The 144,179-nt window shown below is 38.2% G+C and overlaps 7 protein-coding genes across 11 annotated transcripts in view; 3 read left to right on the plus strand and 4 right to left on the minus strand.

Moving 5' to 3' along the window:
* Window positions 1-947: 947 nt before the first annotated feature.
* On the plus strand, window positions 948-20,445 carry LOC125239503. The gene is made up of 8 exons (XM_048147117.1): window positions 948-2,271; window positions 6,900-6,929; window positions 7,639-7,715; window positions 13,949-14,039; window positions 15,059-15,165; window positions 15,758-15,903; window positions 17,946-18,061; window positions 18,793-20,445. The coding sequence occupies exons 1-8, from the start codon at window positions 948-950 to the stop codon at window positions 19,794-19,796; spliced, it is 2,895 nt and encodes a 964-aa protein (XP_048003074.1). The 3' UTR covers window positions 19,797-20,445.
* A 56-nt stretch (window positions 20,446-20,501) lies between these two features.
* LOC125239049 (WD repeat domain-containing protein 83) lies at window positions 20,502-21,476 on the minus strand. The gene has a single exon (XM_048146503.1). The coding sequence runs from the start codon at window positions 21,430-21,432 to the stop codon at window positions 20,533-20,535; it is 900 nt and encodes a 299-aa protein (XP_048002460.1). The 5' UTR covers window positions 21,433-21,476; the 3' UTR covers window positions 20,502-20,532.
* A 2,244-nt stretch (window positions 21,477-23,720) lies between these two features.
* LOC125239047 (cyclin G) lies at window positions 23,721-87,163 on the minus strand. Of its 3 annotated transcripts, XM_048146502.1 has the most exons (11): window positions 86,921-87,163; window positions 86,677-86,766; window positions 41,583-41,687; window positions 39,344-39,520; window positions 36,136-36,251; window positions 32,066-32,193; window positions 30,639-30,802; window positions 29,195-29,392; window positions 27,941-28,066; window positions 27,547-27,635; window positions 23,721-26,401 (listed from the first exon to the last, which is right to left on the minus strand). In XM_048146502.1, exons 4-11 carry the CDS (start codon window positions 39,482-39,484, stop codon window positions 26,320-26,322), a joined length of 1,044 nt encoding a protein of 347 aa, XP_048002459.1. In that variant the 5' UTR covers window positions 39,485-39,520; window positions 41,583-41,687; window positions 86,677-86,766; window positions 86,921-87,163; the 3' UTR covers window positions 23,721-26,319. The 3 variants fall into 3 exon arrangements, with proteins under 3 accessions (XP_048002459.1, XP_048002457.1, XP_048002458.1); XM_048146500.1 differs by having other exon boundaries at window positions 86,677-87,163; XM_048146501.1 differs by lacking the exons at window positions 86,677-86,766; window positions 86,921-87,163 and adding an exon at window positions 86,426-86,550.
* Window positions 87,164-93,454: 6,291 nt separating this feature from the next.
* LOC125239330 lies at window positions 93,455-122,055 on the minus strand. Its single transcript, XM_048146877.1, has 13 exons — window positions 121,761-122,055; window positions 120,390-120,491; window positions 119,464-119,588; window positions 118,270-118,406; window positions 117,061-117,188; window positions 116,396-116,502; window positions 113,479-113,592; window positions 107,200-107,339; window positions 104,948-105,053; window positions 103,051-103,106; window positions 101,117-101,354; window positions 94,861-94,978; window positions 93,455-94,634 (listed from the first exon to the last, which is right to left on the minus strand). Exons 1-13 carry the CDS (start codon window positions 121,911-121,913, stop codon window positions 93,618-93,620), a joined length of 2,541 nt encoding a protein of 846 aa, XP_048002834.1. The 5' UTR covers window positions 121,914-122,055; the 3' UTR covers window positions 93,455-93,617.
* Window positions 108,342-110,665, plus strand: LOC125239331. The gene is made up of 2 exons (XM_048146878.1): window positions 108,342-109,263; window positions 109,487-110,665. Exon 1 carries the CDS (start codon window positions 108,369-108,371, stop codon window positions 109,239-109,241), a length of 873 nt encoding a protein of 290 aa, XP_048002835.1. The 5' UTR covers window positions 108,342-108,368; the 3' UTR covers window positions 109,242-109,263; window positions 109,487-110,665.
* A 342-nt stretch (window positions 122,056-122,397) lies between the features above and the next one.
* LOC125239300 lies at window positions 122,398-132,602 on the plus strand. Of its 3 annotated transcripts, none has more exons than XM_048146842.1 (8): window positions 122,398-122,524; window positions 122,706-122,930; window positions 124,419-124,561; window positions 125,977-126,136; window positions 129,173-129,338; window positions 131,008-131,109; window positions 132,198-132,402; window positions 132,433-132,602. In XM_048146842.1, exons 1-7 carry the CDS (start codon window positions 122,503-122,505, stop codon window positions 132,358-132,360), a joined length of 981 nt encoding a protein of 326 aa, XP_048002799.1. In that variant the 5' UTR covers window positions 122,398-122,502; the 3' UTR covers window positions 132,361-132,402; window positions 132,433-132,602. The 3 variants fall into 3 exon arrangements, with proteins under 3 accessions (XP_048002799.1, XP_048002800.1, XP_048002798.1); XM_048146843.1 differs by having other exon boundaries at window positions 132,198-132,360; window positions 132,407-132,602; XM_048146841.1 differs by having other exon boundaries at window positions 132,198-132,602.
* Window positions 132,603-135,191: 2,589 nt separating this feature from the next.
* LOC125239429 (zinc finger protein 34-like) overlaps window positions 135,192-144,179 on the minus strand; it is a 23,809-nt gene continuing 14,821 nt past the window's right edge. The window contains exons 7-11 of the mRNA XM_048147001.1: window positions 142,301-142,408; window positions 140,599-140,799; window positions 138,163-138,274; window positions 136,216-136,320; window positions 135,192-135,304 (exon numbers count right to left, since the gene is read on the minus strand). Coding sequence (XP_048002958.1) covers window positions 135,206-135,304; window positions 136,216-136,320; window positions 138,163-138,274; window positions 140,599-140,799; window positions 142,301-142,408 — 625 coding nt within the window. The 3' untranslated portion in view covers window positions 135,192-135,205. The remainder of the gene's footprint in view (window positions 135,305-136,215; window positions 136,321-138,162; window positions 138,275-140,598; window positions 140,800-142,300; window positions 142,409-144,179) is intronic.

Genomic DNA, 144,179 nt, shown 5'->3' on the forward strand with positions numbered 1-144,179 from the left:
CCGCAGGCGACGCGCAGGCGCAGCACCCGGCGGCTGTGGGAAGTGGACGAGGGTTGCTGCACCGGGGACGGGGGCAGCGTAAGAAGCTAGTCCGGGAAGTAAGACTGAGGATTGCAAGCTGGAATGTAGGTACGATGACTGGGAGAGGAAGAGAGTTAGCGGATGTTCTGGAAAGAAGACGAATAAATGTAGCATGTCTGCAGGAGACGAAGTGGAAGGGACAGAAAGCTAGAGAAATTGGGGCGGGTTACAAGTTTTATTATTGTGGAAGTGACGGGAAAAGAAATGGGGTGGGTGTAGTTCTGGATAGAGAACTTAAAAACAAGGTGATGGATGTAAACAGAGTGAATGATAGAATGATTGCCGTGAAATTGTTGCTTGAAAACGTGATTGTAAATGTAATAAGTGTGTATGCACCGCAGACTGGATGTAATAATAATTTGAAAGAGAAGTTCTGGAGTGATTTAGATATGTTAATTATGGGAATACCAGAATGTGAGGAGATATACATGGGTGGGGATTTTAATGGACACGTGGGAAGGATGAATGACGGATATGAAAGAGTGCATGGGGGGCGTGGTTATGGAGACAGGAATCAGGATGGTGAAGCTCTACTGGAAGCAGCCTTAGCCTTTGACTTGGCTATAGTTAACACATACTATCAAAAGAAAGAACAACATCTTATCACATACCGTAGTGGCCAACACTCTACCCAAATTGATTACTTTCTTTTGAGAAGGAGTAAAATACTTTCGGCTAAGGACTGCAAAGTTGTACCGAGTGAGAGCTTAGTTTCCCAGCATAGGTTACTGATCCTGGAGTTAAAGCTTAAAGTAACGCGTAGGCAAAATAACCTAAAGCCCCCACCTAAAACGAAGTGGTACAAATTGAATGACAGGAAGTTGGCTGAAGAATTTAAGAATAGAATGGTCGATAAGATGATAAAAATGAATGATATGGCGGAGATGAATGAATGCTGGAATGAAATGGCTGTAAGTTTAAGAAGTGTGGCGAAGGACGTACTTGGTGAAACGAGGGGGAAAGGAAAGATTGATAGAGATACATGGTGGTGGAATGATGATGTGCAAATGACTCTGAAAGAAAAGAAGAATGCTTTTAAAGAATGGAAAAGTGTGGAAGTGGGTAATGATAGAGAAAAGGAAAACAAGAGGTCAGCTTATTTAATAAGTAAAAAGAAGGCCAAGAAAGCAGTCGCAATAGCAAGGGCCAAGGTCCAAGATAAGCTTTACAACCATTTGGAAAGCCCACAAGGCCAAAAAGACCTTTATAGAATAGCAAGAGAGCGGGAGCGGAATGCAAGAGATATCAATCACATGAAATGTATGAAAGATGAAGCAGGAAAGATTTTGACAGATGACAAGAGCATAAGAGAACGCTGGAAGAACTATTTCAATAAACTTATGAATGAAGAGAATGACTGGACAGGCGTGCTAGAAAACGCTAGAAGTAACATCGGTATGGTGAAAGAGATTACTGTAGAAGAAGTAAGGATGGCAGTGCAAGGTATGAAGAATGGAAAAGCGGTTGGGCCAGACGATATACCTGTGGAAGTAAGGATGATTCTGAAAGCGGATGGTTGGAAGTGGCTGACTTTATTCTTCAATAAGTTGTTGCAAGAAGAGGCGATCCCTGATGAATGGTGTAACAGTGCTTTGGTGCCCATTTTTAAGAATAAGGGTGATGTACAGGATTGCAACAACTACCGGGGAATAAAGCTCATGTCACATAGTATGAAGATATGGGAAAGAGTGGTAGCGAGACGAATAAGAGAAGAGAGTGAAATAACACAGAACCAATTTGGGTTTATGCCGGGCCGGGGAACCACGGACGCCATATTTGCACTTCGCCAACTATGCGAAAAATACAGAAAAGCAAAAAAGAACTTGCACATGGTGTTCGTGGATCTGGAAAAGGCATACGATAGAGTTCCTCGTAAGGTTCTGTGGTGGTGTATGAGAGAGAAGGGAGTGCCAGAGAAGTATGTGCGGCTTGTTCAGGCGATGTATGATAGAGCTAGTACTCACGTCAGGTCTGAAGCTGGAGTCACCGACAAGTTCAATGTGGCGGTAGGTCTACACCAGGGGTCGGCTTTAAGTCCTTATTTGTTCCTCCTGGTTATGGATGCTCTGACATCGGACATACAGGAGGAAGCACCCTGGTGTATGCTGTTCGCCGATGACATTGTTCTTGTTGGGGAAAATGCACTTGAGGTCCAGAGCAGACTGGGAAAATGGCAAGAAAGACTGGAAAGTGTGGGACTGAAAATCAGTAGAACCAAAACTGAACATATGTTCTGCGATTTCGGTGGTCTATCCAGTTTTTCCCCTATTGCCTTAGATGGTGTATACCTACCAGTCTGCTCCGACTTCCGGTACCTTGGGTCATTATTCCAAAATGACGGAAGCATCGACCGTGACGTGAAAAATAGAATAAATGCGGGATGGATGAAATGGCGACAGGTCTCAGGGACAACATGCGATCGACGGATGCCCCTTAAGTCGAAATCAAACTTAGTTCCGACCCTAAATCAGTCTCAAATGTATTTAACAACTTGTTTGCTAATGCTGGGCGTACGCCGGCGTCGTCGGCAGAAAACGCGCGCGATGAACCGCGCGGCCGACCTGTATTGCAACCAACAGAAAACTTTATGTTTCTACATCCCGCGGAGGAAAGCGAAATATATGGCCTAATACGAAGCTTAAAAGGAAAAACAAGCTTCGGTATCGACGAGTTACCTTCTATCCTAATAAAAGCCTGTGCAGTAGAACTAACTCCTCCCCTAACCTATATTATAAACCAATCATTTCACGAGGGAATATTTCCGGATGCACTAAAACAGGCTGTAATAAAACCTATTCACAAAAAGAACAAAAAAACTGACCCTAACAACTACCGCCCGATAGCCCTTTTGCCAGTAATTTCAAAAATTTTTGAAAAAGCGATGTGTAAGCGACTATATTCCTTTTGTGAAAAATACAACCTGTTTACTGATTCACAACATGGGTTCCGCAAGAAACGGTCGACTACCTTAGCAGTCTACAAAATATACGTCAATGAAATTTTAGAAATTTTAGATAGAAAAGAATACGCACTTGGTATATTATTTGACATGACAAAAGCATATGAAAAAGTAAAATTTAACATACTTCTTGATAAATTATACGGTATCGGAGTGCGTGGTATAACACATAAATGGTTCCAATCTTATTTAAACAACAGAAAGCAATGCGTCGATATTGAGTATACGGACGAACACTCGAAAGAGATTAGCATAGTTAGATCTGACATCCAACCAGTGTTAGACTCAATCCCTCAAGGAAGTGTTCTAGGGTGCGTCTTTTTCATTATATATATAAATGATCTCCCAAAATCCTTTTCTGAAAACTGTGTCATGTTTGCCGACGATTTTTCGCTACTACTATCATGTAGAAATAATATACACCTCAATGACAAAATACATCATGTTGTAACAAACATTGTAAAATGGATGAATGATCACAACCTAGAAATAAATTTTACCAAAACAAAAATGATGCAATTTAGGCCCCACCAAAAAACCGAATTAGACTTCCATTTTTCCTTCGACGGCATTGAATTGGAATGCGTCCCCACTTTCTCACTCCTCGGCATCACTATTGACACCCATGTAAATGGGAAAGATCATGTACAAAAAATAAAAACCAAATATAGCCAATTTAATTATGCTCTAGGACAACTAAAAAGAACCACCGACCTACAGACTGCCTTATCGGCGTATTATGCGTTTGCTCATGCATGGCTTAGCTATGGCGTGATCCTATGGGGCAACAGTACTGACGCACCAGATCTATTCATCTTACAGAAAAAGTCCATCCGTATACTCTCAAACACGAAACACCCAGAAAGCTGCAAAGTATATTTTCAAAACCTTGGCATCCTGACCTTATCTTGCATCTATATATTAGAGTCGTGTAAATTTGTTAAAAATCACCCAGATAAGTTCATTAAAATCGGAGATGTACCACGTCGTTTTGAGTCCCGTTCTAAATGTAATTTAGTGCAAGTGTCGTCTAAACTAGCGATACATAAAAATGGACCATATCCTTCTTCGATAAGGATCTATAACAAATTACCGAACTGCATAAAATCTGAGCCTAACTACAATAAATTTATACGACTGTTAAAACATTTCCTTGTCGAAAAAGCCTTCTACACCGTCACGGAATATCTACAATATGATGACATCCAGGATATTTAAATCAACACTTATAACATAATACCGTCACCTCTCTAAATAATTATATATTATATTATAAACAACGAATGTAATGATGAACGAACTAAATGTAATTAAATTATTTATTATGGCTAAATTGAATTGTATTCTTTACTAACTTAAAATTAACTTTAACTGAAATGACATTCGTTGTGTAGAAATATTAACTTTAAATCTAGTTTTAGATCTTAGCTTTAGATATATTGCAATACCCTCACAGGGTGTGTTGAAACTATTCCCATGTATACTTATTAAGACCTTTGTAACACACATTGCAAAATAAATGAAATGAAATGAAATGAAAGTGGCCCTTAAAGGAAGTGGCCTATCAGGGAAGTGGCCGTTCATAAAACTTGGCCTAAAAATTAAAGTGGCCCTAAGTGACCGGATCCCAGATCGCTATATAGCTATATTTATTCGCCATTATTTAGTTAATTCGCCAAGAGATGGTGCTATACACAATAATACTTAAAAAGTACATACCTACCTATAGTCCGTTCTCTATTGGGAAAAGGTATGAATTTTTGAGTACAGCATTGGCGTTTGGTATGGGTATTATACACGTCCTCCTGAGTCAAATAAGACCGGTAGCCACTTTGAACTCCGTGTCCGGAAGGGGGGAGGGGGTCAAAGTATGGAGCTCCCGGTGCTCAGAAAAAAAAATTCTGGCCGATTAGTTTGAACTTTTAAGTTAATTTTGGTGTCATTTTTATGTAACTAGATAATGCTCAATTTATTCCCAATACTAGTTTTTTAGGGTTCCATAGCAAAATATAGCGCAATATTTAATATAATGAATTTTTCGTAGCCACGAAATGTAAACAAATCCTCATATTTCCATATTCTTGTACTAAACTTGTTTTAAAAAAAATACTGTTTAAAAGAGCATTTAATGAGTAATCTAAAAACATTAACATTAAATATAAAATTTATTATATTTGATGTTAAAAAAATATTGAAAGTACTGCAACGATCGCCAGCGCAGCACAGGGGACGGCATAAATTTTTTTAATAATCATTATACTGCGCCCCGAGTGTTGTCCACGATGAATAAAAAGCGATGTGTTAAGGAAGGAAGGTGGGGAAAATCAGGAGCCGACATAGTGTAGTGTGGTCACCCTACTTGATACATTTGTATGAGAAAAGTTATGTCTGAATATCTTTAAAACCAGACAACGAATATAAAATATTAGATGGTGGATATTTAGTAAAAATTTTTACTAAATGTTGAAGTACTTTCGAGTGTCTTAGGTGCTACAAATCGTAAGATATTTACATTTTTAACTTTCTCAAAACGTGTGGACTGAGTGAGCACTTACAAAAATTTATTATAAAAAAACCTGACACGTTAGTGGTTCGTTTTGTATTTTACAAATTCCCATTTCACTTTTACTAAACTATACACATATAATAGCGGTCTAAATCTTATGTTTTTCATCAAAATTCGGCTTTTCAAAAGTGTGAGGATTGAGTGAGCATAAGAAACTATTTGTAAAAAATTAAATACGTCACTAGGTGATCTAATATTTATAGAGGTAGGTTGGCCTATTTTTTACTAAATGTTAGTATATAAATATTATATGTTAAATTAATATATTCACTGTTTTCGTTGGTAGTTTGTGAGAACTGAGTGAGCACATGTTAATGGCTGTATCTTTTGATTTATCTTTTTACAAATTCAGAGATTCGTTTTACAATTGTTTTAGAACTTTTACTAAATGATCAGCATATTTTTTTTTATTTTCGGAAGGTGCTCACTCAATCCACACACACACAATAGAAACCGCCTGTAACACTGCCAAGGTATGTTGTTTGAGAGCAGCATCTGTAGGAGAAAATTTTTCAATTTGTTTGTCCTTTTTTTGTAAACAAAAAGTGTCGGCACTCATTTACCGCCTCGTAGGGGCATGATCTGAAAAACAATTATACTCACTGAAATCATGTACTAAGTAGTTTGAATATGCCTACATTTCCCTGTGTATAAAATATATTTTTGTAAAATAACACGTTTTAGTTATGAGATATCTGACATGACATGTAAACTTTATTGAATGTTTATAATTAAAATATCTGAATCTGACTAATAAAAACATGTATGTTTTGGATGAGTCTATCTCTTAAATATCGTTACCTTACCTGTCATACATTGCAATCACATTTTTTTTAATTTCAGAGCCTGCATCTTCCCCTCTAACCAGTGCTTCAAACCTCTGTGTGATATTTGGATATGGATTCGCCTTCCATGCCTCGATTGCGGTTTTTTTGCCTCGTCCGTTAAAAGATGAGGTTGTGTCACATCCGGTAACATTTTAGGTTGATTGTATGAAACTTTCCTTTTTTGTTACCGAAAATGTATAGATATCTGGTAACAAAAAAGGAAGGTTTCATACAAACTACACAGGACATTTTGAGAAACCTAGTGGATCTTGCTCAGCTTCATGGACTCTATCAGCCTACCAATTTTTATCCAAATCGGAGACGTGATCCAAATGTACAAACATAACGGGAATTGCTCAGAAATGGAACAATTGTTTTTATCATAGCAATACTTACTATTTCATATAAATTAAAACGGTTTATATAGACGGTGGCGCCCCTATTATTTCCTACTCTTTTTTTCCAGGTTATAGTCCGGTACGCCCGTCTGTTACAGGTAGCAAGCAATTTTGGATGTTGAACTTCGACATGTTTCTGAACGCATCCGAATTAAAACTTTAAAAGAAAAAAAATACACTTTGGCGCGGGAAAAAAACTATTCACAGTAATTTTACCAGTCAGTTATTATTAATTACATATTTTTTGGGGTTTTACTTTCGCACACAATAATTATAGTTTAAAATGAGTCGTGCAAAGCGTAATAGAAATTTGATTTCTTATTTCGAACCAGAGGAGCCTAGTTTTGACGACTATATTTGTAAGTACCAATAACTACTTTGTAAGTACTTTCGGTGTATTTTAATTGGAATCTGAAATCAACATAGGATGTCCATTTATTGGTAAATTTAAATAGTTTTGAGTTTATTAGTAAATAGAGTTTACCAAGCTTAAGTTGGCAGCGATTTTCACTTTATTTTCGCTTTAGTTGTAGCAAGGTTGTAGGCAATAAAATATTGTAGGCCTTTGTAAGACAAGATTATGGCGAAAGCGAAACAACATTACCTAAGAATCCTAAGATCTTTATGTACCCATATTTATACAATAACATATTTTTGTTTTTGATATATTTTGATTTGCAGTTTGCACCGACGCGTAATTTAATGTGCCCGTAATTATTAAATAACATTATAAACCTTTTACTGTTTCGAGTGCTATCGGGCCATCATGAAATGTAAATGTATTATACCTCTAACGAGTATTTTTAGTTTGCTCAAGCTGCGGAGACTACGTGTATGAGTACTGCTCAGTCCACGGGCGGCTGCTGGTCATTCCCGACGATGAGGTAGGTATTACAGGAATAGAGACAAACCATTTTTGTCGGCCGTAGCGTGAGAAATTAGGGTAAGTTGGAGAGACTTTCAAGCGTCTGGTAAAAGTTACGGCCGGCAGAAATGGTCAGGAATTGATGATTATCAAATCCTTACAGTCTTTTCTATTACGTATACACCCTGTTTTTATTGAAGTCCGTTAACTTTAAGGGAAGATCCATTACATCAAATACAATTAATTTCTCTAAGAAACTAGCGTCTTAACTCTTGCGGTTATCGAGTTATTAAAAAAAATAAAGATAATTGCTGAACACGTGTGTCACAGTCTTCACCAATTCCTAATGTTATTTGTTTTGACATGTGCCGTCAATCACTTGACACTAACTTGAATGTTATTCTTAAATTCTTATCACACTAATAAATTAATTTATTAATTATGTATGAAAATGAAGATTTTTTTTTGCCAATTTAACTAAATGTGATATACAGGGCGGTTTCTGATAAGGAACCTAACGACGTGTCGAATTTAACGGAAAACAAAAAAACACGGTGTATAAAAAACAACCTTGAGAATTTAAGGAAAGTTAGTGTTTAAAAAAAACCTTATAGCAAAAAATGGCCGACGGGCCGAACTAATCTAATATGCAGACATTAAACGTCGTTACGAACTCTACATTATCCCAAAGTTTCACCTTTGAGAAAATGAGGAAGGTCTGGCGGTTCAGGGTACGTAGCAGAATGGCACAAACGCTCACGAAACGAAACGGTCGTAGATATCTATCTCTATCGCTCTTGTGTCGCGAGTGTCGCGACTAGCTTTCGCGGCGTTTCGTTTTCGTTTCGCGTCGCAGACCTGCCATTCGGGTACGGCACCTGGGCTCTTAGTCCACTGGCAAAAATTCGCCTCCTATATATTTAGCTAATATGAACGATGTTTCGATCCGACGCGTCGCCAATTAGCCCAAGAGCTATCCGGTCTCGCTACTACTGGGAAAATAACTTAATTCTATAACAGTACTTTTTATGTCACCAAAAATTAAGTTTGGTAATTTGGTATAGTTTTTTTAGTTAAGCCACCAAAATTTGTGACAAAAAACGTATAATATAATAAAAAAAAGATTATTTTAATTCACTAAAAATCAGGCGAAAATGGTATCAGGACTTTTGTTTTAAATTCGACTACTTTAATTTATGACCTTTATAACACATTAAGAAACCACCTATTTTTGTGAATGATACTTCGTAGTAACAAGAAGCGGAGTAATTAAATTAGTTATGACACAAGCAATAATAGGACAAGTGAAATTATGGTTGTTTTGTACATACATTATGTGTTGAAACACTATTTCTACTGAAACCACCCTAAAAACAAAACGGAAGTTCAATATTTTACTAGCTCGGAAGAACATTCACGGCAAAAATTATATCAGCAAAAAAATTGGAACAGACTTTTCGTTAAGATCATAATAAAGAAGTATAAAAAATAAGCCACCTTTAAATACACGCCAAGAAGCGCTAAAACCTGTACTGAAAGAAGTATTTTCATATTTTTCATTAACCTACAAACTCTACTATTGACGATGTCATTTTCTGCATTATTTCAAAAGTTAGTTATTCATTCGTATTTTCATTACATCGCGGTATAATAATATATTTCGCCACCATTACTATCGCTTAAATAGCTCAGTTATAGTAGCGTAAGACGATGGGCGCGCTCCTGACCTGACGTCGTGGGTTCGGTCCTCGGCAGTGGAAATCTTTTTTTCTTGTTTTTATTTTTTATTCTTTTATACCCTTTTCAACCCTCTCTTTTTAAATATAGATTTTTTTAGTATTAGATTTACAGCCCATTTCGTTGAAATTTTGTTAGACACATGTAAATGCAATAAGTTTAAAAATTGTCTTTCAGTATTAGTATTGATTGAAGGTAACCTAAGGTTCAACATCGTTCCTACTAACCGCAGTACTCTGTCTTAGCTAACCATCGCTAGACGATATGCCCTTGTAATAAGGATTACAAATGTACAGTGACAGTTGTCCGGTATGACTCATAGATTTTTATATATTATTCAGCTATATTGAGTTGTTAGGCCAAAAAGTGTGTCCACATGAGAGGGTAAAGTTGGGGCTGGTCTCCCTCTCGCACTTATTGCCACTGTCAAAATTATTTAAATGACGTCATCACTGTCATTATTTGGGGATACCAGTCAATATTCAAAGTTACTACCAAGTGTCGTCCTGTATGGAAGTGAGTGCTTGGCCACCAAGACGAATGATGAGAGAAGACTGCATGTGAATGAAATGAGAATGTTGCGATGGATGTGTGGTGTGACAAGACTGGATAGGATTCGGAATGAGTATATAAGAGGAAGCCTGAAAGTAGCGCCAGTGACAGAGAAATTGAGAGCAAGTAGATTAGCATGGTATGGGCATGTAATGCGGAGGGATGAAAGCAATGTTATAAAACGAGTGGTAAATATGAAAGTGGATGGATACAATGGTAGTGGAAGACCTAAGAAAAGATGGATGGAATGTGTGAACAACGATATGAGAGTGAAAGGTATTAGTATGGAAATGACGGCTGATAGAGAGAAATGGAGGAAGATGATCTGCTGCGCCGACCCCAAATAATGGGAAAAGGGCAAGGAAATGATGATTCAAAGTTACTACCAAATCTACTAATACCGAATTAAAGGTTTTTTTTAATTGCGCAAATCTTTGGTTTTATGGCTTCATAATAATGACTTACCAATTCGTTACAAGGTATTAATATCCTTGCCTCGATATAATACAAAAATCATTTATGAAGTTTATAAACTTAGTTATCATACAGGTAAAAATACTACTACTATAGTAATCTCTTTAACACTGGTCACACGTGCGAGAGGGACACCAGCCTCAACTTTGACCCTCTCATGTGGACACACTTTTACTAGTCTAATAAGAACGCCTTTCTGCACTGGTGATAAAGTTCAATTTAGTATGGCAAAAAAAGTGTGAGCTCAGTCCCTATTGAAGAAAGTCCATGGTATGACTCAATGAAAAATTGGCTAAATAGTAATCGGAAAACAAGCAAAAAGGGTAGAATATATTCCTATAAGTTATTTCTTGTGATTACATTACAAAATGAATGTATTATACATTATAATACTCGTTGTAATTGTATAGATTTAAATAAATAATTTTATTAGTTCAAATTAATGACCGTCAAGGAACAAAAACTATTGAGTCGCTATTAGACCGTTTTCACATTATCCGATCCGATAACGGATGTCGGAAGGATATCAATAGAAGAATCCAAGATTCCGCCTGTAATGTATGGGATATCGGTCCGACATCCGATATCGGATCGGATAATGTGAAAACGCACTTAGGTCTACATTTTACACTTTTTAAAACCAAGATTAATTAGAGTCAGTTGTATGGTCGGTATGTAGTGTAAATAAAAAGTCGAAAAGTCTATTTGCTAAAATACTATTTGTAAAAATACTATATTGTAAAAGTACTAAAATAAAAAAAAATACTATTTGTTATGTATTTTATATTTCAATAGGCAGGCTTTTGTACCCATATTACAGTACTTTCAATATGTGCTATCCTATAATTAAATTCGAACACTCGCGTAGACACTTCTAATATTATTTGAATGGCATTACCAACATTAAATCTCCTTTTGAAAATAATTTTTAAAGAATATCCCACTATCAGATCAGAGCCGTTGGTATTTAATTTAAAACAAATGCCTATAATAAATAAATCCGATCCGATTAACCTTTGGGTTGTCTGCTGTCGAATTTAATTATTTTCATAGAAAATATTTTAATTTGTATCCTTCCAGCTCGAGATTCTTGGAAGCTCTGTAAATTTTTCTTTGTGACAACAAGATATGACATTTATTTCAGGAAATTTACACATACATACATTACTTACATTTATTGTAATAAACGGAGTACAAGTGACCAAGATAAAGATGATACAGTAGGGTATTCTTAAAGTTTATGTAATGAAGAAGTAAAATTGCGGCCTTTTTTAGATATTTCTATTTATGGAATAAATTGGAAATATCTAATATTTACCTACATACTTATTATATATTGGTAGCGGCTCCATTCGTTCAATATTCGTTCGCAATTCATTTTGACATATAAGTCATTTGAGCATATTATGACAAAAGGTATTTTGATAAAGAGTTTTTAGTGTGTCGCAGTTCCATTTGCAATTTTGATACCTAGGTCTTTCTACACTAAGTTGGTTATGGCATGAACGATTTTTTGCCTAAGCAGATAAGAAGTTAACGTTATTAGCATCAACAAGAATGTTATAAATGCAATTTAGACCCAGATTTTTAAAAAAAAAATGTTATGAATTGTGCGTCTTTGTATTTAAAAAATGTCATTGCAGTAGCTTGTACTCATCAACTTATAATATAAATAAAAAAATTAAAAAATGAATTAAAAAAGCTGTAATATATACGTTAGCGACACTGAGATTTGAACCCGTGACCTGTGGCTTGTAAGTCTAACGATAATCGCCGGGGCTATACCTGGCCGTGACATATGGGTCGAAATTAGACTTTGCATAGCTTTCGCGTGTTTGTAACAAGCGTTGCTTCAACGATTCTGAAGAATGGAAGAATACATTTCACAAGATGACGGAGATCTGTCAAATGGTAGAAGAGAAAAACGTGAGATAGATGTATGTACTGACAAGTATATACTCTTTTCGACGACTGTCAAATCGCATGCCTAAAATAAATATGTAATTTTTTTAATTACTTTGGACTTTATTATCGGTGGGAAACGTCTGTTTTTAATCTACCTAAAATATTACTTATGTAGAAATACGCATGTAATGAGGAGGAACACTCAAAAGATATGACAGATGGCGCCACCCTATTAGTCCGTGAGACGTGAGAGTGAGAATCTGATAATTATGTTTTTTCTCTCTCTCTCTCACATATGAATGACAGTAACATGCCTAGACTCTTGCATAGGCGCCGCCTGGCGGGGTAAAATGTCAGTGTGCCTCCTCATTTACGTTAATGTGTAATAGAAGAACAGAATAAGAAGCATGCGACACGGCTCATCACCTACTCTCGGCCCAGCTCCACTGGCGTGGTAGTTTGCCATATGGATTCCTAAATGTAAGACACTAAGGTCCAAACCAAACCACGCAAAAAATGTAAATATATTATTATATTAAATTAAAGTATTAAATAAATGTCAAACTTATTGGGTGGATTATCATGCTGTTAATATTGTTAAATAGGGACAATAAAAGTCAACCTCGTACTATTATCTGTTTCGAATTTGCCCGGTCAAATATTTAGATTTTTTTATTTCCATATAAATATGTTGGTGGTTTTTATATGTTAAATATCTAAAAAATTATGTGCTATTCATTTCTGCTTAAAAATATCTGTTATTATATCAGCTCTAGAGCACGTTAGACAAAATTCAAAAATTCTATATCAATAAAAATAGTCTTATTTCCCGTCATATGTTTAGGTGGCTTCGGGTTGTAAACCTTAAAACTGATTTTTTTCTACATGTTTCCACCATTAAATTACTGTGAGGTATTTTGCTGAAAGAAAACGCTTATTTTCTGGGCGTAGTTTTTTTAATATCTTCCATTCCAAACTATTGGTGGATTCGTAAATATAGGTTTTTTAAATTGCGATTAAGCGCTGTATATGAAATAAAACTACTGTTATAGAATTATTTTCAAAAATTTCGTACCGGTCTTAGGCTAAATGGACGGGGCGTGCGGCGTGCATGTCAAACAATTGAAGCTCATGCAAGTGTCCTGAGCCGACGCTTCATACGAGTCCCGAGCCTGTCCCGCTGCAGGCTTCGCTCGCGTTAGAAAGAGACAAAAAGTAGCCTATGTCACTCTCCATCCCTTCAACTATCTCCACTTATTTAAAGTCACATACAGGTCGAACGCGATTATTTAATTAACATTATTTTACCTTTTTTCCCAACGTTTCGGCCAGGTTGCACTGGCCGTGGTCGCGGAAGACTGGCCACGTGGCCGAAACGTTGGGGAAAAAAGGTAAAATAATGTTAATTAATCGCGTTCGACCTGTATGTGCCTTTAAATATGTGTACAAAGCGCGAGAACTTAAAGTTTTATATCTCCACTTAAAAAATCACTACAATTCGTCGCTCCGTTTTGCCGTGAAAGACGGACTAACAAACAGACACACACTTTCCCATTTATAATATTAAGTATGGATGATATGTAGGTGCCGACCGGGCCGGGGTCGGGTCTGGTCCCGCGCGCCGCGCTCACTATACCGAGCGCCTTCCTGCATCTCGCGCCTTCTACAATACCAGGTACCTATAACATTTTTAGGGTTCCGTCTCAAAAAGGGACAAAAGGAACCCTTAAGCTAGGAACATATTACGCGGACGTCCGCCGTCGCACTTAACCGTGCAAACTATCGGTCGTCGGTCGTGGACGTGGCCTTGAGCGCACGGACGTCCGATCGAAATCTGGCTCGCTGGATGTTTTGGTCAGCCAAAGCCACGTCCCGAAGACCGTGCACACTGATTGGTCGCGGTCGCGCGACCGCGGACGTCCGCTTAGTATGTCCCTAGCTTTATGGTGCGACTTGGTCCGTCCGTCTGTCTGTCACATTACTAAATATCTCGATAAAGGAATACTTAGTTATGAGTTACGAACATCGTTCAACCTCTTCAAATTGAAAGTATTAAATATTTTTTGTAATTTATTTTTAAATATTATTGGAAATTATTGCACTGATTGACTGAGTCCCACGGTGAGCTTCAAGATGGCTTGTGTTTTTAACTCTTTTTACATATATTTTTGTTCGTGTTTAGTCCTTTAATACCAGCGGGTAAAAGCGCATTTTATCCACTAGTGGATAAAGTAATTTGACCTTGAATATAGTAATTTTTTCTGCTTTAAAATTGATAAAAGTTAAGTGAATCTAGTGATGACGATGATTTACCACCTGTGAAACTACCGGAAGCAGTGATAAACGCGTTTTTTGCGTTGTACTTTCCTCGCTATAGTGAGGGGAAAAGTTTTGTGTTACACTCGGGTGCAAATGTATTTTACTTCTCGTGTGTTAAAAAACTCGCAAGTTCACGATTCTATTCTCGAACCACTCGCTTCGCTCGTGGTTCAACTATAGAATCCTTTCACTTACTAGTTTTTCAATTCCACACTCGGCGTTAAAATACAACTTTTCATCCTTGTATAACAAATAACTATTTCAATTCGAGTATTTAAATCGCTACAGCAAGCCGTCGCAATCTAACTATACTATCTAACTGTCTAATTCGCAATATTTCACTTACGCCCCATGTTGAAAAATGTGCATCTGCAGGTGCAGGTATAGGAGTGTTCAGCACGCTGGCGCTGCCCGCAGGGCTTCGCTTCGGGCCTTACTGCGGACTGCGAACCCACGCCGTGAACTCGGCCTACTGCTGGCAGGTAGTGTCAATTACAGACGGATATCCGGTCACTATCCGGCTTTTCTGGCCACATTTTAAAGTTGGCGTCCAGGGTGGCAAGTTTCTAATGGGTCGGCAACGCGCATGTGACACCCGCTGTGTTGCAGGCGTCAGGTTACGGTGACCGCTTTCCATCAGGCGGACCGTATACCTGTTTGCCACCGACGTGGTATAAAAAAAACTAGGCTCGCCGAGTCGGATCTCATTAATTCGCCTTCTAGATTTATTATGAAATTGCGTCAATTTGTCGCTCCCTTTCGACGTGAAAGACGGACAAACAAACAGACACACACACTTTCCCATTATAATGGATAAAATGGAGAATTGTACATACCGGTCACTGTTTTTGTTTCATAAAATCTTTGAAAACCTATAAACTATAAAAATTCTTAAAAGAGTAACATATTATTGCAAGTAAATTATAGCTATACTCCGTCAAACAAGTCTGTCAGTAAATAAGAACAAAGAAAACTATATGCATCTTTTTCTTTAGGGTGCTAGTGAAAAGGATACCTATAGTTTTCTTTGTTCTTATTTACTGAGTTTAACCTCGCATTTACAATCTCTCATAGATTTTCGACCGCTATCGCAAGCCCTCGCACGTCCTAGACGCTCGTGACGAGAACAAGTCAAACTGGATGCGTTACGTCAACTGCTCACGACACTACAGCGAGCAGAACCTCGTCGCCTTCCAGTACCGGGGCCAGCTGTACTACAGGCGAGTACTATAAGGGTCCCCCCACATCTAGCGTCTCGCGAGCGTCGCGTCGGGCCAACCTTCAAATCAAGAGTGAACAGGCATCTTCTGGGCGAGCTCACTCCATCGTAGGCCACGTCTTTGCTTTTGGCTAGTCTGTGGCCAAGAGTAAGCCCATTTATAATAATAATAAAAAAACTGTATGGAAAAAGACGCCGCGTCGACGCGATGTCGACGCGGCGTCAGGCTTTGCCCATACAGTTGGCCCGACGCGACGCTCGCGAGACGCTAGATGTGGGGAGACCTTAAGGCCACAGTATAATAAAGTATACTATCGTACAGTAGGGTAAACTCACACTATCCGATCCGGTATCGGATGTCGGACCGATATCCCATACATTACAGGCGCCATCTTGGATTTTTTCTATTGAAATCCTTCCGACATCCGATCGGATAATGTGAAAACGGCTTAATTCGGTGAAACAACTAAAAATCGTCTTTCGGAATAGTGCTTTTAAGTGCTATCTATCACTGAATTAGGCGTGTCACCGAATGAGGCGAGTTTACCCTATGGCCACTCCCGCTCCCCGCTGAAGGTGCCGCCGACCCGCTCTCGGTTACCTCACAGTTACCGCCTGTCAAAAACCCGAACAGTCAACCTGTCATATTTCACTCATACAAGCATGGTACGCGTTCACCTACACGAGCTTAGACTGTGTGCTATTAGGAACGCGCCTCTTTCATATATTTGGTCGCCAGTGTCCGAGATATGATAAGGCCCCTTATTTTTCGAGATGTGATAAGGTACACGCTTACATCGGGCGCGCGGAAGCTCTTACAAGATGAGTCAAACCCACAGATGTCATATATACCATAGATCAAGCAAACGTATCTACTTAGCGTGTCAAATGAACTCAGTGAAATCCACTGAGTTGTCCGTCTTTACTCGCAGCTTGCAGCTTTCGGGCGTCAATTTTTGTAAGTTGAAGTCAATCAAAACATAAAAAATGCCTCGTTACGTGATATTCAATTGCAACAACACAAAAATTATGAACAATCAAGAGCCTGAGACATATTTAAAATTACAGGCAAGAATCAACTTCAGTACAAAATTTGACACGCTCGGCCCCTATACAAATATATGAATTTGTTTCTTTTATCTAAATTAATTTCTGTGGTCAAACCAAATAATAACTTAACCACAAAATTAAAAATTTGAAAAAAATCCCGACATTGTTGACTGATTCCCATGAAACATGGCTAAGAACACTCCCGACTAATTAAGATTTCAAACAAATAAAACTAAATCTAAATCGGTTCATTCGTTCGGGGGCTACGATGCGACAGACAGACACACACAGACAGACAGACACGACAAATTTACAAATTTGCGTCGGGGGTTAAAAAAGCTCAGTTCAGTGACAGATTCGCTTGGTTTTTAACCCCCGACGCAAAAACGACGGGGTGTTATAAGTTTGGCGTGTCTGTCTGTCTGTATGTGTGTTTGTCTGTGACATCGTAGCTCCCGAACGGATGAACCGATTTAGATTTAGTTTTTTTTTGTCTGAAAGCTGAGTTAGTCGGGAGTGTTCTTAGGCATGTATAAATAACTTAAGTAGTGAAATGAATAAGTAAAGATAAATAAATACATTTTGTAAGTGAACATTAAAATTAAATTAAATTAAGTTTGAACCTTGTTTTGCCGTACCTCTCGCCTGAAACACAGGGTTTCCCTAGTTCGGGCAAATGTAAATCATCGAAAATTTTAAGTATTTGTTGGATGTAATGTAAATATGCAATACTTGTTTTCAATAAAAATTATGTTTTATGTTTATGTTTCATAAAAATCGGTCCACTATGTCGCGTTCGGGGGTTTTTGCAACATTTTAATTTTCTGGTTAGGTTTTTTGTTTGAAAGCTGAGTTAGTCGGGAGTGTTCTTAGCCATGGTTCATGAAAATCGGTCCATGTTGTCGGGGGTTTTTTCAAAATTTTAATTTTGTGGTTAGGTTATTATACCTTACATCACATTATATGACTATTGATAATAAAAAGTTGTTCCAGGACGATAAAAGACATCCCTCGCTCAACGGAGCTGCTGGTGTTCTACGGCAGCGAGTTTGCGAGCGAGCTCCATGTGGATCTTCGCCAGTACCACGCGCCCTTCACGCAGACACTAGGTAACAACCAGGGACACAAAATAATAAAGAGTTCTATATGTGTACACGTTTTCACCTTATTGCCACAGTATAATAAAGAGTACTATCGTACAGTATGGCCACTCCCGCTCCCTGCTGAAAGCGCTGCCCACCCCCTCTCGGTTACCTCACAGTTACCGCCTGTCAAAAACGCGAACAGTCAACCTGTCATATCTCACTCATACAAGCATGGTACGCGTTCACCTACACGAGTTTAGAATGTGTGCTAGGAACGCGCCTCTTTCATATATTTGATCGCCAGTGTCCGAGATGTGTTATTGCTACGAGTTAAGGTAAGCGCTGGTAGCCTAGCGGTAAGTGAGTGCGATTTTCGTTCCGGAGGTCGCGGGTTCGAACCCCGGCTCGCACCAATGAGTTTTTCGGAACTTATGTGCGAAATGTCATTTGATATTTGCCAGTCGCTTTTCGGTGAAGGAAAACATCGTGAGGAAACCGGACTAATTCCAATAAGGTCTAGTTACCCTTCGGGTTGGAAGGTCAGATTTAGGTTGGGAGGTCGACGGAACTTGAACGTAGCACCCATTTAACTTTTGTTTTTTTGTCGGTAACGATGATTTAGATTTCGATCAGATTTAGATTAGATTTAGACCAGATTTAGATTACATTTAGATCGAATTTAGATTTGATTTAGACTAGATGTAGATTAAATTAGATTTTATTGTCAATCAAAGTATATTATTGTCTTCCAACAGTAAAATGTGAAGTTGAAAACTGTGAAGATACTAAAACACGATATGAAGAGAAGTTTGTCACTAAGACTGAGGATAATAAAGAAAATGTAATGCACACTGGAAACCACCTGGAACTTGTGCAGACACATGATTTGAAAGAGTGTGAAAATGATGTTCAAAAGCTGGAACTGCTGGAGGAACAAATTTATCCTGAGAGTAACGAATCCTCGGAGAGTAAAATATTAAAAATATGTAATTTGATGCCTCGGGAGATTCAGGAGCATGTCAATATTAGTGTGAATATAAATGAGAATATTAGTCAAAATGGAAATGAGAATATTAGTCAAAATGAAAATGAAAATATTAGTCTAAATGAAAATGAGAATATTAGTTGGAATGAAAATGAGAAAATTAGTCGAAATGAAAATGAGAATATTAGTCGGAATGAAAATGAGAATATTAGTAGAAATGAAAATGAGAATATTAGTCGAAATGAAAATGAGAATATTAGTCAAAATGAAAATAGTGTAAATGAAATGGAAAATGATAACTATAGTAATAGTAGGCAAATATTTGATGAAACCTCCACTTTGAATAAAGCAACACCTAGTAATGTTAAAAAATTAGCAACAAATAAAGTTAAAACATATGCATGCCCAATCTGTGATGCCGCATTTTCTACAAAATGGGAATTCGTAAACCATGATATTAAAGTTCATAATTCAAAGAAAAATTACAAAGCTTGTAACATATGTGATTATAAGACTGAATGGAATAGTCATCTTAAGGCCCATATGGAAACCCACACCACAATTAAGTATAAATGTGACGTATGTGGCTATGAAACTCCGTACATCAGCTACTTAGAAAGACATTCAAGAACTCATAAATCTACTTGTAAGATCTGCAAAGAAATGTTAGATGGGCCCAAAAAGTTACGGGCACACATGAAAGTACATAAAAAGGAGAAAACGACTTGTGGGAACATTTTTAAAGATCCGTCTTGTGTAACAAATCACATGTGAGTACATAATCAAGATAGGCCGTACAAATGTGAGATTTGTAGATATGGTTTTGTAAGGAAAGATCATTTGACACGCCACATGAAAGTACATGCGAATAAAAAACCTGCTGATGTTCAAACACAAACTTCTTAAGGAACATACTAAGGCTGGTTTTAGTGTCCGGTGTCCGAACTAATATGTATTAACATCAGGGAGCGTTTTAGAGTAAAAGGGACAGGTCCGCCCGAACGACAACTCCGACGTCATACAAATTGGTCGCAAGGAAACTCTGCGCGGTCAGGCCACTTGACACTAAAGCCAGCCTAAATAGCCGAGGCCACACAGCGCGAGGTAATGGGCATAAGTCCAATATAGACATGCCCTGCCCGAGGCAGGTTGCTCGGCGGAAATTGCCTTGCGGTGTGCCTCGCTCTGTGTGGACACAACTAATGACATACTTTTTGAGCATGCTGACTAAAAGATTGAAATTAATTTAAAAATTATTTAGTATGACAAATTACTAATGAATTTAAAAATATTTACAAATGAGCCCAGATGAATTAGAATAGAGACGATTGAATTCTGTTTTATTTAAAGTTTATTTTGATTATGATGATTTATATTGTTGATTTTTTTATGTGATTATGAATTATTAATAATTGTTTGTTGGTACTTTTCGTCAATTTTATTATTTTAAAATGTAAGAGAAATTAATAAAAAATAATGATTAATTAAACATTTTTATTTATGAATTAATTTATGGCAGAAGGACATCACCCCACAAAATAATTTCATCCTCACATGCCGTTAACAAGTAATCTTCTGTGGGATGGTGACTCAAAGACACCACCGGCTTATTCTTACTATGGACTAGTTTACAAGTCACATTACTGCTAATTAAATCCCAGAAATATATTTCCCCTGTCGCTGAACCGGATATAATGTGTGTGTCTTTAGCATTGACTGCATTTTCCAGCAAAAAGTCTTTACTCTCATGACCAGTAAACGTATTTAGCAATTCCCCAGAATCTTTATCAAATAACTTAACAGTACTATCTGCACAACTTAGAATATAACACTGGCCGTCATGAGTCAAGCTCCCATATGTTATTATATGCCCAATATAGTCCGAAAACATCTTCCCCACTCTCATATCATACCTTCTTACGTGAGAATCTACGGCACAGGTAACAACTTCGTAATCTGTAACTTGTATTGAGGTTATAGTGTCTTTAGCGTCTTTTAGAACTTGCACAGGCTCTTGGCGGCGACTTAGAACGTCCCAGAAGGCGACCGTGTTGTCTACAGATCCGGACACGGCCATGGTTGATTCCTCGTTGTACTTGACGCGAGTGACTGAGCTGGCGTGCCCGCGGTACCGTCTCAACGGCTGCCCCGTCGTCACATCCCAGAGTATTACAGATTTATCAGCACTGCAGGATATAATCTGACTGCTGTCACAGCTCCCGGCGGCGTCCAGGACCTCATTCGCATGTCCTCCGTAAGTTTTAAGCAAGAGCTGTCGATGTGGATTCCATAGCTTGATCTTCTTGTCCGCGCCGCACGTGAGGCAGTAAGTGCCGTCGATGTTGAAGCGCACGGCTCGTATGACTTGTTGCTTGCATTTTATTGTAACTAATGGTTTTAATTCAGTCATGATTGCAGAATAAAATATTAAAAGCGAAACAGGCGAAAGGTAAACATCCTCACAGTCATTAACTGTCAGTGTCATTGTCATATTTGTAATCTTTTTTTTTTTTTTAATATTATGGCCTGGATGATATTTATTTATTTAATCTTTATTGCACAAAAGAAAATCTTGCAGTACAAAAGGCGGACTTAATGCTTTAAGGCATATTTGTCATCATTGTGTCGTAATTTCTTTTTTAGGCCTAGATTCTACTTTATTAGCCAGATTTATGGCGTCCACTAGGCTCGCGGAAGGGATACCCCCATTTGCCAGAATTTCATTTGCCATAATTTTATTTGCCATCCTATTCAACAATCATAATATTGTTTCTCATAACATCTTATGCCATAATCATTGTTTACTATATTAATCTAGTGCCAGAAACTTTGTTTCCCATAAAGTCAGTTTCCATAATGTCATTTGTCAGAATCATCGAAATCCGTAAGTACCACATTCCATACCATCATTTGTCATACAAATTAGCGTCCAGAAAAGTCAATTTCCATAATGTGCTTTGGCAGAATCGAAAACTACTATAATAGGTACTAGAAGGACTAGAGAATGAAACTGCTATCAGAAAGTAGGTTAGGTTAGAACTGTGACCCCCTGGAAAATGAAACTGCTATCAGAAAGTAGGTTAGGTTAGGTTAGAACTGTGAACCTCTGGAAAAGGAAACTGCTTGTAAAGTAGGTTAGGTTAGGTTAGAACTGTGACCCCCCGGAAAATGAAAATACTATCAGACAGTAGGTTAGGTTAGAACTGCGACCCCCTGGAAAATGAAACTGCTATCAGAAAGTAGGTTAGGTTAGGTTAGAACTGTGACCCCCTGGAGAATGAAACTGCTGGAAAAGTAGGTTAGGTTAGGTTAGAACTGTGACCCCTGGAAAATGAAACTGCTATCAGAAAGTAGGTTAGGTTAGGTAATAATATGGGCAACAATTAATATGGCAATAATTGCTTATGGCGTTTGAATATTCTATGAAACCATATTATTGCACTTAATAATATGGCTAACAAATAGTATGGCATTGTATGATTATGGAAGGTAATATTCGGATAAACAACGAGTATGTCATATGATTTTTATGGTAAACAAATCATTCGGGCAAATGAAATTCAGGCAAGTTAGATTCGGGCAAATGAATATTATGTTAAATGACTGTCGGGCAAACAATAGACAACCCTCGCGGAATCGACGCGTTTCATTTTCATAGAAAATGTAGAAGGCGCATTATTGAGATTCGATTCGACAAACCTAGTGGACACAAGCCTTAATATTTCTTTCGGGATTCATTTTAAAGCTGTAACAACAGACTATAGCATCGCACCAGTTCACGGTACAGACGGGTGCAGCTACAGAAACAAAACATACCACTTGGAGAGTGTGCCATGGTCTGCCACCTGATGGCCATAATCGGAACCACAAACTGTCTCCATCATCCTACCACTACCATCATGAGCCAAATTGCCAGTAACTCAATCGTAAATCGATAGATCCGGACAGAAAAGTGAAAATAAATAAAACACAAAAAGTAAAGAGTCAACTTTTATTCTCTCATTGATTCGAGATTTCAGATATTTTCCGTTTCATGATTGTACCACAAAACACAAGCATACTCAGATGTTCGCCCGACCTTGCAACCAACTCTATCTTCACCAATTCAAAAATGCAGAAAAAAATAATTATTTTTTACTACGAATATCCAGGATACCTAAGTCCACATAGATCTGACACAAAAACAGTTTTTTTTTTGTGTTTTATGATGTACAGATGTAGCGCGAAAAGCTTTTCCTTCGTATTTTTACGGAAACGTTCGTATTTGTCATGCTAGTTCAGACAGTATCAGTACGTCTTATACCGAGACTGACTGAAATAGCATGACACGTTCGTACGTTTCCTTAAAAATACGAAGAAAATTTATTTTACATCTTGTATGTACCTATGAGCGCATAGGTACCTTGTAGTAGGGATGTTACGAATATTTGCATTCGCATTCGCATATGCGAATGATTCGCATTCTTTTAAACATTTGCATTGACATTCGCATTCGCTTCAAACGATGCGAATGTTTTGCGAATGCGAATATGTGCAAGTGGCAGCTTGTTCCTCGCCCGCGCCGGCCGCTCCAATTGCTACTTGTCGACTGTCGACTCGCGCATGCGCAGATAGCTCAAATTCGTTACAGCGTGAAGTTCGTACTCGGCATTTTGACCAATAGTAAGCATTTTTACCGAGCGGGTTGTTAGTGATTGCTTGGTTTTTATTTTGGTTTTTTATGAAATTCAGCGATATTCGCATTCGCATTCGCACATTCGCATTCTGAATATTCGCATTCGCATTCGCGAATGTGACACATGCGACATTCGTGACATCCCTACCTTGTAGGCACAGTTTTGATTCATATGTTCAAATTATAGATGACGATAGTGTTAGTTTCAGTGGTCGAGTCTTCAATACTGTATCCAGTCACACAAAATGCCAATTTACACTTAAGCTAATCATATTCAGAAGATAGAACAAAATAACTTGTAAAAACATGTTTGAAAATTTGTAGTATTTGTAACACGTTTCGCTCTAAAGAGAAAGCAATATTTCATGTCTTTACAAATTATTGATAGAAAGACATTAGTATCATATTAACTCTTATTAATATTTATTTCTCGATTTTTGCACCAGTAAAAATGCTCAAAAAGTGAAACATTATTGATAAGACTTAATCACAGGTTTTACTAGCTACTAAGATTTTTGGACATTTTTTTTTTACATTTTTTAAGACACATTTTCACCTCACTACACACGATACATGACTCTGTTTAAGGCTACGTTATAAAATCTTAGAAAGATTTTTTAAGCGCGAGCGGCGTGCGTTTTTTGAAAAGCGACAAAATGCAAACCATAGACACGCCGCTCACGCTTTTACATTTGTTTTTTTTTTATTTATTTTCTTGATACTTCGCGACAGATTGAAAACTTTACCTGAGATCATTTTTTTTATTTTTTCAAAGATTTGTAATTTTTTTGTCATTTATTCGTTTATAGCTAGACATAATTATGAAATAATCGAAATATTTTATAAGATATATTATTAAGCTATAAAATAATGTAAATAAATGAAAATAATAATGCCAACGTTTTAGATTAAATGTTATGAAATTTTGAAACTCTTCATTTGAGAGTTAGTCAGTGGTATTTAAAGAGAAAATATATTAATTATCATATTATAGTAAATAATTTACTTTTCATACACTTCATTTCGGTGGATATCGTTACATCACACTCGCGCTGTCTCGCATGGGTATCCTTAACAACTACGCAATATGGAATTTTCTTTCAACATTTTCTTATAAAAATCATCACAGTAGAAAGCTATGGGCGACTCGGTCGCCGCTCACTCGAAATAAAAACTATTAATTACAATTAAATTTAATAAAGCTTAAGAGACTGATATTAGTTTACAATATGACTCGGCCATACGAGCGCGACCAAGGAAAAATAATAAAGAGAAGAAATGTTTAACTTAATCTAAGTATTTAATACGTTTAAGTATATATTTGCGCCTGTATGACTTCGTCTTTGGAATAAGCGGCGCCCGGGACACATGCAATAAACGAAATTCAATAATACTCCAAAAATGTCAAGACAAATTTCGACTTGAATTGCACTATTTAATCTTAAAACTGTAAATTTGTAGAAAAATTACCTATTTTCGTTTAAAAAACGTTAAAACACGCTTAAACTGGCACTAGACCATGTCTTAACCAATAAACTAAACTTACTGTCTCCTGCGATACCTCACTGTGTTTATACTTACAAAAATTAGTTTTTGCTTAAGTCGGAATTACTTCCTTCAATTTTTAGACTAACAAAAATATTCAGTGTACACAGTGACATATCGTAAAAGACTAAATACTCGGAACACGCCTCTCAGGATCACGGACTTTTGACTTTTCAAAATTGGGATCACATACTTTCATCAGCTGACGTACAAGCTGCCTTATATACCGGACACAACTATACTGAGGTACTACGGACTGCACTTCGCTCGTCAAAATAAATATCCTTAATACACATTTAGGAACTAACTCTAAAAACCGATTGATGGAAAGTGGAGACTTGGAAAAGTGCAGCCCCTAGTTAAGCCACATAGGCCGATAGTACACTCATCATAGGTCAGTATGCCTCCCTTTTTCTCCAACGTGAAGAAGAAGGACGGCATGTTGTCTATGTTAGTGTAATATAGGCCTTAGGCCAGTGCCAGACGTTAACTGCAAGGGGCCTCACATCCACATCAGATCATTAAAAAAATATGTAACAACGTTCCTTACAAATGCAAGTCTCGCAGCAAGTTCGGCCGTTCACTACCATATAAAACGAAGTTTCGTTCTCATTTTAAACACAAGTTTTGTATGAAACACTTACGCCGTATTGTTTTGTGTATGGGAACTTAACTACGTTTGTACAGTTTCACAAGAGCTGGCGAATAGAACGAATGCGTATGAAAATATGCACATGTGTGACACATTAACTAATAAAATGGTGGCTCTCGACAGTTATATCGATACAGGGTACATAGCTATCTATCTCTATCGATCTTCCTTATTGGAGCAACAGAGCCAGACTTCGTTTTTTTTTTTTTAACTTATGACTGTATTACATTTTTTTGTTTGTTTTTGTTTCGATCCTACCGTCAAGGATTGTCATTCGGCTAGGCTGGCTGGTGTCACACATATAATCAAAGGTTCGTTCATTCTATTCGTGGCAGCTGTAAGGACCTGGCTTGCTGCAGACGTATTGGGACAGTTGGTAGTGCTACATATGCAGTAGTCGAGGGGCCCCGGGGGGTGCTGGTGGCTCAGTGGTCGCAGTAGACGGGCAGCACGGGACTGCGCGGCCAGTCACAGGTCTCCTCGTTCTCGCTACTTTCACTGCCGGATCTGCGGATAATAGAAAACGTCCATGACTCAGGTACAAATCTGTGCTCGTCACACAAATAAATGTCCTTACCGGGATTCGAACCCAAGACCACGGCTTAGCAGGCAGGGTCACTACCCGCTAGGCCACACTGGGGCCCATTTCTCGAAGCTACAAGTTACAATCTTTTGGGCTGTAAAAACACTAAACTCGAAATACACTAGTAGTCAATATGCTACAATTTCAGAACATCCTTTGCTCATAACACGCTGGACCCTAATTACTATATTCCCAAAAGGAACCTGTCTTCGATATGCACCATTCTCATTAATCCTTATAGTATTTTGGAAATAGTACGCAATGACAACGGTGCATATCGAGGACAGGTTCCTTTTGGGAATATAGTAATTAGGGTCCAGTGTGTTATGTGTTATGCGCAAAGGATGTTTTAAAATTGTAGCATATTGACTACTAGTGTGGTAGTCAATGTCTAATAAGTAGGAGGTAGGGCATAGCGAATGATATTCCGCTTTGTGTGGTAGGGCACAGCACAGCGGATATCGTCTCGCTCGAATCTAGAGCAGAGCCCAACTGGGGAAGTACCTCCGCCTTACAGAAGACCGCAGCCAAATAGCACTAGACCCTACTCATAGTGTTGTGTTCCTGCCGGCGAGTAAGGTTGCCAGAGCTCAACGAGGGTGCGGTGTGCTGATGACGGGAGGACTTACGGAACTAACTTGTTCCGTCTATTGTCCTTTGAGTCGTCGGCAACCCGAACCCTCCTTGGAACTTGTACACTCCTTTTTGCTGTGTACTTAACACAGCAAAGGGGAGTGTACAAGTTTCTAATGGGGTGGCAACGCGCATGTGACACTGTTTGAGTTGCAGGCGTCCATAGGTTACGGTGACCGCTTTACATCAGGCGGACCGTATACTTGTTTGCCACCGACGTAGTATTAAAAAAAAAAAATAATATGAAAAGTTGGAAAGAAACTTCTGCCTGTAACTTGTATCTTCGAGAAATGGGCCCCGGGTCTTAACATGGCTAGCAGAGTTTACAATTTAGTCTCCATAACATTTATTGTGAATTACCAATTGGCCTCTTTAGCTGTTAAACCCTTGGGAATGTATATTCTTTTAGGTTATGAGTGAACGGTCGAGAACGTACCTGTTTCTGTTGGGCGTGGCCTCCACGGCATAGTGTTGTTCCTCGATGGTGGGCAGCAGTGAGCCAAGGCGGTCTGTCGGTCGCAGCACCTACAGAATAAAAAAAATTAAATTAACTTCAAGTGCAGAAAGAAACATGAAATTTTTTATAGCTTGTCTAGTTCTAATTTGCCACCTTTTTTTATTTATTTAAACTTTATTGCACAATTGTAAAAAAAAGTACAAATGGCGGACTTAATGCCTTATGGCATTCTCTACCAGTCAACCATAGGGCCAAACAGAAATTAGCAAAATAATATTAAAAAAAATAGCATTTTTTTAGTAGCAAAATTAGGTTGACCGTCTATATGAGTATGAGTATGTGTGTGTGTATGTGTGTGTGTGTGCGTGTGTACCTTGAGCGTGCGCTCGGACAGGCGCCACACGAGGCGCTGGCGCTGCGGCGCGGCGGCGCGCGCTTCGTAGCGCGCCAGGACGTGTTGAACGCGGCTCCGCGTGCTCACTAGCATCGCGTCCGACATCTGCAACCACAAACAAATCACGTTATTCATAGCCAAAGAAGATCTAGTATTAAAGAGAGTTACTGTCGAAGTAAAATGTGTAATCACAGTGCATAGACTGCCATCTCTCGACACAGGCTTAAAACTTTTAAACCTCAGGTTTGACAATTTGGCCCAAATTCTTAGCTCAATATGTATAAAAATGTCAAATATAATAAATGTCTAATATTAGCGCCATTTAGCCTAGCGTCCCCCGAAGGCGTAACGGCCCAGCCACGACATTGGTCTAAGCGCGACAGCCATACGTGCGAATGAAAAGTCCCATCGCTGTGTCTCGCTCCAATGTATGGCGGCCGCTCACCGCTGCCGCGCTTAGACCAATGTCGTGGCTGAGCCGTAACGCCATCTAGGCCACCGTACCATTTCCTATATGGTTCTGAGGTACGTTTTTTTCTTAGCCTGTAGCAGTCTATACGAAGTCATATATGTCTTTGATACAAATCAAATCACGCGGCATGTCCTATTTTCTTCCTTCCTAAATCTGTGATTCAATATACATATACATACAAGCGCTGGTAGCCTAACGGTATAGTACGTGCGACTTTCGTTCCGGAGGTCGCGGGTTCGAACCCCGGCTAGCACTAATGACTTTTTCGGAATTTATGTGCGAAGTGTCATTTGATATTTGCCAGACGCTTTTCGGTGTATGAAACACCGCGAGGAAACCGGATTAATTCCAGTAAGGTCTAGCTTACCCTTCGAGTTTGAAGGTCACATGGTAGTCGCTTTCGTAAAAACTAGTGCCTACGTCAAATTTTGGGTTTAGTTGTAAAAGCGGACCCCAGGCTCCCATGAGCCGTGGCAAATGCCGCGTGATGATGATAAATAAATAAATATTATAGGACATCTTTACACAGATCGACTGAGTCCCACGGTAAGCTCAAGAAGGCTTATGTTATGGGTACTCAGACAACGATATATATAATATATAAATACTTATATACATGACTCAGGAACAAATATCTGTGCTCATCACACAAATAAATGCCCTTACCGGGATTCGAACCCGACACCGCGGCGTAGCAGGCAGGGTCACCACCGACTAGGCAAACCGGTCGTCAAAATGATGAATATGGAGGTGATACATACATGGCAGTATTGCTGCAGCTGCGCGCCGACCTCGAACAGCTGGTAGGCTTGGTCGGGCAGCGGCGCGCTGCGGGCCAGCTCCACCAGGCGCGCCTCGAGGTGGTGGTACAGCACCACCAGCGCCAGCTCGCTCGTGCGCGCGTTGGCGCACGCCGCGTCGCACACCACGATCTCCAGCAGCTTCAGCAGCTCCGCTTCCTGGATATTACAAACAAATGTACGATTCAAATAGATATCGTACACGAAAGAAAAAACGGCAAGGCCCACTGGTGGCCGAGCCGGGAATCGAAACCGGGTCTGCAGCTTACGCGGCTGACGTCTTTACCACTAGACCACACGCCCCGTGGTACCCGACGAAATTTCTCTAGTGTATGTTATCTCTGAAGGCTAGGTGCCTTTGACCAACTCTAAGGGTACAATCAAATGTTCAACTTTTTTTTATTGGGAACACCTTACACAGATCAACTTAGCCCCAAACTAAGCAAAGCTTGTACTATGGGTGCTGACGATATACATACTTACCCTGGGCGCACACGGAGACGACAGTTGCACGGCGACATTTTTTGTCTCTGTCGTTACTACATGCGTCCAAGACAGAGACAAAAAATGTCGCCGTGCAACTGTCGCCTCCGTGTGCGCTCAGCCTTAAATAGATAAATACATACTTAATACATAGAAAACATTCATGACTCAGGAACAAATATCTGTGCTCATCACACAAATAAATGCCCTTACCGGGATTCAAACCCAGGACCGCGGCTCAGCAGGCAGGGTCACTACCGACTGAGCCAGACCGGCCGTCGAATTATTTTATTATTATATCGTCGATGAAACGTTAAAGATGACTGACTCACGAACGTATTATGCCAGTCAGTCTCAACTCTCAGTACAAGAACTAACATTACACTGCTAACATTCACCGAACTAGCACGACAATGCTAATTTTTCCGAGAAAATACAATGGAAAACTATTATGCACTGCATCTGTAGATTTTTATATTATTCTATTGACATTGTGAAAGACTCAATTGTGATTTGTCGACTTCACGCCTACTTCGGTTAGTTTGTAAAGCCTATGTATTTGTAGGTCAAACTTTTAGGCTAGGACTACAGAGTCTGTCTGTGACATAATTTTGATCTTAATTTGCAGTCCCATACATTTAAGCCGCCATCTTAGATTTTTTTCCTTTGAAATCTTTCCTACATTCGATATCGGATCTGGGGGCCGATTTTTGAGTCTCACGAGTTCGAACTCAGAAAATTGTCATTGAAAATATTTAGCAAGTCACCGTTTTCAACCGGTATTTTAGTGACAAAATCCCGTAAGCGAGATTCAAAAATCGCCCCCCCAGATAATGTGAAAACGCACTTAGAGCACAAAGACGGGAAACGTCATGTTCGTCATCAGCGCATAAAGACTCACACACACACGTTTTGTACTCACCTCGGGTGGTGTGGGACAGTGCGGCTGCAGCAGGTGCGCGAACAGCCGCAGCCAGTCGCGCGCGGTGACGGCGCGCGTGCCAGGCGCTAGTGCTAGCTTGTCGACCACCACGCGCGACATGCGAGCCACGTCGCCCGCCGTGCATGCTGACTGGGAGATTGATACTGCAAGACAAAAATTTATCATTTATTCATTTGCAAGAATGTAGTACACAAAACAAGTTCTTACAGTATACATTATGTCCCATACTACATTCTGCTTATTAAAGCATGCAAAGAAGGTGTGCTTAATCTAACTTAATAAATATACAAATATACAAGGTCCTAACAAGTAAAAAAATGTTACACTATTATTACACACGTCTAAATATTATCATAATTTCAGAATTTTAAGTATTGCAAAATCAAGAATTATTATTTACTACTAATTAGGTTCAAGGTCAAAGACTGCCTTTGATGCGGGTACAGTTCAATAACAATTTATCGTGAATACCTATAGACATAAGTTTCACGAAATGCTTTGTGCATATATTATCTATCACACTTCCATATAAGTGCGGTATTCGTACATTTGTGTTTCGTTAGCAGCGTAAGCAATGAGGCATAGGACCTTTAATAAATTTCGTCAGCAATAGCACTGCTAAAACAATCTTGATGACCAATGGAGACATTTTGCGAGGGGTCCACACTGGCCGCAACAGTTCTGTACGAGAGCACATATTTATTGACGTGAATCGTGAATGATTTACCTTTATTTTTAATCCTTATTCAAAAGGAAATGCAAAAACCACGAATTACGTGCCATGGAAAAGAATATGTGCAGAAATATTTTGAACAGCTGACCGGGCGCCATCTTGCCAAGCAAATTTGCTCGGGCGAGGCAAACGTCGGATTTCTCTTGAGTTCGAGTTTACAAAGAGCAGATTGTAGGGGGTAGGGCATAGCGAATGATATTCCGCTTTGTGTGGTAGGGCACAGCACAGCGGATATCATCTCGCTCGAATCTAGAGCAGAGCCCAACTGGGGTAGTACCTCCGCCTTACAGAAGACCGCAGCCAAATAGCACTAGACCCTACTTATAGTGTTGTGTTCCTGCCGGTGAGTAACGCTGCCAGGGCTCAACGAGGGTGCGGTGTGCTGATGACGGGAGGACTTACGGAACTGACTTATTTCGTCTATTGTCCTTTGAGTCGTCGGCAACCCGAACCCTCCTTGGAACTTGTACACTCCTTTTTATTATGTATTTAACAAAGCAAAAGGGAATGTACAAGTTTCTAATGGGGTGGCAACGCGCATGTGTCACTCCTTGAGTTGCAGGCGTCCATAGGTTACGGTGACCGCTTTCCATCAGGCGGGCCGTACGCTTGTTTGCCACCGACGTGGTATTAAAAAAAAAAAAAGGTATTTTTTTAAGACATTATGACTTACCCAGCTCCTCTACAGAGACCTTGCGGGCCTCTTTAGTGTGAGCCGCGTGTTGGTCGATGGCGATGTTCATGCAGGCGACTGTGATACACGGCACGTGGCAGGGACGCACCTTCATTTTGGTTAGGAACCTGTAACAAATTAATGTATTTTTCAGTACATTGACGACCGGTCTGGCTCAGTCGGCAGTGACCCTGCCTGCTGAGCCGCGGTCCTGGGTTTAAATCCCGGAAAGGGCATCTATTTGTGTGATGTGAGCACAGATATATGTTCCTGAGTCATGGATGTTTTCTATGTATATACGCATTTATCTATTTAAGTATGTATATCGTCGCTTAGCACCCATAGTACAAGCTTTGCTTAGTTTGGGGCTAAGTTGATCTTTGTACGGTGTCCCCAATATTTATTTCTTTAAAAAAAAAAAAAAACAGATAGTGTTTTTTTACGTACTAGTGCGAGAAGTGGTTCATTATATGCCAGGTCGAAACTTCGGAGTGCTATCTATACTGAAAAATGTCGCACGATACACGTGCGAAAAGGAAATTTGTAGCTCGTGTCGATTGAAAACACTCCTTTTGGTAGTGTTTTAATTTATCGCCACTCGTTTCGAACTTCCTTTTTAGGGTTCCGTAGTCAACTAGGAACCCTTATAGTTTCGCCATGTCTGTCTGTCCGTCCGTCCGTCCGTCCGTCCGTCCGCGGATAATCTCAGTAACCGTTAGCACTAGAAAGCTGAAATTAGGTACCAATATGTATATCAATCACGCCAACAAAGTGAAAAAATAAAAAGTGGAAAAAAATGTTATATTAGGGTACCCCCCCTACATGTAAAGTGGGGGCTGATATTTTTTTCATTCCAACCCCAACGTGTGGTACATTGTTGGATAGGTATTTTAAAATGAATAAGGGTTTACTAAGATCGTTTTTTGATAATATTTATATTTTCTGAAATAATCGCTCCTAAAGGAAAAAAAGTGCGTCCCCCCCCTCTAACTTTTGAACCATATGTTTCAAAAATATGAAAAAAATCACAAAAGTAGAACTTTATAAAGAATTGCTAGGAAAATTGTTTTGAACTTGATAGCTTCAGTAGTTTTTGAGAAAAATACGGAAAACTACGAAACCCTACATTGAGCGTGGCCCGACACGCTCTTGGCCGGTTTTTTTACGCACTTGTATCGTAATGTACTAATATTAGATGATATAACCAATGTGTAGTGTAGTGGGCCATTAAATGTACATAAAGAAGGATCCTTATGCTTCATGAGTAGACTGTTCGGAAAGTGAAGAGTCGTGAAATGTATGGGGTCCAATACATTCCACGACTTCAATTTACGAATAGACTCTACTAAGGACCTTTTTCATCAGAATGTAAGATGGGATTTAGTTGAAAGACAAATGCACTATAAAAATAAGGAATTAATGCCCTTTCTGTAATGTAAATACACACACATGCAGGCTATTTACTGTCCAGTCTGGTTATTGCTTCATGTTGAGCCTATTTGCCAATAGGCTAGTTTCCTATAAGGTCAGTGCGGGCAAGACCGGCATAGTTTATTTGAATTAAAGTTTGAGTGGATAAAACTCTATAATTAATGTAGTCTGGCGTAATGCGCATGGTCCTATGGGATAGCAAATATTATATTTTACAAAGCTTTTACAACATTTTGGTGAATTAAGGTACTTATAAGTGATAAAAATCACATTTTTTAAGGCTCGGCGGGTTGACCGTCCTCCCGCGATGAGTACGGAAAGACCGTCTAGTGTTTGTTGTCGCGTAATTTCATATGAGACTAGGTTCCAAACTCATGATCATTGTTATTTTACGTAATAACAGGGCAGAATGTGCTAGATAATTAATAAAATAACGTTGAAATTTTGAACATATAACCATTTTTCTATTTATAAGGCAAGACCGGCATATGTCCCGTAGATGGGGTTCATAACCTTTTATTTTCAGGTCCAGATATTGCACAACACTGTTCCAACGAACACCTGCGAATCCAATTTAGTCACGATAATTGACCCATAACACACTGACCCATGACCCGTTGACCCATGACAACTTTTATGTCAATGTGACAGTCAGCAATGTCAGATTTCCAATTGGTCATTAATTTTGAAGTCAGCACCATGACCCCCAAAAACCTATTTGACGACACCCATGGCGTCTTTTGTATCAATTGACAGTCAGCAATGTCAGATTCCAGATTGGTTATTAATTTTGGAATCAGCACCCCTGAAAACATATTTGACCACACCCATGACCACTTTTGTGTCAAAGTGACAGTCAGCAATGTCAATTAACGGTCGGGTAGCCGTAAAATAGTCGGTCAAAACCGTTTTAAAGGGTACCTTTTGTACCTACTCCTTTTGGGTGATGATGATCATAAAAATAATGAGCAACTTGAAACCCTACTCTCTTTGGAAATATTTGTCGTCGCATGTTGCACAATCTACATTATACTTAAACAAAAATAATAAAAAACGGATAGAACTTACGATAATTCTACCAACATAAATATGACGATGAATAATGCATTGTAGGCTTACTTCTGTTCACCTCTTATCATTCTTCACAACCATGTCACATATATTATTTTTTTACTTAATACTTTCGAATGATTTTAGTAACACCATACGAATCATTATGAAAACTGCATTTCGAAGTTAAAATCAAAAACGGTACAAATATCATAAGCCAAAAACGTACTTATATATTGATATTGTTTACACTAGACTTATTTCCAATGAAGCCTAAAAAAGGTTGGCAACTCCTTGTTTATCATATGCCGGTCTTGCCTTTCTCTTTTATGCCGGACTTTCTGAGTAGGCACAATTTCCAAGTTACATATTTTAGAACATAAAACTAGAAATTGAGCGCGTTTTCAGTAGATTAATAGTACTAGTCAGAAATAACGGTTATTAAATGACTACGTTACATACGCAATATACAAATATTCCGACTGCTTCTATTTTATTTTAATTTTTTGCGGAACCATGTTGAACTCGATGTTCGAGTTCGAAACACGAATCAAGTGTAATGTTAACTAGTGTTCGCCCTAGAGATATGTATTGAAGACCAATGGATTAAGGATGAAAAACTGCTATACCTCCGGAGGTGTGAGAGGCGTAGATATATAAACACAAAAGTTATAGTCAATAGACGGTCTTTCCGGGTAGACGGTCTTCCCCACACTGACCTTACTTAAAATATTTTATGCAGTGCAGGAAATAAAGCACCACGTAATTAGAAGAAAAATATGGACAGTAGTTATGTTTAAACATAATTTCTATTTAATAAGTCAAAGAGAAAGATATAAAGCAAATGAATTGACCGTGACGTCACTCCTCAGTATTTCATAGTAATTCCATATTAGCAAATCGTTTTGACAGTTCATAAAAAGAAGCTGATTTGACTAGGAGAAAACTGTGTATTACCATATTTTTCTTTAATAAATGGATAAAACAAGTAGCATAGAATGAATGAATCGTTGATGTTTTCTACGTATAAGTATAATTGTCGTCTAGTACCCATAGCCATAGCTTTGCTTATTTTGGGTATAGGTCGAGCAGTATAATATGTGATACAGTACCGGTCAAAAATTTAAGTTCACTCCTTGTTTTCAGTACAATTGACTGCTTTAGAGAGATAGTTTTTTGTAGTTCAGACGTCAAAATTTGTTTCGTAAACAATTTATATTTTTTTAACATCTGTTTCCCTCAAATCTTATAGGCTAAATAATTATTTGGCCTATATTATCTGGTTAAAACTGTGTTTCGTGTAAAGATGTGTTTCAATTAGTGGCAAAGGCAAGGCCATAAATATAACTAGCATTTTGCCGTCATGTTTATTAGATTTTAGTGAAAGAAAGGTACGTGAATTGTGTCTAACTAGTAAAACAAATCTCCACAAAACAATAAATATAAGTTGAAAACATATTTCGACTACCAAACCGAAGATAATTATCGTACAAAAGTACTCATTTGTACCGAAATCAAAGGGTGAACTCAAACTTTTGACCGGTACTGTATGTCCCTCGTTTGTTATTATTTATGATTTGTAGGCTTACCTGTCGAATAGGCTGACGGCGTCGATAAGGACTTCGGTAGGCAAGTCGTACCACACTTTGAGGCAGCGCATCACGTGGGCCGCACCGTCGCGGGCCCCAGTTGTTACTTCCCCGCTCTGTAAACAATTATTATGAAATCAGTAGAGAAAAAAATAGTTATTTGTTATACAAGGGGGCAAAGTTGTATTTTAACGCCGAGTGTGGAATCGAAAAACGAGCAAGTGAAAGGATTCTATAGTTGAACCACGAGCGAAGCGAGTGGTTCGAGAATAGAATCCTGAACTTGCGAGTTTTTTAACACACGAGAAGTAAAATACATTTGCACCCGAGTGTAACACAAAACTTTTCCCCTCACTATAGCGATCGAGGAAACTACAACGCAAAAAATGCGTTTATCACTGCTTCCAGTAGTTCCACAGGTGGTAAATCATCTTTATTACTAGATTCACCTACTTTTATCAATTTTAAAGCAGTTAATTTCACTTTATTCAAGGTCAAATTACTTTACCCACTAGTGGATAAAATGCGTTTTTACCCGCTAGTATTAAAGGACAAAACACGTGTTTCCGAGCTAGTGAGGGGAAAAGGTTTTTATTAGCTTGAACCCTGCCCGTAGTTACTTAGTTAGTGGCGGGTTGATTTCAAAATGGATACGTCATTGCGGAATCAGATAGACGGAACCACGTTTTTAGTAAAAAGTTCAGTGGAAAAGTGGTGTGTTGTTTTGTAGCAAAATAATGTTGTTTGCTTTCAAGATCCAAGAGATAAGTTACTACATTTCTACACCTGTGCGTTTTCACATTATCCGATCCGATATCGGACCGATATCCCACACATTACAGGCGCCATCATGATTTTTTTCTATTGAAATCCTTCAGACATCCGATATCGGATCGGATAATGTGAAAACGGCCAAACGGTCGCCAAAGTTACTCGGCAACTCTAAGCCTTTGAAGGCTTGAAGCACGTAACACGATAAAAAAATATGTATAAATCTTCATCGTTCAAGTTCAAGACTTCAAAGTGTTTATTCCATTCAGAAATAAACATTCGCCCTCATCCATCACGATAACAGCCAGGGTTGAACCTAGGACGTTACGTTCAGTTACACAATACAACGTCATTAATAAAAAAACAAGGTCAAGCACCGGCTAGACTACATAAAAAACATTTAAAAGTCTGTCCAGAAATATATAACTACGCGCCATCTTGCGGAATTTCACTAGAACTATTTTCTTCATACTATACTGAACTGTCACCGCATACGGGCCATTTTTTTTAAGTTGTCCACCCCACTTTTTTTTTGGATTTAGAAATCGCGAGCTCTTTCAATCCTAATAGGAGAAAAAAAAGTGTCTCAAGGTTTTTTTCGCATCCGTTACCATTATTTCATACATTTTGTATGGCGGTAACGGAATGGAAGGTTTGTAAATGTATGGAAATCTTGGGACATTTTTTTCGCCTATCAGGATCGAAAGACCTCGCGATTCCGAGTATGAATCGCGTAAAAAATACCTATGGTACAAAAAAAGTGGGGTGGACAACTTTGAAAAAAAAAAAAAATTCAGTATATCAGCGCCCTCTTGACAAGTCATATATTTCTGGTCACGCTTTAGGCTTCTTAGCATCGTGCAGAATATGCCTATAGAAACATTTTCGCGAACATTCCTTATCAAAGATTTTGAATATCGAAATTCAAACAGGTTTATACTCAAGCGTAAACAGTATCTAACTCGGTTTAAAAACGTCGCATGAGTCAACGTTGTTCATAGAGTTATAGCTTTTTGAAACGTAGCGTATATCGTCTTCAAAAGACCTCGATTTAATGCAAAATGGAGAATGTTTAAGGCCGAATCAGTCGCGTTTAACATTGCCCTTCATGGTACGGTTTAGTCGTTCGGTTTTAAATCATATATCATACGAAATAGAGAAGTGTTTTGAATGTACAAGATGAATGAAAATTGGTTTGATTGCTTCCTATGTGTTTGGGGTCGCGGAGGTATTAGAATGTGGGCAGTTTGACAACTTGCTTAACCGGGAAGTTTACAAAACTCTAGACAAACGAGGCACAACAAATTTTTTTGTTTTTCTTGTTTACCTAAGATTTGTATGAAAAATAAGACATGAAGTCAGCAGGTCAGCACCAAATTGGTAAATAATTAGCATATTTATTAAATAAAATAATGCAGTAAGATTGCTAAATGTGTTGGCATTGAGAGAACTGAACCTGTCCTTAAGATGTCAACACAGCTAATCAATGCTCTGCGTTTTTAACATCCGACGCAAAAGCGACGGGGTGTTATAAGTTTGACATGTCTATCTGTGGCATCGTAGCTCCCGAAATGATGAACCGATTCGGGAGTGTTCTCAGCCATGTTTCATGAAAATCGATCCACTATCACGGGTTTTTTTTCAAAATTTTACTTTTGTAGTTAGGTTATATGAGAGTAAATTTAATGAACAAAAGCTAAGTGGGATGTTGGGATGGCATAGATAGATCAATATAAAATTACACATTGTAGTTGTATCGTTTCGACATCTAAGGGATGAATAGGTCAAAAGACTCCATGGCCTAACTGTGACCCTTGTTACCCAAGGACGGGTCACAGTCAGGACGGCCGAGTTGCACGAACTCGGCCATACCAGGGGCGGCTCACTCTGCGATTCTATCGCCGCGCTACAAGTACATGCTGGCGGCCGCGAGTTCGCGGCCTAATCAGGGGTGGCGCGCGTTCTCACGGAACGCACGTTCGTACTTTATATTGTTACTTTACGTCGTGAGTTTTTTTTAAGGTACATATGCGATGTCCGCATGTGGAATGACTAATAATGCTTAGTTAAATAGACATCATGAATAAAATAGGACAATTTTACACATATCCACTATTGGGACATACCCACGGAAAAGTTCAATAAGGCTTGTGATGTTGGGACTCACAAAATATATAAATACTGTATATATACCTAGAGAGTACCCAACACTTGACTATAATAGTATAACATTTTATCTGATATTCGTTTTAATCAATAGGCAACCCTATCGTCCGACGCTGCGCACGTGCGGCTCCTTTCTTTGTTAGAATGTTGTAGGCATTTAAAAAGGCGGCATTTCGTGAACATCAAAGCAGTGGGCCTTCTGTACTTGTACTATTATATATTCTGTGGCCATACTGACATCGAGCGCGTCTTCAAGGTACAAAATGCTTACCTCTGATTCATTAGGCAGACACAGTCTCGGCTGGAACTTGTATTCCATCTGCAGGTACTCGTTGAGCGTAGCGTAGTGCTCCTCCATGGCCTCGGAGGTGGACGGGCTAGCATCCGGGTGCCTCGCGCCCGCTCTCTGCATCGTCGGGCTTTTTGCGAGCGGAGGGTGAATCGGCACCTACACATAAATAGTATTTAAAATCGCTGTCAATAGAACTTGTCAACAATGTAAACAAACCATTATATAAAATATCAATATTTTAGCACAATCTTATTATTTTAAAGGTTGAGGATCATAATGTGAGATGAATTGATTAAATAACACATGGATTTAGCCAGTAAGTCAGTATCTGATGAGATAGAATGGCTAATGGCTATTAAAGAAATTTTGACTACAAGGTTTGTTTACATTGTTCACAAATTCTATTGACGGCGACTTTATATATCATCATCATCATCCTAGCGTTATCCCGGCAATTGCCACGGCTCATGGGAGCCTGGGGTCCGCTTTGACAACTAATCCCAAGATTTGGCGTAGGCACTTTTTACGAAAGCGACTGCCATCTGACCTTCAACCCGAGGGGTAACTAGGCCTTATTGGAATTAGTCCGGTTTCCTCACGATGTTTTCCTTCACCGAAAAGCGACTGGCAAATATCAAACGACATTTCGCACATAAGTTCAGAAAAACTCATTGGTACGAGCCGGGTTCGAACCCGCGACCTCCGGATCGAAAGTCGCTCGCTCTTACCGCTAGGCCACCAGCGCTTTTTAATAGTATTTATATATATTATAGGATATTTTTTACGACCGGTCTGGCCTAGCGCGTAGTGACCCTGCCTGCTATGCCACGGTCCCGGGTTCGAATCCCGGTAAGGGCATTTATTTCTGTGATGAGCACAGATATTTGTTCCTGAGTCATGGACGTTTTCGTTTCAGTATCAAATATACCGTGCCTTAAAAATTCCGGAAGACATCTGTATTTTGTGGTAATAATGGCATGTTAAGATTTATTTCACACGTTGACTGTACAGTATTTACGATTCTGAAACGACATTCATCAATAGGCCAGCTTCCTACTAGTCACATCAGCTTCTTTTTAAGAACTGTCAAAACGATTTGCTAATATGGAATTACTATGAAATACTGAGGAGTGACGTCACGGTCAAGTCATTTACTTTATATCTTTCTCTTTGACTTATTAAATAGAAATTATGTTTAAACATAACTACTGTTCATATTTTTCTTCTAATTATGAGGTGCTTTATTTCGTGCACTGCATAAAATATTTTATTTTAAGTATAGGAAACTAGCCTATTCATCCAACACCAAACTCATCCAACATTCATAGTCTTCGTGAAACAGGCCTTTATCAATTTAAACTAAGGAATAGTATTTATTTTACCAAATCATAAAAGGTTCAATATTCAAGTACCTACTTTTGAGGGACGCGGAGACTCTTATTAGGGTCCCCCCACATCTAGCGTCTCGCGAGCGTAGCGTCGCCGTCGGGCCAACTGTATGGAAAAAGACGAGACGTCAGGCTTTGCCATACAGTTGGTCCGACGACGCTACGCTCGCGAGACGCTAGATGTGGGAGGGCCCATATTTCCTACTAGGAACGGAAAATACTAGACGCAAACCATGTTTGACATTTTGATAACCTGATGCAACCAAATTAAAACTTTCGAAATTGCTGCGGACGTGTTTAACTAGGTTTTCTATGATTTCACAAGATTCCTAAATTATTGGTACAGGACGTGACTATTCGGGTCGTATAATTGAAAACTTATTCAGAATTCCGCAAAAGAAAGCAAATTAGTATTTATATGTTAACACGAAAGTGCACTGCATTTATTCGATTTATTTATAAGATGCAAACATTGCAGACAGAAATAATAAATTCCAATGTCAATTATAGTTATTGCTTTTATATTTAAAGTGGGCGTCTCAACAAATATCTAGGCGCCCCTATGACAGGTATTTATAGCGTACCTTGGACAATAATAAACAAATTAACATTAGCTAAGGTTACGCATAGTATAGAATTTATTTACTTCACAGTGTTGATAATGACGTCATCGACATATATACTAATAATAAAAATCTGCCTCTTGTCGAATATTCGAACGTTAAATGTATATAAAAAATTCAATATTCTAGAAGGCCTCGTAAGGTCACTAGCAAGGATTTAAATCTTCCAAGTACCAGGAGAGAAGAAAGTCTGAAGAGTACACTCACCTAAATAAGTGCAGTGGGCAGCAGCGGCGTGTAGTCGTTGTATGTGCCTGCCGATTCCCCCTTCGTCCGTCCCGAGTGCGCGACCGGGCGCGGCGGCCCTAGTACCTGACGAGAGAGAGCGGTCAACACAGAGCGGCCGTGGCCACTGAGCGGCGACCAGGAGGGCGGTATGGAAGTGTGTGAAGCCCTCCTTTTTAGGGGATTTGTAGAGGTTGAGGGAGTGTTTTTTTTAAGGATTTTAAGGACTTGGGATTAGCTCAGTAAGGTTACCGAGTCAATGTCTTGTTGAAAGACAATTGCTCAGCTGCCTTTGCTCTCTTTAATTGTCAGTACTATACACCAGCGGTTGAACACTGATGTAGGGCAGCACTGAACTCTAGCGAGACACAGTGCACAGCTAGGCTGTAAGGTAAATTTAAGGCCCGGTTTCCCTTGACCCTCTAGTATACACCGGGTTAGAAACTAACCCTTAATACTATTTTTAAACGAACGTGTGTTCGTGGTGGGTCGCTTGACAGGGAAATGTACAATGTTTGGAACTTTGTATGAATATCTGTAAATATTTAAAACATGAATATGACGATGTGATCAATGTGGAAGCGTCGGTCAACCAGTGTCTATAGGTATTTGTCAGTATTTCAGATGATATATTTTTGTTTTTGGTCCCCATCTTGTATGTTAGCATTGTTAACATAACAATGCAATGGACTTTGACAATAGAAAAAACGTGTGACATATTGACCTATGTTTTACAGGTTTTTACAAAATATTTGTATCGATATAGGTAAGGTACCTACATTCAGACTGAAAACGGCATGTTCTGAGAGAATATAACAATTAGAAATTGCCCCTTCCGCGCAAGTTGTCATTTTACTGGTTTACTCGATATATATGTCAGTGTCAAAAATGTCATTTTCGACTAAAGGAGTATGGGTACAACCTGATAAAATTGACCCTGTTAGGCCCACTTGTACCAACCACTTAACTCAGGGTTAGTGGGCTGTCATCTGTCAAATTCCATATAAAATATTGGGTTAACCCTCCTTTTTCATTGGTGCAAGTGGCCCTTATTATGATAAGAATAAGCCCCCGTTAGCTACTTAAGTGTAGGCCTAACACGAGAGTATGTCGCCGCGAGATCACACGTTTTCTTCTAACTGTATCAGTGACATAAGGACGGGTTGTGAAGGTTAGATTGTAAAAAATAAAACCGGCCAAGAGCGTATAGGGCCACGCTCAGTGTAGGGTTCCGTAGTTTTCCGTATTTTTCTCAAAAACTACTGAACCTATCAAGTTCAAAACAATTTTCCTAGAAAGTCTTTATAAAGTTCTACTTTTGTGATTTTTTTCATATTTTTTAAATATATGGTTCAAAAGTTAGAGGGGGGGGGGACGCACTTTTTTTTCCTTTAGGAGAGATTATTTCCGGATATATTAATATTATCAAAAAACGCTCTTAGTAAACCCTTATTTATTTTTAAATACCTATCCAACGATATATCACACTTTGGGGTTGGAATGAAAAAAAATATCAGCCCCCACTTTACATGTAGGGGGGGTACCCTAATAAAACATTTTTTTCCATTTTTTTATTTTTGCACTTTGTTGGCGTTATTGATATACATATTGGTACCAAATTTCAGCTTTCTAGTGCTAACGGTTACTGAGATTATCCGCGGACGGACGGACGGACGGACGGACAGACAGACATGGCGAAACTATAAGGGTTCCTAGTTGACTACGGAACCCTAAAAACAAGAAATCATCGTTATATTTGTTTTTAACCCCCGACGCAAAAACGACGGGGTGTTATAAGTTTGACGTGTCTGTCTGTCTGTCTGTTTGTCTGTCTGTGTGTGTGTCTGTCTGTGGCATCCTAGCTCCCGAACGGATGAACCGATTTCGATTTAGTTTTTTTTTCATTTGAAAGCTGTGTTAGTCGGGAGTGTTCTTAGCCATGTTTCATGAAAATCGGTCCACCAGGTCGCGGTCGGGGGTTTTTTCAAAATTTTAATTTTGTGGTTAGGTTATTATGCTATCAAATCGTTCGGTTCGACATAATCTGCTCTGTTATTTATGTAAGACAGTGTAATACACATAGCTTAAACGTACGATTGGATAATACAATATTTTAAACAATAAAGTTAAAAATGACAATAAAGATACTGTAGATTTTAATACATTAGAATTTGGTGTGTACGATATGTCGTTGTCCACAGGGTAACGAACTCATACTATGTGGATGATCTTAGAACTCAATTTCAATTCTAACTAAAAGTAAAAAAAAGAGTTTTTATACATAATAATCAATTCCATACTGTGACGTAATAATTTACGTGATTAAACATGATATAGCAAATTTCAGTGCAAAAAAAAAGAAGATAAAATAAGCATGGGCCAACACGTGCCTCCGTAATAATCGTCATATATGTTAATCTATATATTATCTTATGTCCTATTGTCTAGTTCTGTGGCGAGCGACGTATGCGAACAAACAAGTTATCTACTAGTAGACAGGTCTTGTGTTCAACAGAAGCGACTAGTAAAGGGGTTCTTAACTTGAAACTGGTGGTATTAGGGTAATCTGTGCGGAAAGGAGTCATAGAATAACCTATACAATGTTGCCGTTTAAGTTAGCTCTTAGCAGATGTCGCTACAGGTTTCTGGTCAATTTGGTAGAAAATTTCGCTGGCTTGGTTGAAGTGGCCGTGAGTTTATGTCTCACCCAAGACAGATCTTTTCCACTTTTAAATTTAATCTAAGCCTAGTGGCATCGATTGCAGACGTTTCTGATTGTAAAAGAGTTACGCCGTGTCTTGCGTGGGCGATCGTCGCGCGACCGTCGCCGTCGCGTCTCATACTTCCATATCGATAAGGTTTGATTTCGTATGTGTCGCATCGCCGTCGCGCGACCATCGCGCGACCGTTACTCAGTTTCCTTAAATATGTCGTATGACTAGTCTTTACTCAGACACTATGTCTAGTGTAAATAGTGAGTGATGGAGACTAACTACTGCCCTTTGACGTACAGTCAACCAATTGGAACCCTAGGCCACTCTACAACCATGTCAAAATGACAAGCAGTAAGAATCTGTTTTATGAAGTCACTATGACATAGTTCTACAGTGGCCTAGGGTTCCAATTGGTTGACTGTACTGAGACATCTTACTATGTGTCTGGATATTACTATGGTGTCCGCCAACTTGTTAATCACTGACGTACGACTATTGTGCGACGCGAGTTATGACGTTTCGTTGACGTTCATAACTGTTTACCCTAAGCACATGTCAGTGCAAGGATTAGGTAAACAAACATCATACAATACAGCCCCATGATTAAGCCATCGAAATTGGAAAAGCAAGAAATTACATATTTTCGCACTGACAGAATCAATAAAAAAGCGCTTCTTTTTAAATATCTTACGTTTACAACCAAATTGTCGGTTGTCGATGAGATCGAATTCGTATCGAAGCTATTATGGATTTAGCACCTTATTGACAACCGATAATAAGTACTGAAAATGATTGAAAATGGCACATACAATACAATGTATCAAACAAACGACTGTTGCATACGTTACTGCGTTTTCATGACTGTTGTTTACTATGTCTGCTGACGTATCTGTTTAATTATGATACGGACTATTGAGGCTATCAACAGCTGGCGATGAACTGTGTCTGTGATAGCAAGTCGATGACTCTAAAGTCTACAACTATGCAAAACAAGTACGTTGTAAATGTGTGTTTTCAATAGTGCCCTGCCGAAGTTTCGTTTAGGACAGTGGCGGGCAAAGTACAGCAGGAAACCGGTCCTTGACAATAGTGTGTGATATGATATGGCCAGCAATGTAGTAAACATGCATTTCTGGTGTAAATCTGGCCTGTCTATAAAGCTGAGTTTACACCAGCAAGTTATGAAACAGAGGTATATGCAAGAAAGATATGTAGATATTTGCCACTCACTCTTACCCATAGTGGCATCTCAAAAGCTTCAGCTTAAAATTGCTTCATATGTTGGCCGCCCAAGAAGTTTGCCCACCCAGTGTTTAGGACGAAACAAGGCTAATCTAATTTATATTAGGAGCTCTGGTTTCGCGTAAAAATCCTATTCCGAACCATTCGAAAATATGTATTTTCGAGTTCAACCGGAAGCGAAAGTTAGAAGTACGAGTAGATGTCGGCTGGTTTCAGCATAAAAATCCGATCCCATCCAAAACTTTGTAGACTTGTGATAACATTTTTACAAGACCCAATATTCTTTTTATTAGCTACCCATATGTTTTTTTAGCTCTAACATTTTTTTTACTGATCTTAAGAAAAATTAAATATGCGTAATGAAATGTAAGCAACGCATCATATTTTAAGAAATCGTGCTCAATCTTTACACACACATCACATCCGCACACTGCTGACTGCGTGATGACTTCCTCGTGTACCATTGACCCAATAATCAGTGCATCATAATCATATCAGTTATAATTACATTACAATACAACGGTTTACCTACGCAGTTGATTATCACGAGTTTACGCAATGAGGGTGAAGACCGGACGGTGTGATAGCAACGCTCTACTTCTTATGGTAATTTATTATCATAACTCACTACTAGGTACTTATTCGTTTTTACAAGGACGCCTTTACGTAAAGAAAAGTATAAGCAAAGAGGATTGAGTATTATAAAGAGTTACTGTCAAAGTAAAATGTGTAATCACAGTTCATAGACTGCCATCTCACGACACAGGCTTAAAACTTTTGAACCTCAGTTTTGACAATTTGGCCCATATTCTTAGCTTGATATGTGTTAAAATGTCAAATATTTGACTTTATTAGCGACATCTAGCCGAGCGTTCCCCAAAGGTGTGACGCCATCTTGGCCACGGTACCTTTTTCATTATGGTTTTGAAATACGTTTTTTTCTTAGACGGATAAAGATCCGTCTATACGGAGTTACATATTTCTTTGGTATAAGTCAGTCAGCGACTTTACATCGTCTTGAAAGAATTACAGTGTATGGCAGCTTTTACAAATTACATTAATCTACTTTCGGCTTTAAGATTACATTTAATCATTTCAACATAAAGCGATTGTAACAAATATTATAGCTTCGTTTGCGTTGAAATAATAGTTGAAGAGATATCATTAACTGCATAAATTTGGCATTTCGTTTTGCGAAGGTACTACTTGAGTGACCTCCGAATGATATAAGCGTTAAATCCCCTAATTTTGTACATTGCCCGTCTTTACTAACAATTCATAAAATATACCTTACATCATTTAAGCTATTCGATGCGTGATTGACGCTAGATGTCACTATAGGTAAATAACTAGCATTTACTGATGTATGGAGTTACAACTCTTTCCTTACTTTTTCCTTTATGGTACGGACTCTAACTAACCATATCGATGGTTGCTAAATCTACCGTTATTCTCTCAACTTCACTATAAACACTATTTTAACACTCAGAACTACAATCACTTCTAATACTTCAGTGTCTTAAGACCAAGTTATATTGGATTACTTAGTTTTTTATGCGCTACGCCTAGTTACATTTTCGCGTAGAGAATTTAAATGATTTCTACACATTGGCTACGGTGTCGTCACACTTAGCCACGAGTACGATTTCACATACGCACAATACATCTTAATTTACTCGATTGGTTAATCTCTTGAATTCCGTAACTTGAAATAAGATTCATTAACATAGTTGAAATAATATATTGAAATAAAAACTTAGCATGATGTCTGATATTGTGAGACCGCTCTACATCAATTTTTTGCATACATATAACCCACGATAACCCCCAAAATATATTTCTATAGCTAGTTAAATAAATATACAATATACTTTTTAACTATAAAACTCCCGTGAGACTCATACATATTTAAAAAATATTGACAATAAATATTGACAGTTAAAAAATATTGAATATTGAAATTGGATCGGAACATGTCGAACGCTATATCGACTTAATACGTGAGTAATCCGCTTAAAATATTTTTAAATATACTTTTTCAATTTCCGCTACCTTAAGGTTGTCTGCAAGAGATCGCTCTTTAGCGATATGACCGCCTGTTTTAACCTTTGTTTGTGTTGCTATTTTCCTATGTATTACTATATTCAATTGAGGAGTACAATAAAGAGTATTTGTATTGTATTGTAAATATTATAGGACATCCTTACATCGAATTCCTCTTCTGTAGGTATTATACGCGTACATTACATCATTTATTATGCGCATCTCTATTATTTCACATGCCAGAAAAATCTGAAATTCCATTATTTACCGACTCTATTGCGATTAAAGCCACTGGTCTCACTAAAAGCGAGCAAACAATGAGCTACGAACAAACGATAATCGCTCCCGTGTACATATAACCTAACCACAAAATTAAAATTTTTAAAAAACCCGACATAGTAGACCGATTTTCATGAAACATGGCTAAGAATTCCCGACTAACTCAGCTTTCAGACAAAAAAAACTAAATCTAAATAGGTTCATCCGTTCGGGAGCTAAGATGCCACAGACAGACACACACAGAGACAGACAGACACGTCAAACTTATAACACCCCGTCGTTTTTGCGTCGGGGGTTTAAAAGAGACGCGACGATAGCGCGAACAAGAGTTCGTCGCCGAGCGATAAATCGCTCGCTCTCTGTCTGTGGCATCGTAGCTCCCGAACGGATGAACCGATTTAGATTTAGTTCTTTTTGTCTGAAAGCCGAGTTAGTCGGGAGTGTTCTTAGCCATGTTTCATGAAAATCGGTCTACTATGTCGCGGGCGGGGGTTTTTTTAAAAATTTTAATTTTGTGGTTAGGTTATATTTACACGGGCGGGAGCGACTATCGTTTTTATAGCCGACCGCTATTGGTGGAACCAGTAGCTAAAGCCAGCACAAGCACTTTCACTATTCTCGCGATTCTAACTATGCGAGTAAGTAGGTATAAATCATAACAGTTGCTGTCAATTAGGTGCGCGGGAGTGTAATGGCGCACACCGTAAACACGAAATCCGCTACTAGGTAAACTTGTTTAAATTCCGTAATCTTATATTAATCTAGCCATTTTGATATGTATGTATACATACATACAATCACGCCTGTTTCCCATATAGGGGTAGGCAGAGCACATGAAACTGCTAAAGTTACAGTGACACTCTTGGCAAATAAGGGGTTGAAAGAAAACGAAACTGTGACATTGCAGTGACAGGTTGCCAGCCTCTCGCCTACGCCACAATTTACCCCATATCCCACAGTCGCCTTCTACGACACCCACGGGAAGAAAGGGGGTGGTGAAATTCTTAACCCGTCACCACACGGGGATTTGATATGTATACCTGTTTTTATTGAATTCCGTTAACTTTAAGGGAAGGTTCTTTAGATCAAATACAATTAGTTTCTCTAAGAAACTAGCGTCTTTAACTCTTACGGTTATTGAGTTATTAAAAAAATAAAAATAATTACTGAACAGGTGTGTGACAGCCTTTACCAGTTCCTAATGTTATTTGTTTTGACATGTGCCGTCAATAACTTGACACTATTTTGAATATTATTGTTAAGGGTCTCACACTAATTAATTCATTTATTATGTATGAAAACGATGATTTTTTTTGCGAATTTAACTAAAATTGATATACAGGGTGGTTTCTGATAACAAACCTAACGACGTGTCAAATTTAACGGAAAAAAAACACGGTGTATGTTACTGCAAAAGCCTAGGTAACTCATAGGTTTTACCGATGCCGATTGGTAAAAGTCCGAAGTGACAAATATTTGTTGTTTGCTTATTTTTAAATTTACCTAGGTCCTTATCAACAGAGCTAGGTTTAGACAAAAAGCGTTACTTCTCCGAAATAGTCCAAAAATATGTGGGTACAAGAGTAAGAATGAAACTAACGAATTACAACCTAACCACAAAATTAAAATTTTGAAAAAACCCCCGACCGCCACATAGTAGACCGATTTTCATGAAACATAGCTAACGCCGTGTCTTGCGTGGGCGACGGTCGCCGTCGCGTCTCATACTTCCATATCGATAAGGTTTTATTTCGTATGCGTCGCATCGCCGACGCGCGACCGTCGCCCACGCAAGCCACGGCGTAAGAACACTCCCGATTAACTCAGCTTTCACACAAAAAAAAACTAAATCTAAATCGGTTCATCCGTTCGGGAGCTACGATGCCACAGACAGACACGTCAAACTTATAACACCCCGTCGTTTTTGCGTCGGGGGTTAAAAAAAAGTAAAAACAGATCTAAAATACAACTAACAGAGAAAATAAGAATGTGACGAAAGCTGTATACACGTCAATAATAGACATTAAATAATAATATGAATTAATTTGCAGATCACAAAAAGCCAGTTTTCGAAAATCCGACTTTCACTAAGCTTCCAAGTTTGGTCAACGCTGTTTTAATTTCGCGCATTTAAACAGTTAAAATTACGAAAACAAATGATAAGAGAAATTCCGTTATGTTAGGTATGAGCGTGATGTTTTATTAATTTATATTATTTAATATACCTAAGGGTCGTGACACTGAATAACCGTTGCTAACGTATTTTTTGACTGGCGGGTTATGGCTCATTTCAAGTACATTATACAGAGTGGGACCTGTAACAAAGGCGAAGAATTGAACTCTAGGCTATTCTCCTTATACTGATCAACATTTGTTCGGCGACTTTTAAAAATAACATGTATGTATTTTGATTTTTATCACCCTTGAAAGTTTTTTCTAAGAGGTAATGTATTGCGAATTCTGTTAAGTCTAAAGTGTGACAGACAACGTCAATGACAACAATAATGGCGTACATTGAAGCTAATATTTATTTTGTATGAAAAATTAAAAATTTAAAGACTTCATAATTTTTAAAAGTCACTGAACAAATGTTGATCAGTATAAGGAGAATAGCCTACAGTTCAACTCTTCGCCTTTGTTACAGGCCCCACTCTGCACTGATGTATATCATTTCAAATACCAAGGTATTGTGTTTTGTAAAGATGACTGTTAACTTCATCTTACATAAACTGCCAATTTCATCAGTAGTATAAAGATTAGATATCTTTTATATTGGCTCGTTCATCCGAGATATGCCTTGCGTAACACAGTTTCCACAAATGTGTAGTTATACTAGTTTTCCACGAACCATACCGCGAATACTTTCTAATTTGGCATACTTTATTGATTTACATAATTAATTTGAAATACATAATACATAGTTTTTTCTTCATAATCCATACTAATATTCTAAATGGGAAAGTGTGTGTGTTTGTTTGTCCGTCTTTCAAAACGGAGGGACGTATTGCAGTGATTTTTTAAGTGGAGATAGTTGAAGGGATGGAGAGTGACATAGGCTACTTTTTGTCTCTTTCTAACGCGAGCGAAGCTGCGGGAAAAAGCTAGTTGGAATAACTTGGAAACAATCTTTATTGGAAATTCACACTTAATCGTCCATAGTAGTTTATTGTAGTATATAATTTGTGTGTACCCAACCGTTATGTGTCTTTACATAACTGCTCGTATTGTAGACTTTCTTTTTGTTCGTATATGCGTAGTAAGTGTAGTAACATACATATTCATGCCACATAAACCTAACAAAATGGAATCTATGTGGTTATGGCAATAAAATTCATTTTTATTAAGGATTACGTCACTCAAACTAGTGATGGGTAGGACATCAAATTAAAATGAGTTTGTATGAGTACCTCATTTTCAAAAATGAGGTGTTACAATGTCTTACTTCAAATGAGGTGAGGTACTGGTATATAAAATTTTGCAATCGGCGATTTGATAGACTCAATCGGGCAACAAATTCTAGTATGTATACTATGTAATAACATCCTTTATACCTATTAAATTTTATTTGCAACTAAATGTTAAGAAGAGAACTTGAACAACAGAAGACTGAAATATTATTTACTAGCGACCCGCCCCGCCCCGGCTTCGCACGGGTACTATACCTACATGTAAACCTTCCTCTACAATCACTCTATCTATTTAAAAAAACCGCATCAAAATCCGTTGCGTAGTTTTAAAGATACATAGGGACATAGGGACAGAGAAAGCGACTTTGTTTTATACTATGTAGTGAAGAATTCCAATTGCTGAAATATGAAACTACATAAAAAGCAAATTGATTTGATGGTTCTATGAAACTTTTGTTCTATTTTAGCTGTTGATTATTGTTATTTATCGTATGTTAATATTCTTGATATCATTTTATAATGGTTTCATTTATAATTTACAGTTTAATAATAATATATTTCAATTGAAACTGTAACCTTAAAAACTGCATATTTTTAACAAACGTGAGTTCATATTGTTTTCTAATTACATACCACTTTTACGTAAAAATAACCAACTTACCGCTGTGGATATTCTAACAGCAATATATAGTAAATTAAATGAACACCAACATTCTCGACGCCGTTCATACTTTTGACTATATTTTTGCACGTAAAAGACACTAAGGCAGAGCCACAAGCATATTAAATCATGTATAAAATGTCACCATTATTATATTTTGGTGTATTTATTAGTAATATCACTGTATGACACAAATAAATTAGCCATAGCCATTGAACTTTGGAAACAACAAACAACTGTCACAACACAAGTAACACAACTGACAACTTCAACTGTCTATAAAATGCGTTTCGTTTCACGACTCACGTTTATTATTTGATAATGTTGTTAAAATGTGTACATATTAATAAACATGTTATTAACTGCATATATACTCCGTGTAATAAATGGATATACATTTTTTTTATGGATAATATTAGCCCATATTGTTGTCTTAAGGAAGGCTATAACTATAACGTAAAAACAAAATAGAAATGTCTCTTCTTTATCCGTTGAACATGCTGCAATGCGATATGATGTTAAATATTATCCACCTAAAAATATTTTCAAACTTTTAACTTAGACGAAACAACCAACGAAAATTTAACTGATATATAGAAATAAGTAAAAACTGCAAAAATAAAGTAAATATTTGTCACTAATAAAAAGGTGCGAAATTTAAATTCTGTGAGACGCTAACTCTTCGTTCGTACAAAGTTCATATCTGTGGCATTTAAATATATAACAACTACACCTACAATACCTACATATGAATCTAAATAAAAGTACATAAAATAATTTTAAATAATATTTCGGTCATTAATCCTGTACTGTCGTCAAGCGAACTTCATAAATGCACATTTTGAGTTACTCGTCCGTGGTATTCTAAACGCTTCGAAAATAAATATGTCACGACCAGTATAAGAGAGCTCCCTTATTACAAATGACAACAGTCATACAAATCTGTTGGTCCGATAGGTCACGTTAAACTGGTGAAGTCGGTAGCTCAAGTAATAGCATCGAAACTATCGAATGAGAGCGTTGCCGAATTTGCGCGCTAATTTGAAGAGATGCTTGGATCACAACGACGTAATATGTATGAAAGCTTGCGGCGCTTAAGACTGTTTTATTTTGAGTCACGTGTAACGTATTTTGTCGAGGCAAATTTGAAGCATAGCTCGTGTCTGTCTCATTCACTCTTACGGTAAACCTAACTAACTGTTTCACTTTGAAAGGATTTTTGAAGTAATGTTGGTAATGTGACATTGTCGCGGTGAGGTCTTCCGGTACAAAGTGATTTCCGGTACAAATGTATCGGTGGACCTTTTGTCTCGGCAATAAAGTTTGTAGTTCGGTGACATAGACGATGAGCCGCTTCATTTTGAAGTGTCGACTCTCGCGAGGGAGTTTGAGGACCGCGAGGCGCTCGTGTGACAGATGAGTTTTTGAATGATTTGAAGTTTGTGAATGATTTGTGTGGCATGAGGTGTTTGTGTTGTGAGACTTGCGCGCGAGGTTATGAGTAAAATGAGGTGAGGTGAGTTGAGGTGTGACGTAATACATTATTTCCGTGTGAAGTGCTGCGACAAATCACCAATATGAGTGGTACAAATGAGGTGCCTCATGAGTGAGGAACTCAACACTAACTCAAACCCTATGTAAACTGTTTTAAAATGATGTTTTTTTAAATATTTTTATTCTGAGACTATTTCTTTGCAAAAAGGTTACAAAATAAGGACTTGACGGGGAATAATTGCTGTATATTTTTATACATATACCTAAAAGTTCTACCCGAAAGAAAAAAAAATACGCAAAATAGAACCTAACCCGCAACTCACTGCGACAAAACGGGCGTCCGGAATCCACCGTTACACCAAATTACCATACGACACAAGAATTATGACAAAAAGACCGTTACAGAAACAAAATGGCGGCGGATCACCGTTCTAATTTCGAATCGTTCTATTTCTGGCTTAATCGGCGGTGAAGTGGGCCGCGGAGGGCGGTTATAAAGAAGTTTTCAGTACAGATGGTGTTTTTTTTACGCACTAGTGCGAGAAGTGGTTCATTATATGTCAGGTCCAAAGTTCGGAGGGCCATCTGTACTGAAAAACGTCGTACGATACACGTGCGAAAAGGAAATTGTACTATTTCTGTACTATTTCAGTACAGATGGTGTTTTTTTTACGCACTAGTGCGAGAAGTGGTTCATTATATGCTAGGTCGAAACTTTGAAAAACGTCGTACGATACACGTGCGAAAAGGAAATTCGTAACTCGTGTCGATTTAAAACACTCCCTTCGATCGCGTTTTAATTTATCGCCACTCGTTTCGAACTTCCTTTTTTAGGCACTTGTATCGTAATGTACTATTGTGAAGTTACCATCTGATACTATAACGATAGGATTTAGTTTCTTAGAAAAATATCTTCAAACAATTTTTTGGTTACTAGATAGATACAATAAAGATATTAAAGATTACATCGACGACAGTTTCAGAGCATATTTGCGATCATTTTCTTGATGAAATGGCCCAAAAACTATTAAAGCATGAGTTAGCTAAAGTTAAATATTGTTTCATGTGGGCATTACACGATAATAGTTATTTGTTACACAAGGGGGCAAAGTTGTATTTTAACGCCGAGTGTGGAATTGAAAAACGAGCATGTGATCCTGAACTTGCGAGTTTTTTAACACACGAGAAGTAAAATACATTTGCACCCGAGTGTAACACAAAACTTTTCCCCTCACTATAAGCGAGGAAACTACAACGCAAAAAATGCGTTTATCACTGCTTCCAGTAGTTCCACAGGTGGTAAATCATCTTTATTACTAGATTCACCTACTTTTACCAATTTTAAAGCAGTTAATTTGACTTTATTCAAGGTCAAATTACTTTACCCACTAGTGGATAAAATGCGTTTTTACCCGCTGGTATTAAAGGACAAAACACGTGTTTCCGAGCTAGTGAGGGGAAAATTGGCTTTTTTGAATTTTAACATTCCATAGTTGGAACTAATGTGACTCCATACTGTATAACATAGAAAAGCCCATCACACATAGCGAGTAACCACATTACCTTGAAATTCTAAGAAGTGTTTTCATTTAATATCAAGTTAATACCATAGCAGTAGTTTCTGTAAAACTGTATCTGCGATTAATTACATTGCGTAATTAGAACCATCATCTTTTATAGCGGTGTCCGTTTACTATAATGTAATACCATCCACGTGTAAGGGACTAGATATATTATACTTGTATGGCTGTATGTATGCGCGTCAAGGCGCGGGCCACACGTGATAAATAAGATTAAATAAATACATATGTATGACTGAGAATAGATTTCTAAACCAATGCGTAAGCCATATAGGTTGGAATTGGAAGTTAGTTACAGCAAAACCTAACCACAAAATTAAAATTTTGAAAAAACCCCCGACCGCGACATAGTAGACCGATTTTCATGAAACATGGCTAAGAACATTCCCGACTTACTCAGCTTTCAGACAAAAAAAACTAAATCCAAATCGGTTCGGGAGCTACGATGCCACAGACAGACACACACACAAGATTGAGGGGAAAAATCGCAGGAAAAAAAAGATATTTCAAAGAAGTTTTGATAATAGGAGACAAAAACTCTTTATAAATAAAGAAATATACAAAACTAGCTTTTTCCCGCGGCTTTGCTTGCATTACAATCAACTCACTCTCCAATCTCTACATCCCTCCAACTATCTCCACTTTGCCGCGAAAGACGGATAAACAAACAGACACACACACTTTCCCATTTATAATATTAGTATGGATGAATCTTTACCAATAAAAAAAAAATGTAACACCTATTATGTTAACACTTTTTAAAAAGCAAATATAGATTATGATGATGATGATGAATACCGCCAATCGTGACCATGTATGGCAATGGCAATATAACGCCCACGGGCGTAACCGAGGTTACACCTATGTCCTCGTTAACATTGCCGAATGCGAGAGATCCGCTATTAGCCTAAGACCGGTACGATATTTTTGAAAATAATTCTATAACAGTAGTTTTATTTCATATACAGCGCTTAATCGCAATTTAAAAAACCTATATTTTCGAATCCACCAATAGTTTGGAATGGAAGATATTAAAAAAAACTACGCCCAGAAAATAAGCGTTTTCTTTCAGCAAAATACCTAACAGTAATTTAATGGTAGAAACATGTAGAAAAAAATCAGTTTTAAGGTTTACAACCCGAAGCCACCTAAACATATGACGGGAAATAAGACTATTTTTATTGATATAGAATTTTTGAATTTTGTCTAACGTGCTCTAGAGCTGATATAATAACAGATATTTTTAAGCAGAAATGAATAGCACATAATTTTTCAGATATTTAACATATAAAAACCACCAACATATTTATATGGAAATAAAAAAATCTAAATATTTGACCGGGCAAATTCGAAACAGATAATAGTACGAGGTTGACTTTTATTGTCCCTATTTAACAATATTAGCAGCATGATAATCCACCCAATAAGTTTGACCTTTATTTAATACTTTAATTTAATAATCACAGTTTCACAGTTTAGTTTTCTTTCAACCCCTTATTTGCCAAGAGTGGCACTGAAGCTTTAGTAGTTTCATGTGTTCTGCCTACCCCTTTATGGGATACAGGCGTGATTTTATGTATGTGTGTATGTAATTTAATAATATATTTACATTTTTTGCGTGGTTTGGTTTGGACCTTAGTGTCTTACATTTAGGAATCCATATGGCAAACCAGCACGCCAGTGGAGCTGGGCCGAGAGTAGGTGATGAGCCGTGCCGCATGCTTTTTATTCTGTTCCTCTATTACACATTAACGTAAATGAGGAGGCACACTGACATTTTACCCCGCCAGGCGGCGCCTATGCAAGAGTCTAGGCATGTCACTGTCATTCATATGTGAGAGAGAGAAAAAAACATAATTATCAGCTTCTCGCTCTCACGTCTCACGGACTAACTCCTCATTACATGCCTGTTTCTACATAAGTAATATTTAAGGTAGATTAAAAACAGACGTTTCCCACCGATAATAAAGTCCAAAGTAATTAAAAAAATTACATATTTATTTTAGGCATGCGATTTGACAGTCGTCGAAAAGAGTATATACTTGTCAGTACATACATCTATCTCACGTTTTTCTCTTCTACCATTTGACAGATCTCCGTCATCTTGTGAAATGTATTCTTCCATTCTTTAGAATCGTTGAAGCAACGCTTGTTACAAACACGCGAAAGCTATGCAAAGTCTAATTTCGACCCATATGTCACGGCCAGGTATAGCCCCGGCGATTATCGTTAGACTTACAAGCCACAGGTCACGAGTTCAAATCTGTCGTCGCATACGTAGATATTACAGCTTTTTTAATTTTTTTTTAATGTTTTATTTATATGATAAGTTGATGAGTACAAGACTGCAATAACATTAAATACAAGGACGCACAATTCATAACAAAAATGTTTTGAAAATCTAAATTGCATTTATAACATTCTTGTTGATGCTAATAACGTTAACTTCTTATCTGCTTAGGAAAAAAATCGTTCATGCCATAACCAACTTAGTGTATAAAAACCTAGGTATCAAAATTGCAAATGGAACTGCGACACACTAAAAACTCTTTGTCAAAATACCTTTTGTCATAATATGCTCAAATGACTTATATGTCAAAATGAATTGCGAACGAATATTGAACGAATGGAGCCGCTACCAATATATAATAAGTATGTATGTATTAGATATTTCCAATATATTCCATAAATAAAAATACCTAAAAAAGGCCGCAATTTTACTTCTTAATTACATAAACTTTAAAAATACCCTACTGTATCATCTTTATCTTGGTCACTTGTACTCCGTTTATTACAATAAATGTATGTAATGTATGTATGTGTAAATTTCCTGAAATAAATGTCATATCTTGTTGTCACAAAGAAAAATTTACAGGGCTTCCAAGAATCTTGAGCTGGAAGGATACAAATTAAAATATTTTCTATGAAAATAATTAAATTCGACAGCAGACAACCCAAAGGTTAATCGGATTTATTTATTATAGGCATTTGTTTTAAATTAAATACCAGTGGCTCTGATCTGATAGTGGGATATTCTTTAAAATTTGTTTTCAAAAGGAAATTTAATGTTGGTAATGCCATTCAAATAATATTAGAAGTGTCTACGCGAGTGTTCTAATTTAATTATGGGATCGCACATACTGAAAGTACTGTAATATGGGTACAAAAGCCTGCCTATTTAAATATAAAATACATAGCAAAAAGGACTTACGACTTATCGACTTTTTATTTACACTACATACCGACCATACAACTGACTCTAATTAATCTTGGTTTTAAAAAGTGTAAAATGTAGACCTGTGCGTTTTCACATTATCCGATCCGATATCGAATGTCGGACCGATATCCCATACATTACAGGCGGAATCTTGGATTCTTCTATTGATAATCTTCCGACATCCGTTATCGGATCGGATAATGTGAAAACGGTCTAATAGCGACTCAATAGTTTTTGTTCCTTGACGGTCATTAATTTGAACTAATAAAATTATTTATTTAAATCTATACAATTACAACGAGTATTATAATGTATAATACATTCATTTTGTAATGTAATCCAAAGAAATAACTTATAGAAATATTATATTCTACCCTTTTGCTTGTTTTCTGATAACTATTTAGCCAATTTTTCATTGAGTCATACCATGGACTTTCAATAGGGACTGAGCTCACACTTTTTTGCCATACTAAATTGAACTTTATCGCCGGTGCAGAAAGGCGTTCTTATCAGACTAGTAAAAGTGTGTCCACATGAGAGGATCAAAGTTGGGGCTGGTGTCCCTCTCGCACGTGTGACCAGTGCTAAACAGATTACTATAGTAGTAGTATTTTTACCTGTATGATAACTAAGTTTATAAACTTCTTAAATTATTTTTGTATTATATCGAGGCAAGGATATTAATACCTTGTAACGAATTGGTAAGTCATTATTATGAAGCCATAAAACCAAAGATTTGCGCAATTAAAAAAAACCTTTAATTCGGTATTAGTAGATTTGGTAGTAACTTTGAATATTGACTGGTATCCCCAAATAATGACAGTGATGACGTCATTCAAATAATTTTGACAGTGGCAATAAGTTCGAGAGGGACACCAGCCCCAACTTTACCCTCTCATGTGGACACACTTTTTGGCCTAACGACTTAATCTAGCTTAATAATATATAAATCTATGAGTCATATCGGACAACTGTCACGTACTGTATATTTGTAATCCGTATTACAAGGGCATAACGTCTAGCGATGGTTAGCTAAGACAGAGTAATTGCGGTTAGTAGGAACGGTGTTGAACCTTAGGTTACCTTCAATCAATACTAATACTGAAAGACAATTTTTAAACTTATTGCATTACATGTGTACAAAATTTCAATGAAATGGGTTGTAAATCTAATACTAAAAAAAACAATATTTAAAAAGAGAGGGTTGAAAAGGGTTTAAAAGATAAAATATAATAACAAGAAAAAAAAGATTTCCACTGCCGAGGATCGAACCCACGACGTCAGGTCAGGAGCGCGCCCATCGTCTTACGCTACTATAACTGAGCTATTTAAGCGATAGTAAAGGTGGCGAAATATATTATTATACCGCGATGTGATGAAAATACGAATGAATAACTAACTTTTGAAATAATGCAGAAAATGACATCGTCAATAGTAGAGTTTGTAGGTAAATGAAAAATATGAAAATACTTCTTTCAGTACAGGTTTAAGCGCTTCTTGGCGTGCATTTAAAGGTGGATTATTTTTTATTCTTCTTTATTTTGATCTTAAGAAAAGTCTGTTCCAATTTTTTTGCTGATATAATTTTTGCTCTGAATGTTATTCCGAGCTAGTAAAATATTGAACTTCCGTTTTGTTTTTAGCGTGGTTTCAGTAGAAATAGTGTTTCAACACATAATATAGATACAAAACAACCATAACTTCACTTGTCCTTTTATTGCTTGTGTCATAACTAATTTAATTACTCCGCTTTTTGCTACTACGAAGTATCATGCACAAAAATAGGTGGTTTCTTCATGTGTTATAAAGGTCATAAATTAAAGTAGTCGAATTTAAAACAAAAGTCCTGATACCATTTTCGCCTGATTTTTAGTGAATTAAAATAATCTTTTTTTTATTATATTATACGTTTCTTGTCACAAATTTTGGTGGCTTAACTAAAAAAACTATACCAAATTACCAAACTTAATTTTTGGTGACATAAAAAGTACTGTTATAGAATTAAGTTATTTTCCCAGTAGTAGCAAGACCGGATAGCTCTTGGGGTATATTTCCACTTCCTAAATCAAAAGTTCCTCAAATCGAGGTAATGAAATTCCCAGGGTTCGAGGATATATATCAATGGATATATATCAAGATATATATCCGATATATATCGGATATATATCCAACGGCGTTCGACGATATATACCAATGGATATAAATATCCGATATTTATCATTTGTTTATAAATATTGCAATACAAAAATGGTTGAAAAAAATGTAACATTATTAAAAATATAGTTTTTTTGTGTTTGTTACTGATTTTTTACTAAATGTTATGTTTTTTAGTAAAATTTTCCTTATCTAAAGTTGTATTCATAAATAGTGCAACAAAATAATAATATGCCTTCCATACAAAATGGATATATATCAAAGTTGATATATATCCGATATATATCATAAATATCCGATATTTTGATATTTATTATAAATATCGGATATTTTCGAACCCTGGAAATTCCTAAGGTTGATGTTTTAAAAATCCGCTCTGTTTTCATTATAGTTTCGGCCGCAACGGAAACTCACTAAAAAAAGGCTCGAAATTTAACTTTTCTATGGACGAAAAACCTTCGCCCCTAAATTTGCAATCATTTTTTATATGTTAAGTATTTCTCGCTCGATAATTCCGCTAACGTCAAGGTTTAGGAATGCACCGCGCTTATGAAGAAAATTGGCCGGTGTGCCGGTGAGCCCTACATTTTTCTTTTTTTTTTTACCGTCTTTACGAACATTTTTTTTTTTAATTGTAATGAAGGTCGTTCGTTATTTTTGGCGTATGAACACTAAAATACCTATAAAATTCGCAAGACAACTTGAGGGCATTTTCAGAATTTGGGTCCCCCCAATTGGCGTAAGTTGTTAACAAAAATTTCCTCGGTGTCAGCTTTATGACGACAATTAAGAATAAATCTGTCTAAAAATTTACTTTTTTCCCATTCTGAATGTAGATTATCGCTAAGTTTATGTAATTAACCCAAAAACAATATTTTTATTGAAGTTTCATGCTATCGTCACAAAACTGACAGTGAGTTAATTTTTGTCAACAACTTATCAATTGGCGGGTCCCAAATTCTGAAAATGCCCCTACTGAGTATGTGTATGTGGGGTGTATGCCACACATTAGTATTGTTAGAGAAAAGGTGAAATTATTTTCAAACTGCGTAGATAGTATCCATACGCGTTTCTCTTCCAGTCATGCTTCGTTATTCTGTTTTATGCGTTTATAGCGCTACTGTACCTCTAGTTATATTTCATTACAAAAGGTGATGTAACGTAAGTTTCATAATAATATTTTCTGATTAGGCAATTTAGAAACCCCATAAATGTATCTTTGCAAATTAGCTGATAAGCACTTTTTTAAAACAATTTATTTGAAAACACAGTTTTCACAAAATAAAATTGCAAACATATTTAACGCACTTAATAAACCACCGTTGAAGTTATACTACTCACAATTCACAACCAAGTTAAATTATTAATCACTTAAATTATCCATACTAATATTATAAATGGGAAAGTGTGTGTGTCTGTGTTTGCCCGTCTTTCATGGCAAAACGGAGCGACGAATTGACGTGAATTTTTAAGTGGAGATAACTTGAAGGGACGGAGAGTGACATAAGCTACTTTTGTCTCTTTCTAACGCGAGCGAAGCCGCGGGCAAAAGCTAGTTTCATTAAAATTATTTGTCATAAATTATAACCTAACGCAACATGAACTTAAGTTAACGTCATAGACCGATTTTCCGTAGGACTTTTTGATGACAAAGTTTTAAAACAATAATAAGTTCTGATTACGCAAAACTGTTAGACCTAATCGAGCAGAGTTATGGTTTGATTTTGAACGTCTTCAAATTCGTTTACTTACTACATAGTATACTTAAAAGGAAAAATTGCGTCATGACCTCGTTGGCCTCGCTTGTACAGTCGAGTTAATAAATAATATGTGTACATTTCTTCACCTTATAGCAATGAGTTAAGTTGAAGAAATGTACACATATTTATGAACTCGGCTGTATCTTCCCGTTGCTTACTAAAATTTTTCGATCAACATTTGTCTCTCTTTATAAATATATTTTGCTTATGGAAATCTTGATTAGTGTAAAAAATACGAAGGTTGGAAGGAAGGAAAATCCTGAAGGTTGACCACAGATCAATACAACAAGATGGCCCTTACAGGGCGACTCGCGGTCACCAAGCATACGACAAATCAGGTTTATAAAAGTTTGAACGCGTGCGACACCGATCAGTAGCGCCCAAGTATACGACCCGCTAACAGTGTCCGTGTCCGCTCGGGAAAAAATCTTAAATAATCAATTTTGGTTGCAAACAATGGTCTCTTACAGCATAAAGTGGTGTGGCAAGTCTTCTAACACTTCTACATGTAAAAAAGATGGAACAACATTCCACAGTTAAGTCAAATTAATTATTTTGTTGAATATTGTTTATTGTCCGCGGAGTTCATTTATACTGGTCAATATGGTTGTGCTGAGCGGCGCCGAGGCGCGTCCATCCCTCTTTACCGAGTTAAAAATGTGATATGCTATCCCTTTCACGTAAACGACTAGGCATGGGGCCATGTTAGTTTATGTCTGTTGCGGGAACTTCGTACTGCCGTTCGTACCATGTGCTACCATTTTATGAAATATAAAAGAAAGCAGATTTGTAATAGTGAATAATTATCTAGAATCTGTAGAGTCTGTAGTGGTATTTAGTTCATTGATTAGTTTAGAATATTTAGTTGGTTATTTAACTTAGTAAACGTAAGTAAAAATGCACAGTTTAGTTATTAGTTACTAGAATGATTTTTATTGAGATGCTATCACAATTATCATCCTCCTTGCGTTATCCCGGCATCGGCATTCGCCACGGCTCATGGGAGCCTGGGGTCCGCTTTGGAAACTACTACCAAGATTTGGCGTAGGCACTAGTTTTATGAAAGCGACTGCCATCTGACCTTCCAACCCGAAGGGTAACTAGGCCTTATTATAATTTAATTATAATATTATAATTTGTTGCAAAACAAATTCACCACAGTACTGGTACCGGTACCATTGTCTATAATAGACATGTCCCATTCCCATCCCTACTGCTAATCATAAAGGCGCGCCATTATTTGAAACGACCAATGGCAGCACCGTGCGCGCCCGCCTCACCCCGCAAGGATTGGTGATTTGCGTCTCGAACAATATCGCTTGCATTTGGCTTCTAGTGGGGTGTTCTGTGGTAACGGCTCATGTTAGTGACGGCCGCTTGAATCATACAAAAGGATGATGTCACGCCGACGTAAAACTTTTGGCCTTTAGTCAACATATTTAATTGTATTTTACTCATTTATTAATAATCAGGCATTTCTGGACAAGCTCACTCCATCGTAGGCCACGTCTTTGCCTTTGGCTAGTCTTTGGCCAAGAGTAAGCCCATTTATAATTTAGAAAAAAAATCATAAATGTAGTAAGACCAATTTATAACAGACAAGGTGTTCGAAAATATTTAAACAAGCACATAAGAACAGTCACGGACAGAAAGAACGCATTGATATCCTTATTAGGCTCCATAATTGGCATAAAAACTTTATATCGACTCTAGCATTCGCGTATCTTCTATAGTGCTAGTGACAATGGTTTTGTATGAATTTCTTTTCTACACGAGTATAAGGTAGTAATCTATGTCTCTAAAGTGTGTGTGGTGTTTTGCTTGTCCATGTTCAACGGCAAAACGGAGCGATAAATTGGCGCGATTTTTTAAGTGGAGATAGTTGAAGGGATGGAGAGTGACATAGTCTACCTTTTGTCTCTTTCTGACCCCCCACTTCCCTAAAATGGAGGGTGGAAGTTTGTATGGAGCATTCCGCAATTACCAAATTTAACGCGAGCGAAGCCAAGGGCAAAAGCTAGTATTATATACTCTTTAGTGCTGTGGTAGACACAGACAGCCTAAATTAAAATGACAAAGGCTTGAAAACGACTCCTTTACAATATGCTAATCAGGTACAATACTGGATTAAACTGGCCCCAAGGTCGCGCGCGCTCAACCTCGTTTTAAAACGATAACTGGCCCTGCGGTGATAACGCACGAGGTTCCTCATGGGTTCAATTAGAAGTTTATACTTTAACTACAGTTCAAAGTACAGACACTACTACTACAGCTTGAAAAAAAAAGTTTTGCGTGTAGCAACTATGTAGGTATTGATTGTATGAGAACGTTTCTACTTTTTTTGCCAAGCTTTACTAGTTATCTAAGTCCTATCCTCCTTGCGTTATCCCGGCATTTGCCACGGCTCATGGGAGCCTGGGGTCCGCTTGACAACTAATCCCAGGATTTGGCGTAGGCACTAGTTTTACAAAAGCGACTGCTATCTAACCTTCCAACCCGAAGGATAACTAGTCCGGTTTCCTCACGATGTTTTCCTTCACCGAAAAGCGACTGGCAAATATCAAATGACATTTCGCACATAAGTGAAAAACTCATTGGTGCGAGCCGGGGTTCGAACCCGCAACCTCCAGAACGAAAGTCGCACGCACTTACCGCTAGGCTACCAGCGCTTTATTAGTTATCTATTAAGTATCATCTACAAAAGTAACTATACGCGCAGACTTTATCAATTGTACTATTTTTTTCTTTAATAAATGGAATATGCACCAATAGCGAGGCATAGAGAACAGTTTTCAAGTGACGTAAGGATGGAAGAATTTGTAAGTCCCAGATAGGCTGTCTTTCCGAATTTCAACTAAAGTGGAGATTTTTATAACGTTCCGGCTCATCTTTATTTGCACCTGAGGCACTTTTTAAACTTTCGTTTTCGCCTATCAAAAAATTGTCATTCATATTAAATTGAAACAATATGGAGCAGATCTGTTATCAAGCATACAAGAACTTAAAACACCAGGCGACGCGCAACGCGCAAGTTACTTCTACTCGTAAAATTAAGAATGTCTATGGCGCGAACAGCCACTGAAAAACCAATATAAAAACTTGCTGAGATAATATTGAGCATATTGTCCGCGTAGTTACTTTTAGACTGGCACAGGCACGCAAACCAAGGCCGTTAGAGACACCTGTCAGTTTCACTGTCTGTGTCCGGTTAGGAGTTATTTTAGAACCCATCTGAACTTGGTGCCTCGTCAAGGCCTAGTGATGTAATATGTGATTAAATCGGTACTTGATAAAAACTGTGTGTCAGTTATGATCAGTCTAATAAGGTTTAGAAAATTACCAAGTGGAAATGATTCTTGTAATAATACTAACAATGCTTATTCTAATATGATTATTATACCGAATCATGGATAGGCCGAAAATTTCGGCTGTTTTTGGACGAATATGATTTTTCCACTCAAACCAAAACTTTGGTCAGACGTCAGACACTATAAACGAATAATATTTCCTGAATGCTGAAGAGTGTTTTCGTTATGAATTTCCTACTCACAAAAATATCACTCCAAATGTGGGTGTAAGTAACATTCAAAGGCCTTTTAATAATAGTTTGTTGCCATAAAAACTAGTCTAGACGCTTATTAAAGTATTTAAAGAAGTTTAAGAACAAAATAAAGACGAATTTCCTGTAAATGTCAAGTATTTATGGACACAACTGCAGTCATTAGTGTCAAGTTTATGTATGCAGAAGTGGGCTTTAAATAGTTTTCAATTAACCTAAATAATGTTGTCAACAAGTCTAATGACTTGTACAGACAATTGTTGTTCAAATAGGACGCGTATGTTCACGAGTATTTGTTTTGCTTGACAAAGACGTTATTATTAATCTATTCAGGATAAATAAACCCTTGAGGCCACTGTTAATAAGAGTAATAAGAAAAGGCACAGACTACCCGTTGGATGTACTTGAACCCTACAACCCAACTTAGATACCAAATTGTTCATGGTAACATGGCCAATTTAAAGTTTCCAACTGTCAATTCAATTCAAATGGCCAATTCAATTTAACATGTCCGCAATAAACTCTAAATCTACTTTAGATTTAACCCATCTGATGGTAAATAGACAAGGAAAACTATAGATTCCTGTAACAGCCACGGTGAGGAGTCATGACTATCACAAGCACGAGACCTTTCACAAGTGTAGAACAACACTGTCGACATGTTAAGGAAAAATGCAGTGCCCTTCCACACAGTGCAATCCATATGATAATGACTGACCATATCACACACTATTATGAAGAACCGGATAACACATCTTTTCGCGGGTCGTTTGCCAACCACTGATCTAGTATCTACACTAATAAGGGTCCCCCCACATCTAGCGTCTCGCGAGCGTCGCGTCGGGCCAACTGTATGGGCAAAGCCCGACGCCGCGTCGACGCGGCGTCTTTTTCCATACAGTTGGCCCGACGCGACGCTTGCGGCTAGATGTGGGGGGACCCTAAGAATTCTTGACACCTACCATCTGGGTTATTCATATTTTATTTCCAATACTGAAAATATCTGTCTTCTGGCGTAAACAACACAGTTAACCTCACACCCACTCTAGATTCGCTCCTCGACACCTCGAAAACATTTACAAAACATCTGCTCTGACCAGTTTATAAGACTTTTTTTATTATTATAAATGGGCTTACTCTTGGCCACAGACCAGCCAACGCCTTTAAAGAAGTTACCTACGATGGAGTGAGCTCGCCCAGAAGATGCCTGTTCACCCTTGATTTGAAGGTTGCCGGGTTATATGAGCTCGGAAATATAGCCCTGTATGTATAGCAGAGTTACGCGACTCCCATGCGAACTAAACTTATCTATTCAGGGGGGGTCACTCTCGTAGGTCACTAAGCTTACTCTATAACGGCGTTAAGAGGGGTACAGCCAGGAAATCGGGAAATAAGAGCGGATTCGCACTACATCCGATCGGAATCCTTGAAAATAAGATCCGTCATAACCGTAGAACAATTTGTAATGTGGTTTACGCACTAGATCCGAAGAATGACGGAAAAAAATCGGATGACGGAGATCGGATGTAATGCGTAAGTAACATACAAATAATTCCAAACTTTGCTTGTAAACTCTAGTTTTTCTAACTATTTCGTACGTACATATATTATATTCTTTAAACTCAAGATAAAACTATGTCTACAGTGCACAGATTACAATGAATGAATGAATGAATGAAATCGTTTATTCACAATGAACATATGGTTACAAAAGATCTTGGATTACAATAGTGTGTCCCTTAATATATTCAGTCTAGGTAGACGTGTGAAAACAGGATGTCAGTGATATTATGATCACTCAGTCATTTAAAATTAATTCAATCAGACTTATTCTCTTCTAACTCTGTGAATGTTCCAGATGTGATACAAAAACAAGAATTTGGGCAAACGTCCATGGCTTTGACTCTCTATTACGAACTCTTACGTTATTTTGTAGTAAAAAAACTTGTTTAAAAAGATCGTAAGTACAGTAATAACTGGTGTTGTTAGGACTTTTCTTTGAAAAATATGCAGTTGTTTAATGTTTACGTCAGTTTTCAAATGTTTGCGCCAACGATTACGTATTTTCGTGTATGTTAAAGCGTTATATAAACAAGATTACGTTTACACACAAGTTTAGTTATCTAAGCAGTGGCGAGAATCTTCCCTTCGGGCGAATTCGGGTCCCTTCGGCTCAGCATTGCTCAGAGCAATTATTAAGAGTTGGATCACACACATCCTTGCTTTGCTGTGTGTGCACAGCCCCAGACCAACCTAAACAGCCGAAAGCTATAAGCCGCTTGTAGTCAAAGACTCAAGGTACTAAATTAAATATAGATGCGGACAACGTGCCAAAAATATGTATACACGACATTATTGCTTATACGTTACGGTTGTGAATACGCTTCTTAGAAATGCGATGCATTAGAAAGGGACAGCACAATACGACCCTGAACCCCCGTCTAATATCGATATCATTACTAAAATTATTTTGTGATGAATTGATGATTGTGATAATTATAGGTCTAAATTATTTATAACATCCTAACTCTATATGAATTTTGATATCTTACGTCAGCAAGTGGTCAGTCAGCTTACTAATTATTTGCGTAACTCGTCAAAATTTACATGTTTTCGATATTCGAATGTTTTGTAAAGTTTGTTTTCATTTCACATGGCCGTTTATCGTAATGGGTACATGTTAAGTGACACAAGGTCAAACTGGTGAGATAGTGAGAACAAATATAAGTGTTTATATTTCTTATTTTATTACTGTATTTCCGAAACAAAGATTTTTATTATTATTCAATCTCCAGCCATCTTTAAAATGTATATTTAATTTTAATTTTGAATCTTTATCACCAACATAGGTGTAAATAACCAAGGTCGTGTCTCATCGAAAACATCAGTTTAATGATTTCTAAACAAACGCGGAGTAGGAGTGGCCATCGTAGGGGATCTGTGCGACCTAATTTTGTTTTTAATGCTCACAAATAACCCGATACTTAAATATTCGTCGTCTTACAAAACCTATTTGATATTTAGCTTTATCTAACTCAATAAAATCATTCAGTACTGCCGATTACATACAGTGAACTTAGACGATTGCTATAAAACCGCTTTGTCAGTTTAATATTCATATAAAGATACAAATAAATCTCGCCTTAATGGTAACCGACAAAGTGGGACGTTTTACTAAACACTCACATTTGTACAACCTACTCGTCTTAAGGTTAACTGAGAGGTAATCTTCAAACAATGATTGGCTAAATTTTGAGTGTACCTCAAACAGGTTTTTTTTTTCTCTACTCCTTCAAGGTAGGTATAATGAAACATATCAAAATGACCCTGTGTATATCACTCGATTCAACGTCAATGCAAATGCAACGCACAGATGCGAACGTGCCGCAAGATGCGCGGCCACCACACAAGGCCACAACCACAGTAAAGTAAAAGTAAACCTTATTCTAAAGAAGTAAAGCTAAAAAAACGGCTTTGCAGCGTACGTGCGCAGACGCACCGGGGCCGTGATCGTGAATTAGGTCGCTTGCGAAACTGGGGTCGGACCTCTATTGTTTTTGGCGACGATTAATGTACGGCTCGAAGGACCACTTTTGAGCCGCTTTTATTTTGGCGACGATTATTGTCCGGCTCGAAGGTTCAGTTTTGATGAGCTTTGTTTGCAGCTCGAAATTCTCGAAAGACCGTTTTGGTAAGTTGTATAGGTTAGCCAATCTTGTCAAATAAATTAACACCTTGTTCCACAAGAATACTCAACTATTAAGCTATTTACTTTATAGGGCATTCACGTCCAGATTTAATCTGGGTTTACTCAATACCGATTATGCCGAAGAAGTTTTAATTCTTTGGCGAGCCCTACAGAAAACATTATAATATTTTGTATTTACCTATCATAGCATATTTGCATCGATCTAAACTACCTAGATGCACCATCACGGCTTAGAATGTGTCCGCAGCAAATTGTGCTTGAAAATGTTCTAAGCACAATTGGGCGGTCAGTAGCGCTTCATCCGCCGTGTCGGCAACATGCCGAAGTGCTCCGTAAAAAAGTGCAAAAATAACACCTTATATACGTTAAAAAAGGATGACGTATCGTATTTCAGGTAAGTAATTGTTAATAATTTTATAATATTATGCATTTATGGCCAAAATGGTTTCCTAACTTACTAAAAACATTTATTTTCTAGAATAATTGAAGTAAATTCCTTGATTTGGTCTTACGCAGTTTGTCTCTTTCTCTCGCGCTATACTAGTAATGAGCGGACGGCGACAAAAGATGGTTGAAGTGGAACATAGTTAAAAATGGAATGATGGAGTCGCTAATTTATATTTTTTGTAAAAGAAGCCTATTTCATATTAATAATGTATGTATTTATTTATTATTATGGACCAATAAGTCTGAAATAAATGATTTCAATTCAATAACATTAATACATATCTTATAAATTACTTTAATTATAAAAAGAAACAACCCGGGAATAGCAAATTCGTTTTTAAGTAATAAAAAAGGTTTTTATTCCAGATTCTCAAAACAAGACGTTGAAAGGGAAAAATGGCGCAAGATTATAGCTGAGGAGCGGAGAGAAGATTTACCCACACAAATCTTTAAAAGAAATTACGTAGAATAATAAATTAATGTCATCATTCAATTCTTCTTTGTTTTAATAGCTACTTAATTCATATTCTCCAAGTGCACCATCCCTCACACACACCACATACAATCCCTCAACTGTTTACCTTCACATAATCGCTACACATACACTCACTACACGCACACACACACACACACACACACGTATGTTATATATATACATACATACACACACATATATATATATATATATATAAGTTTGTCAAAAATGCCCTTTTTCTAGCACCCTGTATGTTTTTTCCAAAATCTGTAAATGCCATTTTTCATAAATTTGAAATTGATGGATGGTTCCCTTAGACTATTTTCATGTAGGACTACGGGATCTCATATCGGCCTTACTGACCCGCTATCAAAATACACCCTGTATAAGTCCTCATAGTAAAAATTAAAAAAATTGAATGCACTTTTACTAAGTTTAGAAAATAAAATGAAGTCTTCTTTCAGCAAAATATGCTATCTACGATATTTAAGGTACTTTCCCTCCATGTGGCATCGCCGTGGGACACCCTGTATATACCTCAGTTGACTCTATTTAATAATGCAAACATTGCAAAACGTGGAGATATTGATCAGTTGCAATTTTCCCCCAGTCCAAATTGTCCCGCCGTACCTTATATATTTTTTTGTTTGAGATAATATCAATAAAAATATCATACAGTAAAAACTCATTTTTTTTCGCTTAAAATACGCAAAATCTCGAAAAATGTTATACCAAACGTTTTGTTCCTTAAGAAATTTTCTATCTAATAGGATTTTTTAAAACAGTTTTTCGCAAAAATACCGCAAATTTCCTCATTCTCGCCTTTCATCTCATAGCGCGACTCCCATGATGCCTCTGTCCATCCTCGTTCCCAATGTAAAAATGGCGTTTAGATTGTTGCAGCGCGAACGAAATTAAACTTATGTTGGTTGCAATAAGACGTAGATTTGTTTAAAAATATGCACACCTGCGATCTGCGGTAATAAAATTTTATGGCTTTCGCGATGATCACATTCATTAATGTCATAACCGCCAATTGCTTGCATTTGAAATTGAACTTTAAGTACTAAGAAATAACGTTGTTTTTGTAAAAAAATGAAAGTAGTTTTTACTACATTGCGAAGTTTTCGTTTGTCAACTAGACGCACACATTTGCAACTTAGCGATCGGACACTTTTGAGTGTCGAATTTGTAGGCGATAGTGTATCTAGGAAAGTTTAAATCGATGCATATTTGTCAATTATGTGCGTAAAAGGAACTGATAAGATTAAATATTCACTCAATGATCATTACGTAACGTATTTATTACAGCTGAATCAATAGCGTTTTCAGGAAATTTCTGCAAATTTACCGTGTAGGACGAATGACTGATAAGCGAAATTACGTTTCAGATCTAGGATTAGGTATAATATTTAAAACTATAATATACTTTCTATATTTATTATATATAGTTTTCTTTACAGCGCTCATATAGCCAATAAACCACTACATTCTTACAGTTTATAATAAGATTTTCTATAAGTATAAATACTTATGCCTCTCACAATCCAGAAAAACGTAGGCTACGTCACCGTGACAGTTATTTTTTAACACGTCTGAATCTTCTGATAAAGTAAAGAAGCAAAGATGTTTTTTCAGATAGAATTTGATAAGTTAGTTTAAAGTTAACGGTATTTAATACATAATAGCTGTAGCTGCCATACGAGTCAAGCATCAGACATAGTAAACCTTTTGCTGAAATGTCCTATGAGGAAATGTAATGTTCTATGTAACAATTTTAGTCCTCTGAGCTACTGTACTACAACTACATAGTATTAAATATTACGCGTGTTAATAGCAATTTACTCACATAACTACAAGGTTCAATTTACAAACAACGAATTCTCAGTGAACTATATGCCGTCCACGTGTTTAGGCACGAAAATCGAGCACGCACATCTAACGTGATACGTAACTGATCTATCCTCATTTACTCATACATTTGCCTTATACTATCATTAGCGACCCTTTTTTTTACGAGGGGAAATGCGTTACGCATACCATCTCAGGCGCAGCGTCCTTTTTTTTTTCCGTGGGGAATGCCCCAACTACTCACGGGGATAATCATTAAAATGATCATAGTAAGTTATCCGTAAAAGATAGACATTTGCCATCGAGGACTTTTTTGTAGACCTATGAGAGAGGCACAATTTAGCCATACAGTTTTGTTACAGCTCAAACGGTTTGGGCAGCGTTTTTGATTACAGCGCTCAGCCAGCGGGATTTTGTCAGACTCGATTAGAAAATATCGTCACATTTCAAATTCAAACAACATCTCAACAAATTATATACTTAAACCTTCCTCAACAATCACTATATTCATAGGTGAAAACCGCATGATGTCGCCGCTATGACATCACACACACACAGACACACATACAAACGCGGAAGACGCGCGCGGGTTTTATAAGGTGTAGTGATAGTGATATCAATATCATATCTTAGTCTTACCTTTCTTCAAAGAAAATATTTTGAACGCGAACTAGATTACATGCGATATTAAAATATAATAGTAGACTTGTTTTTGTGTGTTATCATTCACCTTGAGCACTTGTTTTTGCGCACAAAAAGTAGAAGGAAACATGTTGAGGCCCGATAGGTTTAAGATACCAATTGACTGATTAGTAAATGCTAATATAACGATACTTATTGAACTAGTATTTTATGTTACTTTTTCTACTCCCGAACTGTTATTCGTCATTTACAGGGTCGTGCATAGATCTTTAAAACCCTACATAAAGGTCTATTCCCCAAAGCCAGCGGCCGCCGGCTTTCCGCGCATGCCCGCAGTATCGAAAAAACTGAAAACGCATTGTTTGGCTCTGTAACCATGGCAACGCCTTATAACGACACTGCGCGAGTGCGCGGAAAGGCTGGGCAGCCGAGCTGACAGTGCAAACCTTTGCGTCAAAATACAGGAAGCAGTGTGAATTTCACGAAAGTTATTCAAGAAAACTATTAAAAACTAAGTGCATGGTCGTAGAAAAAGTATTGTATGCAACGGTGTTTAACTGAGTCAAAAAATACTCGTGGCGTCTCAATAACAATTTTCGGCTTCGCCTCAAATTGTTACCCACGCCACTCGTCTTTTTTGACCTCCTTTAAACGCCTGTTGCATAAAATACTATTAAGTATGACTGACATGATGATATTTTACCTCAACAAAACTGTTTAATCTTTTTTTTTATATATAACGTTCAAAGTTCAAGTTGATAAACATGAAAAATATCGAGAAAAAGAAATGCATCTTGTGAATTTTTAGCTGTGTCTTGGATACCCAAAAGGGAAGTGCCTTATTCGAAACGTTGAAGCTAATTTTCAAACAAAATTAAATTTTATTAAGTTCCGTTTTAATAGACAAATACTTAATAGTTATTTGTTATACAAGGGGGCAAAGTTGTATTTTAACGCCGAGTGTGGAATTAAAAAACGAGCAAGTGAAAGGATTCTATAGTTGAACCACGAGCGAAGCGAGTGGTTCGAGAATAGAATCCTGAACTTGCGAGTTTTTTAACACACGAGAAGTAAAATACATTTGCACCCGAGTGTAACACAAAACTTTTCCCCTCACTATAGCGAGGAAACTACAACGCAAAAAATGCGTTTATCACTGTTTCCAGTAGTTCCACAGGTGGTAAATCATCTTTATTACTAGATTCACCTACTTTTATCAATTTTAAAGCAGTTAATTTGACTTTATTCAAGGTCAAATTACTTTACCCACTAGTGGATAAAATGCGTTTTTACCCGCTGGTATTAAAGGACAAAACACGTGTTTCCGAGCTAGTGAGGGGAAAATTAAATTAAAAGCTTAATAGTGCCCAATGACGAAGTTGTTTACGTGATAGGCGTAACAGTCAATTCTAATAATATGATTACAATTCGGAACGTATGTCCAAGGCGTAAGGTTCATATCATGATATATTTGAAGCAGGCCGTTTTGCGTGCTACACAGAGAACCTCCTATAGAGTGGCAGTCTTGTATATTTGGTTCGCGATACGAGTCACCAGTGTTTGGGGTGCGAGGAGCGGGCGGGGAATGTGTTAAGCGCGCTGTGATTGGCCGTTTCAAGGACGGCGGGCAGTCGCGCCAGATGAAAAGGGACAGAAGTATGACTGTCCCTCTACTGACGCGTAAGTGGCCAATGTAAGTTGACCTATGCCGGCTCTGAATAAATTATAAATATGACTTATTTGTGGAATGTAATGCCGTCTGTTTTTAAATTTGAGCTTCTTGTTACCTTTCCACACCATTTCACACTACAGGTGGACATCTTTAAGGCATCAAAATACCCTTTTCCAATTTTTTTGTGCGAAAAACACGCGCTGCTTTCGGGTCTGTTACTTGGTCGATACTGATCGGGCACGGCGAGCGCCCGCGCTTATATCAGTGCAAATACTAGGAAGGCTGGCACCCGCGAGTCGTCTTGTAATAGATGTCTATAGGAGTTGGTCTGTGGCGTGCTATCTTCGGCACGTGACGTCGTTTGTACGCAGATGGCGCTGTAGGTATCGAATTTATAAGTTGTAGTATAACCTCTAACTTTAAACTATCTTTGAGTATAGGACGTCATTTTGCATAGGATGTTTCTTTTGATATGAATTATAGTGAAACTTATTAAAATACCCGCCTATTATATTTAATCACTGCGGGCTCAGGTCTTGCAAACCCGAATTTCGTTTCGATATCGTCTATCGTTCGCACGTGAAAAGAGTAGTAGTGGAAACCGATAGCTTAGCGTAAAATATTGTTTTTTCTTTTTAATTTTTAATTTAGACTGATCGGCGGGTGTCCCTAGTCATACCAGTTGGCCTAGCACATGATTGCCGCGAGAGTATGTCGCCGCGAGATAGATCACACGTCTTCTTCTAACTGTAGGTATTAATGACTAATGAATGACATAAGGACGGGTAGCCTATCTCGCGGCAATCATGTGCTAGGCGTACTGATGGAAAGTGAAGACAGAGTCTAAGATGGAGCTCACCGATTCATTATTTGTCAAAGCGCCGCGCCGGTATAGCGCGATGAATAAAGAGAGTGGTAAATAACGAAGTTTCGATTTCCGTAACCTTCTGGACAGACCTTAAGGTGACTCATGAAGCCCGGAAGCGGTCAAGCCAGTCCGCAGGAAAGCAGATGGGCAGGGGAAAGGCTCCGTAAAAATCGTAAATCGATACCAAACCGGTTAGCAGCTGCAAAATGATATTACTCACGCAAATGTCTAAGGAAAAAAGAGTCATACGAAGCTAAGATTTTGACAGACCGTGGTATGTAGCCAAATGCACAAACGATTACGATAATGTCGTTATCTAGATCTCTATCGCTAGTCCGTGTTGAAGCAGTAAAGCCAGACATTTCGGCTAGGCCGTCTGTTAGTCAGAAATGGGAAAAATTTATTCGAATGACGGATAGGGAATAACAAAATTATTCGCGAGTGACGAATAAAACTTTCCAATGATTATTTTTATACGAATAATGCTCGAGCTTGCGCCCCTTGTTCAGTATGCCGCCAAGTGTAAAAATATGGGTGTACACATCTTACTGTAGTACATAAGTACAGTCACCGGCATAAAGTAGTGATGACTTTTGTACCTTGTCGCTTTTAATCGTTTGACAATTTCGTATGACATTTCAATCAAGACGTTAATATGACAAGGTATAAAAATCACAACTTCTTTATGCCTGTGACTGTACCATATTTTGAGACGATTTTTTCGGTACATATTTTTGCACTTGACTGTACATTTAAATCTCATGTTTCTTATAGTCATTTTAAAATGAGATAACTTCGATTGTATGCAAGCTAGGTGCGTGCGCTTAAGGCATTTATGACATCATTAAATTCATTAACAGCGAAGAACGAGCAAAAAAACAATGAGTTCGCGAAACACACAGTATTATACATTAACTGCCTTCACACCACACGTACATTCTTAGATTTCTAGACTTGACAATGGTGAGAATTACAGAGATAAATAAGGAATGAGGACTGTCACTTGTCAGTTATGTAAAAAAAAAATATCGACTTCTTACACAGATTGACTGAGTCCCACTGTAAGCTCAAGAAGGCTTGTGTTGTGGGTACTCAAACAACGATGTCTTTGTAATTTTTGTAAGCATTCTACTCATTTTGGTCATTGAGCAATTTTGACTATCATATCCTTACTTCCATACTAATATTATAAATAGGAAAGTGTGTGTGTCTGTTTGTTTGTCCTTCCTACACGGCAAAACGGAGCGACGAATTGTCGTGATTTTTCAAATGGAGATAGTTGAAGGGATGGAGAGTGACATAGGCTACTTTTTGTCTCTTCCTAACGCGAGCGAAGCCGCTGGCAAAAGCTAGTTCCTCATATTTTTAGGAGACTGCGTCATCCATAGATGTACATCTAAAGAGCTGTACGCTGCCCCTGCCATTTATCCTCTAAGTTAAATTACACACAGCTCCCTTTATGACTAATAAAATAACGCTACAACAATGAAAGCGCATCTTTCAACTAAGAGTTTTATCTTAATTGTAAACAACGCTATCCCCTTTCTAATAACATTACTAGAAACAGATTACAGGTTTCTATTATACGCTGACCAGTCTTTATAATCTAATTGTTACTGACGCACCTCTTTAGAAAACGTAAAATAAACTTTAACAAGCGTAATTAAATATTCTTTTGATTTGTTTCGAACTGGTTCGCTTCAGTTTTAAAAGGGGAATATACACTTATTTCTTTGTAGCTAAAGTTAACAATCCACAGTGGTAGAGCTATTTTGTGCCTTATTTTTTACGTACTTCGTTCGGGATTGATTTGTAGCATGTAACAGCTGGGTCGAAGGGTGTTGACCTTGGTGTATCCCTAACCTCTGTAAGGCCGGTTGCATAGCTGTGTATAAATGCAGTTGCTATGGCAACAGGCTTGACGATGTGAGTCATGATTATTATCTAAGTGATGCGTCTAGATTTTTTTTTGAGTTAGTCATAAGTCTATCCGTCGTCATGTGTCATTTCGTAGCTTATCATAAATAAGAACGTTTCGAAAGGTTATTCGTATACGTATATAGATTATAGATAGAAGAAAATTTTGTTCTTATGTTATGGAACAACGTGAGACCTTTGATTTAAGTTTAACACATTTAAAAAGTTAATCTCATTTTGAAACAGAAGTCTAATAAAGCTGGATTTAGGCCGATATTCCACTATCATATGTTTATCATAGAAATATGATCATAGGTCTGTATGCCTCTCTTTTTCTCCAACGAGAAGAAAAAGGACGGCTATGATCATATTTCTATGATAAACATATGATAGTGGAATATCGGCCTTACACTTGCAAGTTTTGACACGCAACTATGGGTAGTGGCAAATAAATAAATATTATAGGACATTCTTACACAGATTGACTGAGGCCCACGTTAAGCTCAAGAAGGCTTGTGCTGTGGGTACTCAGACAACGATATATATAATATATAAATACTTATATACATAGAAAACATCCATGACTCCGGAACGGTGTTCTGCCTTTTCTCCGAACTTACTTACTCCGAATTTCATTTGCCAACCAGTTTATTGCAGATGATTTATTTGGCAACCCATTTATAGCTAATTTTTATGTAGCAAAGTTTTATTTGGCCGAATTATATTAAGGCCGATTATGATTATGACATTAAAACTATGGCATAACTATGACTTATAAAAAAATCACTAGGGCAAAAAATGATTACACGAATAACATTTTGTCAAAACAACAGTTACCTTTCCATACAGAAGGCAACATTTGGCATCCCACTCTTATCGGTTACCATAAAGACGAAATTTGCTTGTATCTTTATACAAACTGACAAAGCGTCTTTTTAGTAATCGATAAAGTGGGACGTCGTCCCACATTTTATCACCCATGAAAAAATATTTTGCCTTTTAATGCGTTTTCACATTATGCGATTCGATATCGGATGGATGTTTTCTATGTATATAAGTATTTATATATTATATATATCGTTGTCTGAGTACCCACAACACAAGCCGTCTTGAGCTTACCGTGGGCCTCAGTCAATCTGTGTAAAAATGTCTTATAAAAATTTATTTATTTTATTTATTTATTTAGTATATGGGATATCGGTTCTACATCTAAGATCAATTTTGATAAGAATTATGTCACAGATTCAAGTTAGGTGCGACGACGAGCGAAGCGAGGAGGAGCGTGTTAGGTAGACAGTGACAAACAACCAGAACTGACTGGTTTTTCTATCTTGCTTCGCTCGCGATACAGTCCCATTTAATAAATAAAATTGCTTGATAACAATTATTTCACAGAGTCCAGTTAGGTGCGACGACGAGCGAAGTGAGGAGGAGCATGTTAGGTAGACAGTGACAAACAAACAGAACCGATTTTTTTGTCCACCTGTGTTTTTGTAATATTATTCCATCAAAATTCGATCGAATACTTTGTATGGCAGCTTTCTCAAAGTCTAACACGCATACTTTTGGTATCAGATTAATACCATGTTCATTTCCATATTCGATTAATAAATCAAACATTAAATCGTAAGAACGTTAGTCTTTGTTAGTGCATAAACAAAAAATAACGGGAACGTATTCTTATTCTCAATAAAAATATTTCCATGGATGGAAAATAATGCAATTAATTTGGTTCCGTTGTCATACATATTAGTAAGTACCCTCTTTTTTTCGATAACGATACGTTTCACAAGTTAAAGTGATACCATACCCAAAAAATACGTTTGGTAAATAATAATTAACAATATGTATGTTATACTTAATAAATCAGTAACAACATGATACCATACCTAAAAAACACGTTTGGTAAACACTAATTAACAATATGTATGTTATACTTAATAAACCACTCAAAACTTGAAAATGTGTATTATAAAAAGTGCCTTTAAAAAAATAAGCAAAAGGTGCAGTTGCCCACTGTTTAGTTGGGAAATGAAACGATTCCTTAAGGTTTGATTGGAACGTGAATATTCGGCGAAATGACTTTATGCGATAAATTGGTTGCGATGTGACATTCGGAAATAAAATTTTCGGAGATGATTTAGAGAACCCTCAGGAACAAATATCTGTGCTCATCACACTAATAAATGATTTTAGAGAACGTCAATAAAATATCTGCATCTCTTTCTTGCATATCGTCACTACTTTTAAAAAATCTATAGTCTATATGCATTCCATACATACTTACTACAATTTTCTTTTCATTGACAGACGAAGATACAAGTTTTTTTAAAAGTAGTGACGATATGCCTGTTTCAAAACTTGCAGGAATAACTTGAAGGTGTAGATTCAGCTTAAATAACTTTCTAACCTTTCCATACATAATGCTACAAGATGTAGAGAAGTAAATATGATATTTGATTTTAGCAAGCTTCTAGCGATCCAATATTTGTCCGCAAATTAAAATCCATCCTACTCGAAATGGCTTGCTATACTTTGGATGAGTTCCTTGATACCTACGGGTCATTGACTGGATCGTGTACCTACTAATGTAATATGTGTGTCTGCATTACTTAGAATACCCAATGTGAAATGTGATTTTTTTTTCTAAATAATCATTGTATGTAAATAATTGACGTGTAAATGTGAATATTTTACCAATAAACATTTATATCTATATCTATCTTATTTGATATTGCGCGTAAAAACATGAAAGTAGTCCCTGAAATAGTACTACGAACTCATTTCCGAATACGGCCAATATTTGCCCACGGTAAACGTAGCTGAGTTCTAACTGCGTAATAAGTCCACCTGGGTAAACACGCATTGTTCCGACGGAACTGTGTCGTTTTAAGCAACGCCGCTTTCATGAGGCTTTCAGGTTAGATAATATTCAACTATTTGCTAAGAGTTGCACTGATACTTAAGCAGTGTGTTCTGCCTACCCATTATGGGAATACAGGTGTATACGAAAACGGGCACAACACTATAATGATGCCACTTATTAATTTCCACTGTTTTTTGCCAGTGTTTAAAACGAGCTAAAATGCCAGGGGCTATTATACCATGGGCCCATTTCTCGAAATTACAAGTTACGATTTACAAGTGGTTGTCAATGTCTAATATGACAAGTTTTTTTTTTACGGGATAGGAGGCAAACGAGCAGACAGGTTGACTGATGGTAAGCGATCACTGCCGCCCATGGACACCAGAAACACCAGAGGTGTCGGAGGTGCGTTGCCGGCCTTTCAGATGGGTGTACGCTCTTTTCTTGAAGATTTGAAGGTCGTAGTTGGAAAGAGACTTCCACTTTAACTTTCAGTTTTGAGAAATGGGACCCAAGTGGTTTTTCATGGGTACGTCAACTGCACCACTTTTTATAAATCCCAAAAGAATATACAGGATGTAACATTAATGCTGGTGATCCATTTAAGGGCATAACCGGTATCGAATAGCGGTTACGAATACCACTTCCTTTTTTTAAAATAAACACCATGAAAATTAAAGGTACTATAGAAGGTAATGTATAAGCCGTAGGATTTATCTTCGGCAATTATGTTACATAGTGTATTTTGACATATTAATAGCCATCTCATGAAATATGTTGCAATACTTGTAATATATGTGACTATTTTCGACAGTCCCTACAAAACTAAACTCTTAAAAATAAAGTTGACCATCTTGAAAGCTTCCTAGCGGACCACCCTTATGACGCACTGTGTCTGACCGAAACCTGGATTCACAAGTCGCAAGCGGATGTAGTCCGAATCCCGGGCTATACAGTAGCTGCAGCGTTCAATCGTCAGGAGCATAGCGGCGGAGGCGTGGCGATATTACTTAAGGACGGCATAGAGTACATAGAAAGTAAAGAAATTGTAGCTTTATCATTAGAGTGTGTTATTGAATGCTGTTCTGTATTTATACCGCAACTAAATGTTATTTTGATCTGTCTATACAGACCAAATCGTGATATAGAGCATTTTTATGTTTGTTTAGAGAAAATACTTGAGATAATCAAGACTAAAGCACATAGTAAACATATCATACTTGGAGGTGATTTTAATATAGACGTGATGCAAAAAAACAAGCAAAGCAACCGTCTCTTGGATTTAATGCTAACAACGAACTTATCCCAAATTGTAAAAGAGCCAACCAGAGTGGCTGCCCGTTCGGAAACATGCATAGACTTGGTTTTTAGTAACGAAAAAGTATTTGCCCTTGACGTTGCGGAGTTTGGAATATCAGATCACAAAGGCATCGTGTACAGTTTTAAAGTAAATCCTAGTAATAAAGTTTTCAAAAATTCTAACTGGAAATACTTAAAACGAGTCTACAACCCGTTAAATCAGCTAGCGTTTAAGGAAACTGTTAAATGTATGGATTGGAGTAGTATCTTAATACATAACGATGCAAATACTAACTACAAGGCATTCCAAAATGTTTTAACCGAAATCCTTAATGAGACAATTCCTCTAAAGTATGTCGATATTAGAACAAGTAAGAAAAAAAAATGGCTGACAAAAGGTTTACGCATTTCTTGTCAACATAAAAGATTACTGCGAATACATACCAACAATAATAAAACAGACGGCATCAGCATATTAAAAGCATTCTATAACTCCTACAGTAAAATTTTGAAAAAATGTATACTTTTTTCAAAAAAAACGGAATATATACAAGAGATGAAAAAATCTGTTAATAAAAGTAAAACTATGTGGCGAATTGTAAATGAAAAAACCGGGAAGTGTAAAACAGTGACAAAAAATAATATTAAAATTAAATGCCCTTACAAAAAGGAAATCTTAGAGACACCTGAGGATGTATCGAATGCTCTTAATAATTATTTCGCAAGCGTTTATGAGACTAAATCAGTCAATTATAGTAATAACCCCGTTACCGATTCTAAACAAAAACGTACACTTGTCATAGAAAAATCTACGTTTCTGCGACCTGTTACCGAGCAGGAAGTTTTTAAAATTATTAAAAATTGTAAATCTAAATACAGCTCAGGTATAGATGAAATTCCGATTACCCTATTAAAAACTTGTATAACCGAATTGACTCCACCAATCACCATGCTCATCAATCAATCCTTTGCCGAGGGAACTTTTCCAGATGATTTAAAAATATCCGTAGTCAAGCCACTTTTTAAAAAAGGAGATGTCATGGATCCTTGTAACTACCGTCCTATTGCTTTATTACCGGCTATATCAAAAATTTATGAAAAAGCGATGTGTGAAAGGTTATACAACTTTTTAGAAAAGAATAACGTGTTACATACAAACCAATATGGGTTTAGAAAGGACCGCTCTACCTCATTAGCTGTGACTAACTATATGCAAGAAGTTTTACACATTTTGAATAATAAAAAGCATGCTGTTGGCCTTTTACTAGACTTAAGTAAAGCATATGATAGCGTATCTCATAAAATTCTACTCAGCAAGCTTTATAACGTAGGGATAAGAGGCATAGTACATGATTGGTTCAGGTCTTACTTGCAAAACCGGACCCAATATGTACAAATTAAACACTACGATACAAACACAAATGAAATAACAGAGACACGTTCAGAGAGACAAGATCTACACGGCTCTATACCCCAAGGCAGTGTCCTTGGTTGCGTGCTATTCTTAGTGTATATAAACGACCTGCCAAATCTAGTCAATACATACAACATTTTATTCGCCGATGACATCTCGTTACTATTCGAAATTGATAAAAGCGAAAATTATAACGAAACAATCAAAGACTGCCTCGACGAAATTAGCAATAGCCTACACGTTTTGAATCTTAATATCAACTTAACTAAAACTAAATTAATTCAATTTCACCACCAACTTAAAGAACCTTTAAATCTTGACATATTAATTAATAAGACAAAAATTGAGGAAGTCAATCATTTCAAAATGCTGGGAATCACTATTGACAGCAATGTAAATTGGAAAAAACATATAGAACTGACCAAATCTAAAATTTCTAGCATCACTTACGCCTTATATAACCTTCGGAAGACAACTAATATACAAACTGCCCTATCCACCTATCATGCACTTGCACACTCCCTGCTTAGCTACGGTATCATGCTTTGGGGCAACAGCACAGATGCCCATGATTTATTCATGACTCAAAAAAAGTGTGTCCGAAACATGGTCGAAATTCAATGCCCAGATAGCTGTAAACCCCATTTTAAAAAATACGGTATATTACCACTACCATGTCAGTACATTTTAACGTTAGCCCTCTATGTATATAAAAATAGACATCTATTTACAGAAATTCGTAGTGCTAGGAAAAAATATCAGTTAGTAATCCCTCCTTCAAAAATGAAAATGCTATCTAACAGCCCTCAATATACAGCCATAAGAATTTATAATAAGTTACCTAATAATATTAAGTCACAGGAAACATCTCAATTATTTTATAAAAGCATCAAGTCACTTTTACAACAAAAATGCTATTATTCTGTGGATGAATTCTTTACTGACATTTTTGATTAATTAGTTTTATGTATAATGTAGTGAATAATTGACATTTTTAAGTAGCTATCTAAATTTGAAATAAGCAATTAATGTAATTCTTACTTAATAATAAGCATGTTAATGAATGAATCTAGTATGTAAGTTTTCTATGTTGCTATACCCTGACGGGTGCATGTTGTGACCTAATCTATAAAAACACCTATTGTAAACACATGTGTATGCAATAAATGATATGAATATGAATATGAAAAAAAACGGGGTCAGATAAGGTACGTTACAAAACAGCTACTTTATTAGGTCATAAACGTTTTTAAACCGATGGTTATCATATAAAGTTACTGCCTTTTGGTTCTGAGCGGTATTATCACCGTCCTAAACGCTTATCAGAATTCTAGGTGTATTGAAGGTTGTTCAAATGTAAGCCCTTCTATGCTTAAATTTGGTGTAATATACTAGAATTTATTGATTTCTAGCCATGTTAGTTCTAATAATACAGATGGCAAAACATGCGAACGGACACTGCAGATTGTGTTTAAAGAACTTTATTTCCCAAAAGAAAATTTACATTTTCACTTAATGAGAATAATGTTATACTAATACGAAGAATATATCAGTAAATCAGTGAGCATCTTAAAGTATACATACCTATAAGAAATCAATTAAAAAAAGAACATCGCAAAAATAACTAACTAAAAATAACACTAAACTTTTTATCACATAGTCATAGTTAATACTTTGTAGGTATAGTAGTAAGTACACAATGCAGAATGTAGGTAGCACAACAAAAGTATACGTAAAATGTAGAAACAAGCTAAATTCATTCCAAACAACAACTAATACACATACAGATTCTGCTTAGAATCTGAAGAAATGGCCCTTCACATCCTGGCAGAGTGTCCCTCTCTAATGCGTACACATAGCATGATTCCGGGCAGCTATCTAATACACCCGGATGACCTGAGGTATCTCAATATCAAAAAGATACTCTTTGAATTTGTAGGACTTGATCGAGAGTTGTAGTAGGCGATCACAATAGATCAGTAATGGTTGCAGTGATACATAAGGCGCTAAGAAGTCTTACATAGCCCCTAATAAGAAGAAGAATGATACAGATGAAGTGCAAAAAGAATTTTCTTCGTATTTTAATGGAAACATATGAACATGTCATACTATGTCAGTCAGTCTCAGTACAAGAAGACGTACTGACTGTCTGAACAAGCATGGCAAGTACAAATGTTTCCAGAAAAACGAAGGAAAAGCTTTTCGCAATATATCTGTATTTACTTTCAAATAGTACTATCAATGTATAATGTCACAGTTTCGTTTTCTTACAACCCCTTATTTGCCAAGAGTGGCACTGAAGCTTTAGTAGTTTCATGTGCTCTGCCTACCCCTTTATGGGATATAGGCGTGATTGTATGTATGTAGTACTATCATTTATCATGCTATCATCCAACTTGGGAACAAATTATTTTATTTTGTTGTTTTTAACCCCCAACACAAAAACCACAGGGTGTTATAAGTGTGTCAGTCTGTCTGTTGTCTGTGTCTGTCTATGGCATTATAGCTCCCGAACAGATGAACCTTTGCCTTCGCCTTAGTACACCATAACTATACTGTATTTCTATGTCCTAACTTGTCTTATGTACAATAAAGTGTTTACATAATACATACATACCTTTGTTTGAAAGCTGAGTTAGTCTCTTAGCCATGTTTTATTTTTTATGTCGGAGGTTTTTACAAAATTTTGTGGTTAGGTTATTGTTTCATAAGTTATAAACCGACCAACCGCCTGCCATGGTACCCATCAGATCAATAAATACTCATAATTAGAAATAATGTATTGTTTTATGTATACTAAAGCATTACATTACACACTATACCTATTGGATTAACTCGCAGCTGACCGTCCCTCAAGAGAATGAACTATGGTTTCATGAACGGTGTATTGCTTTTCAAAAGTATGCGATAATCCAGAAATTTTATAAAATCACAAATCTATTTCTGTTTTTTTATTTAGTTATGTGGTAAGCGGCTATCAGCCACATGGTCAGTATTTTTTTTTAACCTGAAAATTCACTATAGCAAGTGTTGTTATAAAATGTAGCCACCCTATTGAAAGTGAAAACTTGGAGTATTCATAGTACACCTATGACTAATTGGGTACCTACTGATTATAAAATATTGAGCAAATTCCTAAGACAGGTTTGAACAAGTAATAAAAAATTGGGTATTATTAGATTTTTTTTCTAAGTATTCCTACATTTTTATGAGAACATTCAAATGTATTAATACAGGCTCATAGAAAATTCTCGAAATCATCAGAATTGTGAACAAGTTGTTACTAGGCGCGACTTTCTAGTTTCTACCTACATTGATGGCAAAGTTGAAGTCAAACAGATTTCACCTACGTAAAAGGGGCTCCGAGTGACGATTATGCAAATTTATCCAAGTAAACACTGAATTACTGACGAAGACGACACTGGTTGACCCAAAAAACGAGTCCTTACGGTTGTAAGACCCCATTGAGGTTAGGTTCCGAACAAAGACAAAATTCGAACAAAACACAATGAAATTGATAGAAATAATTATGAGAAATGACAATTTAAGACTTACCCGGATGCCTCCGTGATAATTTTTCGCGTGTAAAACACCCTATGAGCGGAAAATTTTTCTGTTTCCACCTCGGATGAATAAGACTGAACGCTTGACAGATGACTGGCCGTCCAAAAAAGATGGAGGATGGTTAGCCAAATTACGTCACTCGGCGGGAAACACAAAAATTGTCATTTCACATACTTTTAATTAAAATAAAGTAAATTATAAGTAATAAATATATTTAAAATATGCCTAAATTAAAAACTCACCTCATGAACTGAAGATTTATGTGGATAAGTCACAATTTCGTGTGCTTTGCTAATACATCTAGATGGCTGGTATCAATCCGATTCCGTGCGCTGTTGCCAAATGGTTATTGCATCAGAAATTTGAGAACGTTCAGATTTACACATTTCAAGACACTTGATCATAACTTATTGTTTATTCCACAGAAATAATATTAAAGTATTTGGCCAACAAGAAAAAACAACAAAATATCAACGCAAGTATTACTTTTCGATGTCCCAAAACTAGTATAGCGGAACGGCAACGTCGCTCAGCTTGAAGCACTTTGAATTTATTTGAACAAAGGAAATTAGACTGTTGTTTTATAAAATCACTATTAGTTTATAAGTAACTGAAGTTTACTGGTTTAAAACTACAAACGTACAAAATTATGTCAAAAAATAACTACTTTTATTTCATCAGATAGTTATCGCTAGAAAGAGTAAAAATAACTGAAATCCAAGCGAGCTTGTTTTCGTTGGGTAGGAGTAAACAAACAATGACGCTGTGTTGTCATACTCTATTTAAAAAAAAAACTACTAAAATAGTAAAACTACTACTACGATTCTATGGCGTTTCTAATTGGTTTGTCGTATTGGAATTGGATTAATTTAATAAAGTTATAAAAATGCCTGATTTATAAACAGTCGTATACACATACACACATTCATAAATTTTAATGAGGATGAGTAGTAGTTTAGTAACTCTTTATTGTAAAAACACATTAAAAAACATAAATGAGTTGAGAAATGTGACTTGGAGAAGGGTACAGAACAGCCGGATCTTATTATATTTTTTATACGAACGTTTTTTGCCAAACTGGAACCTACTAACCTACTAGAACTGGATCCTGTACACCTAGATTTCTTTGAATTTTTGAATTAGAACTAAGAGATGCCGGTAAAATAGGAAAATCGAGACATGTTGATGATGATGTTGCCTTGACCAATTTCGGCCACAGCAACTGTATGTTCTGGAGCAGACAATTGGAATTTTACGAGAGTGTGGCTGTTCCACTCTCTGACGTACCTTTAAATGGCTCGCGTACCCTATTTTATTACTAAATTTCCGAATGCACTTTGGGCACGTCAGCACGACTCCAATTGTAAGACATTGAGGACGGCAGGCGAGTTTTAAGTTCATCTCATTTCCTGTCGAGTTCAATGAGACGTGTTTCATATCATATTATTTTTCTCTATCATGTCGAAATGTCGCTATTCGGAACGCTACACTGCCTTACGAGGTACGTTATGTTATCTGGGATATACCTGGGAAAATCGAAATTCACCAATTTTAAGTATTCTATATCACTCTAAAGCCTGGCGTTCACTGAGGTGGAATCGAGTTCTCATACATTTAAATGTGAATCGATGCATCGCTAATGGACGCAATTTCATAAGAAATGTAGAAAACGAATTAACGAGGCTCGACTCGGCGAGCCTAGTGAACGCCAGGTTTAATGACGTCATGGGCTCATGGGAGGAATGTAGGAAAAATAGAGATCCCGAATTTAAACAGCTGCAATATTCCCGGTAATATTTCTGACCTTTGCCGCTCAAAATCTCAAATATGCAGGTATTTTCGTTGACTAGTGGAAAACCCTCCCCTCGGTTTGGTACTAAAATTTTAGGTAGGTAGATTAATCGGTATCGTCTCATAAATATATTGTCAAGTTCTTAAATTTGTCCCAATCTGCCTTCGTCACCCATTCTCCATTCGTCACTTTCGTCAGTAGAATGGATGAGCCAAGTAAAATGAGATAAAGTAGAAAAGTTCCAGAAACAATCGTAAATTGACCTACCAACGCGCATAAATACTTTAAATTTTATTTCAATTATCAATGTTGTGTAAAATAAAATATCTTCTTCCTCGGTTCCTCATGGCTAACTGTCGCGACCGCGTGAGGCCGTTATTATGCGCACGAAAATGAAATATACGACAAAGAAATTTTGCGCGGCTGGAAATAATATGAATAGTAGTTGTTTCTTACCTGTGGCAACACTATGAACCACTATGGTAGTGGTTATTATTCTCTTTGGTGGTAGTTTTAAAATTAAATTTCAAAACTACGAACTGAGAAAAAAGTGTACGTTTAGCAATTTTGGATAAAAAGGGATAAAGATTTTGGTTACGGTCCTTTAGCAATTACTCTTCAAATTTTTTCGTAAATAGTTAATTATTTCATGTATAGCTGCGAAATTGCAGAGAAGTTATGAATGAATTCCTTGGTAAATTCGCCTTACACTTTTGCAGCACACTGTACTTTTGAAAATTGGTACAGTTACAGTTATACCTGTTATTATATATTTTTCAGTACAGATGGTGTTTTTTTTTACGCACTATTGCGAGAAGTGGTTCATTATATGTCAGGTCGAAACTTCGGAGGTCCATCTGTACTGAAAAACGTCGTTCGATACACGTGCGAAAAGGAAATTCGTAACTCGTGTCGATTTAAAACACCCCCTTCGGTCGTGTTTTAATTTATCGCCACTCGTTTCGAACTTCCTTTTTTTCGCACTTGTATCGTAATGTACTATTGTGGTTATACGACGAGGTGTGCATATGTATCGTACTTATTATAAGCCTGACCACAAATATATAATTACTAGCTTTTTCCGCGGCTTCGCTCGCGTTAGAATGAGACAAAAAGTAGCCTGTCACTCTCCATCCCTTCAACTATCTCGACTTAAAAAATCACGTCAATTCGTCGCTCCGTTTTTCCGTGAAAGACGGACATACAAACAGATACACACTTTCTCATTTATATTATAAATAATAAATATAAATAAGTATGGATTGTCAGGAGGGCGCTGTTATTCTGATGTATGGGCTGACAGTTCAGTATGTATGAAGAAAATAGTTCCAATGAAATTCCGCAAGATGGCGCGTTGTCATATATTTCTGGTCAGGCAAATATGATCATAGGCAACATGCCATCCTTTTTCTTCACGTTGGAGAAAAAGGGAGGCATACAGACCTATGATCATATTTCTATGATAAACATAATGATAGTGGACTATCGGCCTAAGCAAATACTATGTAAACTCTACGAGTTAATACGTGCAGCTCGGTGCCAAAGTTGGCAAGTGGTTGGCAACATGCACACTAGCGCTCCTAGGGGCATGAGTTGATCAAAATAGTTTAGTTTCATACAGCATAAAATTAAAAAAAATTACAAATTCTTATTTTTTTGTTTTATTCCGTCTAAAAATGTTAAAGTAGATCAAGTAATAGCATTTTCTATTTTAATTTATTCAAATAAAAGTCTGAACAACTACTTTGATCAACTCGAACCGCTAGATGGCGCTAGTAAAATTGTTGCCGCTCAATTGTATGGGAAACGTCAGAAGCTGCACGTATTAACTCTAGAGTTTATATAGTATTTGGCCTAAGTCACTACAATCTTCAGTCGTCACGAGTGGGAATTAATTTACGGGGAGTAAAGAATGAACAAAATCTTGTCATTGTTTGAAATAGTTTTATTCTATAATTTATTTATTTTTAGCGCAACGTTGGGATAATATGTGGCATAAGATATTTCATTTAAGATGTTACATACTTATTTAAGATGTTAAGTGCGTTTTCACATTATCCGATCCGATATCGAATGTCAGACCGATATCCCATATATTACAGGCGCCATCTTGGATTTTTTCCATTGAAATCCTTCCGACGTCCGATATCGGATCGGCTAATGTGAAAACGGACTAAGAGTGTAAACCAGTTATCCGTTATCCATGAAAATAATTTACTTTTGAACCATGGTTCAAGCTAAAATAAATATAAAATGCTTTTCCCCTCACTAGCTCGGAAACACGTGTTTTATCCTTTAATACCAGCGGGTAAAAACGCGTTTTATCCACTAGTGGGTAAAGTAATTTGACCTTGAATAAAGTCAAAATAACTGCTTTAAAATTGATAAAAGTAGGTGAATCTAGTAATAAAGATGATTTACCACCTGTGGAACTACTGGAAGCAGTGATAAACGCATTTTTTGCGTTGTAGTTTCCTCGCTATAGTGAGGGGAAAAGTTTTGTGTTACACTCGGGTGCAAATGTATTTTACTTCTCGTGTGTTAAAAAACTCGCAAGTTCAGGATTCTATTCTCGAACCACTCGCTTCGCTCGTGGTTCAACTATAGAATCCTTTCGCTTGCTCGTTTTTCAATTCCACACTCGGCGTTAAAATACAACTTTGCCCCCTTGTATAACAAATAACTATTGTATATAGCTAGCCGAACAGGTTTCGGGTAAAGTTAAATTCAGATTTTTCGAAGTTGAATTATATAGAGGATCCTGCACGGCTAGCACATGTTTGGCGCGACAGTACCTCTCGGCGACTTAAATTACGTCCTTTTCTAATTGTATTAATGACATAAGGACGGGTAGTCTATCTAGCGGCGATATATTTTCGCGTCAATCATGTGCTAGTTCTCCTAATTCACAGCATAGATTAATACAAATCATTATTCCCTGCTTCAAACAGAAGTATAACTTCTAAAATTATGGCTAACAGAGTAATATTTTAACAACAAAATGCGATTTTATACTTGCAAATAACATTAGTAAAACATTTCAAAATTATTTTGCATAGAAAGACACCTTCAAACATTTATCTCCAATAGTACATAGGTATGTATAAGAAAAACACACGCTTGGCACTTAATCCTATATAAAATGGTCAGAACAAAATTTTAGTAAAAATCACAATAAATCTATATCCATATAAAGATGGAACACTAATAACTGCATATAAATATCTTAGAATTAGGAATAAAATCTAAATATACCTATTTCAAAAAGTTAAATATTAAGAACAAGTTAAGGCTTCTCATTTTTCAAAAGTAACTTAGCTTAACATTAACAATTTTGGATATTTCTAAGTCATTATGAAGAAATGTGTTGTTTTCAAGCAAAAGGACCCTTTTTTGGTCTCTTTAACAATCTGGTCCTAATGGTAAACGATAAAATATGATGATTTACTTAGATACAAATTAAATATTATGCAAGACAAAATTTATTCAAAATGTCAATAAAAAACTACAATAGGCTACTTGACCCTTTTTTCAGTCTGTCTTATATGATTAAGCACTGTCCAATTCACCGAAATAAAATATTACCATATTTTATTACGACTTAAAAACAGCAAAAAATATTTTTAAAGTATACTTTTACGTAATCACTTAATCAGGCGAAAACAACACAGTCATGTTAATCTATAGATTATAGATAGATAGATAGAATACTCTTTATTGGCACACCTCAGCAAGAGATACAGAAAAAAGATACAGCGGAGACAAAACAAATGATAATAGATTATCTGTGCATCAGGGGCCCGTTTCTCGAAAGGTACTACAAGCCTTGTATTACAAGTGCGCGAACTGTCAAACCGTATGGGTTGTCATGGAAACACACTTGTAATACAAGGCTTACCTTTCGACAAAGACCTATATAACTTCGTAAAGACCGATAAAGTCTAAGAAAAAAACGTACCCCAAAACCATACAGAAAAAGGTACGGTGAGCTAGATGGCGATACACCTTTGGGGTACGCTCGGCTAGATGGCACTAATATTAATATTTGACATTTTAAAACATATCAAGCTAAGAATATGGGCCAAATTGTCAATACTGAGGTTCAAAAGTTTTAAGCCGGTGTCGAGAGATGGCAGTCTATGCACTGTGATTACACATTTTATTTTGACAGTCATTCTCTATAATACTCGATCCTCTTTGCCTTTCGAGAAACGGGCCCCAGAGGCCCATTTCTCAAAACTGAAAGTTACAAGTTACAAGCGGAAGTCTCTTTCCAACTTGTCATATTAGACATTGACAACCGCTTGTAAATTGTGACTTGTAGCTTAGAGAAATGGGCCCCAGGTCATTCTATTCTAAACAACATTTTCTGACGTAGCCTATTATTGTGTTGTATGCTTAAAATTGTATACCTGTATAATTTAAAGGCACATAGGTGTTTTATACGGGTTCGTAGTTAATCATAATCAGTGCTCACCGGTTAGTGCGTTTTCACATTATCCGATTCGATATCGGATGTCTGCAGGATTTCAAAGGCAAAAATTAAAGATGGCGGCTTAAATGTATGGGATATCGGTCCTACATCCGATATCGGATCGGATAATATGAAAACATACTAACCCGTTATACTTAGCACTCGTGTATGTATAAATACATTGCATGTAATCTAAATACATTTATGCAACATTCGTACACAATTTCAAAAGTTTATGATGACGGCTTAATGTTTTTTTTTCACCACACCGACTGGTAAAGACGCTCTTGATCCTTCAAATAGTAAAAAGTTACATTTTATCCACAAGAGTGAAAAGTAATTTCATACAAATTCTAACTTGCGTTTCACTTGGCAATATTTTCTGCCTTGAAACTTGAAAGTCTCGCAACGAGCAAGATTAGGCTTGTGTAGGTACATATAATAATATATAGGTAGTACAAAAGGCACGGTTCCCTGCACTGTACTAGACCGAACTACTCCCAAATGATTCTGCTATCTAATTTAATAAGTCTCTAACATTCAGTATACTCACACACGCGCAATAGAATGGGAGCGAAAGGAGCGAAGAGCCGAGAAGTTACAATGACAGCAAAGCGATCCGTGTGATCCGACCGCAACCGAACTAGAACCGACTGACTCGGACCGAGAGCGCACGGGAACGGCTGATCAGCTCTCGGCTAGTACGAGCGAGCGTTACTGTACGCCATATGCACAATTTGTCTCTCGCTCTCTCGGTGTACTATTGTACTAAATGTCCTAAAAGAACGAACTAGTACACTTCGGAGATCGTACTAGTTAGGAGCGATCTTTTCAGTGAACGAGCAGGCACAACTCTACTCAAGATTCCACTTCTTGAACGAGCGTAGCGCCCTGTCTTCACAAACTTTGCATTTTATTTATTTAACTTTAAAGAAACTCTGAATAGAAGTCTGAACAAGCTTGTCTGCCGGTGATTTCTCCATCTTTGTATATTTCCTCTTCATTGGAGTAACGTCTACTTCTGGCTTTGCAATATTACTGCTCAGTAAAGGAGAATATTTCAACACATACTGTTTATAACTCTTTACCTTTTGTATTTTCTTTGATTTCTTAATTTTACGCTTGTTTTCATCCTTTAGTTTTATTTTAATGTTAACATGCTTGTCTCTTACAATTTTCTTGTGGAATTCTTTCATTTTCTTCATCTTTTTTGCTCTTTTCTGTCCTACCTTCTCCGGATCTATAGCTTTTATTTTAAGTTTAATTTTCTTATGTTTACTATCCTTATGTTTTTTACCTTCTTTCCTTCTTTTCTTACGATCTTCATCTGTCATTTCCAATTTTCTTTTCTTAACCTTTTTGTCAGTCAAATCTTGTTTTACTTCTTCATTTTTTGAATTACATTTGTCTCTATCAACTTCACTCAAATAATGATCTTTAAAGCTCTCTACATCCATATCTATATCAGTTTTAAAAGGTTCTTTATCCAAAGAACTGAATTTGAATGAAAACATCTTAGTCTTAACAGGACTCTTCAGATCCAAGTTTTTCACAAACTCCTTTTCATTTCCGCTTCCTACTTGTACCACGTCTATGTTGACAATCTCATCATTTTTCGATATTTCGATGGAGTCTTGTTTGATGTCGACCATTTTGAGTTTTTTCGGTGTGTCCATGATTGGCAAACTGTCTTCGCTCTCTGCTATAAATTCTGAAGGCAACTGAAAGGTGCTGGTCGATGATTCGTCGTCGCTTTTAACATTATTTCCATTGTTTTCTTTATCACTTGAGTTTCCATCATAAGATTTTTCTTTGGAATCATCTTGTTTATTTTCGCATAGTTCGTTCACTTTCATGCAGTTTTCTTCAACATTGGTTTCTAGTTTTTCTTTTTTCTCGTTGCTGGTGATCGTCGATTTGATTTCTTTTATTGCCTGTGGAGAAAAAGAAATAGTAAATCTAAATTGAATGTGTGCTATGTTTGTACTATAAATAGTGTCAAGCGATTTCTGTCATTAGTAAGGCGGCAGATTAACAAAAAAAAATTAAGGAATTGAAGACGGGAAGCTGTCCCATAGTAAATTTGAATTTCGCGTCTTTTTTTAGTGACTTTTTTTATAATATTAGTATGGATAGTGACTGTAGTTATAAAATACTAACTTCGTTTAACTCAGCACTGATGTCACAAGACTTCTTGGGCGAGTTCCATTCTCGCACCGGATCTTTGCTCTTTGGGTTCTCCTTCGACACATTCTTGAACAGGTCGTCTAATATCTCACTGGAAAAGAAGGTATAGTAAATTAATATGTATATTTGAGACTGTTACTTTTCAACGCACCTACTGGTATTACCATAGACGAAAGAGTTGTAACTCCATACATCAGTAAATGCAAGTTTTTTTGTAGTGACATCTAGCGTCATCAACGCGTCAACTAACGTAAATTATCAGCAGGGCCCGTAACTTTCATGCCGATGACATAAATATGACGTACGTCTGAATATAGGTGATTGAAGAGTTTTATTTAATAATTAATCATTATTCATCATGTGTACAGTCAAGTGCAAAAATACGTATCGATTTTATCCGCTCAAAAATATGTACCGAGACCTTATTCCGCCGACATAAAGTGCTATGGGACATATTTTTGATAAGTTGTACGCACCCATATTTTTACACTTGACTGTACCTACTTACCTTTTTGCGATGTTAACTATAAAACTCCCGTGAAACTCAAACATATTAAAAATATTTTAAGCGGGTTACTCACGTGTTATGCGTCGCGCTCTCGATATGTAAAGGCGGGGTCGCTACTCTTGAGAAAGATCCTCGAAAATGGATCGAAACATGTCGAAGGCTACATCGACTTAAGAGCGTTATAACATTTCGGCGTCGGGCGAAATTAGGTATTTTACCCGCCGCGCGAGCCCAATATGCCGACCCTTTCTAGCACGTCTTATCACTCGCTCGCACTACAATAATGGACAAAACAATCTTGATCCTTTCTATGGAATTTTGATAACAACCACAATCTACTATCTCGATATAAACTTTTGGTTTCTAATAAACATTATTTTGTACGAAAATACGAGAATATAGCGCGAAATAATATCAATTATGTTAAAATTTATTTAAAAAATTAAAGTAATAATTATAAAAGTAGATCCCATCCCAAATATTTGCTTTTGTTATATGATAAGTATTAGAGTAAAGTATATATTAATATTTTTTTTTTTTTTTTTAAATCTTTATTAAAGAGCTTTATCGCTTAGCGATTATGTCGCTCCATATAACCCACATAGTTACATTTACTTACGATTAATAAGGCCTATATTAACTAGCTTGAATAGTGCTCGGGCTTCGTCCGACAATGGAAAAGCCAGGGCACTATTACAGCCACCAACATTTGTAAAAGTATTACAGGATATTTTAAGTTGGCTTCTAAAAGGCTCATTCCGCACACATTCCATTAATATGTGGTACACATCCTCAATAACATCACAATCTGAACATAGTGGTGAGGCAACTTTACGCATCATAAATCCAAACTTATTTTATATATTAATATGATGATACAATAAGACAAATACAATTCTAATTACTTCAAGATGGTGCTCAGGGTCTGATGATGGAGCCAGATGGTGGTCACCAATACCAATGAACAATATGACTATACAACTTCGTGGTTTACATGTCATTCTAGCATTTTCACTTTCACATTTCAAGTGCATATACCACGAGTATAGGTTTTCGGGTGTGCTGATTTAAAAATTAATGACCGATTTGGAATCTGACATTGCTGACTGTCACTTTGACACAAAAGTCATCATGGGTGTCGTAAAATAGGTTTTAGGGGGTGCTGATTCCAAAATTAATGACCAATGTGGAATCTGACATTGCTGACTGTCACTTTGACACAAAAGTCGTCATGGGTGTCGTCAAATAGGTTTGCGGGGGTGCTGATTCCAAAATTAATGAACAATGTGGAATCTGACATTGTTGACTGTCACTTTGACACAAAAGTCGTCATGGGTGTCGTAAAATTGGTTTTAGGGGGTGCTGATTCCAAAATTAATGACCAATGTGGAATCTGACATTGCTGACTGTCACTTTGACACAAAAGTCGCCATGGGTGTCGTCAAATAGGTTTGCGGGGGTGCTGATTCCAAAATTAATGAACAATGTGGAATCTGACATTGCTGACTGTCACTTTGACACAAAAGTCGTCATGGGTGTCGTAAAATAGGTTTTAGGGGGTGCTGATTCCAAAATTAATGACCAATGTGGAATCTGACATTGCTGACTGTCACTTTGACACAAAAGTCGTCATGGGTGTCGTCAAATAGGTTTGCGGGGGTGCTGATTCCAAAATTAATGAACAATGTGGAATCTGACATTGCTGACTGTCACTTTGACACAAAAGTCGTCATGGGTGTCGTAAAATTGGTTTTAGGGGGTGCTGATTCCAAAAATAATGACCAATGTGGAATCTAACATTGCTGACTGCCACTTTGACACAAAAGTCATCATGGGTGTCGTAAAATAGGTTTTAGGGGGTGCTGATTCCAAAAATAATGACCAATGTGGAATCTAACATTGCTGATTGTCATTTTGACACAAAAGTATGAACAATGTGGAATCTGACATTGTTGACTGTCACTTTGACACAAAAGTCGTCATGGGTGTCGTAAAATTGGTTTTAGGGGGTGCTGATTCCAAAATTAATGACCAATGTGGAATCTGACATTGCTGACTGTCACTTTGACACAAAAGTCGCCATGGGTGTCGTCAAATAGGTTTGCGGGGGTGCTGATTCCAAAATTAATGAACAATGTGGAATCTGACATTGCTGACTGTCACTTTGACACAAAAGTCGTCATGGGTGTCGTAAAATAGGTTTTAGGGGGTGCTGATTCCAAAATTAATGACCAATGTGGAATCTGACATTGCTGACTGTCACTTTGACACAAAAGTCGTCATGGGTGTCGTCAAATAGGTTTGCGGGGGTGCTGATTCCAAAATTAATGAACAATGTGGAATCTGACATTGCTGACTGTCACTTTGACACAAAAGTCGTCATGGGTGTCGTAAAATTGGTTTTAGGGGGTGCTGATTCCAAAAATAATGACCAATGTGGAATCTAACATTGCTGACTGCCACTTTGACACAAAAGTCATCATGGGTGTCGTAAAATAGGTTTTAGGGGGTGCTGATTCCAAAAATAATGACCAATGTGGAATCTAACATTGCTGATTGTCATTTTGACACAAAAGTCATCATGGGTGTCGTCAAATAGGTTTACGGAGGTGCTGATTTGAAAATTAATGACCGATTTGGAATCTTGACATTGCTGACTGTCACTTTGACACAAAAGTCGTCATGGGTGTCGTCAAAAAGGTTTCCGGGGGTGCTGATTCCAAAATTAACGACTATTTTGGAATCTCACAGTGCTAATTGTCATTTTGACACAAAAGGAATCATGGGTGTAGTCAAATAGTTTTTAGGGGGTACTGATTCCAAAATTAATGAAATGATTTAAAAAGTAATGACCGATTTGGAACCTGACATTGCACAGTACCCCTGGAAACCTATTTGACGACACCCATAACGACTTTTATGTCAAAGTGACAGTCAGCAATGTCAGATTCCAAATTGATCATTAATATTGAGATCAGTACCCATGAAAACCTATTTGAAGACACCCATGATCACTTTTGTGTCAAAGTGACAGTCAAAAGTGTCAGATTCCAAATTGGTCATTAGTTTTCAAACACCTCCGGATACCTATTTGACGACACCCATGACGACTTTTGTGTCAAAGTGACAGTCAGCAATGTCAGATTCCAAATTGGTCACTAATTTTGGAATCAGCACCCCCTAAAACCTATTTTACGACACCCATGACGACTTTTGTGTCAAAGTGACAGTCAGAAATGTCAGATTAAACATTGGTCATTAATTTTGGAATCAGCACCCCCTAAAACCTATTTTACGACACCCATGACGACTTTTGTGTCAGAGTGACAGTCAGCAATGTCAGATTGAACATTGGTCATTAATTTTGGAATCAGCACCCCTAAAACCTATTTTACGACACCCATGACGACTTTTGTGTCAGAGTGACAGTCAGCAATGTCAGATTGAACATTGGTCATTAATTTTGGAATCAGCACCTCCTAAAACCTATTTGACGACACCCATGACGACTTTTGTGTCAAAGTGACAGTCAGCAATGTCAGATTCCAAATTGGTCATTAATTTTGGAATCAGCACCCCCTAAAACCTATTTTACGATACCCATGACGACTTTTGTGTCAGAGTGACAGTCAGCAATGTCAGATTGAACATTGGTCATTAATTTTGGAATCAGCACCTCCTAAAACCTATTTGACGACACCCATGACGACTTTTGTGTCAAAGTGACAGTCAGCATGTCAGATTCCAAATTGGTCATTAATTTTGGAATCAGCACCCCCTAAAACCTATTTTACGACACCCATGACGACTTTTGTGTCAGAGTGACAGTCAGCAATGTCAGATTGAACATTGGTCATTAATTTTGGAATCAGCACCCCCTAAAACATATTTTACGACACCCATGACGACTTTTGTGTCAAAGTGACAGTCAGCAATGTCAGATTCCACATTGGTCATTAATTTTGGAATCAGCACCCCTAAAACCTATTTTACGACACCCATGATGACTTTTGTGTCAAAGTGACAGTCATCTGAGGTACTACATATTCGTAATCTGAAAGTAATCAAGTCAATAATTTCAGTTATTTTGAATCGACTATGATTCCGAATTATTGGTAATAGTAATGATTGTATAGATGATTAGTGATTCCTTTACATGTAATGGTAATTTACCGTTTCACTTGATTACATTACAAGTAATCTGACACCCAGTAGTGTCAGATTACAAAGTAAAATCAAGTAATCGTGTAATCCGGAATCGATTACGATTTCCCCATCTCTGGGTTTAGTTATATGGTTCATTGGTACTGGTGACCACCATCTGGCTCCATCATCAGACCCTGAGTACCACCTCTTGTCAAAGGTCTTGTTGAGACGAACCCAACGAGCCTAAACACGAAGTCGTTTACTTACATGGTTCACTGGTACTGGTGACCACCTTCTGGCTCCATCATCAGATCCCGAGTACCATCTTGATGTGTCTTATCATCTTGACCGTATTGTAATTTTCACATTTTTATCATCACAACGTTGTAATACTTTAACATTCAAACATAACAAAGTATTACAAAAGCAAATATTTACGGGTCTAGGATCAAATTCGTTGGTCGCTGTTTACACACACACAATGCGAGGATAGCCCGTGTAGAAACAAGGCGTCCGACCCACACAACAATAAATATTCTCGACGTTTGCGATGAAAACTCGGAGACCAAAGCGACATACGTCTTACCTGCTCGAGCTCCGGCGCGGCACTGAAATCGCAGGCGTCCGTCGCCGGTAAAATAGCGACAGGAAGGCTAGTTTTCAAAAAATTGGCAAAAAATCATGATAAAATATTATAACGACAAATGGATAACAGCAGTTTATTAAGCACATTGTGCAGATTATTTATATACTAAAATAACTTCGATAACATGTAGATTTTCGGAGAAATGATCACTTGTTTCGATGTATTTTCAAGACAAAATTGAGTTCGTTTTACTTTCAATTTCTCAATTTCAAAGGATTAAATGATAAATATTGTTTAATGGGCCTTAAGTACAAGATATTTGGAACTTAAATTTACCTCATTTATGAGAGTGATCTTATCAAATTGTACATAATAAGAGCTCCGAATTCTGTGCTTCACGCGGTTTTTCCTAAACGAGCATCAGAAAAACAATCATTACTAATTGAAAAAGCTTTTTTTTTCATATGTTTTTTATTTAACCGACAGTTAATAAGATGTTCTAACTGAAACAAGTACTTTCACTGTCTTTTAGTATGAGTAAAGTGTACAATTTTGTCGATAAATATTGTGCATTTTACAATATATCGCCTTTTTTTGTCATAGCGCTCTTAACACGTGAGTAACCCGCTTAAAATATTTTTGCGATGTTATGTGTGTGAATAATTCTCTGTGGTTGATCTGCATTTATGTGTCTTTTTTTTTTGTATTATTTTGCCATGATTAAAAAATATTTCTATTTCTAATAGTATGGATTTTACAACAGATTTCTTTATACATACATACATACATACATACATACAATCACGCCTGTATCCCATAAAGGGGTAGGCAGAGCACATGAAACTAAAAAAGCTTCAGGGCCACTCTTGGCAAATAAGGGGTTAAAAGAAAACGAAACTGTGGCATTGCAGTGAAAGGTTGCCAGCCTCTCACCTACACCACAATTTAACCCAAGATTAAGATTAGATTTTAAGATTTCTTATACTTACTTAACAATCTTCTTCTTGGCACAAAGCGGCTTCGGCTTGTTAAACCTCAGCCGGATCTTCTCCAAGACCTCACTAGGAACCACCACATCCCTCCCACCGCCTTTCTCCAGGTATGTCTGCTCGAGTAGTTTGATGGGGGAGAGCAGACTTGCGCGGGACTCCATGTGTTGTGCGGGCGTGAGCAGGCGCGCGCGCCGCGGGGGTTTTAGGTTCAGTTCCAGGCGACCTGGAGGCTGGCCTGAATAAAATGTGTTTACATTTTAAAAATAGAAAATAACTGTCTGGAAGAGTTGTAGCTCCATACATCAGTAAATGCAAATTATTTGTTGTGATATCTAGCGTCATTCACGCGTCAACTAGCGTAAATTATGAGTACTGCTACTTGTCAACAGATGTCGCGACGAACAAAAGTCTAATACTCAACAATTTTTAGCTAGTATTACAATAGTATTAATCAGTACTCTGTTTTCAATTCCTTCTGCTTGTAATATATGTTGTAAACTGTTTTAATATTACATTTTCGGCAGACGAGACACCGTTGACACCTAGTGTCGAGTAGTGGTACTGATAATTTACGCTAGTTGACGCGTGATTGACGCATGGATGACGCTAAAGTCAGTTCAGCCTTACTTGTCCAATATAGTAAACAAACGAAACGTCAAATATGGTCAAAGACAATTACTAGAGATTGGAAGTGTCGATAAAATGACGAAATTAACGATAATTTCGCTGCTGACGTCATCAGAGGATTTTCAATTTTACGTCACACAATATCTATGTTAAAACCAAAATTTAATTATTTTTCGTCGCTTTCTTCAGAAACATGATTAAAATCGGATCATGGCTCTCGGAGTCATCGGTGAACATAAGTACATAAAACATAAATACGAAACGGAATACAGAACCTCCTCCTTCGGTTAAAAATCTGATAAATTATTGTAGTTATCAACGCATTTTTTCCAAGCTATACAAACTCTAACGTTAACATCGATCGTTCATAACGATAAGTTGTCATCCCAACATTGCGACTCATAGACAATCTAGACTTCGTAATGTCAGGAGTTTTTTATGTCATCCGTTCGTAATTATAATTATTGGTGAAAATCGTTCTAGAAATGATATTATTTAGTGGGTTTTTGATTCATTTCAATACTTTGTGAGTTTATTTAAGTGTATAATAACATTTTAAGTGATGGTTAATGTGTAATTCCAGAGAAAATTGAGATAATGTTTTCCAGCAGTGTTTGTTTACATGATTGGACAAGTAAGCCTGAACTGAGTGTAGATGTCACTACAAATAACTTGCATTTACTGATGTATAGAGTTACAACTCTTCCCTTACTTATTCCTTTATGGCCTGGAGTGAGACTTGAAATCACGAATTTACTACCTACGGATCGATACTCCAGCTCTTTAGTCGTCAGAGAAGAAATTTTTAGATTTAGAAGAAAATTTTAGACGTTTCCACTTGTCAAAAAGTTAAATTTAATGAAGTCATCAAAGGACTACCTAATACTTATCAAAAAAATAAACAAAACCAGTCGTATACAGTGCAACATAAAATACTAAATACAAAGAACCTACAACGTGTGTTCCTGCCGGTGAGTAAGGCTGCCAGAGCTCAACGAGGGTGCGGTGTGCTGATGACGGGAGGACTTACGGAACTAACTTGTTCCGTATATTGTCCTTTAGAGTCGTCGGCAACCCGAACCCTCCTTGGAACTTGTACACTCCTTTTTGCTGTGTACTTGACACGGCAAAGGGGAGTGTACGGGTTTCTGATGGGGTGGCGGCGCGCATGTGGCACTGTTTGCGTTGCATGCGTTCATGGGTTGCGGTGACCGCTTTCTATCGGGCGGACCGTATGCTTGTTTGCCGCCGACGTAGTATAAAAAAAAAAAAAAACGTTTCAAAAATTCGTAAAAATAACTTACATTCAGTCTTGGCGGGAATTTCTTGAGTCGGCAAATTTTGTGATGAACCAGAAGCACTGAAAAGTAATAAATATTTTTAAAATACGCCATAATTCAAACATCATATACAATAATATAAAACATTAGGTACTTTATATCTAAACCTGAAATCAAATGACTGATTAATAGAACATCCTTGCTATATTTTTTTAAATCATCATCCTCCTTGAAAGTTCTGGCAACTCTTTTTTTTTTTTTTTTTATGGGATAGGAGGCAAACGAGCAGACAGGTCGCCTGATGGTAAGCGATCACCGCCGCCCATGGACACCCGAAACACCAGAGGTGTTGGAGGTGCGTTGCCGGCCTTTAAGATGGGTGTACGCTCTTTTCTTGAAACTAAAAAATAATGGCACGAAATTCCAATATTCCATTGGAAAATTGGAATTAAACCTTCGCCCCTACATATTTTCAAAATTAAAGGAAAAATTGAAAAATTCCAACCTCCGGCAGGACTCGAACCCGCAAGCTCTGGCCTTGCCGGGGCCATCGCGCTTCCAACTGCGCCACGGAGGCCTGCTGGATGTGTGCGAATTTATCCATGCCTTCCCTCAATTCTCTTAGGGTGGCGTTACATTTTCTATCAATTTTTAAGTGTTATCATAAATTAAATATAACCAGATCATACCATCCCATACATTAAAATGCGACCGCCTACGAACGCGCTTACACTCCACCACACATAGATGGCGCCACAAAAAAATGCCCTGTTGCCACCGAATATTTGTAGATTGGCATTAAGTGTCAATTCCGAGCCGTAAATCTATGTCAAAAGTGACACTTAACGCCATCTACAAGTATAATCGAAAGCTACAAGACATTTTTTTTGTGGCGCCATCTATGTGTGGTGGAGTGTAAGCGCGGTCTTAGGCGGTCGCATTTTAATGTATGGGATGGTATGATCTTGTTATATTTAATCTATGGTGTTATGGCTCGTCGATAATTCCGTCAACGTCAAGGTTTAGGAAGGTTCGCGCTTTATAAAGAGAATTGGCCGCTGAGCTCTACATTTTCCAAATTTGCCGCCTTTTTAACCCCCAACGCAAAAACGACGGGGTGTTATAAGTTTGACGTGTCTGTCTGTCTGTGGCATCGTAGCTCCCGAACGGATGCACCGATTACGATTTAGTTTTTCTTTGTTTGAAAGCTGAGTTAGTCGGGAGTGTTCTTAGCCATGTTTCATGAAAATCGGTCTACTATGTGACGGTCGGGGGTTTTTTTTAAATTTTAATTTTGTGGTTAGGTTTTTTTTTTTAATTATAAATGGGCTTACTCTTGGCCACAGACTAGCCAAAGGCAAAGACGTGGCCTACGATGGAGTGAGCTCGCCCAGAAGATGCCTGTTCACTCTTGATTTGAAGGTTGCCGGTTAGGTTATTTAGTGCCAAGATTTGGTGGACCGTCCATCTTCTTCTTCTTCTTCTTTGCATCCTGTTACCCTCTGCTGGGGTGTAGGGCTCGAATTATTATTATTATTTTCTAATGCACAGGCAGCTTAAAGCTGATACGTGCACGTCAATGTCCTGATGCACTTGTGGTTTGTCCATTCAATAAATATTTGTCGAGTCTGTTTTTAAAAGAGTCAGAATCATATTTCTCCAATTACTCCGGTCTTGGGCAGTTTGGGTGACCTCCTCCCAGCCCATGCCTAGCACCCTGAGCTCCTGCTGAACCGAACGACGCCAGGTCGATTTAGGGCGGCATGGCGGCATTTTGGATAGGTGGGTATCAGGTTTTCTGAGGATGTGTCCAATCCAATGCCATTTCCGCGTCTGTATTTCTTCTTGTACGGGTGCTTGTCCAGTTAGTCTCCATAAGTGGGCGTTTGTGATCCAGTGGACCGTCTATAGTAATGTATACCTGTGTGTCTGTAGCCGGCCCTTGGTGCGCCGGAGCGACATGCGGCTCGGCATGACGGGCCCGCTGCGCGTGCGCTGCTGCTCAAGAGCCTGCTCCGCCATTATCACTGTAAATTAGATAATACTTTATAACTTTCGCAACCAAGTACCCGCCTGGCGGGCACTCGTGAACGTTGGTCAGATGCCAGAGAACCCGCCCAGCGGATTCTCGCCATACAAGTGGGCGGTTATAGATTACGACCGGTTTCTGACGCAGTGCGCTGTTTTTGGTCTGGTAGTGAATGTGTTGTAAATATAGTTCAAGTTTTAAAATTCACGAAGTTAGATGTTGGGCTGTAGTCGACAGTGATAGAACCATAAGATTAAACGCGAAAGAACGCGTAAGATTTCCATCAATTATGTAAAGCCTGACTAGAAATAAATGACTATTGTCAAGAGGGCGCTGCTAGTCTGATGTATGCGGTGACAGTTCAGTATAGTATGAAGAAAAAAGTTCTAATGAAATTCCGCAATATGGCGCGTAGTCATATATTATTTTTGGTCAAGCTTTATGTTAAATCTGAGCTTAGGTCAATATTAAGAATATGTGTTTTGTCAACTTAACAAACATATATTGTACTAATTTTAACCATTTCCGAAAAAACCTATTTGGTTTTCAGCTGGTCTATATCAGTGGCGGCGGGTCTACGGACGCAGGCAACGACAGACTAGCCCACATACATCAGTGAGGTACATTCATTGCTAGGCAGCAGCATAGAGGAATAAGTAAGGGAAGAGTTGTAACTCCACACATCAGTAAATGCGAGTTATTTGTAGTGACATCTAGTGTCATCCACGCGTCAATCACGCGTCAACTAGCGTCAATTATCAGTACTGCTACTTGTCAATAGATGTCGCGACGAACAAAAAGTCTAATGCTTAACAATTCAGTGAACAGTTTCAAAAACAGACTTGATAAACATTTAAAACTAAAATATAAACAGTAACTAAAAAACAAGTGCAGTGATATACACACATCAGCTTTCAGCTGCTAGTGTATCAAATAATATAATATAATAATAATTTTTAGCTAATATTACAATAGTATTAATCAGTACTCTGTTTTCAATTCCTTCGGCTCGTAATATAAGTTGTAAACTGTTTTAATATTACATTTTTGGCAGACGCGACACTGTTGGCACCTAGTGTCGAGTAGTGGTACTGATAATTTACGCTATTTGACGCGTGATTGAAGCGTAATTGACGTTAGATGTCACTACAAATAACTCGCATTTACTGATGTATGGAGTTATAATTCTTTCTTTACTTATGCCTCCATGGGAGCAGGAAGGCATGATTGGCAGATCTACGTTCTACGCTAACGCTTCAGTCAATGTTACCCGAGCGAAAGGATCAGTGGTCCATGTCTCAAAACTGAAAGTTACAATCGGAAGTCTCTTTCCAACTTGTCATATTAGACATCGACTTTTTAACGTAATTTGTAACTCGTAGCTTCGAGAAATGGTAATTTCTACTTAGTTTAGTTTTGAAGTTAATAATGTAATAGGTATAAGTTTAGTCAGTTGCTCTTCCACAATTAATGTACCTAGTATAAAAGAAGACATCTCACCTCCCTAGTGCATATTGTTTACTTAAATTAAATATTATCTGTGCACAGATGTTTAGAGTTATAGGCCAGCTCAGTATTTTAAGTAAAATTGTAATTTATTTTTCTATTAATGTCTAAGTTGTTTTGTGAGCCAAATAAATAAATAAAAAATGGGTCCCGAATAGGAAAAACCTAGGCTATATATGAGCAAAGAGGATCGAGTATTATAGAGAGTTACTGTCGAAGTAAAATGTGTAATCACAATGCATACACTGCCATCTCTCGACACAGGTTTGAAACTCAGTTTTGACAATTTGGCCCATATTCTTAGCTTGATATGTTTTAAAATGTCAAATATGAATATTAGCGCCATCTAGCTGAGCGTACCCCAAAGGTGTAACGCCATCTAGGCGACCGTACCTTTTTCTCTAGGGCTTTGAGGTACGTTTTTTTCTTAGGGACCGGCCACATCAGAGCGTCGCGTGTCGGCGCGTCTTACGTCCTTCCTATACAAAATGTACTGAGGAGACGTTTTTTGAATTACACTCAGGTGGCGTGGCGCGGACGTCCGTTGCGCGCCCCGAGACACGCGACGCTTAAGTGGGAACGCTGGCTTAGACTTTATCTGTCTATACGGAGTTATATATGTGTTAGATATGAGTTACCTTCAGCGAGGCGTCCCTCGAGCCGGTCTATGTCAGCAGCGGCGGGCGCGCACACGGCGCACAGCGCGCGCGCGCCGCCGCCGCAGCCGGCGTGCAGCCCCCAGCTGCCGCACAGCAGGCACAGCTTTATGTCCCAAGTGCTGCCAACCAAACATCAAACACTATACACTTACTGTCAAACTAAACTGTCTACTCACAGTGTATAGGCACACCTCGGACAATTGTAAATCATGTTACAATGCAATATCATGGTATCATGGAGTTGATCTGATGATGGAGCAGAAAGGTGGCTATAGGAGTAAAGGATTTTCGGAAACGTCTCGGAGAGCAGTAAATGTGACTGTTGAAAGAAAAGTACAGTCGGCGATAAAAACTTGTGTCAAAAATTAAATTTTTGCGAGAAAACTTATTTTTTATTGATGGTTCTGTCTATTCGCGTTGGTGGCCTAGCGGTAAGAGCGTGCGACTTACGATCCGGAGGTCGCGGGTTCGAACCCCGGCTCGTACCAATGAGTTTTTCGAAACTTATGTGCGAAATGTCATTTGATATTTGCCAGTCGCTTTTCGGTGAAGGAAAACATCGTGAGGAAACCGGACTAATTCCAATAAGGCCTAGTTACTCGTCGGGTTGGAAGGTCAGATGGCAGTCGCTTTCGTAAAAACTAGTGCCTACGCCAAATCTTGGGATTAGTTGTCAAAGCGGACCCCAGGCTCCCATGAGCCGTGGCAAATGCCAGGATAACGCAAGGAGGATGATGATGGTTCTCTCTATTCGGAGTTATAATATAGTCCATAATGGACCTTGGACAACCTTGGACTGCAGTCGCCCATGGTACGAATTTGCGCTGCATACAATGCCTTTGTACGGGACAGGACTTGCATCGACATTTTCCACGACACTTTAACCGAATTTAAAAATAATATAATAAGGGGGGATAAAAGAGTAAAAAAATATTATTTAAAAAAAAAATAGTAAAAATAAGTTAATAATTATAGAGGTTAGTTAGGTTTAGTTTAGTTCTAATTTGTTTCTATTATCTTGATGTTTATACTTTCTGGAATTTATATAAATTTCTACATAATATTTAACCTACTTATGTCGTTTTTATTATAGTTGAACTTAATTCGTTGTAGTAGGGACGTTTGCTGAGGTAGCGGCGAGCGAGAAGATGGCTATCGTCCCAGTGGCCTTTCCTGGGGAAAAGGTGATGTTGGAGCATAGGTCGGCCATAGTGAGCGTCCTGCTCGTAGCTTTGGACGAGGCGGCCGATCCTATGCCCGACATCACACTAGGTGCTGTCACGGGGGGTGCGCTTCACATCACCTGCGGAGGAAGCGACGCAGTGGGATGGCTCCGCTCGGTGATCGGAAGAGGAGAGATCGGCGGGCGGCGCCTGAAAGTCGTGGCTGCTAAAGATCTGCCGAAGCCGGTCAAGATGGCCTGGCGTACGGCGATCGATGGCAGCCAGGACGTGTCGCTGGCTCTGCGGGTGATGCAGAGGCGCAACCCTAAACTCCGCACCGACGAGTGGAAGGTGGTCGACACCGTGATGTCGGAGCTGAACACCAGGCGCATCGTTCTGATGGACCAGGTGTCAGCTGACGTCATCAGGGAGGCCGGCTACGTTCTTCACTCGGGGCTCGACACCAGCCACTTCAAGCTCCTGGAGACGGGGAAGGAGCGTGAGCATGAAGAGGCTGGGGTGGAGCCCGGCGCGGACGGGGGGGAGGGGGACTCGGTGGCCGATGAGGCTGCGGGCGCCGCGGGGGCGGCGACGGGGGAGGCCCCGGAGCGGGACGCGCCGCCTGGCGCTCCTGCGGAGGTGGCTCGGGACCGGTCAGAGGCGGGGGAAGTGGTGCTAGTCGGGGAGAGTTTCGCCGGGCTGCGCTGGACCCGAGAGTCGTCACCGATCCTATCGGTGGCGGGCTCGGAGGACCTGCGCGGTCTGGAGGAACTCTACCTGGAGGGCACCACTTCGCCCATGTCCTGCGACAACACGGTCCAGGAGGCGGCCGCTGATCTCAGCACCGCCAAACACTAACCGCCGTAATGGAGGGGCTAAGGTGTGTACAAATAAACTTACAACACAATAAGGCCGCCACTGCCCTTCTGGCTAGGCAGCTAAAAAGCGACAAGTTCGACATTGCTCTTATTCAAGAACCATACATTTACAAGGGAGAGATAAGAGGCTTAAATGGTACTGGCGGGACGATACTGTAATATGAGGACATGTATTTATGTTAAAACCGGCATTGATGCTATGCTTCTAAATGCTTTCTGTTCCAGGGATCTGACCACGGTCAAGATCCTGAATAAAGGGGGGGGTAAGGCACTAGTCATCTCATCAGCCTACCTTCCCTACGAGGCGGCGGATCCCATCACCACACAACTGCGGGATCTTGCTGACTACGGCAGCCGGGCGAACACTGACCTGATCATCGGCTGCGATGCGAACGCACACCACGTCATCTGGGGAAGCTCGGATGTCAACAGAAGAGGAGAGAAGGTACTGGAATTCCTGGTAAGCTCTTCACTACAACTCTTAAATAAAGGCAATGAGCCGACATTCGTCAATGCTAGGCGAGGTGAGGTCATTGATATAACGCTAGCGTCCAACAACGCAAGTAATAAAGTTAGTTCATGGCATGTCTCTGGGGAGATTTCTTTATCGGACCATAGATATATATGCTTTAGGTATACCACTAAAATCAAAGTAGAAGTTATACTAAAACGGAATCCCAGGAATACCAACTGGTTATCGTTCAAGGATGACCTTAAGGCGGACCTGGGAAACCCCAATGGTAAGCTAAACTCTATTATTGACATAGAACTTGAAGCTGACAAAATAGGGCAAGCCGTCCATACGGCTTGGACAAATAACTGCCCGGAAAAGAAAATCCTGGCGAAGAAGGTACCCTGGTGGAATCCGGAGATAGCAAAACTCAGGAAAGAAACTAGGGCTGTCTTCAACGATGCCAAAAGAAGTAATGATTTTGAGCTCTACGCGCGAAAACTCACAGAATATAGCAAGGCAGTGAGGAAAGCGAAAAGGAAAGCGTGGAAAAACCACTGCGATCAAATCGGTTCCATTCCGGAAGGCATGAGACTCACGAAGGCACTAGCCACAACGAAGTCAGTCCCACTCACCTCTATTAGAAGGAGTGATGGTGGAATGACTGAAACGGGGCTAGAGACCCTCAAGGTGATGTGTGCCACACATTTTCCAGGCTCGATAATAAATCAGAGTGTACCAGACGATGAACCAATTAGTGTTACGGAACAGTGCACTCGCACGACCAGGCATAATTGGGACACGTCGAAAAAGGTAGTAGACCACAACAAAATACAATGGGCATTATCGACATTTCAGCCATATAAAGCCCCGGGGCCAGATGGAATCTACCCCATACTACTACGAGAAGGCGCTAACGTACTTATACCCCACTTGAGTAGACTGTACAAAGCGTGTATTGCCTTCGGACATGTACCACGTGCATGGAGGTTAGTAAAGGTAACATACTTGCCCAAACCAGGCAAAGAGGATTACACAGAAGCCAAATCATATAGGCCCATAAGTCTATCATCATTTCTCCTTAAAACTTTGGAGAAACTGGTGGACAGACACATCAGGGATGGTCCGCTCAAGAGACATCCACTACACCGCTTGCAATGTGCATACCAGCCGGGCAAGTCCACGGAGACAGCACTACACCTGGTGACAACTAGAGCGGAGCAGGCCATAGAAAACAAAGAACTATGTCTTGCTGCATTTCTGGATGTCGAAGGTGCCTTTGATTGCACTACATATGGTGCAATCAATAATGCTGCACTCAAACATGGCATAGAACCTACCATCTGCCGCTGGATAGGTAATATGTTGAACAGCCGGCTAATTAAGTCCTCCCTCATGGGGGAAGAATTACTAGCCACAGCAACAAAAGGTTGTCCACAAGGTGGGGTTCTCTCTCCGACTCTATGGAGCCTGGTAGTGAACTCACTTTTGGAAGAACTAAATAAGGGCCCAGTATATACAGTGGGTTATGCAGATGATTTAGTGATACTCATAAACGGGAAATTCCCGGGAACGGTGTCAGAAATCATGAATACAGCACTGAGGCAAGTGGAGAGGTGGTGTAACCACCAACAACTCTCCATCAATCCAGGCAAAACAGTGGTAGTACCGTTTACCAGGAAAAGGGCCCTTACTGGCATGGAGCAACTAAGGCTCTATGGAAGGGTACTTGAACTTTCCAATGAAGTGAAATATCTAGGGGTAACACTAGACAAAGAACTGAACTGGAAAAGACACGTCGAACTGACCACAGCCAAGGCACTTAGAGTGTTTGGAATGTGTAGGTCAGCTTACGGCAAAACATGGGGTTTAAACCCAAAGGTACTAAGGTGGATCTACACCATGATGGTGAGACCTATAATCCTGTACGGAAGCCTGGCCTGGTGGCCAAGGACATTACTGAGCACATGCAAGGATGTCCTCATGAAGGTACAAAGGACAGCATGCATGGCTATAACGGGTGCGTTCAGAACGACGCCAACAGCAGCATTGGAGGTACTATTGGATCTCCCGCCGCTACATCTAGTGATACAGTCTGAGGCACTGAAATCGCTACACCGGCTGGCTTTAACAGGCCTCTGGAGCGATAGCATGCCGAAGACTAAACACACAAGCATGGAATACAACAATTCTATGGGAAGGCTGATGAGTATGGGCTGCGACAAAATGCAACCGAAATTCATCTTCCACAAAAACTTCAAAACCAAAGTCCATACTAGAGCCGAATGGAAGGAGGGTCTGGAGACACCCACCCCTGATGACAACACCATCATCTGGTATACAGACGGGTCCAAGATGGCATCTGGTACGGGCGCAGGCATTTATGCAAATGACTACAGTGGTAGTATCAGCATGGGCAATTATGCCACGGTCTTCCAAGCCGAGACATATGCAATAATTGCCTGTGTACATGAGAATATAGTTAGACAAATCCAAGGTAAGACTATCTATATACTCAGCGACAGTCAAGCGGCACTCAAAGCCTTCACATCGCCCAGAGTTACCTCTAGACTGGTATTAAACGGCATCCAAGCTCTTAACAAGCTTGGAAGGCAAAACAAGGTGCAACTGGTATGGATACCGGGGCACGAAGGCTTCATTGGCAATGAAAACGCTGATGAACTTGCCAAGGCCGGATCTGAAGACAACTTCATAGGTCCGGAACCTTATGTGGGCCTTTCACAAGGAACCATCAGAATGGCTATGAAAGACCAAACAAAGGCTAGTCACCAAAAAGAGTGGGATGCCCTGGTTGGTCTGAAGCATTCAAAGCTCTTTATGCAGAGGGTAGACTCTGGATGGAGCAAAAAGCTAGGGAAGCTAGGCAAAAGACAACTCCAAATTATAACGGGGGTGTTCACAGGCCATTACGGGGTCAAAGGAATTTTGGCCAAGATGGGACACGCCGACAACACTGATTGTCGCATGTGTGGCGAAGAGGAAGAGACCGTCAGACATTTAATGTGTGAATGTCACGCCCTCGCCAGACAAAGAATGAAGAACTTTGGAGCAGGCTACCTGGCACCGAAGGACTTCAGAGAGCTACCCATGAGCCTCATCATCCGATACGTGGAGATGGTCGAGAAGCTCCTGAATAGCTGAAGGATCTTAGGATCGTAGGGGGTAATTGCACAAAAGATCCCGATGGGTCGAAGTGTATCCGTAAGGGCCCCCGCAGATTTAAGATAAGATAAGATAAGATAATTCGTTGTAGTTATGTTATATAATTTTAGACTTAGTGATTTAGATTTAGTTCTTGTGTAATTCTGTGGATCTAGTGAAAAAGGGTATAACTCAAATTGACTCGGTGAAAAAGGGCACAAGTCCCACCTCGGACTTGTGACCTTTTTCACCGAATCAATTCAATTCAATTTGAGTTATACCCTATTTCACTAGACCCACAGAATTCTAGGTTAGATAATAGTATTAGTTGGACTTGTACTCCGTAATTGTCATGTATATCAGTACTTAATACCTGTTTGAATGTTTGTTATATAATTTACAATATATATGATGTGGATGTACTTTTATAATGAAATAAAATAATAAAAATATATGTATATGGTATAGTACAGTGAATAGAATAGAATAGAATAGAATAAATGTTTATTCGTGAACACAGGTAAGACAAAATACACATAATAACAACAAGACAGAAAGGAATGAAGTGCCACGAAATGGCCTCATCTCAGCGTTCAGTGCTCACCCCAACTCGTCGTGCGAGCGTCCGAAGGGGCACTGGCAGTCCGGCGCGGCGCACGACGCCTCTCGCGCGTATATCTCCGCGAACGCATTCTGCTCCAACTCCCACGCTGCGTCTCTGTAAACAAATATTGTTTAGACACATGTAGACAAACTAAAGAAATTCTTGCTGAACCTAATACAAAGCTCACAAAAATCCTACTCAGAACACCCAGACAGCAACTGCGCAAACTAGTAGGATTAATGACAGGACACAACACACTGAACAAACACCTCAATAACATAGGTATAACCGATAGCCCCATGTGCAGAGCGTGCATGGAAGCAGAAGAAACCACCAAACACTTTCTTCTAGAGTGTAAACAGGTAGAAGTATATAGGAACAAGTATCTAGGTACGCCGAACACACTGAAAGAGGTATTTAGCAACCTGAAAACACTGCTAGGATTCGTAGAGGAGCTAGGGTGGTTGGAGTAGTGCTACCCCGTCTATTTCACGCAAAATAGGCACAATGGATGTCGACTTGCGGAAAATGCCCAATAAAACTAACTAACTAACTAGCCACTGGGCCACTTTTGCCACTTTGGCCACTTTGGCCAAGTTGTCTACCCCAATTTAGATTTGGAAATTTTTATATGATTTTCACTCAGAATCGCGAGCTCTTTCAATTCGAATAGGAGAAAAATAGTGACACAAGATTCTTTTCCCATTCCGTTACCATTTTTTCATACATTTTGTATGGCGATAACGGAATGAAAGGTTCGAAAAAAATGTATGGAAATCTTGGGACATTTTTTTTGTCCTATCAGGATCGAAAGAGCTCCCGATTCTGAGTATTAATCACGTAAAATATACCCATGTTACATCTGACAACTTTGAAAAAATGGCCCCACTACCATACCATAAGTTCTCTATCCAATGGCAAACAAAATGCTGTATTGTCTTGCTTGCCATTGCTAGTAAGTAATATATAAGGTCCTAATTTATTAGTTGCAGATATTTTAACACATGATACTTTACATTAAAATAATTAACTTTAAATATAAATTAAGAAATCTTTTCATGTAACTTTTTTGATTTCATTTTCCTAACAATAAAATTAATTATAATTTCGTCTAAAAAAAATCATCATGTGCATTATCACATGTCACAATAACACTGTCTGTCATGTCAACAATTGTTTGTTGTAAATGTCGTAAAGGTTCGGCGGGAAAACTGCACATGTCATTGAAGTGGCCAGTTACAGTTAAGTGGTACGTAAAAGAGGTACTAGAATCTGTTCAATGAGTTATCATTTAATAATCACATAAACAGGGTGTTTTTACGTAGCAAATTTGTTTTTCCGTTTTCTCCAAAAAAACATCGTAAAAGCTATAATGTTTCACGGTTTAATATACTCCAGAGACCGAGTACTATCAGCTGTAAAAATATCTGCATCTAATAAATTAGGACCTTATAGATGTGGAACCTAATGTATTTGGAGCCTCGTCTGCCAATAAACCATACTCTGATTTGGCAGAAGTTATAATTTGGTTTTAGGTTTAAATAAAAATAAATAAATATTATAGGACATTCTTACACAGATTGACTGAGCCCCACGGTAAGCTCAAGATGGCTTGTGTTGCAGGTACTCAGACAACGATATACATAATATACAAATACTTATATTATATACATAGAAAACGTCCATGACTCAGGAACAAATATCTGTGCTTGTGCTCATCACACAAATGAAGGCCCTTACCGGGATTCGAACCCGGGACCGCGGTGTAGTAGGCAGGGTCACTACGCGCTAGGCCAGACCGGTTGTTTGAATAAACATTTCATTATAATGTGCGTCGGAGCGATAAACAAATGGTCTATATTTATTAAGAAATCTGTATCTGCTAGTGCATCGCAATTTTTTCGAGGATTTCCGGCCAAGTGGGTATATATTCAATTATACATCCATTCGGATGTTGTCTTTACGTTCCTTATAATGGACTCCTAAGTTTCGCTTTTTGGGCGCAACAACTTGAGGAGCCTTAAAAAAACCGGCCAAGAGCGTGTCGGGCCACGCTCAGTGTAGGGTTCCGTAGTTTTCCGTATTTTTCTCAAAAACTAATGAACCTATCAAGTTCAAAATAATTTTCCTAGAACGTTTTTATAAAGTTGTACTATTGTGATTTTTTTCATATTTTTTGAACATAGGGTTCAAAAGTTAGAGGGGGGGGGACGCACTTTTTTTTCCTTTAGAAACGATTATTTCCAAAACTATTAATATTATCAAAAAACAATCTTAGTAAACCATTCTTCATTTTTAAATAACTATCCAACAATATATCACACGTTGGGGTTGGAATGAAAAAAAAATCAGCCCCCACTTTACATGTAGGGGGGGTACCCTAATAAAACATTTTTTTCATTTTTTTATTTTTGCACTTTGTTGGCGTGATTGATATACATATTGGTACCAAATTTCAGCTTTCTAGTGCCTACGGTTACTGAGATTATCCGCGGACGGACGGACGGACGGACGGACGGACGGACGGACAGACAGACATGGCGAAACTGTAAGGGTTCCTAGTTGACTACGGAACCCTAAAAATGATTTCATACTACTTTTCAGGCCTTGTCAGACTAAGGGCCCTCCCACATCTAGCGTCTCGCGAGCGTAGCGTCGGGCCAACTGTATGGAAAGACGCTGCGTCGACGTCGCGCCGACGCGGCGTCAGGCTTTGCCATACAGTTGGCCCGACGCTACGCTCGCGAGACGCTAGATGTGGGAGGGCCCTTAGTCTGACAAGGCCTGAAAAGTAGTATGAAATCCTTTTTTAAGACTCCTCGAGTTGTTGCGCCCAAAAAGCGAAACTTCCGAGTCCATTATAAGGAACGTAAAGACAACATTTCATTGCATGTTTGAGAAAAGTAACATTTGTTACCGATCCGGCAGATAGTATCCTTGCTCGCATACAGCATTGTAGAAGTTGTCCTTGTCGTTACACAGAGGGCACTTCAAGTAGTGCATGCCCGCGCTTAGAGCCATTCGCTGTAACAAGAGATTTTTTTATAAAACAATAGTTCATAAAAATTAATAAGAATTTCTATACAAGTGATATTTTCTTAATTATAGATCATAGAGGAAGAAAGGACATAGTTGGAACTCCATCAGTAAATGCAAGTTATTTGTAGTGACATCTAGCGTCAATCACGCGTCAAATAGCGTAAATTTTACTCGACACTAGGTGCCAACAGTGTTGCGTCTGCCAAAAATGTAATATTAAAACAGTTTACAACTTATATTACAAGCAGAAGGAATTAAAAACAGAGTACTGATTAATACTATTGTAATATTAGCTAAAAATTGTTGAGCATTAGACTTTTTGTTCGTCGCGACAGGTTGACTGGCCGCGTTCTTGACAGGAGGCAACTGTGAGGTAACCGAGGTAACCTTTTAGAGGAGGTAGGGCATAGCAAATGATATCACACTTTGTGGTAGGCGGTAACTGTGAGGTAACCGAGAGGGGATGGGCGGCGCTTTCAGCGGGGAGCGGGAGTGGCCATACTGTACGATAGTACTCTTTATTATACTGTACTGTAGAGCTACCTGAAGGCAGGTTCGATGGAGCCACGCGTCGCGGCCGCAGCAGGGTGGCCAAAATGTCTGCGTTGTTGGGTATGCTTGTACTTCTTCATAGCAGATCACGCAAACCATGGCTGGATCTTCAGGGCTCTCTGAAAAAAAAAGGGTGTCAATTTTTTTTTTTGTTTTTTGGTTGTCGTCCGCGCGGGTCCGCTCTAAAACGTTCCCTGGACTTAATACATAATTATTAGACCAGTGCGACAGCTTCGTCGTCGGTCGGTCCTAAAGTTATGATACATTCTCCAACCTTCAATTAAATATTTCGTCTATTGTCCATTGAGTCACCGGCACCCCGACACCGCCTTAGAAATACCACATACATACAATCACATACCATCGCGCCTGTATCCCATAAAGGGGTAGGCAGAACACATGAAACTACTAAAGCTTCAGTGCCACTCTTGGCAAATAAGGGTTTGAAAGAAAACGAAACTGTGACATTGCAGTGACAGGTTGCCAGCCTCTCGCCTATGCCACAATTTAACCCATATCCCATAGTCGCCTTCTACGACACCCACGGGAAGAAAGGGGGTGGTGAAATTCTTAACCCGTCACCACACAGGGTAAAAATTTAGAAATAAGTACACAGCATAAAAAGGAGTGTACAATTTCTAATAGGTCAGCAACGCGCAAGTGACACCTCTTGAGTTACAGGCGTTCATAGGTTGCGGTGGCCGCTTTCCATCAGGCGGACCGTATTATGCTAGTTTGTCACCACCGACGTATAGTATTAAAAAAAAACCTCGACATAGTGGACCGATTTTCATGAAACATGGCTAAAAGAACACTCCCGACTAGTTTTCAAACAAAAAAACTAAATCTAAATTGGTTCATCCTTTCGGGAATTACGATGCCACAGACAGAGACACACACAGACAGACAGGCAGACAGACAGGCATGTCAAACTTATAACACCCCGTCGTTTTTGCGTCGGGAAAAACCGGAGGCCTTGACAATAAAACGGTATTTAAATTGAAATATTATTAGTATAGAAATATTTTAAGCGTGTTACTCACGTGTTAATTCGGTATACTGAGTAGTAGTATGCGGCGCGCTCTCGACATGTAAAGGCGAGGTCGCTACTCTTGAGAAAGATCCTCGGAAATGGATCGAAACATGTCGAACGTTATATCGACTTAACACGTGATTATTAGTATAGATTTCTTTTCTTACCGGCCTGTTGGGTTTCTCCATTAGTTATAGGTATCTTCCCCGCTTTCTTCAGCTTCTCAATCTTCGTTCTCTCCTTGGCTTTGGCCATCACATCTTCTGAGATCTTCTGCTTTGGAGCATGGAGTTCACAGAAAGATCTGGAATTTAATTTGTTGTTAATAGGTAATTTGAAGGACCTTTTAGTACAGAATATATAAATGTACCCCTTGTTCCTCGTAGATAACCAAGTTTGATAACTGGTTTTGTATGAGGAAAAATAATTCTTCTCAGCTAACTGGGTTATGAAATAGGATTTTTTATTCTTCGTAGAAAACCATTCTTTTTTGCAGTTACATACAAAGAATTTATTTTTATTCTTTGCATACCCGGTTATGAAATGGGATTTTTTTTCCTCGTAGAAAACCATTATTTTATGAAATTTTCTATAAAGATTTTTTTTTCTTCTTGGCTTACCCGGTTTTGAAATGGGATTTTTTATTTTACTTTATGCAGTTTTCTACGAAGATTTTTTCCCTCTAAGCTTAAAATAAAAACCTGCAAAAATAATGGTTATCTACGAGGAAAAAAAAAATCTCATTTCATAACTGGGTAAACAAAGAAGAAAAAAAATTATTCATAGAAAACTGCAAAAAAGAATGGTTTTCTAGAAATAAAAAATCCTCTTTCATAACCCAGTTAGCTAAGAAGAATTATTTTTCCTCATACAGAACCAGTTATCAAACTTGGTTATCTACGAGGAACAAGGGAAAAGTTCAAGTGCTTTTAGGTACAGTGTTGGCACATGACAGGACAACATTTTTTGGAGGCTTTGTGGTGTCATTTTCTCCCTTTCCGTCCTTGAAACCTTGGTTCATGTAGGAGTCATGGTTCTGGAGATGCGATTTTTTTTCCTTATTTATCCAAAATCTGTCAATTAAAATTTAAAGGTCCATGTGTTCGTTTTATGCTGTAATTTGAAGACTATCAAGCAAATTTACATATAACACAATACAAAAAAAAGTTATGCAGCTTCGAATATCACATTTTGGATTTGGAGAAAAATAAAACGATGAAGGTTCGCTTTGACGAAGGTTCCAAGGATGGAAAGGAAGGAGATGACACGACAAACCCCCAAAAAATGTTGTTGGGAAATGTGCCAAACAGCCTGTATATAAAATCAGTTGTTTTCAATCTCTCAAACCAAGAGCCACCTACTTGTAGTTTCCGTAGAAGAGTGAGACAGCATTCTTTCCCCGTCCGCACGGCAGGTGGAATTGCTTACGACACGTAGACACAGAGCAGCCGAGACTGGCGCCGCCGCGTCCACAGTATGAACATTTCTATAACACAAATATATAAAAATTATAGAACATTATTACACAGATTAACTGAGTCCCATGGTAAGCTCAAGCTTGTGATGTCGGTACTCAGACAACAATAGTGTTTCACTTAACACTAAAAACCTGAAAACAGTTTGTTCAGAATCAAGAGTAGAATCAATTGAGCTATATCTTGATGGGGGTAATATATTTTTTTGTTTGAATTTTTAGTTATTTTTTACGTGCCCATTCTATTGTATTCGTAATACAACATTGTGTATATCGCATTGCTAGAGGTTGTATACCTTTTTCAGTATTTAGGGGTATTATTAGTAATGGCTGGTTACTTGGACGATTATTTTTCCTGCTACGAGTTTGACGTTGTTTGTCAGTTTAATCTTAATGTTTATCATAAGTCATAACAAATGGAACTCGTACCTAATTACAACCTTGTCATTTTGAATGTTGGGTTTAAATTAGCTTACTGTGATTACCTGTCTAATTTGAAGTTTACTGTGACAAAGCTTTAAAGTGTTTTACAATGACATCATAGCTGTCTATTGGTAAACCTTATGTTGTTGCAGTAACGTACACAAGTAAATAGTTTTAAGGTTTATGATGGTAGTTAGTCATTATTTTATTGAGTGTAGAGTTAAAAGTCAAGTAGAGCTGTACAGAAAATTAAAAATTCAATTTAAAAAAAAAGTAAAAGATGAATATTCTAGATAAGTTAAAAAAAATAAAAATCATTTGGGGTGTCTGAGGTTTTGAGTGATACCAGAAACACGTTGTATATGTAATATACAAATACTTGTAACATACATGTTTCTTGCTCCGTTCCACCTCCGCCAGAATGTCCTTGTACAGGAAACCGAACAGGCCTTCCGAGTCCCGCCCCTTCTGTACCAGGCAGCAGGATAGCAGCTACAAGATAATAAGAATTAAATAAATATTTACAGTCAACCAATTGGAACTATGTCACAGTGACGTTATAAATCAGATTGTAAGAAATCTCTTACTGCTTGTCATATTGACATGGTTTTAGAGTGGCCTAGGGTTCCAATTCATTATTTACAACATACATTCCAAAATGGTAGACAGAGCACATGAAACTGCTGAAGCTTCAATGCAACTATAAGCAATGAAGAGATTGAAAGAAAACAAAATTGTGATTTTGCAGTGACTGGCTGCAAGTCCATTGACCATCCATCAACTGATCCCACATGGGGAGGAAAAGGGGTGTTGAAATTTTTAACCTGTCACCACAGGGGTTTTTTTTTTTTTTTTTCTGGTTGGAACTGCCATCAGTCGGTAACGACTATAATCAGTTTTGTTGAATGAAGTGTTTTGGTTTTGGTTTTGGAGACCATTGTCTCTCTTAACCACTACTATCAATTAGCACAATGTGCTTCCTTTTCAGTCGTTGCACATTATTAGTATTATTGAGCAATTCTGAGGCCAATGGATTAGGATGTCGTGTCAGACGATCAATGTAGTTCATAGTGAACCTCCTAATCTCTTCCTTAATGGTGGGCATGTTGAGATAGTCATGGACTTCATCGTTTTTAGTGAACCAGGGTGCGTTGACAATTTCACGAAGTATGGCATTTTGTGCTCTTTGTAGACACATTATGTTGCTGTCGCTAGCAGTTCCCCATAGTTGGATTCAGTCACCACAGGGGTAAAACAGGTAATTAAAAAATAAAAGATATGTAATAATAATCTATGGTTTTAAGAAAATCATCTTTCAGGTTTTCAGGAACTATAACAAAAATGTTATAATGGAGTAGCCAATGAAAATATAAGATATTCAACCTGAAATATAACTTATACTCTAGAAATTGTCAACAATATAAGGTCATAATACAAATCTTATCAGACACACAATCATATTAATGCAGGGGAGGTACATATCATTCAAAGATGCATGTTTCCAAACAGGCAAGCAAAGTATTCATTTAATTTAATTGATATTACTTGATTTTCAAAGATTACTACTTGATTAGTTTGTTCCTACAACTATAACATTATCTTTGGTTCATTTCTAAGTAGTCAAATAACTGTTTACAGTTCATGCGTATGTTTTCTTCATGAAAATATTTCCACGCTTTGAAGAATGTTTCTAGAAAGTACAGGTTTCTAAAAAGGGATGGGCTTCATGACATATACGGCGGTGATAAATCTGCAACTTACCACACAGAAGTAATGACATTGTATATCACCATAAGAGTATAATTTGCCGTAAATCACTTCATCATCCACATCCTGATTGCAGAAAACACAAGGCTGCCTGTTTTCAGTAACAAGCTTGGCCACTTCCCGTTTCTTCAGGAATTTAGTAGCCATTTTGGAAGCCTTAAATTGTTATTTTAATAGATGTTCAACTATATTGTTCTTAATCACTTTAATTCAATCATTTTAGATCACTTTTACACATTACATTAGAAGTAAAAGGCTTTCACTTGTTGCATTTGACGACCAATCGGCAATCTCCCGAATCCATTATCAAGATGTCAAATCAAAACATGGCCACAAAATTTGGCGGGAATTTTTTTTAAGGAGTTGGAAATATTTATAAACTGCCAAGTTTTGTTTATTAAAAATAATATAAATAGCTATAATTTGGTTACAAAAATTAATAAAATGCTAATTTAAATTATTTATCTTGAAATACAAGGGTGATTACCATTTTAATAACGTATATTGTGATTAGCCAAGTATGATCTTTTACCAAGTGTTATTGGAAGTGTACCTTAAGCTTGGCAGCGAATCACATGTGTGTGAGCTTTATTATGAATAAAAAACTTTGTCTATGCACTTTGTTGTAACAGCGTCGTGCCGTTACGTTACGAATTGCGGATTGCCTATGATTATAAATAATTGATTGAATATCTTTTCATTATCTTCTTAAATAAGTACTGATTGAATCTCCAAAATGACTGCTGATCCTAAATCTAGTGAGTGAAAGAAATATGTAAATTCTGTTGCGTATGAACAAGTATTGCATGTCAAGTTATCATAACAAGATTTTGTTCAAATTCTCATTGCCTTTCTGTGTATTTCCAATAATTCCAGGCCATTAAATTGAGTCTTGAACATTTGCAGTGTTAATTAACTATCCTACTTTTATGTTTTCAGAGTTATCCGAGCTTCAAGCGACGATATCCAAAATGTCTCTCGAAGCGTGCTGTGTGGCGGTTTTACCGGAGTTAGGGCTTCTCTGGGGCGACGTGTCTCGCGCTATCCGCGGCTCGAGGCTGCCCATGACGCCGGCCAGTGCTGCGAGGGTGCTGTGCAGACATATCGCCCGCTCACTGCCGGCTGAAGAGTATGATGACTTGTTGAACCGTTTGAAGCTTAAGTGTAAGCAAATAATTTTGCTTTTATTGAAATGATGGTAAAGGGGGGTACTTCATGTCATGTACCTGGGTATCACCTTCTTCTTCTTCTTTACATCCTGTTACCCTCTGCTGGGGTGTAGGGCTCGAATCATATTTCTCCATTTACTCCGGTCTTGGGCAGTTTGGGCAACCTCCTCCCACACCATGCCTAGCACCCTGAGCTCCTGCTGAACCGAACAACGCCAGGTCGATTTAGGGAGGCATGGTTTGCGCTTTCCGGGTACATTCCAGGTGAGGGCCATGGCCAGGGCCTGAGTATCACCTATCTTGTGAAAAGTTTTATATTCTGTTATTATCTGTTACTTTTAACCCATTGTATGCTTATGCACGGATCCATGTCTTTTTGTATTTTTTCCAGAATGATTATTTTCCCCTCACTAGCTCGGAAACACGTGTTTTGTCCTTCAATACCAGCGGGTAAAAACGCATTTTATCCACTAGTGGGTAAAGTAATTTGACCTTGAATAAAGTCAAATTAACTGCTTTAAAATTGATAAAAGTAGGTGAATCTAGTAATAAAGATGATTTACCACCTGTGGAACTACTGGAAGCAGTGATAAACGCATTTTTTGCGTTGTAGTTTCCTCGCTATAGTGAGGGGAAAAGTTTTGTGTTACACTCGGGTGCAAATGTATTTTACTTCTCGTGTGTTAAAAAACTCGCAAGTTCAGGATTCTATTCTCGAACCACTCGCTTCGCTCGTGGTTCAACTATAGAATCCTTTTACTTGCTCGTTTTTCAATTCCACACTCGGCGTTAAAATACAACTTTGCCCCCTTGTATAACAAATAACTATTATGCTCTACATGGTAAAGCTAAGGTAGGAACCTAAGATTTTTTGATGCATCCTCATACAAGGGGTTTAAAGTGTCCACATCCATGTAAGCATTTTAAAGTTAACACGAGATTTGTTTCTACGCCGTTTCTTTCATAATTTTTACATATTGTAGATTTTGTTCATTTCACATTTTTGCAAAATAATATGTGTAGATAGTTAATAGGTATTTATTCATAAAACAATATAACATCACATAAAAAGCAAAAATATTGTTGTAGGGAACAAATCAAATTATTTTATAAAATTTTTTTTATTTGTTTTTTTAAGTAGTAACACTACTATATATAAATTATAAACTGAAATAGATACCATACTCTAAAGAAAAAGCGATCAAGCCCACTGGTGGTGAAGCCGGGTGCTGTAACGGTTTTAGCACGTCAGCCACAATAGCTGGAGACCCGGGTTCGATTCCCGGCTTCGCCACCAGTGGGCTTGATCGCATTTTCTTTAAAGTATGGTATCTATTTCAGTTTATAAAAATATTGTTTTTCTATGAAAATAATTTAATTGGTTCTTAGAGTATTGTTCTTAATGTTTAATATTTAGATAAGACTTACTATTGTTAAATGTGACCTTAGAAATGAACTGACGAATCTATTATTAATCTTGCAGTGGTAGCAACACAGAACCGCGTATGGCACCTGGTCTCACTGTCGGAGCCAGAATCAGATGAGCCCGTGTCTGCAGCCGCCATGACGTCTCGCGTGCGGCACGCGCTGCGTAAAGCCAAGGCGCCTAAGAATATGACCACTGTGGTAAGATAATAACTTGAATGGTGTACATTTGATGACTAGACGCAGCTTAATCACAGAATTACAGTTAAACCAGAATGAGTAGTTAGGTCAAAAATTGTGTCCACATGAGAGGTCATTGTTTGGGCTGGTGTCCCTCTCGCACTTACTGACAATGTCAACATTATTCAGTGACGTCATCACTGTCATACATTGGGGATACCAGTTAATTTTCAAAGTTACTACCAAATCTACTAATACCCATTTGAACATATTTTTTAATTATACAAATCTTTGATTTATTGGCATCAAAATAATTACATTATAATTATTTTCCAATTCTTTGAAATATATCAAAACCCTACTTTGAATATAACCCTCAAATAATATAAGAAGTTTTAAAGTCAGGTAATATACAGATAAAAATACTACTACTATGGTAACCTCATTAACACTGGCAACACGTGCGAGAGGGACACCAGCCCAAACAATGCCCTCTCATGTGGACCGTTTTCGCTAGTCTGATACGATCACCTTTCTGTCTCAGTGATAAGGTTCAATTTAGTATGGCAAAAAATGTGATTCCACAATCTAGTTTAATAATTCTAAATCTATGAGCTTAATATAATCAGTTTTAAAATGTATTGTTTCTCGCTACGTGTTTTCATATGTGAGTGTGTTTAGCAAAACATCCACTTTATCACTTACCATAAAGACGACATTTGCTGGTACCTATACACCCTGTTTTGTTTTAATTCCGTTAACTTTAAGGGAAGATTCTTTAGTTCAAATCAGTGATCGGTTTTTTAGATTCACCCTCGCGGGATATCAAGTAGAAAAGTTAATATTGATACGACTAAATTATCTCTAAGGAACTTTTTACTCTTACATGGCAACCAGTTGAGACAAAAACTTCTAATCTCTACACTCTATTAAGCAAAATATATTAGAACCTCCACAAAGTATTACCTTACATCTATCATGATATTTATACAAACCGAACATTAAATTTAAATTGTTTTTCTAAATTTTATTGTAAGAATATCAAAGCTAAAGAGTTCACATTTTTAAATTGTTGGAGAGATTTATAGTGGTTATGAAATCGCATGTTAGTAAGGCCTATTACGTTATGTACTATTTTTAGTTTAAGTTTATAATGTTGTTGCTTTATATTTTTGGTTGAGCAATAAAACCATTTGGCATTGTGGACATTGTACATATTTTTTTGCCTTTTCTAACAACATTAAGCCCGGATTCCCGGGGCATATCCATACTAACATAATGATTGAGGTCGTTCACCCCATGTCGAATCCAAAAACCGATCACTGGTTCAAATACAATCAATTTCTCTAAGAAACTAGCCTTTTAATTGCGGTTATCGAATTATTAAAAAAAAAATTCATTACTGAACTGTATTGTATTATATGTTGTTTTTCAAGGTGGAGTCAGTGAATATCGGCGACCTAGTCTACTTCAGCGTGCAACTGGTCTCCGCAACCAAGCAGGGCAACACACTATACTGTGCTGTGCCTCCGGGCAGGCCTGTGGCGCTGCTCAGCACCCTCGGAGCCAAGACTATGCTGAAGGCTATTGTAGAAGGTAAAACGTTGTTATATACATTTTTTTTTTTTAATAAAAAAACAGTTACATTATTATAGAACATATTAGAGGACATTCTTACACAGATCAACTGAGTTCCACGGTAAGTTCAAGAAGGCTTGTGTTGTGGGTACTCAGACAACGATATATATAATACAGGGTGTAACAAAAATGGTGGTGATCCGTTTAAGGGCATATTCAGTATCGTATTCTCATCAGGAAAAAGTAGGATAAAATTTTTTTTATCTTTGTATGGAGATTCGACCGATTCGCGCGGCCAGGCTCATACAAAAGTGAAAAATTTTTTAGCGAAAAAATAATTTTCTTCTACTTTTTCCTGATAAGAATACGATACTGAGTACGCCCTTAAATGGATCACCACCATTTTTGTTACACTCTGTATAACAAAATATCTGTGCTCACCACACAAATAAATGCCCTTACCGGGATTCGAACCCGGGACCGCGGCTTAGCAGGCAGGGTCACTACCCGCTAGGCCAGACCGGTCGTCAATCTTGTTACATTGTACCTTAAGTTAAATTTTCGCCAAACTATAAGACAGTTTGTTGGCGTTGCACTCAAATACACCTTATACTACATAGGTTAGGTACTTTACAATTCTTGGAGATCAAAGATTGGCGCAAAAAAACTAGCACCGTCTGTGACGGCATGCCAGTAGCCGGGTCCACACTGGCCGCACGCCTTGAAGAAAACGCCCGTGCTAATGCTCGCTCGTTTGCCTCACCCGAGCAAATTTGCTGAGCAAGGGAGCGACCCGGACGGTGGACCCGGCCAATAACTGGTGCTGAAAAGTGAAAAGGCACTGTCACACCGTGTAAACTGTTGGAACTTACGTAAGGTTATAAGTTTATTAACTATGAAGTTCGTATGTGTACCACTATAAACTCTACTGGTTGAATAGAATCGTTTTCTAGACAATGTCACATAATGTAAACATGTCTGTTTGGTTCAGTTTGTTTGCCTGTGCGGTCGGCACAAATATACATTGGAAAACTATCTAGTATTTTATTCACTGTGTCCACGGATATTTCCAAGTTGGTAGCAGAGCGTGGTTTGCTAGTGGTTAGTCAGTTTGCTGGCCATTAGGTAATGAGATTAGACAGCTGAAAAAAGTCGTTGTCTAAGGGCATTTTCAGAATTTGGGACCCTCCAATCAGCGAAAGTTGTTAACAAAAATTAACTCACTGTCAGTTTTGTGACGATAATTAACCCTTAAATCGACAACGTCCACTATACAAGACATCCCAAGTAAAAAATTCTACACCGAATATTAAAGCATATCAATACTTTTGATGCAGCGTAACTGTATCCTTAGTTATTTTTAAGTAAATAAAAAAATATTAGAAACCAGTGGAGACCTAATAATTGTGTCAAAGTCCTACAGGACACAGACCTTACTAGGAAGCATCCGACTGACTGATATCGTTGCTAGCTGTTTTTATTTTTTTGTATGACAGTATTATGCAGCGTTAAAATATATAATATGTTAATAATTGTTTAATAAGTCACAGTCTAAATAACACGAAAAGGTGTTGTTTTTATGGGTATTAGACACTTGAAAAGTGCAGTGTGCAGTATTTTACCCGTTGTCAAGTTCACGATATTTTTGCTACGTCCAGTATGTTGGACGTTGCCAAGTAAACGAAGATTAAAAACAATTCTTTTTTTATGATTTTTTTATTGTAAATAACAATAATATATGATTTTTAGATATTTCAAAACCTCAACAAGTTCGTTATTTGGTATACTACAGGTTATTGAGCCAAATGGATAAAAAAAAAATTTTTTTACTGAGTACTTTCCCTATTAGTCCGTTACAAGGAAGAGCCAATTTCAATATAGAAATTTCTTATGAAATTTTTGATAAATGCACATGCTTAATAATACAAACAATAGCTATTACGTTACTGTTTCTTATGACATTCGGCTCGTTTAATTTTATGTTAAATATATGTGTCAATAACTGGAAAAATATGATCACCTTAAAAGCTATGAAATTATCTCCCAAAAAAATTGGATGACACAAGTTTATTATATCAATATATTTTTATTACAGGATGTTCTTATGGAAAAAACACAAGTGTTTTATAATTAGCAAAACAAAATAATTTGATAAAAAAAACCGTATGTGGATAAAATACCGTATACTCGGCATTGTCCAAAATACTGCACGTCTTCTCCTAACTCGTTATGACGCCATCATTACAGCAAACCTGGCAATGTCCAACATACTTGACATAGGTTTTTTTCAAAACTATTATAAATATATTTTTTTATGATTTTTCTACAATTAATCATCACATAATAACTTCAAAAAACAGATGCAACCCCATTTTTTCGAGATTTTTTTTCCTTGTCGATTTAAGGGTTAAGAATGAAATTACAATAAAAATATTGTTTTTGTGTTAATTACATACACTTTAAGCGATAATCTACATTCAGAATGTGAAAAAAGTATTTTTTTTGACATATTTCATGCTTAAAATCAAATCAGTCAAAAAATTGACAACGAGTTAATTTTTGTTAACAACTTTTGCTAATTGGGGAGACCCAAATCTGAAAATGCCCCTAAACGGTCTAAAGATGTGTTTTCGGCAGGTACTGGTTTAGGCTTAGTGCGTTTTCACATTATCCGATCCGATATTACTTACTTTTGTGTGTACTTAACACAGCAAAAGGGAGTGTACAAGTTTCTAATGGGGTGGCAACGCGCATGTGACACTGCTTGAGTTGCAGGCGTCCATAGGTTACGGTGACCGCTTTACATCAGGTGGACCGTATACTTGTTTGCCACCGACGTAGTATAAAATATCGGATGTCGGACCGATATCTCATACATTACAGGCGCCATCTCGGATTTTTTCTATTGAAATCCTTCCGACATCCGATATCGGATCGGATAATGTGAAAACAGTCTTAGGCGTCACTAAATCGACCTTTGAAGCGTTTTCATATTTTTCGATCCGATATCGGATATCAAGGACGTTAAAAATTCCCAAGTATTTGTCACCTCAGGTCTCGGCTACAAAACCTTCACGGACGAGAGTCTCCACGGGCGCGACATCCCATCCCTCCTGCGCGTTCACGCGCGCGGCGCCGCCGACCACGAGGACATACTCGGCGCTCCGGAGTACCGCCCGCAGCCGCTGCTCACTGACAACGGGATAGACTTTACTTACAAGTGAGTGACCTTGAATCTAAGTCATATGTAACGCCGTATATTTATTTATTTTTCACCACACCCGCAAACTAAATGTGCTATTGCACGCAGGCGGAGCGTGAGTTATAGAAAAATCGTTCTCCCAAGGGAATAATGAAATTTCTAGTACCGTAATTATTTTTTTTACATCTATTTACATTTTTTTTTATTGCGAGTGTGATGAAAAACATTGCGTGTAACTCGGGGAGTATGAATATTACAAACTCGAGTCTTTAAATCGCTCCGGCAAGCCGTCGCGATGTAACTAACTCTCGTTAGTAATATTCAACTTCCTCCCCTTGTTGCACAATGTACTATAATTTATTTATTTAATTCAGACATCAAATGGTACAAGAAATGTGTTAGTTAAGTCGCTTATTATCTATGTTAGTAACAAAATCGAACAAGTAATATTTAATAATTAAAAGTGACTTCGTCCTCTGGCTCATTTCCCATAACAGCGGACAATCTAGCTTATTTGCTATCATGTTTAGAATGCTGTTGCTACTGCCGCGCACTCTGTCAAGCAGTGAGGGCTCAGCCACGACATTGGTTAAACGGCTCAGCCACGACATTGGTCTAAGCGCGACAGCGGTGAGCGGCGGCCATACATTAGAGCGAGACACAGCGATGGGACTTTTCATTCGCACGTATGGCTGCCGCTCACCGCTGTCGCGCTTAGACCAATGTCGTGGCTGGGCCGTAAGCGCGACAGCGGTGAGCGGCGGCCATACATTGGAGCGAGACACAGCGATGGGACTTTTCATTCGCACGTATGGCTGCTCACCGCTGTCGCGCTTAGACCAATGTCGTGGCTGGGCCGTGAGGCAGTTTTCTTGACACACAGCATCGAAGCCATCTGTGCGCGCCTCTGCAAATATGGTCGACGCGCTGCAGAAACGCGGCAGTCCCAACATCCTAAACACATTATTGTATTGGATGCGCAGGGCACTGTTAGCCCGCTGAGTATACGAGTAAGATACCCACAGACTTGACGTGTACAGTGATGTACAGTAAGCCTGAAGAGAGCAATATAGACGGATAAAGTCTAAGAAAAAGAACGTTCCTCAGAACCATAATGAAAAAGGTACAGTGGCCTAGATGGCGTTACACCTTTGGGGGACGCTCGGCTAGATGGCGCTAATATTAATATTTGACATTTTAACACGTATCAAGCTACGAAAATGGGCCAAATTGTCAAAACTGAGGTTCAAAAGTTTTAAGCCTGTGTCAAGAGATGGCAGTCTATGCACTGCGATTACACATTTTACTTTGACAATAGCTCTCTATAATACTCGATCCTCTTTGCCTTGAATGCATATACTCGGGGCGACGACCACTAGGACATACTCGGCGGTCCGGAATATAGCCCGCAGCCTCTATTAACATTTAACTCATATCGATTTAATTAATTTTTCAGTACAGATGGTGTTTTTTTTACGCACTAGTGCGAGAAGTGGTTCATTATATGCCAGGTCGAAACTTCAGAGGCTCATCTGTACTGAAAAACGTCGTACGATACACGTGCGAAAAATAAATAACTAACTTAAACTTCCTTTTTTACGCACTTGTATAGATTATGTACTATATCGCCACTCGTTTCGAACTCCGTTATTTCCGCACTTGTATCGTAATGTACTATTTTTTCTAGGGGCTACAATGAGGAATACATGGAGCAGGTGATGGGCCCCAGCCCGCCGCTGATGACGGACCTTAAGATACAGACTTCGGAGCCCTTCTTTGACCCTAATAGGTACCTAATTTCAGATTAAAAAAAAAAAAATAAATAAATAGGACATTCTTACACAGATTGACTGAGGTCCACGGTAAGCTCAAGAAGGCTTGTGTTGTGGGTACTCAGACAACGATATGTATATATAATATATAAATATACATAGAAAACATCCATGACTCAGGAACAAATATCTGTGCTCATCACACAAATAAATGCCCTTACCGGGATTCGAACCCGGGACCGCGGCGCAGCAGGCAGGATTTTATTGATATACATACATATTAAACATTACTAGCTTTTGCCCGCGGCATCGCTCGCGTTGTATTCGAAAATTGCGTAATACCATGTGCGGATCCAGGGGGGGGGGGTCATGGCCCCCTCTGGAGCCTAGGTTGGCCATACAAATAGACCACGTGACCTCCCCCTGGGGCCCCGGGCATTTACCACGTGACCCCCCCCCTGGGCACGAAGCTGGATCCGCGCTTGCGTAATACTCCATAGAAACTTCCCCCCCCCTATTTTAGGGAAGTGGGTGGGGGGGGGGGGGGGTCTATGTCACTGTCCATCCTTTCAACTCGACATGAGAAAGAGTGTTTGCTTGTCTGTCTGTCTTTCACGGCAAAACGGAGCGACGAATTGACGTGATTTTTTAAGTGGAGATAGTTGAAGGAATAGAGAGTGGTATAGGCTAGTTTTTGTGTTTCTAATCCCCTACTTCCCTAAAGGGGGGGGAGGGGGGGGGGGGGGTGGATACTTGTATGCACAATTCCGCAATAGGCTAGTTTCCTATGCTTGAAATAAAATATTTTATGCAGTGCACGAAATAAAGCACCACATCATTAGAAGAAAAATAAGGACAGTATTTATTTATAAACATTTTATATTTAATAAGTCAAAGAGAAAGATATAAAGTAAATGAATTGACCGTGACGTCACTCCACAGTATTTCATAGTAATTCCATATTAGCAAATCGTTTTTACAGTTCTTAAAAAGAAGCTGATTTGACTAGTAGGAAACTAGCCTGTTACCGAATTTAACCGAGAGAAGCCGCGGGAAAGAGCTAGTGTAATGTAAATTGAGGTACCTAAACTAACTTTTTTTGCAGGTTAAAGAAAAACATAAACCTGACCATAGAGCTAAAAAGCACAGACATAGCGTCGACATTGAAGCAATGGGTGAAACTTGGAGCCCTGAAGCCCACCTCGCCGCTCGTGCAGATCTTCCACCAGACGCAGAGTAACAGCATCGTGTACCAGCGGGACGACTAGACACACACACACACACACACACACACACACACACACACACACACACACACACACACACACACACACACACACCTCGCCCCTCGTGCAGATCTTCCATGAGACGCAGAGTAACACGCCTACCAGCGGGACGACTAGACACACACACACACACACACACACACACACACACACACACACACACACCTGTTTTTATTTAACCACCGTAATGTTTTATATAATCGATTAAAAATACTGATATAACACAATACTTGTCTTATTTGGAAAGGAAACTGACATTATATCACGCCAGACGGCGCCACTATAACCGCTGATATAACTGCTCTCGCTGACAAATAATAAATATTGGGGACACCTTACACAGATCAACCTAGCCCCAAACTAAACAAAGCTTGTTCTATGGGTGCTAGGCGACGATATACTTACTTATATAGATACATACATACAGAAAACATCCATGACTCAGGAACAAATATCTGTGTTCATCACACAAATAAATGCCTTACCGGGATTTGAATCTGGGACCGCGGCTTAGCAGGCAGGGTCACTGCGCGCTAGGCCAGACTGGACGTCAAATCCAAATATCTTATTAATTATTATAAGTGGCGCTAGTGTAACTCTTTACTGCATACCAAAGCACAGTATAATAAAGAGTACTATCGTGACCAAAGACTCCGTATAGACGGATAGTCTAAGAAAAAAAACGTACCCCAAAGCATAGAGAAAAACCGGCCAAGAGCGTGTCGGGCCGGGCCACGCTCAGTGTAGGGTTCCGTAGTTTTCCGTATTTTTCTCAAAAACTACTAAACCTATCAAGATCAAAACAATTTTCCTAGAAAGTCTTTATAAAGTTCTACTTTTGTGATTTTTTTCATATTTTTTAAACATATGGTTCAAAAGTTAGAGGGGGGGGGACGCACTTTTTTTCCCTTTAGGAGCGATTATTTCCGAAAACATTAATATTATCAAAAAACGATCTTAGTAAACCCTTATTCATTTTTAAATACCTATCCAACAATATATCACACGTTGGGGTTGGAATGAAAAAAAATATCAGCACCCACTTTACATGTAGGTGACCGGCCACACGAGCGTCGCGTGTCTCGGGGCGCGCAATGGGCGTCCGCGCCACGCCGCTTCAGTGTAATTCAAAAAACGCCTCCTCAGTACATTTTGTATAGGAAAGACGTAAGACGCGCCCCAGGTGGCGTGGCGGCGGCGGGGCGCGCGCCTTACGTCCTTCCTATACAAAATGTACTGAGGAGACGCTTTTTGAATTACACTCAGGTGGCGTGGCGCGGACGCCCGTTGCGCGCCCCGAGACACGCGACGGTCTGGTGTGGCCGGTGCCTAGGGGGTTATCACTTTGTCGGCGTGATTGATATACATATTGGTACCAAATTTCAGCGTTCTAGTGCTAACGGTTACTGAGATTATCCGCGGACGGACGGACGGACAGACAGACATGGCGAAACTATAAGGGTTCCTAGTTGACTACGGAACCCTAAAAAGTACGGTGGCCTAGATGGCGTTACACCTTTGGGGAACGCTCGGCTAGATGGTGCTAATATTAATATTCGACATTTTAACACATATCAAGCTAAGAATATGGGCCAAATTGTCAAAACTGAGGTTCAAATGTTTTAAGCTTGTGTCGAGAGATGGCAGTCTATGCACTGTGATTACACATTTTACTTTGACAGTAACTCTCTATAATACTCGATCCTCTTTGCTGCATATGAAACCATTTATGGCCGATATGTTGAACTCTATTGAAGTGTTTTTTTTTTGTTAGCCTATTTGAGTGTCCCACTGCTGGGCAAAGGCCTCTCCCCTGGCTCTCCATGACTCCCTGTTCTCTGTTTCCTCCGGCCAGTTCTTCAGAAAGGCGTCAAGATCGTTTCGCCATCTTTGCCTGGGCCAGCCCGGCCCTCGCTTCTTCGCTATGTTAGCCCACCTATCCGGATGCATGCGATAGACGTGGCCGGCCCAGTCCCATTTAAGCACAGATGTCATATATATCATAGATCAAGCAAACGTATCTACTTAGCGTGTCAAATGAACTCAGTGAAATCCACTGAGTTGTCCGTCTTTACTCGCAGCTTGCAGCTTTCGGGCGTCAATTTTTGTAAGTTGAAGTCAACCAAAACATAAAAAATGCCTCGTTACGTGATATTCAATTGCAACAACACAAAAATTATGAACAATCAAGAGCCTGAGACATATTTAAAATTACAGGCAAGAATCAACTTCAGTACAAAATTTGACACGCTCGGCCCCTATACAAATATATGAATTTGTTTCTTCTATCTAAATTAAGTTCTGTGCATTTAAGCCTGGCGGTTTTTTTGCCAACATCAGCAATGCGAGTTTTGGAGCGCAGCGTAGTGTTTCGGACTCGATCGGTCCTTTTGACACCTAGAATGCTGCGCTCCATAGCGCGTTGGCAAACCTTCAGTTTGGACTTCTGAATCTCTGTGAGTGACCATGTTTGGGCGCCGTAGGTTAGGACAGGCAGAATACACATGTCGACGAGTTTTCGCTTGAGTGACAGTGGAAGGTTTCCCTTCATAAGCTCCTTCATGGACCAGTAGCTCTTTCAAGCGTTATCGACACGGCGTTCGACTTCTTTGTCTTGCCTGTTGCTGAAAGAGTCTAGCTGGCCCAAGTAAATATACTCGTCGACATATTGTATATTCTGTAAAGTGTTAATGCTTAAATTTCAATTTTTCTTAAGTCATGCGGTTAAGGGTTAACTCGAAGTAACGCTGAAATTGTTGAATACTGTGCGTGCGTTCCTCGTTACTTAGTTTACGTGTATAATAAAACAAGAGTTAGTAAATATAGTTTATTTCGCTTTGGTCGCCTTGGCGTTCTTGGCTCGTTCTTTGGCGTTCTGTCTCTTCTGCAGATGCGTCTGGATGTGGCGGATGAGATGCTCTCGACTCTGCAACATACAAACATGTCCATTTATAATAGCCTCCTGCGTTTTTACATTTGACGACCGGTCTGGCTCAGTCGGTAGTGACTCTGCCTGCTGAGCCGCGGTCCTGGGTTCGAATCCCGGTAAGGGCATTTATTTGTGTGATGAGCACAGATATTTGTTCCTGAGTCATGGATGTTTTCTATGTATATAAGTATGTTTTTATCTATTTAGGTATGTATATCGTCGCTTAGCACCCATAGTACAAGCTTTGCTTAGTTTGGGACTAAGTTGATCTGTGTAAGGTGTCCCCAATATTTAATTATTTATTATCCGATCGGACCGATATCCCATACATTACATGCGCCATCTTGGATTTTTCCCATTGAAATCCTTCCGACATCCGATATCGGATCGGATAATGTGAAAACGGACTAAAGCTCAAGGTCCTACCCGTAGTAAGGTGGGGGTAGTGCTTATTAGCATGTCAACAGAAAATACCAAATACAGTTCGCGTTTTTGACAGGCGGTAACTGTGAGGCAAAGACATGTATAACTCCGTATAGACAGATAAAGTCTAAGAAAAAAACGTACTTCAGTACCATACAGAAAAAGGTACGGTGGCCTAGATGGCGTTACACCTTTGGGGTACGCTCAGCTAGATGGCGCTAATATTAATATTTGACATTTTAAAACATATCAAGCTAAGAATATAGGCCAAATTGTCAAAACTGAGGTTCAAAAGTTTTAAGCCTGTGTCAAGAGATGGCAGTCTATGCACTGCGATTACACATTTTACTTCGACAGTAACTCTCTATAATACTCGATCCTCTTTGTTGTGAGGTAACCGAGAGGGGGTGGGCGGCACTTTCAGCGGGGAGCGGGAGTGGCCATACTGTACGATACTACTCTTTATTATACTGTGGTACACTCACAGTGTAGACGCGTCCGCAGTAGTCGCATATCCTGTCCGTGGACTTGAGCCGTTGTTTCTTGTGTATGTTGCGGTGTTGTTTCATTTCCGCTTCTACTGCGAATTCCTGCAATAACGTAGTTCTTTAGTCATTTATAAACAAATCTATACACACAGGTATATAGTATGAATTTTCTGAGATGAACTTTTCGCTTTAGCCGTAATCTGTTAAACAAAGGCCTTTGTGTCTATTGTTCACGGCGGCTAGCTCCCGTTTAAACGGCACGTCTATAGTCTCAGTGTAGTTAAAAAGCAACTATCATGATAGTAATAAGGTTCAAATCCATAAAAAGCCCTTTCGGAGATAACACGTTTTGTCATCTTCAAAAAAAGTTACCTGCATACTGCAAACTGTTTAATAAATTTGAACCTTATTTCTATCATGATAGTTGCTTTTTAACTACACTGAGACTATAGCACGTGCCGTTTAAACGGGAGCTAGCCGCCGTGAACAATAGACACAAAGGCCTTTGTTTAACAGATTACGGCTATCAATTATCATAAAATGTGGTTATACATGTACTTGCAGCTCGACGAAAGAATCGCGGAGTGAGCCGACCGTTGTTACATATTTAGTGCGAAAAGGGTTTCCTTTTCGGGAAACGTTCGTATTTATGCTAATTCAGTCAATGTCAGTACATCTTGTACTGAGACCGACTGAAATAGCACACCTCGGACACTAGCGATCAAATATATGAAAGAGGCGCGTTCCTAGCACACAGTCTTAGCTCGTGTAGGTGAACGCGTACTATGCTTGTATGAGTGAGATATGACAGGTCGACTTAGCGTTTTTGACAGGCGGTAACTGTGAGGTAACCGAGAGGGGTGGGCACTTTCAGCGGGGAGCGGGAGTGGTCATACTGTACGATAGTAGGTACTCTTTATCACAGTATAATGAAAAGTACCTTCGTACAGTATGTCCACTCCCGCTCCCCGCTGAAAGTGCTGCCCACCCCCTCTCGGCTACCTCACAGTTACCGCCTGTCAAAAACGCTAAGTCGACCTGTCATATCTCACTCATACAAGCATGGTGCGCGTTCACCTACACGAGCTTAGACTGTGTGCTAGGAACGCGCCTCTTTCATATATTTGATCGCCAGTGTCCGAGGTGTGTCTTTATTATCCATACTAATATTACAAATGGGAAAGTATGTGTCTGTTTGTCCGTCCTTCATGGCAAAACACGACGAATTGGCGTGAGTTTTTAAGTGGAGTTAGTTGAAAGGATGGAGAGTGACATAGGCTACTATTTGTCTCTTTCTAACGCGAGTGAAGCCACGGGCAAAGCTAGTACTATGATATATGTATATAATGATCATTATTTATAACAATTTTATGTTAATAATAATAACTATCGTAACTTCGAATGACTTATGTTCATAATGTCATTCATCATAAATACGTTTTATACTAATGTTAATGTTTATATACTTATTGATCATAACGATTGCGAGTAATATAACTTATAGTTATATTATTGTTAACAGAACAGAAATCAAATGTGACAGTCTAGTTAGGTGCGACGACGAGCGTAGCGAGGAGGAGCGTGTTAGGTTGAATGTGAGCGAACAAGAAATGAATTTTTAAACTAAATTGTATATGTCACTGTAAAAGCTCCAAGCGCGCTTCTTTAAATGGCACAAGTTTTTCATAGAACTTCCCCAAAACTTTTTAAATAATTTTATGATGAATGATTTTCTTAAACACAAAATTATGAATGTTATTTAATATTTGTATAGAATATATGATTAAAAATTTTCGACTAAATGATTATTATGAATAGTGATAATAATGAAACAAAATTATGATAAATAAAATTATGAGAAATGATCATTCGGAGCACAAATCGGTATAAACAATAATTTTATAACAAATAATTTTATATGAGCCAAAATGGACCCATGTATACCTTGGGGCAGTCGGGGCAGTGGAAGGTCTGCTTGGGGTGGTCGCTGAACTGCACGTGCATACGAAGGTGTGTAGCCGTCGCGAACTTCATGCCGCAGTGGTTACACGCGATCCTGGACACATAACCAATGTTAGATAAAATCTTTTATTTGTATCAGTTCGTTTTTTTTTTTTGTTTTCATCATGTATACAGAGTGGGGCCTGTAACAAAGGCGAAGAATTGAACTCTAGGCTATTCTCCTTATACTGATCAACATTTGTTCGGCGACTTTTAAAAATAACTTGTATTTTGATTTTTATCACCCTTGAAAGTTTTTTCTAAGAGGTAATGTATTGCGAATTCTATTAAGTCTAAAGTGTGACAGACAACGTCAATGACAACAATAATGGCGTACATTGAAGCTAATATTTATTTTGTATGAAAAATTAAAAATTTAAAGACTTCATAATTTTTAAAAGTCACTGAACAAATGTTGATCAGTATAAGGAGAATAGCCTACAGTTCAATTCTTCGCCTTTGTTACAGGCCCCACTCTGTATTTTTTCTTTTTTTTGATGTACTTTAACACTTAGAGACTATACATATCTAAAAATCTCTTATTAATCATAGTAGCTTTGTACTTTGTATAATTTATTGAAATGAATTTCCATAGAGTAGGTACCTAGTCTGTTAATTTAATATTTCTTTTTTTTGATGAATACTTTTGCTGATTAAATTGTATTTCGTTTTTTAATGCATGTTAATTATAAGATGTAATGTTTTGAAAAGAAGTGGCCCGCCGAGTTTCTTGCCGGTCCCATAGTGGATACCCCCCTCCAACTGAGGGGGGACTGAAATCTTCTCGAGGCTGAGGCGTAGGGTTAGAACCGGCGTAGCTTTATTTGACGTTCATAAGCGCATTGTAATATGCCTACTTGGAAAAATAAATATTTCATTTCATTTCATTTCATATGACGACCGCTCTGGCGCAGTAGGTAGTGACCCTGCCTGCTGCGCCGCGGTCCCGGGTTCGAATCCCGGTAAGGGCATTTATTTGTGTGATGAGCACAGATATTTGTTCCTGAGTCATGGGTGTTTTCTATGTATATAACTATTTATATATTATATATATCGTTGTCTGAGTACCTGCAACACAAGCCTTCTTGAGCTTACCGTGGGCCTCAGTCAATGTGTGTAAGAATGTCCTATAATATTTATTTATTATAATCGTTTAAAGCTCGGCCATACATGCGCGTTTTGAGAGCGCAGCATTAGCCGAGCGCAATAGGCGGGACGACTAAAAAAAACCGGCCAAGAGCGTGTCGGGCCACGCTCAGTGTAGGGTTCCGCAGTTTTCCGTATTTTTCTCAAAACTACTGAACCTATCAAGTTCAAAACAATTTCCCTAGAAAGTCTTTATAAAGTTCTACTTTTGTGATTTTTTTCATATTTTTAAACATATGGTTCAAACGTGGGAGGGGGGGCACAGTTTTTTTCCCTTTAGGAGGGATTATTTCCGAAAATAGTAATATTATCAAAAAACGATTTTAGTAAACCCTTATTCATTTTTAAATAGCTATCCAACACTATATAACACGTTGGGGTTGGAATGAAAAAAAAAACAGTTCCCACTTTACCACTTTGTCGGTGTGATTGATAATACATATTGGTACCAAATTTCAGCTTTCTAGTGCTAACGCTCACTGAGATTATCCGCGGACGGACGGACGGGCGGACGGACAGATATGGCGAAACTATAAGGGTTCCTAGTTGACTACGGAACCCTAAAAAAAAAATGGTCCCTACATCTTCCCTTACTTATTCTTCTATAGTAGTGACTGACCAACTGAAATAAATGTCATATACAAAGAAAAAATCCAAGTGTCCAAATCTGGATTCGAACCAGCGTCCTCCGTTATCGCGACGGATGCCTCAAACCACTCGGCCATTCGGTCACGGTGGCAAGGGTCGAAATTTTCAAGTATATGACACAATTACCGGCTAATGCGCCCCCGCACTCACTAGACGCTTGGAGGCCTTGGTCATTTTTTCTTTGTATATGACATTTATTTCAGTTTATAATTAAAAGATTTATATCTATTTATAAATTTGACGACCGGTCTGGCTCAGTTGGTAGTGACGCTGCCTGCTAAGCCGCGGTCCTGGGTTCGAATCCCGGTAAGGGCATTTATTTGTGTGATGATCACGGATATTTGTTCCTGAGTCATGGATGTTTTCTATGTATATAAGTATGTATTTATCTATTTAAGTATGTATATCGTCGCTTAGCACCCATAGTACAAGCTTTGCTTAGTTTGGGGCTAAGTTGATCTGTGTAAGGTGTCCCCAATATTTATTTATTATTATTTATAAAATAGTAGTGTGTCTACTAAAAAATACAAATTAAATTATTTTCTATGAGGATAGTTTAATTTGTTGTAAGAAGTAGTGACTGACCTCCTGGGGTTGCGGTGCGCGGTGCTGTACAACACGTGTGCGTTGTACGCGTGCCACGCCTTGAACTGCAGGCCGCACGGCGCGCACGCGGCGCGCGCGGCGGCCGGACCGTGCGCGCGCATGTGCGTCGCGAACAACGCGCTGTCAGTGAACGTTAGGGAGCAATGCGCGCAACGGTAGAGACGCTTGTTGTGTAGCACACTGCAACATACAAATTGAGCATTTCTTTTTTTTTGCCAATAAAAAAATTTTGATTGTTTTAGGTCATTTTAGGTCAATTGTACTCAGAATCACGAGTGCTTTCAATCTCACTGGGAGACAAAAAGTGTCCCAGAATTTCCATACATTTTTGTTACTTTCCTCTTTTGTTACCCCATACAACATGTACGGAAAATGGTAACAAAATAAGAAAAAATCGTATGGGACAATTTATTTAACTACTAGGATTGAAAAAGCTAGTAATTCTGAGTAGAAATAGCATTTTTTTTTTTCAAAAATATCACACTTCATAAAAGTGGCAAAAAAAAAGAAATGCTCAATTACGTTTTGTAAAGTGTGTGTATTAGGGATGTACCGACTATTGATTTGGCCGACTAGGCCGACTACCGACTAGTCGGCGCCTGGGTGGCCGATTAGTCGGCCGACTAATCGGCGCTTGGGTGGCCGATTAGTCGGCTAGTCGGCCAAAACATAATTCTCGACTAAATACACATTTTGAACGTCATTTTTGGTCCTTCGTTATGATTTTTTACAAGTTGAAAGGTTCATGACAATATTTATATACATTTTCCAGTTTTAACAACCGGCTTGGCTTAGTGCATAATTTAATTCTGTGATGATATTTATTATTTTGACAAAAAAAAAGGAATTACGAATAGCTACATAATACAATCATAATTTTCAGCTGGTGATTTAATTTTGTACTGTTTTTCTATCAGTAATGAAGTGCCGACTAATCGGCCCTTTTTGCCGACTAGTCGCCGACTACAAATGTGGCCGGTTAGTCGGCTTTCCCGACTAGTCGGCGAGTAGTCGGTACATCCCTAGTGTGTATAGATTAGGGAATGCAAACCGTCTATAACGGCCCAGTCACGCCATTACATTGGTCTAAGCGCGACAGCGGTGAGTGGCAGCCATACGTGCGAATGGAAATTATGGACGCCGCTCACCGCTGTCGCGCTTAAACCAATGTCGTGGCTGAGCCGGAACTGTAACCGAAATAATTTCTATATTTGCGGGTTTAATTAAAAAAAAAACACATATTCAACTATGCTACATTCCCTAATACTTCACCTTTATCTTTTTCATCATCCTCCTTGCGTTATCCCGGCATTTGCCGCGGCTCATGGGAGCCTGGGGTCCGCTTTGACAACTAATCCCAAGATTTGGCGTAAGCACTAGTTTTTACGACAGCGACCGCTATCTGACCTTCCACCCGAAGGGTAAACTAGGCCTTATTGGAATTAGTCCGGTATCCTCACGATGTTTTCCTTAGTCGCTTTTCGGTGAAGGAAAACATCGTGAGGAAGCCGGACTAATTCCAATAAGGCCTAGTCACCCTTCGGGTTGGAAGGTCAGATGGCAGTCGCTTTCGTACAACTAGTGCCTACGTCAAATCTTGGGATTAGTTGTCAAAGCGGACCCCAGGCTCCCATGAGTCGTGGCAAATGCCGGGATAACGCAAGGAGGATGAGTGACTCACGCCATGTGCCTCGTGAGGCTGGGACGAGTGGCGAGCACTACCCCGCAGTCGGCGCATGTGAACCGCTTGTGGTGTACACGCTTATGCTTCCTGAACTTCTGCGCTGAACTGCAACAAAAATAACACATCAAGCCAAGGGCCTTCAGAAATGTCATATACTTCATAGAGGAATAAGTAACTCTAAGTTGTAACTCCACACCAGGGTTCGAAAATATCCAATATTTATAATAAATATCAAAATATCGGATATTTATGATATAAAATTTATTTTTAACAAGCAGAAACGTCTGCTAACGATTCTAAACATTTTGTGTACATAAGGAAAGGCATGGAAAGATTTGCGATGTCCGGCGCGGCTTCCGTAGCTCAATTGGTTAAGAGCCTTGCACGGATTGCAAATGATGCGGGTTCAAGTCCCGCCGGAAGCGTAAATTTTTCCATTTTTTCCTTTAATATAAAAAATATTTATGATATATATCGGATATTTATCAACTTTGATTAATTATATATTCAATTTGTATGGAAGGCATTTTATTATTTTGTTGCATTATTCATGAATACTACTTTAGACAAGGAAAAATCTACTAAAAAACATAAAATATAGTGGAAAAATAGAAACAAACACAAAAAAAACTATATTTTCAACAGTATTACATTTTTTAAAACAATTTTTGTATTGAAATATTTATGAAAAAAACTGATATATATCGGATATTTGTATCCATTGATATATATCTTCGAACCTGGCTGGATATATATCCGATATATATCTTGATATATATCCTCGAACCCTGCTCCATACGTCAGTAAATGCAAGATATTTGTAGTGACATCTAACGTGATCCACGCGTCATCTAGCGTAAATTATCAGTACCACTACTCGACACCAGGTGTCAACAGTGTCGCGTCTGCCAAAAATGTAATATTAAAACAATTTACAACTTATATTACAAGCAGAAGGAATTGAAAACAGAGTACTGATTAATACTATTGTAATATTAGCTAAAACTTGTTGAGCATTAGACTTTTTTCGCGACATCTATTGACAAGTAGCAGTACTGATAATTGACGCTAGTTGACGCGTGGATGACACTAGATGTCACTACAAATATCTTGCATTTACTGATGTATGGAGTTACAACTCCCTTACTTATTCCTCTATGCTATGATATACTTGGATTCTCAACTCAACAATCACTCGAAATTGACCAAATTTTAGAAAAAAAAAACCTAATATTGTCTTCGGTTACCGCGATAGTTACTCATGAAATAAAACTATGGAAACGGATTAAATCGCGTATAATGAATTTAAAATTCATCCCGACGTTTCGAACTCTTTACAGCGTTCGTGGTCAATTTTTTATGGTATATTTTTTAAAAATTGTATAACTGGCTACATTAATAGTGTGTGAACCTGCCTTAGAAATCTATATTGTTTGTGGTCATGGTTCGTTAATATTTCTTCTATTATGTGGGTAGCTTTTGCACATTGTAATTTTTCCTCAGTCACTCGTTGACCACGAACGCTGTAAAGAGTTCGAAACGTCGGGATGAATTTAAAAAAAAAACCTGTTTTTTTTCACGTATATATTACTACACGCATAAATTCAAGTTTTGGCCCTTTAAATTGCTCAAATGAAGATCAAAGTATTATATATAATCAACAGTTAGTTAAAATTACCAATACTTTATTCATAATTTGAGTTGAAGTATTTTTCCAAGGCGTAAGGCCTATTAATACAGCTCCTTAGCATAAATAACGTTTATGCACATACTAGCTTTTGCCCGCGGCTTTGTTTGCTTAAAAAGAGACAAAAAGTAGCCTATGTCACTTTTCATCCCTTCATCTATCTCCACTTAAAAAATCACGACAATTCGT

This window comes from Leguminivora glycinivorella, chromosome 25 (assembly GCF_023078275.1).
Source record: "Leguminivora glycinivorella isolate SPB_JAAS2020 chromosome 25, LegGlyc_1.1, whole genome shotgun sequence".
NCBI classification, from domain to species: domain Eukaryota; kingdom Metazoa; phylum Arthropoda; class Insecta; order Lepidoptera; family Tortricidae; genus Leguminivora; species Leguminivora glycinivorella.

Coding starts and splice junctions, on each gene's coding strand:
- LOC125239331 (XM_048146878.1), top strand. CDS start 108,369: ATGGCTATCGTCCCAGTGGCCTTTCCTGGGGAAAAGGTGATGTTGGAG.
- LOC125239047 (XM_048146502.1), bottom strand. CDS start 39,484: ATGCAGAGAGCGGGCGCGAGGCACCCGGATGCTAGCCCGTCCACCTCC. Junction 32,194..36,135: donor GCCGTCAGCCTATTCGACAG/GTAAGCCTACAA, acceptor AATTTGTTACAG/GTTCCTAACCAAAATGAAGG. Junction 28,067..29,194: donor AGCTGCAGCAATACTGCCAT/GTATGTATCACC, acceptor TTGTGGTTGCAG/ATGTCGGACGCGATGCTAGT.
- LOC125239330 (XM_048146877.1), bottom strand. CDS start 121,913: ATGGCTACTAAATTCCTGAAGAAACGGGAAGTGGCCAAGCTTGTTACT. Junction 120,492..121,760: donor AATGTCATTACTTCTGTGTG/GTAAGTTGCAGA, acceptor ATTATCTTGTAG/CTGCTATCCTGCTGCCTGGT. Junction 94,979..101,116: donor GCCAAGAAGAAGATTGTTAA/GTAAGTATAAGA, acceptor CTTCTTTTCCAG/TGAGATATTAGACGACCTGT.
- LOC125239300 (XM_048146841.1), top strand. CDS start 122,503: ATGACTGCTGATCCTAAATCTA. Junction 124,562..125,976: donor CTAAGAATATGACCACTGTG/GTAAGATAATAA, acceptor TTGTTTTTCAAG/GTGGAGTCAGTGAATATCGG. Junction 129,339..131,007: donor GGGATAGACTTTACTTACAA/GTGAGTGACCTT, acceptor TATTTTTTCTAG/GGGCTACAATGAGGAATACA.
- LOC125239049 (XM_048146503.1), bottom strand. CDS start 21,432: ATGACTGAATTAAAACCATTAGTTACAATAAAATGCAAGCAACAAGTC.
- LOC125239503 (XM_048147117.1), top strand. CDS start 948: ATGAATGATATGGCGGAGATGAATGAATGCTGGAATGAAATGGCTGTA. Junction 14,040..15,058: donor CGCGCCTTCTACAATACCAG/GTACCTATAACA, acceptor GTGCATCTGCAG/GTGCAGGTATAGGAGTGTTC. Junction 15,166..15,757: donor ACTCGGCCTACTGCTGGCAG/GTAGTGTCAATT, acceptor AATCTCTCATAG/ATTTTCGACCGCTATCGCAA.